Below are 105846 nucleotides of genomic sequence, written 5' to 3' on the forward strand. Positions count from 1 at the left end.
AGAGTGAAGGAAAAAAATACCAAAAGAGGGATGAATACACATTAACAAAATGGAATCTCATCTTCCATCTGAAAAGAACTTCAAAGGAAATGTTTAATCTCAGGGGGCAGTACTTTTTCATCTGACGTGCATCCCCTCTGTCTCTCAATCCCTCTCCATCCATCCCTCTCTCATGATGAGATGGATGATGATGAACGTGCGTGAGGGAGGGAGGGAGGGAGGGAGGGAGGGAGAGATAATACCTCCTGAATACATGATGAATGTAGTCATTGGACTTAAAATGACTGGGGGGGTGAGTGTCGCACAGAGACCGAGAGTGTGCAAGTGAGTGACATTGAGCACCATCATCAACTCTCCCCTGCAGCCTCTCGCAGTCTCTCTATCCTCCTCCTGAAGAGAGACACATGGCATCACGCAACAAACAAGACAAGTTAATGAGAGGATGAAATATTGCTTCTTCTTTTTTTTAAACTGAGCTACCAGAGGCAAGAGAAAAGAGGCAAGTGAGACACAGAAGTAAAGCAGCATCTTGTGGTTGGCTTCAGCCCATCCAGCATTCAGCTTTTTTCCAGGCAACAAGATCAGGAGCTGTGCTCTGTGTGCACAGCCTGAGGAGGATAGAGGATGCTGAACAATATGACGGACTGCGAGGAGGGAGAGGGGGGACCCAACAGCCAGGGTGAGTGACGAAACCTGGCCACAGACTGATGAGAGAGGAGTGTATGACAGTTTGTGTGTGTGTGTGTGTGTGTGTGTTTGTGTGTGTGTGTGTGTGTGTGTGTGTGCGTGTGTGTGTGTGTGTGTGGACGTGGGTGTGTCAATTTGCGTACATGTGCGTGTGTGAGTGCTGTGGGGGCTTCTGAATACGCAAGCGCACGTGTGTGACTTAGGGAAAGTTAGGGAAACAAAATTATGTCATTTCAGGGAGATAAGTGTCGGTCCTTGCATCTGGCTTTTTGTGTGTGAAGAGCTAAAAAGGACAGTGATGGAGAGAGGAAACTTGCAAACTCTGTCATCTCTGGTTGTACGTATGAGGTTGACTGGACACAAATATTACTGTAATGTTTCACCTGTTGAGAGAATAGAAACAACAAGTGGATGTGCTTCAGTCAAGCATCCATCCGCTCCATAGCACCTTCACTTGGCTCCCACACCATGTACCTACTGGGATTGCATATATCAGACTTTTTCCTCTTTTAGTGGTTTTTCAAAATCAGCTGTTTATGGTCAGGTGGATGGATGAATTTGACATCTTGGTGCAGTATGTGTTTCAGGTGTGGTTCGTCCTGTGACTGTAGATTCATACATCCATGTCAAACACTTCTAGCACTCTACAACAAAAAGGTTTTCAGCGGACTGAGTGCAGCCCTTGCAGAGCATCTGGGGAAACCAACCTTTTACTCTCAAATTCATTCATGTCTCTCTCCATCAAGAACATCTCACCGGGGGCAATAGCTGCCTTTCATAATGGCGTGTGTGTGTGTGTGTGTGTGTGTGTGTGTGTGTGTGTCATGCATGCGTGCATGCATTCATGCATTCATGCATGTGTGTGTGTGTGTGTGTGTGTGTGTGTGTGTGTGTGTGTGTGTGTGTGTGTGTGTGTGTGTGTGTGCAGTCTGAGTGTGCCCAGACATGAATACAGATACTGTATGTCTTGGCTGGCACCTTTCCATATATATTGTAATATGTTTAGTATGCAGAACAACATTTTTCACCTACACCTGTTCACCTACACTTTGCTTTCATTAGTTAGAGCTGAAACGATTATTTGATGATGAATTATCAATATACCCTAGTTTTTTCAGTGTGTGTTTGTGTCTGTGTACACACACTTAAGAGATTCTGAAATCAATTATGAAGACCATTTTCTTTCTTCCCAAATACAGTTATGTTAGCTTGTGTTGATGATTTCCTTTAAATTGTGACACCTCTCCTCACACATGCAGACATATTGCTCCTAATATTGTCTCAGTTTCTGTACTTGTAGTACGAAATAACACTTCCATACTGCTTACACCATATCACAGTCCTTGTATGTATCTTGATAAAGAAGTTGGAAAGAATAACTTGCTCCATTGCTAGTTCTTGTTTGTGACTGCGAGTGAGACATTTTAACATCACATAGTGAGATCCCTTGAGTTTGTTGAGATCTTGACTGGTTTTGGCTTGCTGGCTTGATTTGCTGTTTTTTTCCACACATTACAGAATGGGATCCGTTTGATAATCCACACATGTGCACCAAGGTCTAATGTGCTTTTGGAAGTGAAAAATATTTCTTTTTTATTTTATTCTGTTTATATTTTATCGACTGGCTGACTTGGCATTCCCATCCGAAGCCTTTTGTTTAAAACTACATGTAATAAGGCAGAAAATTGGATTACAAGGACACTTACACTATATTGAGTGGAAAATCTGTCTACAATGAGCCCCTTAGCTTTCACACATTCACACCGTCTCAAGGGGAAGTATACTGAAACTAGTAGGCAATACACATACACTAGTGTTTGGTTTTAGGTGAAATATAATTGGTAATAAAACAAAAAACATGGCTGCCCCAGAAAACATTTAATTATCATGCATGGTACCATCTACCTGGTGATAATTGCTCAGTAGATTTTATTGTTACACATTAAAAGTAGAGGTTTGAGGCTGTTCACTTTTAGCCTCCTGTAAGAGGGTGAAGTGTTTTTTGTCTGTCTAAAGCCTACACACTCCCTAAAAGATAATGTTGCATAGGCCCTTTTCACAGCAGTCATAAAGCACAGGTGTGCATCAAGCGAGGTAATTGGATAATTGATCAAATGTAATCTAACAATAACACAAGTAGAATGGCGTCAAAGTCAGCAGTCTAGCTCAGTAAGTCCGTTTGCTAACATTAGCTGCCATTATCGGCCATAAAAATCCCAGAATGTGTATCCATGTGACCCTGACTCATATGAACTCTGCAGAACATACTTGAGACAAAAAAAGAGCACATTAATCAAGACATTGCAAGATTGTCCGTGTAAATGTCCCTGGGGTACCTCCAGTGGAGGTTCTAGACCTTCTAATGAGGGGGCCAGGTTGGGGTAACATGTTATATTTTTCGTGTACCAAATATATTGATCACAACTGTTACTTACCAATTTCCAAAAGACTAACAGTACACATAACAATAAATAAATAACAATCATTTCTTGTTAATGTACATTTTATTCATCACTGCCCATGAATACTTACAATTTACCCTCTCACTTTGAGATGCGGCTCTGTGAGGCTATAATAGACTGAATGCTAACATCATCATGCTATCATACTGATGTTTAGCAGGTATTAGCATGTTTACTATCCTAGTTTGGCTTGTTTGCATGCTAACATCTGCTAATAATAAGCACTAAACACAAAGTACAACTACGACAATTTAGATGTACGGTTACGTAAGGCAGATACTGTATGTGCCAGGAATTTCAACTCCTTGTGTGCATTAGACTGCACAACAGAGGGACAATGACCTTTTGCTTGAGCTACACCATTACACCACAGGGGTGAATACTGAGGTGGTATTCATGGTACACTGGAGTGAGTGTGATCATGCTAAGAACATAGCACACAGATCAAGAGTGTACTAATGAATGGAAATACCATCTCTTTATATTATATTAGATCCCTGGAGGCTGCACGCTGTCCACTGGCAATAAAAAATGGATGATATCTAATCAATATGCTCAACAGGAGTGATTGTGACATGAAAAGAGGAATTTGTCACAGATGGTTTAATCCTGGTGCAGGTTTGCTCTTAAAACATTTAATTTTGTTTTGTTTTCTGTTTAAAAAAAAATGAACTATTGACTTTTCTACTAAATTACTTTCCTTTTCAGTTCCACATTTAAGCTTGGTGTTGTTATTATTAAATTTTTATTTATACAATTATATAATTATAAAAATGTTTATATGTTTTAAACATTGTGGACTATCCATTTAGAAAAGAAAATTATCAACATACAGTCAAGGCTTTAAAAACTGATGAGTAGCAGTATAGTATGTGTGGGAGCTTCCTCATGTTTAATCATTTAAATTTTAAAAACTGACAGAAGAATTAAAGATGTCCCTTCACTAAAAATAGCAGTCTGTTTTTTTTTTCTTTGAGGTAGGCTTGTGCAGCAATCAAATAGTATATTGACAATTGAAAGATAGTCAACAATTGTTTTTTCCTACACTGATATTAAAGCAATTTTAACTAATTTACTATCAGCAGATGTTAATCTCTAAAATGTGTGCCCTTCTGTGCATTTAGAGATGTTTCTGGTAGAGTGGCATGTCCACCCGCTGAGCCATCTTACCAGTTTATCAGGTACATCTCTACAGTGTAATGCAACGTAATACAAATATGTCCAACCTTTGTGAAGCTTATATTCAGTTTTTGTTGAGACTATTTCAACATCCTGGTCTTTTCTGAGGCTGTTAATGGTGTTGTTGTGTTGGACAGCAAATTGGTGGGAGTTGAATTGTCATCTTTTACTGAAGTGAAAATAGCAGTAGAAATAAACTCTGTTACAAGTTCAAAATGTCACTTAAATAAACATATTTAAGTATTAGAAGTATCAAAGTGTCAAAAGTAAAAGTACTTGTAATGGCACCATTTATCATATGTTTATATATTATTGTAATATTAGTGCTGTCAAAGTGGAGCTAATTTTAATTACTTTATATACTTTTAGTTAGTTCAATGACAATTCAAATCTGAAAAGTAACTCGTAACTTTAGCTGTCAAATAAATGTAGTGAAGAAAAAAGTGCAATACAACCTCCTGAAATCTAGTGGAGTGAAACATATAAAGTTGTATGATGAAAATACTCAAGGAAAGTATAAGTAATTGGATGCAGATAAAAAAGAAGGAACACATTTTAATACAATTCAAGTCACCGTAGTTGTCAAAGTGTTCTTGAGCAAGGCATCTAATAATCAACCATCCTAATTAGGACAGAGTGATACCTGATCAAACCAACAGTATCTGAAACAGTACTGTTGTATCACAATAGAGCTGTAGCCACCAAAATATCGCTTGTATCATCTGGAGCAGCTGGTGCAGGAGATCATGTCAATGTCAAATTTGTGGCCGTTTACGTAAAAGTATGTAATGACACCATGTGTGAGTCATGCAGGGGCAGAGCTTAGGATTGTATTACTAGAGCTGATAGATCAAAATAAATACACATGCAGAAAGATGCAAACAGAAAACAGATGGCATGCAATATTAAAAGTGTATATTAAAGCAGCCAAATCCACAACTTATTTGTGGTTTTGGACATGCAGACTGTGTTAAGTCAAACAGGAAAAATCTTTAAAGGTCCCATGGCATGAACATTTCACGTTATGAGGTTTTTTAACATTAATATGTCTTCCCCCAGCCTGCCTATGGTCCCCTAGTGGCTAAAAATGGTTATAGGTGTTAACTGAGCCCTGGGTATCCTGCTCTGCCTTTGAGAAAATGAAAGCTCATTATGAGGTCATAAGGAGCAAGGTTACCTCCCCTTTCTCTGCTTTGCCCACCCAGAGAATTTGGCCCACCCATGAGAGAGAGACATCATGGCTTTCAAATGAGCAAAGTGGCAGTTGGTCAAGGCCATACTCCTCAATAGCTACAGACACAAAAATGGCACATACTAGGAAAGCTCATTGTAGGACTGGCTCTAGTGGCTGTAATTCTGCACCAAGGCTGAATTTCGGGAAAGAGACTTCAGATACAGTATTAGGGGACCACTAATGTCTATATAAAAGCATCAAAAAAGCACCATGTCATGGGACCTATAAATAAAACATAGGGGTGGGCGGTATAATCGCTATAGAATTATATAATATATAGAAGTATGAATTTGCTTTATATGAATTTTGACTATAGTACCGTGCTACTGGTAAAGCCCTTATTTTGCTTGACCCCCCCAAAAAGGAGTGGTGGGAGGTTGAGTCAGGAGCCAGTACTGCACCAGAGCGCAGTTGCATTACACACAGTCGTTCGCTGTTTACCTTCATTAAATCGCCTGAAACGACACCAGGATGCTACAGTATTATCATACAGACCTCTACACACATCCGACTAATCGGTTATAATTCGACTCAGCCAGACATTTCTCTGTTTTCAGCTGAGATGGACAGGATAACAGTGTTTCAGTGTTTACATTGTATAAATTAATATGAGCTCTGCGGGGCAGATGGTCTGGAATTGCCCTCTGGCTGTTTAGACTGGAACAGATTAAACCTTGGTTGAAGGGGCGTGCACACATACAGTATAACACACTCACAATACTCAACAAGAAAGGAACATGCTTTTGGCTGTGCTTTTCGCAAACTGCTTCAAACGTCCAGGAGATACAGAAATGGGCCAGTCAGTGTTAAGTAGTGTAGTTTGTTAATTTCAGTTTAGCAAATGAACAACACAAAAACAACAATAAGACTCTCTCTGATCAACAACTTCAACTTCATGATAGCATCTGAGGAAAAGTCAGGGGGTCTCCATAGCCAGCAGGATTAACTTTATTTAATTGTCCAGTAATACACAAGAATGAAATCAAAGATTATAGGAAAGTCTCACTTTTGTGTAGCAGAAATATGTTTCTGTCTTTCTGCTCTCCTATAAACTTGTTGATAATTTTATGACCCCCTCAGATTTATCTTCTGACCCTTAGTGGGGGTCCTGACCACCAGGCTGCGCATGTTACTGAAATTAATCAGTTCCAACAGCATCGTTTTAACTAAATTGCTTTTTATTTAGTAGAGTTGCTCCAGCTCTTTCTCTCACTCTCAGGTGAATGATTAATGGCTGACAGGGAACAAATCAATTCTACTTAACATCTTCTCATCTCTCTACAAGATTAATGTGAATAAGTGTATTTACCAAAATATCAAACTATTCCTTTATTTGTCTGATATGTATGCTCCTCCTCCCCTCCATAACACAACTACAGACTGCTAAAATGGATTTAATCTGCTTGCCAGATGTCGTTAGCTCATCCACTGGTGTTTAAATCTGAATCAATTTGTCTGATTGCCCATACATTAATGCAGAGTGTTTAACATTGTCATTTCACTTAGAGACAAGGGGCACCTGAGACATTAGCATAGGTGGATTCATTGTCTTTGCCAGTGTCATAGCTAAAAGCTAAAGAAGTACAATGTTACCCGTTTCTACAGTATATTTTAACATTATTCGTATTTACCACAGTCCCAAAGGCAGCAGCATCATTATTATGATTGTGCTGTAATAAGACAATTACGAGGACGGGGAAACAGCAGATACATAAAGCTTAAAGCTATAGTGCGTAGTTTCCGTCTCCCCCATGAGGAATTCTAAGTAATGACAACAAAACGTCCACACTCATCCACATGATACAGCCTTCCGTGATCTTTGTAGCAACTCATTTGGCAATGGCTTGAATGTAACGGACTTTCATTAATATCAAAAAGTTACACACTAAACTACTTTAAACTACTTGTTTTGTGTCTATGTGGACATGAAAAGTCATGTCATTATGCATTTGGAATTATCTCATTGCAGAGGACTGCTGCATTGTTTAAAGCTGCTCTCTTAATGCCATATAAAGGATTTTAATATTGCTGCTTCTCTGCAATTTCACTGATGTGTCCTCAGCTGATTTCCAGCTATAATAACCTGGCTCAGGACAGGAAACACACCGGACATTTGTCAGCAGTGTCCAACAATACTGAGGTTTGACATAACAGATTTACCTTTTACCTCCAGCATGTGACAGTTGTGTATTAACCAGGGCAGGTTTTGAACATTGAGCAACAGGAAGATAAGTCATGTCAGTGATTGTCAGTAATCCTCTGTCGAGTTGGCCCGGCTCTTCAGTTACTGAACACTCAATGAAGAGTGTTTCAGACACTGACTTTAATCCAGAAAGAGTGACAGGTCAGAATGTGGAAGTTGGATTAAAAATGTTGTGCACATGATCCAATTCAATGTGCTTAATGTATGTACATTGTCCGTTTTATTTCATAATGAATCCACCTCGTGTCTTCTTATTGGACGAGCCTTGGTGCGTCAGATAAACCCTTTCAATGTAACATCACTGCCCTGTTGGCATGCTGTAACGTTAATATGTGTTATCATACAGAGGGGCCTTTGTTTACCTTTATTTTGGCACTTTCATTTGGTGATTTTGGTTGAAAGTGAATGACGTGTGACATAATTTTGCTTCCAGGAAAAATAAGCAAGAAATAAATTACCTGCATGCGTGTCCCAAAAATAAGACTTATATACACGTTTTCTGATCTGATGTAATAACACTGTTGGGACAGAAATTAGACAGAGAGGGATTGATTTTAGACAAAAGAAGAAAAAAGCTTGAAAAGATGGGACTGTATAAAGGTCCTATGACATGCTGCTTTTTGGATACTTTTATATAGACCTTAGTGGTCCCCTTATACTGTTTCTAAAGTCTCTTTCCCAAAATTCAGCCTTGGTGCAGAATTACAGCCACTAGAGCCAGTCCCACAATGAGCTTTCCTTAGTATGTGCCATTTCTGTGTAACTTTGAATGCTATTGAGGAGGAGAGAGGGTGGGGGCAAGGTGGAGGGTGGGGGTGTGGCCTTGACCAACTGCTACTTTGCTCGTTTGAAAGCCATGATGTCTCTCTCTTTCTCATGGGCGGGCCAAATTCTCTGGGCGGGCAAAGCAGAGAAAGGGGAGGTAACCTTGCTCCTTATGACCTCATAAGGAGGAGATTCCAGATCGGCCCATCTGAGCTTTCATTTTCTCAAAGGCAGAGCAGGATACCCAGGGCTCAGTTTACATCTATCGCCATTTCTAGCCACTGGGGGACCATAGGCAGGCGGGGGAACGCATATTAATGATAAAGTGAAAAAAAATTTAAGTTGCCCAAAGCATGTAACCTTCAATCTGCATTAATTGTTTGTCCACAGCACACGACAAGCTGTAAAGATAACACAGACACATTATCACCTTAGAAAATTGGCAAACTTGTTAGCAAACAGTTACTTATTCACACATCCAGCCGATACAGAGCCACATTCATTTGGAGTTGTGTGTTTAATCACCTGATGAACGTATAGGTTGAATATTCACTCTCTTTTAGCTCCGTTTTGTTTCCCACCAACTCTTGAAGGACATATCTGGCTCTTTAGCTGTTAAATGCTCCACTATGTTACTCCAGTTAGTCGCTAACTGTGTCTGTCTACTGTTCAGTGCTGATCAAGTACTGCACAGGGTTGTGGTGTTTTTTTGCTTTCTTTTACTTTCTAAGGCAGTGACATCACTCACTGGGGCTTTTAATGGCTTTACTAAGACCGTATTGAGAAATTTAACTGGAGAAATTTAACTGGATCACACTACAGAGGCCGACACTTTGAGACCCAGGAGCAGAGCAATTTAACTGGAGAAAGTGGGAATAATGATATAGCTCTCCTCTAATCCTCCGACTGAACATCTCTTCACCAGTTGTCTTAGATTGGAGATTATGAAAAACAGTGTGGTTTAATCCTTCATTCCTCATTACTTTCCTTCCCACAGCTCGCTGTCAGCGGTCCAGTCATTTATTCCTCTCTGCTATTGAGCTCCATTGTTTTTTTTTAAACTGTTAAAAACACATCAAGGAGGCACACTGTTAGACTGACTGACATATTTCTTTATTATAATAAACAGCAGTTTCCACAATTCCACATACACGGAACAGTTGCCGGATATTACTCCTAGAGCACCAAATCTGCGGCTGAAAATAGTCCCCGACAAAATACACAAACTACTCCTGTTTGAATAACATTTGCTAGAAACTACAGTGCCCATATGTTTTAGGAAATGAAAGTATGTATTTTTAACCAATTTTTATACATGTGTGTCTTCAATAGGAACCGGTGGCTTGTGGCTGTGAGCCACGACAGGGTGGAGAAATCAGAAAGTTTTGAGAGACGGACTAATGCATTGTTGAATTTGGTCTTTTAATGGGATTTGTTGCCAGTAAAAAACGCTTTCCCACCCTTTCATGCATCTACAGATACCTTTCATTGGACTCTCACATTCTCAAAGTAGCTTTCTGCCTTTACCTGCACATGTTTATTGTATCCATGCCCACCTATGCCATGTGAGGGAGAGTCATCCAGTAAACAGTGAAGATCCCTTTCCTTTAAATCATTTGGTAAAATCACCCTCATTAACCTTCACACTCCCTTGAGTGGATCTAGCTGTGAATTAATCATTTGATGTTGAGTTTGATGAGGAGGAGGAAAATGTGGAGAATACTCAGTAGCTGTCTGGCCCAGGATCAGGGTTTGTTCTCATAACAAATAAGCCAGAGGCACATTTATTATGGAACAATTGCTTTAGAGCTTGATCCATTGATGATAAACCTGCTCCCCACACTCATGTTATTGGCTTATAGTTTCTATTAAATCAATTTTACACTCTTTTGTCATCCAACTGAAATCCACACAAAACGTTCTATAGGTGCATACATTTCTAATCTTGCTTGTGAGCACATACGGTATGTAAACTATAGTTCAGTCCATTTGAAAGCTGTTGTCGTCATTGTTACTTCCTGCCCTGCTTTTATCTCCACTGTGTGGGTGAAGCAGCAGTGGATAGAGTACTCAGATTATACAAATGTAAAGGATATACCTCCTATATTTATACACTATATATATATACAGTATACAGTATATATATCACATGTTTGACTCACAAACATGTGAACAAACACAGGAGCCGGGTGGTCTCATTAGCAGCTGAGTTATACTGAGAACACCAGTAACCGGTAACTGAGAGCTATTCTCTGGCAAACACGCTCATGCATGTCAGAGAGGCAGAAGTGTAAACTGATATCAGAGGCAACCACATTGTTTTGTTTAACACAAAAAAAGCTTCACATCTGGAAATGTTGAGGCTGGTTTGAATTTTGAGCTGTTTTTTGTTTTGAAGCATCAAGATGAGATCTGTTGACAAGTTGATGGATGTGGTCAAGTTTGTGTTCACATGTTTGTTTCTGTGGGACTGATGAAGCGTTGCTATAGTGATACAAGTACATAGCCATCACACAAACATCAGGACTTTATGCAAGTGTAACACATGAGGGAGCTGACAAGATGAGGGGGAATATTTACTAAACCCATTGCAAATTATTGTCATGGGTGAAAGATTTTGCATCACTGCAATTCAGCTGATTTGCATAAAGTGCAGCTGAAAAAGCTGGGCTGTTTTGACACATATTGTGCATGTCTGGAGAACTATGGAGCACAAATGAAAGTTTTTTCTGCTGGTTAACATTAAATATTGGTTCTACAGAAGACACTTATGGAAGTGCAAGCATGCATTAATCAGAAGAAGAAAGCAGTATGTGAGGATATTAGTTAAATAGCCTGATGTCTGCTTTACAAAAAGATCAGTGATTGAATGAGTCAAAAAACTGTGACTGACTGTGGGAGATTTTTGTTAAAACATTTAAAATATATACTTTACTTGAAGGTATCTACATAAGAGTGATATGACACTGTCATGAACGTGTCATAAACATTATAAACAAGTCATAAACGTTTATGACATAACGCTTCTTTTATTAAGTGTCATTCGGTTTTTGTCACGACAAGTTATGGTTAGAGTTAGGATTAGGGTTAGAGTTAGGGTCCATGTGTCATGACTGTGTCATGACAGTGTCATGTGTTAATGAGAGTGTCATGTCACTCTTATGTAGATGCCTTCAAATAAAATGTTACCGATTCAACTTCTTCTACTACTACTACTATTACTACTACTACTACTACTACTACTACTACTACTACTACTACTACTAATAATAATAATAATAATAATAATAATAATAATAATAATAAGTATTATTGGCTTCTTTATTTATATCCCACTGGACTGGTCCTGCACATTATAAATTCAGGCTGTACTTGCTGTATCTGTTTTGAACTAAATGCTAACGTCAGCATGCTAAAATATTCATAATGTTGATGCTAAGCAGGTGTAATGTTCACCTTCTAAATTTAGCATGTTAGTATGCTAACATTTGCACATTTAAACACAAAGCAAAGCTGTGGCTAATGGGAACATAATTAGTTTTGAAGGTATTTGGTTATAAACCAAAGTATTGGACAAATGGAAATTTTGACCTGATGAAAAGTTCAGAGATCACCAAAGTGATTACAATTTATCTTGAGAGGAATGTGAATGTGTGAATCACATTTCTACGGTAAAAAATCATTCATGAGGTCAGGGAAATGACGTGTCTTCATTCACACATCTCAAATTGAAGAACCTCATTTGTGTAGCTTATTTTTGAACACTGAATGACTTCTAGAGAAGATATTGGAGTGAGCTGATAGCAGTGTTTAATAATGGTATGCTTGAAATGAAGGAGAAAGCTATATTGTACATATGTGGGCCAGGCAGAGCATTACTCCAAATTAAGAGCAGCAAATCAGGACTATAAATGACCCCCACAAATCTTAGCTGAGTGCATGTCAGCTGGCATATCCGCAGCCTGTGACTTCATTAATCCCTGCAAGTCTGTCAAAAGCTGTAATCAATCTGTTAATAGTATCTTGTCAGGTAAAAGTGGCAGTCATTTCATTTAGATGGGAATGTTAGTAAATTTGAGGTATTCGGTCATGAACCAAATATTGGAAATTTGAACCTGATGATGGTGCTAGAAGAAAAGTCAGGGAATCTCCAAAGTCAGTAGTATTATCGTTTGGGAAAAAAAAGAATGTCTGCACAAAAATTCAATGGCAATGCATCTAATTTTAAAATATTTTTTAAATGTGCCAAAGCATAGCTAAAAACGCTTTTAAAAGAGTATATCAGGTGTAACTGTTTTGTTTCAAATCCATTATATGTACAGTACAAACAGTGGATATATCTGTAATGAGATTCACGTGAAAACATTATTCATCATATAGTATTGCTTCTGCTGCAGAAAATGCAACATCATCCGTTAACTCAATATTGTATCCTCATTCCTGTTTTAATAGCAAGTTCAACAATCAATGTCAAACCATTTTTGGCAGCACATTTCAGTGTCACCCCTGCTGATTACAATCTGAGATTACAGAAACACAGGCAGGCAGCAGGCTGTGAAAGAGTGTCAGTTAGGAGATAAGATAATTTAAATTAAACAAATGACTTTATGGAATTAGCTTTAATTTCTCAGTTACAGCAGAGTAGGTGAAAATCAAAGGTATGTGTGTTGTGGATGTAATTGTGACGTTTGCTGTGCAGCTGATTGGTGCAGTTCTCTAACATGCAGAAGTTAATTTCTGCTTTCCTCTGTGGCCTCCAGCAGCTGCTGGATAATCCCCTTGAGCCTGCATCCTATTAAGCTTTTAAAAGCCGGTATAAACTGTCCATTTTGTAATAGCCATGTCACATCAAGGGTACAAATCTACACCGCCCTCTGCCTTTCATCTGCATGCTGCGGTCAAGTCGCAGTGACAGCTTAGGCCGCTGCTGCAGCAGCATCATTATAAATATTTTCAGATCTTGTAAGTCAGCAGTGATGTAATCTTTCTGAGCCGATCACTTCTTATCAATACGTCATGTCTGTCTTGGCCTGAGGATGAAACATTTGAGTCACAAACTTATCTGCAAGTGTTTTGTTTTCAGGTTGTGTGTGTGTGTGTGTGTGTGTGTGTGTGTGTGTGTGTGTGTGTGTGTGTGTGTGTGATAACTAACGCAAAAATCTCCCTCAAAATAACCGCATCATGGACTAATGTCATAGTTTAATCTAGAAGCAGAACCGAGTTCCAGTAAATGAACTATGCACACAGTCTGAGAGTAAACATTTTGTAATGACAGGTCATTTATTAATTGAAATCTGTAGTTTAATAACTCTTCCCCTGAAGCACTGAATATGCTAAATCATAAGAGTTAGAGCACAATAAGCATCACAACTTTGAGGTTCACGCTTATTCCTTCTTTCTGGAAAATTAACTTTTCAATCTTTTTCCCTGCCTCACTCTCCACAGAAGAGTTCACATTGTGAACACACACACTAATGGTCTCCGGAGGATAACTCCTACTTACTTTGATGATCCCCTGATTTTTCCTCTAGCGCAGCAAAATGTGTGGACTACTATTGGATGGATTGGCATGAAATTTGGTACAGACATTCATGTTCCCCTCAGGATGAATTGTTCTTATAAAATATGAATATTTACCTCAGATTTAAACACTAAAACATAACTGATTGAGCCATTAAATGCAGAACCTATTTAACTACTATCTAAACCGAGTCATTTTATTAAGACTTCAACACATATAAGCCAGTAAACCCATCCACATCCATCACACACTAAGATACGGGCTGAAAATGAATGCAATTTTGTGTTTTAGAGGTGCTTTAGAAATAAGTCACTCAAAGGAATGCAAAAGAGCTCGTCCTGGGGCAGTAATTTGCTGTGGACATGATGACTATGGGTCAGATGGGGCAACTCGTCCTGATCTGACCCGCACATTAAAGACAAAGTCAACGCAGTACTTTTGTGTTGTTGCTTCACATGTTCAGCCCCACAGTAACTCATTACTTCAAATACACTCAGTGTGTCTGTTCCCTGGTGCTTTAATAAGCTTTTTCACCTGCTTCTAAGTTATATATTACATTTAAGTCTCTAGTTTCCATTGCTGCAGCGATGTTTGGGAGTTGAAGCTTTGCATGGTCATTTTACATGACAGTTTTCTGGATTCTCAGGTATAGGAAGCTTTTACAACTGAATACAGATAAATCTTAAGTGCTGTTCACAGCCATATAAACCTCTTTGTTCTCTTCAGTTGCAGAAATGTATGTATGTAGGTCACTTTCAACTCTCTTTAATCTCCTGGCCAATGATTCTTCTGTGTTGTGCAATCGAAGGGAAACTGTTGTCTGTACTTTGATTTTATCAGAGTTGCACTTCATTTTTCAGTGCTCACCTAGACTACAGATAATACAAAATGCCCCAGATAAATAGACAAACAGTCGTCTTTTAGCCACTTATGAACTTGAACAGATGGAGAAATCCTCGGGCAGAGCACTTCTGGTTGTATCACAGTCATGGACGAAGAATAAAAATGTTTTCTTCTTCCTGCATTACAGCCCCCAGGTAGTTCTACCAGACTAGCTGATTCAGATTTATCTTTTAAAACATTTTAAAAAACATATTTTTTCCAGATGACCTGGGGTCTGAATTTCTGTCCTGTGCAGTGTCCCTCTTGTGTGTCGCAAAGTGCTACAGAGAATAATAAAACAGTAAAGAAATCAGATAAAATTTGGTTGAATGTCATTAGTTTTGCAGGTATTAAGGAATCCAATAGGCATTGAGATATTTTAGCCAGCATGGCTAAAAAATAAACTGCTGCAGCAATGTAATATTTGGTTTGAAACCTTTTGCAGAGTGATACAAATGTTATATTGACTGCATGACCCTTATTATTCAACACGGTCTCACGGCAGACACATTTCTAAATGCAGCACAAATTATGTGATAGATGTAGGAATTAATAAATTAGGCAAAATTAGACTGATGTATCCTTGTCTGTCACAGTAATGGTCAAGGAGATCTCTGGTTGGTTGGTTGGTTGGTTGGTTGGTTGGTTGGTTGATTACACTCCAAGGTCACTCACTGATTGCAGTGAAGGATGAGGAGGGGGATGTGGTTTCTAATCTGAGGATAGAATTAAACAAATGAGGTATGTTTTGTACAGCTTGTAAATGGATGACTATTGTTGACATGTTTGGGGTGTGAAATACAAAGATTTCATAGCCAAGTACAGCTTGTATTATTGTATGAATCTGCAGTGTGATTTAGGATGTTTATTACACAACATTCCCATCCCATGGGTAACATCGCTAACTTTGACACGCAGCTTCATTGCGTAAGAGACATGAAAATGTTTTAGCAGCTCATTGAGTGTCAGGAGGCAGAAAACAGAGGGTATATCATAGACTGTTTAAAAGAAATGGATGTAGCCACTGTGACTTCACCCATTGGTTTGTGGACTACCGTTTTGAAGCCTTGAGTTTGGTTTGGACATCATTCATTCACATTAACATATTAATTGGGATGCTAATGTTGGCTAATAACAGGCTTAAAACAAAATGTCGTAACTGGAAAACAAAAATGATCAGCTGACTTCTTAGGGCCCCTACCAAACAGAGCACATTTTGCTCACTGCTTTTTGCGTTGCTGAGCGCCTCATGTTTTTTTGCTGGACAGCCCTGAACATCTCAAGTTAAAAAAACTTCTAGTAGGATCATTTTTTCTTAGACTTCTATGATGATTATTTGTTTGCAACCAGTGGAGTTGCCCTGCTGGCAATTAGAAAGAATGCAGGCACTTCTGTATTGGCTTCACTTTTCAGGGCCGGAGGTTGCCTCTTGGGTCAGATTTAGACTGTGAAGTATTTGGTTCAGCAAATCTGCCTCCTCTGCTGTGGTGCCACAAATAAAATAAAATAAGAAATGAATACATTTTGTAAAATATACAATAAATGAACAAATGCATTTTGAAATAATTTAAGAAATTATTCAAACTCAACCTCATTATTTGAAAAGGTTATATCCTTTTTTGACAGTGGTGTTGTCAACAGTTACACCTTTCAGCCAATCACTTCCCCCTCAACGATGAAACAGCAGGAATATAAGCAACTTGTACGAAATATGTTACAAACACATACAACACTTATACATGCACAGAGAGAAGTCCTCACACACACATGCATATGCACCCACACACACACACACACACACACACACACACACACACAAACACAAACACACACAGACACAAACACACAAAGGCATTTAGTAAAACATGGTTTTAAAAGCTGATTTCACTCTAAGCTAAGAGCTGAAATGAGCTTTAAATGCAGATTTAAAATTTATGGTGGATTACAGAATACTCAGGTGGTTGGCTTCAACATAACCTAAACTAACCCTGAGTACAAATAAATGAAATGCTGTGATTCTAAATGTCACAAAATGCAGTTTGACTGGTCCGTTCTTCATTATTGTCTGCTGCACAGTCTGAGATTATTTGCCTCTTAAAACAAAAAGCAAACAAATGATAATGAAGAGTTCATATTGGTCATTTTAAAGGATTTTCACATCACTAATGAAGAAGTCCGGAGGAAAGTGGGATATTGTGTTCATGTGTTTTGAATGTGTTGTGTTCAGGTATTGATAGAAAGCTATTGAAAGCTCTAATCCTTCATGAAACTCAAAAACTAATCCAATTTGACAGGCAGTGAGTGCGTCTTTAGAACAGCAGTCCATCATTCAAAGGATTATGTGCTGCATGAGAGCAGTTTGGCTGGCTTTGACTCTCCTCTTTGCTTTAAAGATTAGTGTATAATACAGCTGTAGTTTGGGGAATTGAAAGTGACGACTTGATTGTGTTGCTTTTACCAACCAGAAACTGCAGGCTTGTACAGGCTTTTCATTAGTTTTTTTTTTTCTTATATTCACTTGTAGCAACTAAAGCATGATTCAACGTTTGATTAAGGTTTGGGAAAGATCATGGTTCTGGTTTACTATTGAAAAAGTCAACAGTTACTTGAAGCAATAAGATAAGGATAAGATGTGTTTACTAGATTAGCATTTAACTTAAACCATGACTTCTCTGTAAATCTAACCACACCTAAAATTCAGGATGCAAACTCTCTGCTCTCTGGTGTCAAAGTCCTATAATGTGTATGCTCCTCTCTATGACTCACATGCTGTATATAAATGTAGAATTTCCTACACTCAAAAAGCAATATTATGTTTGAACTATTAAATTTCCATTCAAAGAATTGAGAAAACAATCGTATAAGACGTGATCAAACCCTTCCCAACACGCAAGTAAGTTGCCACCGAGATGAGAATGTTTTTAAGTCTTTAATCAAACACCTTAGTGCCAGTAGAAAAAAACAAATCTAATCCTACATTAGTCCATCTAATATGAGTTGAGAGATTTTAGAGCACTATTCAGTATTAAATTCCAAATGATGGATATTTTTATCACAGTAATTTCATGTATTTACAATCTACTATTCATTGTGTTGTCAACATAATTGCATAATGTCTGTGTGCAGCTGTGAGCGAAGAAGACTCGGCTCTAAATCTGCCAGTTGGTCTTTCTGTGTTTTCAGGTGATGGGAACCCCAAAGAGAGCAGTCCTTTCATCAACAGCAGTGCAGCCAGCAACACAGACAAGAGCCAGCAGTATGACGGCAAGAATATGGCTCTGTTTGAGGTGAGGATAGTTTTCACAACCCAGTAAAAAACATGCAGATGATATCACCAGGTCTAATATGACCGTGTGTGTGTGTGTGTGTGTGTGTGTGTGTGTGTGTGTGTGTGTATGTGTGTATACGTGCGGACGTGCGTGCGGGCGTGTTTGCATGTGTGTGTGTGTGTGTGTGTGTGTGTGTGTGTGTGTGTGTGTGTGTGTGTGTGTGTGTGTGTGTTTTGCAGGAGGAGATGGATACCAGTCCAATGGTCTCCTCTCTGCTCAGCAGTCTGGCCAACTACTCCAACCTGCCGACGGGCAGCAAAGAGCACGAAGAGGCCGAGAATAACGAGGAGGGGGCTCGCCCATCTAAGAAACCTGTCAAGGTAGAGTACTGCGTGTGATCTGTTCCTCCATCCAACCCTGCAGCAATCTGAACCAGAATCGTCATCTAAAAATCAGGAAACTAACAGGAATCAAAGAGCAAAAGTTTACATGTACATTATGCTCCATTTTGTAAGCATCGTTGATTTGTTTTTCACTGTCCTCAATTTTGACTTTAATTTTCTTCATTTCTGCTTTGCTTACATTTTTAGTCAGTATCCATCAACACAAAAGTCAACTGATTCTACTATTCATGCAAACCATTATTATTATAAGTGGGAATGCAGCTTTTAATTTGATCCAAACAAACCTCTAACTGCACTGAGGAACAGATCAGTAGAATGGTTGAAATGAAAACCAGCACTACATACACCACTGTACCACTAATTTGCATTGCACAGATGCTGAAGGTGACATAGTAAATCCTGGCACAAGGCGTTCTGCCAATAAACCCACTAACACTGACTGATACCACTAGAGGATCTATAATAGACACAAGCCCAATACACTTTGCTTATTGTTTTAGTTTTTTTACATAGGCCTATTGTATACAAAATTGTATATTTTTTAATTTATTTTTTCCTTGTTGAGTATTTCTGCCCTCTCCATCATATATTAATTACTATACGTTTTGTTTTCATGAAACTCTTCAGTTGTAAATATCCTGTAAAGAGAGGGCATAGTAAAGCCATCTATTTAAAGATAATTTACTAAATGAATCCCATTTCTAATTACGCCCAAAAGGTCACATGTATCATTGGTAGGACAATATATGTGCGGTTTGTTACGCAGGGGATACAAAAGAGAGAGTGGATGTATAAATCTTTCCTTCAAAGATGTTTTCAGGTGTGTTATATACAACCTACATACACAGGAGCAGCTGTGTTTCCACATGCAGAGCGCTGGAGGCAGTGACCTGAAACCTATACGTACTTTTAAGTTGTTTCAGTGAAGCTTTTTGTCTCTTTCTTGCCGGCTCTTTCTGCCCTGTGAAAACTACTTACATTTTGAATTACTTTCCATTTAAGCTTTCCCTCACTGGACATACAGTATGATGCAACTGGTAGAAACTATTCATACTAAAAATGTGCATAGTGAAAGTAACTGCTTCATCATAATTTGGGCCTATTTACAGGACAAGTGTACACCCCCTATTTAAGAGTGTATTAAACATTTTTTTTTATGTTTAAAACATATTTAAAACAATTTGTCAACTATAACGCCTTATGTGGGCACCCATAAGGGGGGAGGCTGTAAACAATGAATGACAATATAGTAAAACACAGTGTCTTCATTTGAGAAGTTATTATTGTTTTAATAGGTAGAGACTTTAATAAACACATGTGTCCTTATGAGTGCATATAACTACATTAAAGTGTGATATAAATAATGTATTATATATTTATATACTGCTTATAAATGTTAAATAGGGGTATGCATTACAATAAAGTGTTGTTCGTGTAAAGCAACAATACATTGAGGACCTGTATACCCTTTTGTAGCCTGGGAACAAGACGAATCTGCAAGCTCATGTTTAATTTGCTCTGGCACATGCTCACATAACTTGCATTTGCGATTTACTCAAGCTGGATGTCAGGCTAACCCTTTTGTACTCATTTGAGAAATTAAGTCTGCAGGGAAAGACACAGATGGAGAAGCTAAGGGTGAGCGCAATATGAAGACGCTGAGTCACCCGAAAGATCCTGCAGCACGGGCAGTCAAGAGCGTCACAAGCTCACTCTCACCGGCTTTTCCCCCGTAGACAAAACACAAGCAGTGACTTTGATGTGTCCGTTCATCTTTCAGCTCATTCTCATCACACATATCTCCTCATAGAGTGCTCTGCGAAATTTAAATGAGGCATAAGGACAAGCAAAGACTTAATCTAATAAATTATTTTGTTTTCTGGTGTATTCTTTACACTGTCACTTCTTTGATAGTGTTAAAAATGTAATATTGTCTGTCCTCTGCCGCCTCGTAGGAACTGCAACCAGACACAGTAGTTAAGGAATTTAAAAGCGATGTTAATCTTACACAAAACAACATTTGAAAAAAACAATAAAGATTTATCCCAATTCTCTGCAGAGAGGTTACTTAGAGGAAATAAACCCATTTCAAATGAACAAAGAGCTTGTTATCTTCTTCTCATTACGATTACAATCTCTGTGTTTGAAAAGAATAAACCCCTTTCTTTCTAATGTGCAGTTTTATGTCATTTCATGAATTTAAAAGGCAGAATAGACTTAAGGACACAGAGACTGAACAACAAAGTGAACTCCTGACAGATTATAACCCCTATTTTAATCCATTCACATGGAAAGTAAGATGAAAGACTGAAAACTAAGACACTACAACTTTGACTAATCACTTTCCATGTTTGTGTTCTCAGGCTCCACAGCTGGGCACTCTGATGGGTGTGTACTTACCATGTATCCAGAACATTTTTGGTGTGATCCTCTTCCTGCGGATGACGTGGATGGTCGGGATTGGAGGCGTTTTAGGCTCCTTTGTAATTGTCTTCATGTGTTGCTCCACAGTGAGTAAAACTGGTGTTGTGTAACAAGACCTCTCTCTGTAACTAACTGCTGTGTGGCCCCGCAGAAAAGAGATGTTACATTAAATATGTCTGTATGTGTTAAATTGAATGCAGGACAACAGAGATGTCAATCTAAAGGGGCTCCTCAGCACACATATACCCAATTCGGGTAGTATGTGATTAAACTACAGGCTGTAATAATATATAACAGGCTAAATAATTATAATTTGCATTGCACAGATGCTGAAGGTGACATAGTAAATCCTGGCATAAGCCGGTCTGCCAATAAACCCACTAACACCCCACCACCACCCCACCACCACCACCACCACCACCATTCCTCTGCTGGAATCTGTCATTTGCTGCTCCATTAACAACCAACTCAATATAGTCCGGAGCTAACCCCAAACATGCCTCAAAGGTGATTATTAAAATGCTAGAATTTAGTCTAAAATGTAGGAGGCAACAATGTAGAAATGCTAAAAATGGTTATATTCAATCTTCTATTGGATGTAATCTTATATTATTGTACAGGTACCTTAAAAGCGTACTCAACAAAAGTATTGGTATAGTATTTAGTAAATGTTATCAGTTTCTTTAAGTATGTGCTTAACTAGTCACATAGGCATCACTGCGATGAACAATTCAACATGAGCAGATGAGTTAGACTCTTGCTGTTGGATTTTTTTTTTTTATCTGCCTTCTCCCTCAGTTCATCAAGGCCTCGCTGTTGGCCATATTCAATTTGAGGTTCCCACCTGCCGCCTCTCAAAGTCCCTTAGTCTCGCATTGCCAGACCTATCTCTACAGTGCTGTGTCAGCAATGAAATATGGTCTGGCTACAGCGCCTATCTATTTTAGGATAGGGGAAAAAATTCTCTGGCTTGTTACAAACGTCCTGGGTGGCGCTAAGCCAGAATAGCGGAGATAGACAGACAAAGAGTCCCCTAACCCTCCTCTGTTGTGTGCTGCTTTTTTCAGACGATGCTCACAGCCATCTCCATGAGTGCCATCGCAACAAATGGAGTCGTACCAGGTGAATGGATATCTGAGGGGATATATTACTGTGTTTGTGTGTGACAGAACAATGCACTGACTCTTCTGTGTTTGTGACGCACAGCTGGAGGTTCATATTACATGATCTCTCGCTCTCTGGGGCCTGAGTTTGGTGGAGCTGTTGGGATCTGCTTCTACTTAGGCACCACTTTTGCAGGTGCCATGTACATTCTTGGCTGTATTGAAATTCTGCTGGTAAGTAGCCTTAATTATCAACTAGCTCGCATTATTATTGTTTTGAATATTGTCTATACAGCATTATATATTGTCTATAGAGGCCTTTTTCACCTCACACATATGCAGAATATATGCAACATTAATTTATTCCTAATAGACCCATCAAGCCGAACTGGCATTGTTAAAAAGAAAATCTGATGTTGTCATTATCACAACACAGCATACCATTGTAACAAGAACATCTACTCATTGTATTGAAAAAAACATATCATACCAACCATACTCCACAACACATTGGCATAATTCCTCCCTTCCTCTGCCTCCACTTTTCTCCCTCCTTCCATTCTTTCAGATTTATATCGTTCCTCAGGCAGCCATCTTTAAGATTGAGGGCCTTGAGGGGCAGGAGGCAGAGGCTGCTCTCCTCAACAACATGCGGGTGTACGGCACCATTGTGCTGAGCTTCATGGCACTGGTGGTGTTTGTGGGGGTCAAATATGTCAATAAGCTGGCGCTGGTCTTCCTGGCCTGTGTCATCCTCTCCATCGTGGCTGTCTATGGCGGAGTTATCAAGACCGCCATTGACCCTCCTGTATTCCCGTAAGTGACTCATTCATTCACTGGTCAAAGTCCCCGCCGATGATTTGAGTATGTGACGCTGATGTCTTGACTTACTTTACAGCGTCTGCCTCCTGGGAAATCGAACTCTCACTTCGAAAGGATATGACGTCTGTGCAAAGGTCATCGAAATAGACAATGAAACCGTCACCACCAAACTGTGGATGTCCTTCTGTGATTCTGAGAATCTCAATGCCACTTGTGACGAATACTTTACCAACAACAATGTTAAAGAAATACAGGGTATCCCAGGGGTCACTAGTGGCATCCTGGCGGGTAAGAGATGCCTTATCAATAATACCATCATCATCAGTAGGAGGATCAATCCACCTCACATGCTCATTTAAATGCTCCTCTGTCTTTTAGAGAACCTGTTTGGCAACTACCTGGAAAAAGGGATGTTCCTGGAGAAGCGTGGGCTTGCATCAGAAGCAGATCCAGACAGTCCCGCAACCGGCTCCAACCGCTACGTCCTGGCTGACATCACCAGCTTCTTCACACTGCTTGTTGGGATATACTTCCCATCTGTCACAGGTTAGCAGCAGAAAGGCCCAATGAAGAGACGTCTAAGGCAGAAGAGGTCCTCTCCTGGTTTAAGTGCTGTCCTTATCCGATCTTTAAAGCTGCTCTAATCTATGTTCTATATTGTTATGTTATATTATGTTTATATTAACGATGGATCAAATGTAATGTGATAGAGGTAGTGATGAACCAACTAAGAATTATCACAGACTCTGCAGGTCTGATCAACTCAACTCAGTATTTCAGGGTCTTTTAAACCTTTTGTTTCAGTTTTTTGTACCATTTTAATTATTGAAGAGACCTTAATCAGTGTCATTCCTAGATGCAGACAAGGAGCTGTTTTCAGTGAAGTGGAGCGTTTTGCAGCTAAAGAGATAGATATTTTTCTTCAAAGAAGAGAGATGATTGGACTTCATCAAGTGGCCAAAACGTTGACTCTAAATTAATTTAATGTTGCAATGTGTCTACTGGAAGTGTTAATAACAAGAACTAACAAGTTGGCCCAATCAACTTTTTAAGGTGATAATATGTCAATGTTGTGTTTACAGTTTGTTTCTGCTGCCCCAAAGTGGCCAAATCAATCACTTTTTGCAGTGTAGGAGCATGGGGAAAATATTATTGTCACTCCCTGCTGTGTTGCATTTGCTGTTCCATTTGGGGACACAAGGTCAGAGCCTAGATGCCAAACACCAACAATGTACATTTTCTACATTGACATAATCTATTTCGAAAGTGAGTTGAGACTGAAGAGATAGAGAGTAAATTTTACAGCTGTGCCATCTTTCCAAAAGCAGATACGTCCACGCTGAAAACTAATTATTGTGATTTTGGTGAAATGACTCCAGTGGAAAAACTAGAGAGAAAGAAAAATAAATAGTAACTCCATATGCAGGTGTATAACCAATGATTGTTTCATCTTGCTCCACTCACAGGTATCATGGCAGGCTCCAACCGCTCTGGAGACTTGCGTGATGCTCAGAAGTCAATCCCCATCGGCACGATTGCAGCCATTACCACCACATCTATTGTGTGTATCCTTCACTGAGCCGAGGTCGTTATAAAAAGAAACTGTGTAGATATGAAAGTGCTGATTGAGGACTTTTCTATAACCTTTTTCATGGTATTGTAATATTTGTATCAAACATTACAAATAATACATTTCTTAACAGCTTTTCCGCAGACATGTCCTGTGTGGTGCTGTTTGGTGCCTGTATAGAAGGAGTAGTCCTAAGGGACAAGTGAGTGTAATGATTAAGATTAAAATATATTATAAAATGATTAATATTATTATTATTAAATATTATTATTATTATTATACTGTACATTATTAGGTTTTTTTGATTATGTATTTATTTATTTTTATCAAAGTCCATATTCAATAATGTCAAACAAAAGAATTGATTATTCGCTAAATCCCACCGCCAAACAGGGATGGATCAATCATAGCTTAGGAACCGTAGCTAAGTCAAGTGTTGGAGTTCTCTGCATATGTTCATGGGGCTGTAGCAATGTATGGGCTTTAGTCAGAGAGATCCATTGACTAGGTTGGACGGTGGTTTCTTTTTTCTACCCACTCCAAACCCATAAATATTGGAAATATTAACAATAAAGCATACATCTAAGCTTCTTCTTGCTTGTACAAACTAAGCAGCCAAAATATATGTCTTCCACATGGATCATCAACTGGTGTGGATGCAAACTTTTTGCCCAGGACATGCAGCTTTATAGCATGATATCATGTATGTAGCCATAATAATGCATATTTAAGGACTCTTTGGGTTCTTGTTTTAAAAGGAGTCAGCTGACAACATTAAAAGCTAATGTTCCCTAGCTGAAGCTGATAAATAGCTGCTAGAAAACTGACAGGAGTGATTTCAGGCAACAAAATCGACTCTCACCAGCTAGAAATGAGAAGCCTGCTTTTGTGTTCCCCTTTGTCTGAAATCAAAGACCCATTGTTTCGAAAATTACTTAGTTAAGAATTTCGAGTGGTTAATCTGCCCAGCCTTTTGTTTGTTGTGCGCCAACCAATCCTTGACATGCGGGCTTAGCAAACAGTCATATATCCAGTTATACTGTATGTCAGTTTAAAAACATAGAAATAGTTCCAGGGAGCCTGGCTAGCTCATCTAGTTGAGCGTGCGCCCCGTGCACAGCAGATCGCTCTTTGCCACACACTGGGTTTGATTCTGATCTGTTGCCCTTTGCTGCATGTCATTCCCCCTCTCTCTCCCCATTCATTTCTTCAGCTGTCCTATGAAATAAAAGCCTAAAATGCACAAAAAATACTGAAATAGACATAGTTTATCTGAATGAATTGTGAACAAGTCAATGTGTGTTAGAGCTTCTGAGTATTTTGTCTTTCTCCACAGGTTTGGGGAAGGAGTCAATGGCAACCTGGTGATTGGGACTCTGGCATGGCCGTCTCCATGGGTCATTGTGTTTGGCTCCTTCTTTTCCACTTGCGGAGCGGGACTCCAGAGTCTGACTGGAGCTCCACGTCTCCTACAGGCCATCTCTCGAGACGGCATCATCCCATTTCTTAGAGTGTGTACACATAAAGCATTCAAATGCATCTCTATGATAAAAGCAGAAAAAGTGTTTCAGACTTCTCAGACAGCTAGAACCTTTATGAAGGCATGTGTATTTGCTGTATTGTTAGGCTGCAGACACAAACATGATTAAGTCCCATACTACAGGTATAGCACTTCATGTCAAAGAAGGTGCTATGAAATGTGATTTAATTTAATCCTTTTATGTTGCTGCAGGTGTTTGGGCACGGCAAGGCCAATGGAGAGCCCACCTGGGCCCTTCTGCTCACAGCTAGCATCTGTGAGATTGGCATCATCATTGCCTCACTGGATGCAGTTGCACCCATCCTATCTATGTGAGTACATTTTAACATTACACACACACACACACACACATGTTCATTGCTGTGCAGGCCCAGGGGTGGACTGGGACAAAATTTCAGCCCTGGCACTGTAGCCACACCAGCCCACATTACCAAGCCCATGCAGCCCCACCCAAGGACACGTGCATTCACTAATTACATTTGTGTACAGGTGGTGAAATAATATAAGCAGTACCTTATGTAACATATTTTTAAACATTTAATGTAAGTAACTGGCAAACAATGCTTACTACTTTTTAAAGAGCATACGTTTATAACAAATTTACATACACTGCCTGTTTATGCCGTTTGTATACTGTCATTCTCTACAGTATGATGTTCCTTGTTGTCACTGTCTGTCGGTTCGATTGTCCGTGTTTCTCTCTGTTGACACTGTATATATTGTCTGTCTGGTTCTCCATCTTTTCATTGTTTTAACTCTCTAATTCTGCAATTTATATATCTTTTTATGGCTGTGATATACTTCAGGGTTTTTCCTTGCTCAGAATTGGCCTTTGGGGGAACACAAAGTTTTGAGGGTAAAAGACTTCAATTCCTGCATTCTGATAAATTTTTAGGCACAAATTTATGGTAAAAACGTAAATATTTATGGCAAGGAAATCACAAAATTCTGGTGGCAGGTCACAATTCAAAATACAAAATATAATGGAATATTATTATATTCAGTAGTCCAGTAAGGGGGCTTTCACATCTGGGACATGGGCCGGATACGACAACACTTGACCCCAAGGTCCAGTTGTTTAAAATAGCATGAACAGGACTTTATGGCCACTTTTTTTCCACAAGGAGCACATTTTGCTCCCAAGTTGAAAAATATAGGATTGACTTACACAGGCTACTGCTTTTACTACTAAATTGTACATGAACACAAACATGTTATGGATACAAAACGTTGTGAAGTGTCATGTTTTCTACATTCTATTGATCAAAAATTATCAGTGATGTTGAACATAGCCTACAGTGTAATGGACCACCACAGTTTAATGCATACATGTGAACCGCGGATTAATTGCAGAGTTTAACCCACATAGTGTAAAACTAAACACTACGTGAATGGGGCACAGCAGAAAGACGGAGCAGAACGACGCTGCTCATTCAGGGTTTTCATGTGTACTCCTAAATGTGGAAAGCCAACGAGGTCAAATCCATGTGAATTCTAACACGTTAAAAACGCGTGAAAAAATTGTGCGTCGTTAACGTGTTGTTAACGTGTTATCTACGTGTTGTCTATGTGTTGTTAACGTGTTGTCTACGTGCTGTTAACGTGTTAGAATTCATGTGTATTTGACCTCATTGGCTTTCCATACCTATAGGCCTCCACTTCGCATCAGGCGTTAAACGAGACGTTTTTAACCGTCTCAATTTAATACTGATGCTGTCAGACAGGCACGCGACAGAAGCTCTGCACCCGTCAGCAGCAGCTTCTCACTGCGCAGCCGGTCCCCCAGAGCAGCATGATCACCGGGAGGGTGCTACAGCCTGAACCCTGCAAATGGAGATCCCGTTTGAAAGTGATGTGCTTGATTTTGACTGAACGTCCCAATTTGAGTAACCTCTGGATGGTTCGGTCGGTCCATCTCGGTACTAGACTGGCCGTTGCCGACTGGCCAAATGCTTAATATTTATTATTATTAAAAACCCATCCTATGGGCTGTCGGCCTGTAGCCTAAAGACAATTTATTTGTATATTAAAAAAAAAAATCTGACCCTCTGGCATTTGCCAGAATTGCCAGAAGGCATTCCGACCCTGTGCAGGCCTACTGTAGTTAGGATACCTCTTTCTGTCTCACTTGTCTTTTTTCTTTTTCTCTCTTCCTCTCTTTAGGTTCTTCTTGATGTGCTACATGTTTGTCAATCTTGCCTGTGCCCTGCAGACTTTACTGAGGACGCCAAACTGGAGGCCGCGCTTTAAGTTCTACCACTGGTGAGTTTGAAACATACATTTAATAATAATGATTTATATTTATATAGCGCATTTCACGAAACCCAAGGACACAACACTGACTTTACAGAGTTGACAATACATACAACACAGTCTGAGACAGAAGAGAGAGAAGAATAACAACTGGGGAAACAGAGCTAAGGGAGGTTGTAGGCTGTGGTGAACAGGTGGTGTGTCCAGGGATGAAGCATTGCGGACATCTGCAGGAAGGGTGTTCCAGAGGGTCGGGGCTGCAACACTGAAGGTACGGAGTGTGGTGTGGGGAATGGAGAGCAGGCCAGAGTCTGTGGACCAGAGGTTTCAGGGTGGGGTGTATGGATGGAGGAGGTCAGAGAGGTACTGTGGGGCCAGAGCATGGAAGGATTTGTAGGTGAGGAGGAGCCTGTTTATCTGTAATCCAGCATGACCACCAGACTAAATACAAACATTTATATCTACAAGCTGTGGTCATTGCTGTGTTCCAGCCAACGGTGTGAAGCCAGTAGAAATTCCCCTTTAGACCAAACATGTTATGTCCTGTCTTCTGCAGGGCTCTGTCTTTCTTGGGTATGAGCCTGTGCCTGTCGCTCATGTTCATCTGTTCCTGGTATTACGCCATAGTCGCCATGGGTATCGCCACCTGCATCTACAAATACATTGAGTTCTGCGGGTAAGTAATCACAAGGGTGGAAGAAGTATTCAGATCTTTTATTTAAGTAAAAGTAACAATACTACAATGTACAAATACTGCATTCAAATTTTTACTTAAAGCTTTAGTGTGTAACTTTTTGATATTAATAAACGTCCCTTACATTTAAACCATTGCAAAATGAGTTGCTACAAAGCTAATTAAGACTTTCAGCTCCACACAACTCTCTCTGTATTTCTCAGTATGGCTATGTTCAGAAGATTGTGTCGTCCGGTGACTTTCCCGCACAGAAACTCAAGTGAAGATAATAACCTCTTCTGAAGAGTCCATTGTGTTTTTTTAATCCTCCGTGTCCTCCTTGGCTACTAGCAACTATGTGGAGGAGGGGCGGGGGCGTTTGCGTGATCACGGAAGGCTGTATCATGTGGACGCGCTGACAGTTTTGTTGTCATTATTAGAATTCCTCATGGGGAAACCATGAAACCAGAAACTACGCACTATAGTTTTAAGTTAAAGTAAAAATGGGTTAGCATGAAAATATACTTAAAGTACTCTTAATATGCTGTGTCACAGAGCGGAGAAGGAGTGGGGTGACGGGATACGTGGCATTTCTCTCAGTGCAGCACGCTTTGCTCTCATGAGGCTGGAGGAGGGACCGCCACACACCAAGAACTGGAGGTCAGTCCATGCGTCTTCAACTTTTAAACTGTAACCGTTGAATCCAAAATACTAAAATAATAGATAATAATAAAAATAATAATGTCTTAACCTTACTGAGATGAGTCATTTACTTGGTGCTTTGTTCTTTTTGTTAGGCCTCAGATCCTGGTTCTGGTGAGCGTGGATGCTGAGCAGAACGTAGAGCAGCCTCGTCTGCTCTCCCTGGCCAATCAGCTGAAAGCAGGGAAAGGTCTGACCATCGTTGGCACCTCAGTTCAAGGAACCTTCCTCGATAACTACACTGAGGCCCAGAGAGCAGATCAGGTTCTTCCTCTAATATCTAACACATACACTTTGACTTGTGATATATAAACACAGTGGATTATTATCACTAAACTCTCAAAACAGTTTTTCACAGACACTAACAGCTGTCTTCCCCTCTCTGTGTATTTGTAGTTGTTGCGTAAGTTAATGGAGACAGAGAAGGTGAAGGGCTTCTCTCAGGTGGTCATCTCCTCCAATCTGAGAGATGGGACGTCCCACCTGATCCAGGTTGGAGGACTGGGAGGTCTGAAGCACAACACTGTGTTGGTCAGCTGGCCCCGAAACTGGAAACAGCCTGAGTACCACCAGCAATTCAGGAACTTTATTGGTAAGTCTGAAACAATATAAATAACATAATAAATGTCTTAGATAATAGTTAATACATGTTAGTTTTATGTGATTTCCTTCCTAATCTATTCAACATCTGATTATCCTGATCATTGAGCATATATGATTAAAAGCGGCCTGTTCAGAAAACAGCTAGTAATACATTGCCCTTTAACTTTAACCCTACAATGGTTACAGTTATCCAAGTTAATAGATCATCTATCAATCTGTTATTCTCTAGAAAATATCTGGGATTAGTTCCCCTCTGATTAGCCTGCCCAAAGATTCTTTAATTTTTGATGGTGAGATTTTTGTGGGACATTTTCTTCGTCCTGTGTCAAGGGTTTAAGGTGAAGGTACCATTTTTCATTTTTACTGTAAGATGTCCCATTCGGTTCCATATCTTGGTCATGATTCTTTAATAACCAAATTTAAGGGTTCCTTATAAGGAATATTTGTTTTTGTTATTCATGGTTTTATATAAAAAATGAATATTGGCTGATATAGCTATACATTTTTTAAACTCTCAAATATGATCAGTATTGGCCTCTATAATTCAGTATTGTTCGGGCTCTAGACCTTATGACTGTTTTTTTATTTATGTGCAATTAACACCATCACCAGAGAAATACCTCCCTTGGTAGGTTGAATATTAAGTCTGCATGCTTTCAAAGATATCTTATACAATATTACATAAGGTTATTATGTATGTGTGTGAACTTCACATGCCAACAGAATGACTGTTGATGTTGGGGGCCCCCTGTGTGGTGAAGAGTTATGGGAAACATCTGGGTATGACACCATGACAGGATTGGGAGGCCATGATAAATAATATTCTCCAGGTGTACTTATTGTGCTTTGTGCGAAGGAGAGCTGAATAACAACTTATGTAATATTACCTGTGACCTTTGTAGGGGGCCTACCCGACAGCAGACACCACCTATGTGGGGGACCCTAAATTTGTTATGACTATGTGATTGACAAGTGGTTCTCCAGATGTGAGGCCCAACAAAGGTTTTGTGCATGATCTGTGCATGCAACTGTTTTCTCCCTCCCGAGAGTGTATGTTACAGATCTGAAGACATCTGACTCGGTCATCTTTGAAGTCTCCTCAATCCATTTCCAGAAATCATCCCTTACTGTCTAATTGGATGAATTAAACAAAGTGAGGTAACCCTTTCCCAGGCCCTTCATTGTATTTTATAAGAAATCCATTCTCTCCCTCTGCAGAGGTGGTAAGAGAGACAACTGTAGCTAGTCTGGCCTTGTTGGTTCCTAAAAATATCTCCAGCTACCCGTCCAATGGAGAGCGCTTCACTGAAGGCTACATAGATGTGTGGTGGATTGTCCACGATGGAGGCATGTTGATGCTCCTGCCCTTCCTGCTGCGCCAGCATAAGGTAGGAAAGAAGACACTATGACATATTCTTTACATTTGAGGTTTTATTATGATGAGAAAAAAACTAAATGATGAACACAAGTTACGAAGGACGCAGTGTAGAGGGTTAAAAAGAACACTGAGAACAATTTGTTCATCATCTGTCAATGTTACTGTTTGTCTCGTAGGTGTGGAGGAAGTGCAAGATGCGCATTTTCACTGTAGCTCAGATGGATGACAATAGTATCCAGATGAAGAAAGACCTCATCACCTTCCTCTATCACTTGCGCATCGATGCTGCGGTGGAAGTGGTGGAGATGGTGAGAGACTTGTCTGACACATAATCTGAGTTCCCAAACTAGAGGATTTTTGTTTCGCAAACTTTGTTGAAAATAGTTCTGAGATAAACCTCGTTTTTTATCCAAAGAACCAAACTTTCTTCCATAACATGACTCCTCTTTCAGTACTTGACAACTGTATGATAAATGAAAAATGTCTTTTTGCTTTAAAGCTTGACAATGATATCTCAGCCTACACCTATGAGAAGACACTGGTAATGGAGCAACGATCACAGATCCTCAAACAGATGCATCTGACCAAGAATGAGAAGGAAAGAGAGGTAAACCAGAAAAATGTTTACTATACCTAACTGGAAAAACCTTGATAACTAAATTTAATTTACAGAATGGAACATCCTGAAATTTTAGTCAGCATAGGAGCCTGATAAACATGACATTAATGTTGACATTTTCATTATCACGCTGCGCTCCAAATATCAGCTCTAGGGAATTTCTTCATAATAAGCTGTCTGGACTTGTTTTCGATGATCAAAGGGAAGAAATAGTTAATTCCAGAGTGAAATTAAAAAATTGAACCTAATCTATTTCCTTACTTGTTTATAACTATAGATTCAAAGCATTACGGATTCATCCCGAGGGTCCATTCGGCGCAAAAACCCATCTGCCTTGTGCTCACATCACAGCACTGATGAAGGAGCCAGCGTGGCAGAACAACCAGAAGATGAGGTAATGCTTCCATGGCTTTCAGGAGAATAACTTTAATTTACAGTACCTCTGTCCTCGTTCCCTCCAAACCTGGTGTCTGTCTGTGCTCTGGCTTGGGCAGAATCTTCTCTTTGTGCTATGGTGTTTTATCTCATCACGAGAGCAGCTATCACAGCAAGTTTCACCTACACTGACGAGTGTCTCTTTTCTCTCTTTCACTGTCATGTCACGGTGTCCCTCTCTCAGTCTGTGGCTGTCTCCAACCCAAAACAGGTTCAGCTGATTCACAATAAGAACGCCTCCACACCAACCAGCCCAACGTCTCCTACTGCGCCTGCAGGAGGCACTGCAACCTGGACTGACAACAAGGGTGCAGACAAGGGGAAGACCGTTTTAGCAGCCAACCCGGAGGCGGGCAAAGACCTCTTCAACATGAAGCCGTGAGTGACTTGTCAGTTTCACTCAACTTCCAGCACAGGAAGCAGACATGACACATGACATGCACACAGGGACATGGATCGGTGGTATATATTTGTGTATATCGACCTATGTTCCAGGGATGAAAGAGATACATTGTGTTTCTGCTAGGGCTGTCAAATGATAAAAAAAAATTAATCGCGATTAATCGCTGAATTTCTATAGTTAATCGCGATTAATCGCGTGTTTTATCACATGATTAAAATTCTAACTGTTTTTAAGTACATATTAACAATGGAAAGCAATTCTTACCAGTGTATCTTGATTGGGAATCAAATGAATGCAAAGAAAGTGACTTTATGAACTTGATTTTAAGATTTGTATTTGTTTATTATTTATTTATTTACTGTAAACAAAAGAAAAATGTGTGAATCTAGTCATACATTTAAATCTTGAGTCAATATTAGGGTTGGGTATTGTTTTGTTTTTTTCGATACTGGTCCTAAAGCAGTACTTTTAAAACGGTACGGCAGCTGCAGATTGTCCCAGTGTCGGAATCCTCTACAGTGAAATACAGACAAACTTGACACCGTTTAGCTTTATTTGTCAGCATTGTAACCGTGTTTAATGAGGGTGAGTGCGTGTCCTCCGCCCCCCATGCTGGACCACCACCCCGACCCTGTCTTCTGACAACAGAGGGGCTGGAAAAACAAGCCGAAATAACTCGGTCAATGGCAGAAATAAATCGTTAATAAAACGTTTCATAAATGAGGGCCAACGTGAGCGGTGCCTACAATGGATAAAACAGTGTGGACGGCCCCACTCCCAGTTAAATGTGTCGAACATTACGAAGCATAAATACGTCTGCTCAAAGCTAAGGCTAATAGCTAACTAGTTACCGTGTTGTCTAGATCTCCTAACTAGAGGCAAGAACACAAATTGGACCAAAGTTATGATTACCATGGATATCATTGCCAGAATGTTAACCTCCTCTCTAAGCTAAGTTTAACGAGCCCTTTAGCTTTAGCCAACATTAGTTAACATGTTAGCTAACGCTAGCTACATTAGCTGCTGTTGTGTTGGGTCTTTGAGCTCCCCAACTTTATTTTTCGTCAGTTTACAACAAAGTCGAACATTTGAATACATCCCTCCACTGCATACTGTAATCCCTTTTGCCTCGATCTGGAGGATATCGCGGAGGTATTGCTCCAAAAAAGGTCACTGACACGCACGGGTATACCTCTTCCCGTCATGGCAATCTGTCGCGCTGGTCGTGTTTGACCATTTGTTTGTCGGACGTAGCAACAGTAACTAAGGGGGGCGGGGCTTGGCGAAAGGCTAATTCCGGCGCAAAACGAACCTAGGGGTTATTAACTGATGTGTACCTACTCTGTCGCTCTCTGGGACATGTTTTCATGCTAATCGAATGAGTTTGGAGCTTTGACGAGGCTACCGCGGACCGCTGGTTAGCTTACAATGCTAGTATTTGGGGCATGGGGACACTCATATTAAATCGTTATTTAATACCACTAAAAAGGCTCGAAATATCACCACACCATAACGTTAACATAATTAGGGTCCCTAAATGTGAACCGAAGCATTGACAACATTGTAAGTGTACAGATAGTTTATTAAAAAGATAGATTATAAAGAAAGTCGCGTTCATGTTTACTTGCGGGAGCCATCTTGGAAACCAGTCATGACTAGTCAAAAAACGAGCGCCGTGCAAATGAGTCTGAGATTCCCATACTGTCTATGGAGATTCCACGTTACACGGCGTTCGACTAGTTCAAGTTCAAGTTAATTTATTTATATAGCACATTTAAACAGCCCCTAGACAGACCAAAGTGCTTTACAGAGCAAGCATATAAGAAAATAAAACCAGCAAGACAACGCATAAAACACAAAATAAAAACAGCAAAGCTAAGAGCAACCTTAAAACACAGACTCAAGTATAAAAAAGAAGAACCAACCTAAAAAGGAGATCAAAATGCTAATGAGAAATAAACAGGTTTTTACCAACGACTTGAAGATAGCAAGGTTGGGGGCCGTTCTGATCTCTATAGGCAGGGTGTTCCACAGACGAGGCCCTGCCACCGCAAAAGCGCGCTCCCCTCTATGCTTAAGTTTGGCATATGAGTTTTGGAAAGTAAAAAGCGCCATTCAGAATTTCATTGCTGCTGTCTTTTTCCATCATGCCTGCAGCCTGCAGCAGCAGAATGTGTTACGAGGAAGTATGGCAAAGTGCGGCAACGGGTCAAAATAGTAGCCAAAAATAGTAGGCACGACGCAAAGCCGAGTAAAGTGAAAATAAATTAATAAAGCATGCGATTAAAAAAAATTAACACGTTATGCTCGGCCCTTAATCACATCGCAATTAACGCGTTATTGCTAACAGCCCTAGTTTCTGCACGTTACAAACAAAACTTTAAACAAACAAATACAGCTTCCTGTGTGAGTACCTGTTTGCAGAGGTGGGTAGTAAAGAGTTACATTTACTCCGTTACATTTACTTGAGTAAGTTTTTGAAAAAATTATACTTTTAGGAGTAGTTTTAAATCACTATACTTTTTACTTTTACTTGAGTAGATTTGTGAAGAAGAAACTGTACTCTTACTCCGCTATATTAGGCTACAATGAGCTCGTTACTTTTCTTTTTACCTCTTCGGTATTCTACGCGTCATAAGCTAAGTTTCCATCCACTTGTCAATCGAATTATCTGAAGTTCGGTAAAAAAACTCATGCGAATAAAGCTGGTGAAAGTGTGTTTCCATCAAACAGCTTTAAAGCGAATCAAAACCTGTGCGTAATGACGTCACATGCTGTTTTGCGATTAAATTGGTATATCGAATTGATTTGAGACATTTCATGGTGTTTCCATTCATTTTTGCACTGAATCGCACAAGATTCAAGCGAACTTTTGCGAACAAAGTTTTGCTAGAAAAAGTAGTTGTTAATATTAGAAGCCAAGCTATAGCCTAAGCTCCAATGGGCCTTTGGCTGAGGATCTGATCCAGTTCATCAAAAAGGTGGAACTTGCCTTATATTTTCCCTCCGGCACCGCTGCGAGACAACTCTCTTTTTTGAGCCGTGTATCACTGTTTGAGCGCCTTCCATTTACTCCGCAGGACGTCCCATGGCTTGTCGTAAGGGACATTCTAAAACGCTTAACGTGAAAAAGCTTAACGTGGTTTAATGTATCTAAACAACGATCAGTCATCACCAGATGTATCGTGGTCATATCTTATCATGAACACTCAAGCCTGTAAATTAAAAATCGAAATCCAACGATTATAAGTTATCTCACGTTAATGTGTCAGATAACGTCCATAATATTTGGACATTGGGTTAGATTTGACCGTTTTAAGTGGTTATGATGAGCAATATAGAAGAGGATTTTTTTGGTGATGATTGATCGTTGTTTAGGTACATTAAACCCATGCTTACATTGGATTATAAAATTAGATTATTTGACAGTTTTCCAAGTTGGTTAAATTATGGGTAATATGAGAGAGAAATTTGGTGATGATTGATCATTGTTTAGGTACATTCAACCACGTTAAGCTTTTTCTCGCCATATTAATAATATTAATACGGCCACTGATGAAGAAAATATGTATGTGATGATCATCATTGTTTAGATACATTAAACCACGTTAAGCTTTTTCAAGTTTAGCGTTTAATGTCCCTGTCGTAACTGTTGGTCATTTCCTTCGGGCTTCCTGATAAATGATGGCGTTTCTTAGATTTTTGCTATCTAAAATAGCTGTTATATTTTTCTGGTAAATTAAATTAAAAAAGTATCTCGTCTCCTCGTTTGTCAACTTACATCTGTTTTTGTTTTGCAAACAGAGCGGAAATACTGGGCGGAAATGAACTGAAACTTCTTCTTCTTCGTTTTATTGCGGGTTGCAACCATAAAATGACCTAAAACTTAATTGCAATTCATTATTTATTCGGCAAATAACGTTTCCATCAGCGTTTATCGCATAAGCCGTATATCGATCAAAAGAAAATCCGATGAGACCGAACGTATTTCATTTGAGTCGATATTCATGAAATTCAGTCGGATTTTACTGTTTCCATAAGGCATTTTTCATTCGATATCACTTAATTCGGATAAAAACGGGTCGATGGAAACATAGCTATTGTTTGTATTCCCCCGCATACACCTGTCAGTACCCGATCCGTTCCACCGGCACGATCCGTTCTGCGCATGTGCAAGATGACACGTATGCCATGACGTATGCGCAGATGATAATACCGTTTTACGACCTGCCCAATCTGTTCCACGCTAGCCTCCACCCATATGGCCTCCACCAGGATAGCTAACAGCTAATTTGGCTAACCGCTAGCCGACAGCCTTAAAAATAACGCATGCACAGAACGGATCGTGCAGGCAGAACGGACAGCTAGATTCAGTCTAAAATAACGTTAAGTCAAACATAATGGGAAAAGCAGGCTACAGCTAAATTAAGACTTTACAGTAATAACAAGTACTGAGGGATTGTATTTTAAATGAGCACAAGTAGAACTGACGTAACAGCTGTTATATATGTTAACGTTTATTTTCAAGTTTTATTTTGAGGGTCTTTTAAAGTTTACATGCTGTCTCAGCTAGCGGTTAGCCGAATTAGCTGTTAGCTAAACTAACGTTAGCTTAACTGTGGAGGCTAACGGCAGACCGCTACAATCAGCTAGCGGTTAGCCAAATTAACCATTAGCTAAACTAACGTTAGCTTCCCGGTGGAGGCTAACGGCAGACCGCTATAATCACCTAGCGGTCCGCCGAATTAGCTATTAGCTAAACTAACGTTAGCTGGAGGCTAGCGTGGGAACAGATTGGGTAGTGTCGTAAATCCTCGTACCACAGCGCATGCGTGAACATCTTGCGCATGCGCAGAACGGATCATGCCGGTGGAACGGATCGGGTACTGACAACGCCTCATTTTAATGTTTTATTTTGACAGAGAGAGAGAGAGAGAGAGAGAGACTTCCGCTAAAGGCTCTACCACGTGACTGTGTTTCATCAATCAAACGTAGTTGTGCATTCTCGTCGGCTGGCAACAAAAAATAGGCGACGCTGATGCGTAAATCAACGCTTATCAATATCACTTCCCCATCAGTCAGGACCAAGATCTGACCATAATTACACTTGTCCTTTACATAAACTGCCATTGCTTTAGCCTATGATATCAGTCGCAATCCTGGCAGTGGAAGCGATCGTGAGAGCAAATAAGAAATATAAAAACATAATTCAAACCGCTGTGCGCATTACACACGGCTCAAGAAGCCGACAAATAGCCGATATGTAATTCTCTCCCATTCACATATATATATATATATTTCATAAATATACCCATCAGGGAATGTTCACGGCGTTGTCGGTCTCTAAATGTTTTAACTTTTACGAGCGCACCCCTCTCCCCCCCTCTCTCTGCACACCAAGCTCCGCCTGATCTTCTAAAGAACAGTGACGCCGTTATCAATGGAGTATTGATTGGTCAGTAGGCGGTGCTTTTACACCGGTTGATCTCTGATCTCCAACATACCATAATGCTACCGACCAGGTTAGGCGTCCAGCATGAGTTACTACAGCGACTGAACCTGGTATCAAGTGATCCACGTCAAGTGAAGTTACCTCGTTAACCCCAAATCTTGCTTCGTAGTACAGGCCTCTGGCCTCATAATGAAAGCATGTTTACCTTAGTACAAGTGCCAAACAGCAGCTACATTACCTTGTTCTAGTTCTGCCTGCAGAGCCTGGTAAAAAAAAGTATAAAGGTTTGGAAATGTGTGTTACTTGTGCTTATTTATTTTTTATGTATTATTATTTTATTGATTTTATTTTTTAACTACTTGAATTTACCTGGATTATTTTAATTTAAGCTATTTTGTAATTAATTTATTTATTTTAATTTATTTTATTGATTGGATGAACTATAATTTGCCTAAAGATGATTATTTAGTATTTTTGTCCGTCTGATTGAATGCTTGTGTTAAAAAATAAATCAGACGTTACTCAACAGTTACTCAGTACTTGAGTAGTTTTTTCACCGAGTACTTTTTTACTCTTACTCAAGTAATTATTTGGATGACTACTTTTTACTTTTACTTGAGTCATATTATTCTGAAGTAACCGTACTTTTACTTGAGTAAAGTTTTTGGCTACTCTGCCCACCTCTGCCTGTTTGTAATTCACCGTAATTATTTCCCCCCCTTACATGCTGCTGCAGGGAATGGGAGAACTTGTAAGTACTAACATTTTGTAGCCATACCTATTGTGTGAGCTGAGCATCTGACAGAAGGATTTGTAAACCCTATGTGGCCTATTGTTTCTTGCATCAGGAGCCAGGTCGACGTGAGGCGCATGCACACAGCGATGCGGCTTAATGAGGTCATCACGAAGAAGTCCAAGGAAGCAAAACTTGTCCTGCTCAACATGCCTGGACCACCCAAGAACCGTGTGGGCAATGAAAACTGTATCCTACATGACATACTGCAGATTAAAAACATAAACATTGTTGTAGGAATTTAAGGTGGAGCTAGTTTAAATACTTTATATACCGATAACTTAGTCTTAATGCTATCTAATCCAGTTAGACTTGCCCCCCTCCCAAGCGTCACAAGATAAATCTCAGGGGTCACAAGATGATTAATCGGGCAGGAAGGCAGAAAAAACTTCTGCTACAAATATCTGTTTTCATTTTTGGGACTTTACTCTAATCTTTGCTGCTTTGGGATGATAATGATGGTTTCATTAGCTGTAAAATAAATGTAGTGAAGTTAAAAGGTATAAGGCCAAAGTAATGAATAAATGGTTTAACTCAACAGCTAAAACTTTTATGTCATGTAAGGAAACTACACTCCTTCACTGTGATTGTCTCTCAGACATGGAGTTCCTTGAGGTTCTCACTGAAGGTCTCAATCGGGTACTCCTGGTGCGTGGAGGTGGACGTGAGGTCATCACCATCTACTCCTGAAAGGCTATAAGGCCATTTAACGCCACCTACACAGACTCAGCCCTTTCTATATTGTTCCAGAAACTTCCTTCTACACCCTTCGTCTATTCATTTAACCTTTTAACCGTTAGACCACATGAAGAATTGTGCAACAGTCACTTCTCTGTTCTCGACTAGTCAGCTGATAACAGCAGATGAGTTTATGGTTTGTTCTGACAGTTTATTGCACAAGACTCTTAAAGCTTCACTTGTTCTCAGATAATGGGAGGTTTTCATTCTTTTTTCTGATATTTAAGTCAACTTTCGGTCCTTTTGCTTTTGTTCTTGGTTATTTGTAAAAAAAAAAAAAAAAAAAAGGAATGTTTGGTTACACTTTACTTGAAGGTATCTACATAAGAGTGATATGAACGTGTCATAAAACATTATAAACAAGTCATAAACGTTTATGACATAACGCTTCTTTTAAGTGACATTCGGTTTTGTCATGACAAGTTATGGTTAGGGTTAGGGTTAAGGTTAAGGTTCATGTGTCATGACTGTGTCATGACAGTGTCATGTCACTCTTTTGTAGAAAACTTCAAGTAAAGTGTTAACGGATGTTTTTGCTTTTTATGTTATTTATTTATTTGTTGATGTTATTGTATTTAATAATCTAATCAAGTCTGTCTTTGTCCTGGCCTGTTTTTGTCTTTCACTGTACGGTTCAAAGCACACAATTGTTAATAGAAGAGATGTAAGGATATTTACTCATAGTGTAAAAAGGGTTGGATGAGAACCTTCCTATGTTCATGCAATACATCCACATTATTAATTGTAGTATTAAAGATATAGTGCATAGTTTCCCATGAGGAATTCTAAGTAATGACATAACAACACTGTTGGCGCATCCACAGGCCGCAAGCCTTCGATGATCGCACACCACCCCCACCCCTCCTCCACGCAGTTGCTAGTAGCGTTTAACCATCAAATCAAGGACACAGAGGTTTAAAAAACTTGATGGACTCTTCAGAAGAGGTAATTATCTTGTAATTTGTATGTTCTCTTTGTCTCTCCAAAGCTGAACGCTGCTGTTGTCCTTTCTCAGCGGTGATGTAAAACGCATCACTCAAGCTTCACTCAAGTTGCCAGTCGACACCATTTTGTAAACATAGCCATACTGAGAAATACAGGGAGAGTTTTGTGGAGCTGATAATCTTAATTAGCTTTGTACTCATTTTGCAATGGCTTGAATGTAACAGACGTTCATTAATATAAAATAGTTGCGCACTAGCTTTAAAAAAAACAGAGGTGGGAGCTGTGTGTACATTCACCACTAGTTTGCACTCATTTCAGTGCCCTGAGCACATTACACCATCTGTGAAAATGCAGTTCATGCCCCGGTCATGAACATCATGAAACCAACAGTATAATCACTGGCGCATCCTTGTTATGGCAGGGATTTTATCTCACTGCAGAGAGCTTGAGAGAAATTTAAATCAAAAGTAAATTATTTGATGCAGATAATTATGATCCCAAACTCTATTGTTTGAGTTCATTATCCTCACAGTGGGATCACATATTGAATGGACTCAGTGGCATGCTGTAATACAAAGACTTTGAGCTCAGCGACAACCATTTTAAATACTGCACATTCACTAATTGTTTGATATGTATTACCTCCAGTGTTCTGCAGTTATGCAGCCATGTTTCCCAGTATGCCCAGTGATGCCCAGAAATTGTCCTGTGGTAGATGTTGTGCTAGTTGATCAGGGTGCACTGGGATCTTTATATCTCTGTTGTTTTCATATTGAAATATTTGGAGTAAATTCCTCAAAAGGTAAAAGATAAAGTAGATTATGGTATTATTATGATTTCAAAAAAGAAAATCCTCTTCACAACTCTTTAATTAATAAACACTACTTCTTCCTGATTACTTACAAACAAATTGTGCCAAAATAAAATGTAAACATGTTTTGATACCAACTTTAGAAAGACAGTTTAAAAAATCGAAATATAATACTAAAAGTGGAATTTGTGGCTGGGTTAGCTCAGTTGGTAGAGCAGGCGCACATATAGGCCTATAAAGGTTTCCTCCTCGACGCAGGGGCCATGGCTTCAAATCCGACCTGTGGCCCTTTGCTGCATGTCATTCCCCTTCTCTCTCCACTTTCATGTCTTCATCAGTCCTGTGGAATTATGCCCAAAAAAATAATCTTAAAAAAAAGTGGAATTTAAATGTAAATTTCAGACCATGCATCTCTACAAACTTGTGTAACATATAGTGTTAAGGAGAATGTTAATGAATCTAGAATTTGACTGTTTAAAAACAAAAATTACCTGATTTATTATCAATTTACAATATAGGTTGTAAGATGTTCATTGATACACATCAATGATATGTCATAAATTTTATCTCAGAGAATTTATTTTTTAATGGTACAGAAAAAAATTTAATATACTGTATTTTATGCATACTAATGCACAGTATTAAAGCAGTACTTTGCTCGTTTAGTTTTATTCTGATAGTGATATAAGAATACAATACCACTCTCAGCCGGAGCCAGGAGACTCTTAGCTTAGTTTAGCTTAGCTTGGCATAGCATAAAGACTGAAAACATCTAGTATGGCTTCCTCCAGTAACAAAATCCATCAGCATCTGTGGTGTTAAAACCAACATGTTAAAATGATAATTAGCCAATCATCAGGAGCAGTGACTCCATGGAGTCTCGGCTGGATGCCTGGCAACTGCACACAACCTAGCTAGCTAGCTGTTTCCATTTGTTTTCAGTCTTTATGCTAAGCAAAGCTAACTAGTTGCTAGACGTGAGAGAGGCATATCATCTAACTCTTGGCAAGAAAGCGATTAAGCGTATTTCCCATAATGTCAAACTACTTAAAATGCTAATTTGCTGCTATACTTATGCACGCCATTTGATAATGTTGAAATATGTAAAAAAAAAAAAGGAATCTCAGAATGTCCATATTACAGTAAACTGTTTTAGCATGATTTATGCATTAAGTGGCAGTGGAATGGTGGCACAGTAAGTAGGCACTATGAGTACTGGGTTTGATCCCCGATCCAGACCTCCCCTCCCCCCATAAAGACATGCATGCTAAGTAACTCCTGCCATTGCCATAGGTACTGACATTACAACTGGAGTTGGTCCCCGGCGCCAGACTTTGGCTGCCCACTGCTCCTAATTAGTTACAATGGGTTAAATGCAGAAGATACATTCCTCCTATTTGTAAATGTACTTGGCAAATAAAAGAAATCTGTATTATAAGTTATATTATCCTGCAGAGTACGTCTCAGACCTTTCTGTTTTTGTGTGTGTATGAGGATGTTTAGTTTCTATGTGTGTATAGTTTAGTATTTTTTGAAAATACACACATTCATGCACATGTGCTGTTTTGTCATAGATATTCACACTCAAAAATGAACTGATTCTCTGTGTGTGTGTGTGTGTGTGTGGCGTGTGTGTGTGTGTGTGTGTGTGTGTGTGTGTGTGTGTGTGTGTGTGTGTGTGTGTGTGTGTGTGTGTGTGTGTGTGTGTTGTGACTTCATGCCTGTAAGCTGTGTGTTTGTGTGGACCTGATATTTGTTTGAGTGAGGACAGTGTATGTAACTGAACAGCAAGTTAGAGTGAAGATGTGATATTTGTAAATAGATGTGTGATTTTAGGCTTAGAGATAACACGTGTAATGTGTGTTAAACAATACAGGTTTTCTAGATACAAAATAGGCAGTTTGTATTGTCTTTTAAAATGTTAACCTTTGTTTTGTTTTATGTTTGCAACATGCAATTATGTATAAGTAATGGTTTGAAGAAACCATTTTATATGTCCACACAAAATGCAATAAATTAAAATAATTTCAATACAACAGAGACAGTTCACATGTCAGTCATTTTTCATCTTACAGTGTCTGCAATAGTTTTATTGCATTGGCTTTATGATTTGTAATTTTGCAAATGTCGACTGTGCATGCCTCCTATTTCTCAGCATCACTGATCTCAGTAGTCATGTTACACAGACACTACTTGGATTAAAGTGGCATCACACTTGACACCAAGTTTTTACCATGTGCACATTTATGTCTTCTTGCTCGGGCTACATCTTAGCAAGAACAATGAATTTCTTTTTTAACTGTGTTACAGTGTTATGACAGGGATAAGGCCACAGCCAAATATGTGAAGGTAAGGATTTTTTTTTTTCTGAAGGGAAAGATAACATGAGTTTACAGCCTCTGTGAGGCTGCTCTTTTGTAGGCCCAGCGACATGCTCTCAGTTACAATGCTCGATGCCAACATGTTGATGTTTAGCAGGTTTGCCAACTAGTTTAGCGTGACAAATCATGCTGAACTATACTGATTGTGACTGACTCCATAACTTAACAGACATGTCATAGACTGCATAAAACAGGTCCCGACTCACCGAAGCTCACAGGTCAGCAATTTTTCTTTCACAATATTTCCAAATGGAAATCAGGACAAAGACAACACAGTTTTACAACCTACGTTATGTAACTTAAAAATAGTAACATCAGACAATGTTTGCCTCTTTTCAGGTGGCAGTAGTGAAAACAAGTCATTCTCAATATTTGTTGCGTTTTAGTTTCAGAATGATGAAGACAGCTGGAGAACAATTGAATACAAAATAGGATGTAGGATCTACAGGAGGATTATTTTGTTTGGCAACTATTATGTTTTTCCAAAAAAAAAAAAAAAAAACCACACACACACACACACACACACACACACATACATACTAGGTTTAGGCTCCGCCCCTGATTCTGACACCAGGTGCTTATACACTTTATGAGGTGGGCTATTGTGAATGTGTAGATGCAAAGTCATGCTGTATTGTGCTATAACCACAAAAGCGCATATGTATCAGAACAGCTACATGTCTTATTACAATGATCGAAGTCCACACAGCAATGTTTCTCTGTGAGGGTATTATTGCTTGTGTACGTTGAAGAAAGAGCAGGAGTTGACCAATGTCTTTGACCTGTCTTATCTTAACAGAGATAATACAGGCTGTAACTGTCATTTGCCCAAAGAGCTGTCAGGATGAAGACAAAGTCAACCAGTCTCCGAGTGAGGTTCCCTGTGTTTCTGTTTGTCACACAGCTGGTTATTGTTGCCTTGTATGCTGCCTTTGTCACCTATGATGAGCATGCAGATGCCAGATTTCAGACCAACAGGACTAACCCCATGGACAATACAGTGTACAGGTACTACCCTGTTTTTACAGACATACAGTTCATGATATTCATCGGCTTCGGGTGCCTGCTGGCATTTTTTCGTTTCTATGGCTTTGGGGGGATGGTTTTTAACTTCCTCACAGCTACTTTTGCCATCCAGTGGGCCATTCTGGTGCAGGGATACTTCCAGTTCAGCCATGAGGGTAAGATCCACCTCGGATTGATCAACCTCATAAATGCAGAGTTTGCCTGTGCTGTGGTTCTGATATCTTTCGGGGCAGTGCTGGGGAAGACAAGCCCGCTGCAGTTGCTGGTTATGGCTCTGCTGGAAGTGCCAGTGTTTGTAGTCACAGAATGGGCTGTGCTCAAGTATCTGAAGATCAACGATGCAGGAGGCTCCATTCTTATTCACCTATTTGCCTGTTATTTTGGCTTGGGAGTCACTTTTGTACTGTACAGGCCTTGTCTAAATGAAGGTCATGCAAAGGAGACCACCAGCTACCACTCTGACATCCTGTCTGTGATGGGGACCTTGTTCCTCTGGGTGTTTTGGCCCTCCTTCAACTCAGCATTGACCCTGAACGGAGACGACCAGCATAGAGCCATCCTCCACACCTTTCTCGGTCTCAGTGCCTCCACGCTCACAGCCTTCGCTCTCTCTGCAATGCTGAACAAAAATGGTAAGATCACTATGGCCGATGTCCAGAATGTGACCCTGGCTGGAGGCGTGACAGTCGGGGCATCTGTGGATATGATGATATCGCCTGCAGCTGCATACGCTCTGGGTGTAATAGGATGCACTGCATGCATGCTAGGCTACAAGTACTTGAGCCCCTTCCTGGCACGGCGTTTCAGGATCCAGGATCAGTGTGGAATACATAATTTGCACGGTCTAACAGGACTTATATCCTGTGCTGCAGGGATATGTGCTATACTGATGGCTAATGAGGAGATTTATGGCCCCAGTTTGTATGAGATCTTTGCACACAGAGCACCAGTGGAGGGAGACCCTAAGCTGGAAGAGCTCCAGATGTTGATTCCCGGTTTACAGCCGGGGTTGGGGAGGACGGCCCGGGAACAAGCTCTCTTCCAGGTTGCAGCGGTTTTCTCCACCATAGGAGTGTCAGCGCTGGGAGGCATCCTCACAGGCTTCGTCTTGAAGCTGCCGTACCTTGCACCACCATCCGATGATTTCTGTTTTGACGATGAGCTGTTTTTTGATGTTCCTCCGGACTATGATTCACCACTTAAATTCAATAATACAATTACATCAGAGGATTCTGCTGCTTGACATGCAGCAGCCAAATGTGATGAATGCATTTGACTGAGGAAGACAATTTAAATAAGCAAATATTTGTCTTTGTAAGTAATGGACTTTGCAATCATTAACAGTGTGAAACATTAACTATTAATTAAATGTTTATATTCATTACATTGTAAATGATCATACATGATAATAAAAACATAATGCCAGTGCAGTGACACTGTCCAGCAATGGTGTTATTTGTCTTACATGCAAACATAAAAGGCAATTGCGTATTATAGCTTTCTTGGCCAATTCGTCATACGTTTTTGATGTGAATTACACATTTTATACACATTTTAAGCTGTGTGCAACCTCCATGGTATGATGGCAGGACATAAAAGATGGGAGACCATTGACATTTATGTTTACTCATCGCTAGATGGCGACACAAAGCCGTGAAACAAACTAACGTGCCGTTCTCTTAATACATCCATGTCCAGGAGGAAGGGTTCGTGGTTTTTGCTGTTATATAATCCATGGATGGCATTCAGAGGTTGTTAGTTAACGGCCCTGCAGAGTGCGCTAAAGCAAACGTTTAAATAGGATATCAAAATATTATCACAAGCTATCATATTAAAATCATAGACTGCATTGACTTTATGCATTCAGCAACAAGGAAATGATCAGGCTACGGTGAGGCTATTTAACTTCCTATATACGGATATTGCAAAACTGTGCAATAACAAACAACAATAGACATAGGCTATGCCAAGAGGTAATGGGCAAATAAATTGTACAATGAAAAAGAAAGGATTCAGCTGTTGAGACAATTAGGCTATACGATTTACATAATGTAAGAGTCTTTAAGGCTTTGGGGTTTGTAGAGTGCTAGTTGGCATGTGTTGTTGCATTTCATTTAAAAAAATAAAAAAAAAGTGTGTTACACTGTTATACACATTGTGTAACAAGCTAATTATTCCAAATTATATTATCAATAAAATATATATTGCATAGCTGGGTGAAAAGTCGTATTTTAGTTGATATTTATAAATTTAGCTTCCAGACCAACAAAGCAAAAATCAGCAGGTTTATGCTGCATTGCATCAGGTAATGTAACAGGTAATTTTTAATTAAAGATAGTGGCAAACAGAAACGTTTTAAGTCAAGATTTGAAGTTTACTAGGAGTTGGCATAGATATGTAGGATACCCTAATGAAATTGAACGCTGCTTCTCAATGTTGACCTATTGAGATGTATAGGGACTAGTGGGTCAAATAAAGTACTTCAATCTATGGCAATGTACTGTGGAGTTTGCCTGTGGGTGTGGAGAGAAAGACACAAGACCTCAGTTTCAGAAAATAAGTTATAATAATAAGACGCGAAACTCCATATTTTGGGTCGCCTCTTTGGTTTTGAGGAAGAGAGCTGTGAAGTGCTGCTTTACTCCAGTAGGTGGCGGTAAGGCAACACCAGATATTGGCGCTGCCGTTAAAGCTCAAAGTAAAGGAAGAAGACGAAGAAGGAAGGCGAGCATTTTGATACCAGGCCACGACCTGCCACGGATAGTCGTTAACATAAAAAAAAGGTTACATAACTCCGAAAATTTTGATTTCACCTTAGCTTTGTGTGATATTCCAAGAGGGAGGCGTCGAGACGAATCTCTTCATCAACAAATTAACCGTGATATTTTGACTTTGGCACATCACTTCATCAATTTCAAACGGTAACGTCAATGTTTGCTAATTAGCGTTAAGCTAGCTTGCTGCCGCGGAAATGCTGTTAGCCATTTTGGCAGTTAACTTAGCGCTTTTTTAACCTAAACATTACTTTGACTATTGTAAACATCTAGGAGCAGTGAGTAGTTTTGCTGACAAAATGTACATGTTTGTTGATATTCATATTAGCAGTCTAGTCAAACGCAGTGGTACATTAATAACAAGGGTCATTATTGAAACGACGGCGATGTGGCGTTAGCTTCCCCAGGTGGCTAATTTAGCGTTAGCTTCGTGTTGAGTGCAACGTGTTTATCCTTTATGTTAACGTTACCTCTAATGCTAAACATATGCTCAAGCTTGATTAACTGTGACTTTAGGAGTGATATAGTTTGGTAAATCTGATAATGGGCATTTGAATTGATAAAGTCCAAGATTATATTTGTGATATTGAGACATCTTCAGGAAGTTGGAGCAAATCCGTCTCGTATCGTTGCCTTCTAGCTAACCTTAACTAACTTGGGTTAGGGGTGTTCAACTGTTACATGCATATAGCTAGTTTACCAAAACAGTCATTGTTTACGTCTTTGACTTCTGGCTACTGATTTTATTAGGTGAAGTGAGAACTGTAACATGTAGCGTTAACCTCACATTTCATCGTACGGAAGCGTTCACACTAGCTAGCTAGATCAGTCGGCCCGGGAATTCGTCGCAGGGTTGTGCGGCGGTTGGAGTGTCACCAAATGGCCCGTTTGTGACGTCCTGTGACTTTATTTCACAATATTGTTTTCCAAATCGTTTAGAGATCTCGACATTCCGACCACACTTGAATGCAGCTTCATTTCAATTTTCTTGTTGCAGGAAACGGTCAGCTGTTACACAGACTGTTTAGTTTTTTACTCTCATGGTGTTTTTTTTGTTTTTTTAAAGATTATTTTTTGGGGGCTTTTCCCATTAATCGACAGTGGCAGTGGATAGACAGGAAAGGGAGAGAGGGGATGACACGCAGCAAGGGGCCGCAGGTCGGATTCGAACCCGGGCCGCTGCAAAGGACTCAGCCTACATGGGGCGCACGCTCTTAATGGGTGAGCTAGAGGTCGCCCCATTCTCATGGTGTTTTAAAACTTTCTTGTGGCAACGATAGAGGCATTGAGGACTGACAAGTCTGATCGCCACTTACATGATTGTCCATGCAGTGTGACGTCGGATTGCGTTACTTGAAAAGTTGGATCAGTTTCAAATTTTCGCAGACCAACACAGCCTTAGCGCTCTACCCTCGTTCAAAATGAATGGGAAGACTTGCGTTTTTGCCTGAGTGCATGTGAACGCAGCCAGTATCCTTAATCAGTCTTTTCAAACTTGTACTTGTGTACAACTGCATAACAAGGGAAGGAAATGTATGCCTAACTAACTTTAAAACATGTTTCTTGTTTGTAAAGGTAATCATTGTTGTGTCTCTTTCAAAGGATCATCATGGCTGATGATTTTGACGTTGAGGCCATGCTGGAGGCTCCATTCAGAAAGGTGGGTTGCAGATTACAGAGATGAGGCCTGTTTCACTGTTATGATTTACTCTGGAGTCCTTTTTTATATTTGCTACTGTGACAAAGTTTACTTGAATGTTGGTGTGATTGAGTATTTAAAACACAATACAGAATTATAAATAAATCCACATCTATCTCTCTTTATAGACTTCCCTAATGATATCTCACCTCTACTCCCATGAATTCATCTTTGATTCCACTGTGAACTGTGAAAAAAAGGAAGGTAGTTATTGTGCATATACTGATGTACTGTGGTTCACTTTAGGACTAAAAGAGATTCAACCTAGAACATCCAATCCCTATTCGGTTGCAACAAGGTGAATGCCAATGGTTGATAAGCCCATCTTTACCTGTCCAGCATAGGAGGCAGTATTCAGATTTACAATCTGCATGCCATCACTGTTTCAGAACGTGCAGTCCTATAGTCAGTTTTAAACTCCAGTTCTGAAATGGAAAACAAATGTTTTACACTGTGCCTTGGATAAAAATGTATCACTCTGTCACCCTAAATTGCTCATTAGTTAGAATCATGTATGAAGTTGTTAAGAAAAATAATTTCCCCAAATTAATAAGGGATACTGAATTGTGTTTGTATAAATCTATAACTGTTTTAAATCCAATAGTTGTAGTTTGACAACAGTATGCTTGAAAATGCAGATTGTGGACCTTCATTGTGCGAACACTTGAGCCATATCATGATTTTATGGCAAACATACAGGTGAATTATTGTAATGTATATTTATTTGTCTTGCTGGTAAATATGAATACTGCCTCTTTGCCATAGTCAACTGTAATGTGAATCAGCATCTTGATTTTGCATGCTACACGATACCACAGATATTTATATATTACTAGAATGACTGTAAAAATAGACACTTCTATCTAGCATCATTGTATTATAAGTTATTTTCAGTAGTTAATAATTCCTTAAGTCAAAAGGTTGGAAATATTACTTACTATAGATAATGGCAGTGTAACACGTGGCTGAATTGATGGATTTATTTCTTTTCTTTTTTTTTTTATTCTTTTTTTTTTTTTTTGGCGTCAATATTACTAAGAAGTGTGAATCCCTGTTTGCTTCAGGGCAAGATGTGTGACAGAGGTGGCATCGAGCTCTTACAGTCCAAGAACGAAAATGGGTGAAGATCACTGGACTGACACCAACCACACAGGATCTCTTTTAGTGGCAGTGGGCCATGCGTGGTCACATGATTAGGCACAAATAGTGGCATTGGTACGACATATAAGAAGGGGAATGGTGGAGATGATCTGACTTCTGTCAAAGCTTCTTGAACTCAGCTAATATGTTGGACACTCTCCCTTTGCTTTGTTGCATAAGTACTGAGCAGCCTTGTAAAAAAAAAAAAACAGGAGTGGGATGGGAAGCTATTGGGGTGGTGGAAGGACACTGTCCAGACATGACAGTAGGAAGTTTTGAAGTATTATTATTATTAATTGAATATATTCTGCATTTTCTCTTGTCCCACCCCATCCCCTTTACCTTGACGACTTGAAATGTTTCATCTACGTCCTCATGATGTTCTTCTATCAACCTTGCTTAGGATGAGATCAAGTCCTCTCATGCAAATGGACATGACGACCAGAACAAAAAGTAAGTTTTGATGTATTAAATGGCATAACCGCTTTGTGGTTCTGGACTACATAAAGTTCATTCATTTAATTAAATGTGTTCACTTTGCACGACGATAGCAATGTTGTAACATGTTTCAGGAAAAAGAGGAGCCGAAGCAAGAGCCGAAGCCCAGGCTCTAGGAGGAGAAGAAGCCGAAGCAAAGACAAAAAGAAGGGTAAGAAGAGGAGCAAGAGCCGAGAAAGAAAACGAAGCCGCAGCAGAGAACGCCATCGCAGCAACTCCCGAAGCAAGGAGCGCTCTGGCCGGTACAGAGCACGCAAGAGCCCAGTGTATGTGACCTTTTATACTTAATGACGTATACACTGTGTCCACTTTATTAGATACACCTGTGCAATATAATGCAATCCAATGCAACAGTTTGGCTGTAACCTCTATCTTTACAAAGCTTATAGTATGCTGTTTTTGGGGAAATTGTCAAATGTGTAAATTCAATCATTGAGGTAAAGGTGGTGTTGTACTGGACTACGTTATAGAAGTGTATCTAATGGTTTTGTCCTCCCCATACATGAAGGTGTCAAAATATTAGAAATGCCTTGCAATATAATGCAGTCTAGAACAAAATCACCACCATGACCTCATTGGTAAAATGTATCATTTAATTTACACCTCAATGACCATGTATAACTTGATCTTAACCCTTTTTCACAGCAGACATTTTGACTCGTCATAGTGGGAGAAGCACAACATTGACGATGGTTCTATTCAAGTGTTGGAATGAGTCATGACGGCGTGAGAACGAGCCAATATGCTTAATACCAACATTCTGAAATGGAAGCAACTTCATGGAATTAATTGTGTCATTTACACTTGTGTGTTTCCTACTTGTGACGTGTGAAAATGTCTTCTGTTAAAAGTTGCCTCTGTAGGAGAACCAGATGCATTTGCGATGGTGGAGCAGAAAGTTACTTGATTGCTAGTTTTTGCAGTGAAAGTACTTCAGTAGATGTCAGTGTTAGCAATACAAATGTTAAACGTCAAAGTTTGAATGCCCTCTTGTTGCCTTTTGCCCACACAGCGCTGTATGTAAACGGCCAAAACAGGACCCTGTATCTTTTCTCATACAAAGCGCGCGTCCAAACTTAAATTTTTCAGCTTTATTTAAAAATTAAAGTAATTATTCTCCTTTTTTATATTTTAGCCGGAAACGTTCCAAAAGTCGGAGCCCCTTGAAAAAAGAGAAGAGTCCCATCAGGTGAGATGAGTCTTAACATAACTGCTTTTTCTGAGGGTACATTACCTGATTTTGTTATAGCACCTTCAAATCAGTGATTTTCTTCAAACTCACTGAGGTTTTTAACAGATCTTTGAAAATGTGTTTTTTATTCAAGAAATTTTGAGGATGCTATCGGGCCGTATAACAAAATCAGGGAGTATGTCTGATTTTACTTTCTTAGTGTTGATAATTTCAACAATTATTCATTAGTTTCTTTCCAGAGGCCTTCCTTTTTCAATGTTTTGCCCCTCTCTTTTTAAGGCAACCAATTGACAATTTAACACCAGAGGAGAGGGATGCCCGCACAGTTTTCTGTATGCAGCTCGCTGCAAGAATCAGAGCTCGAGACCTGGAAGATTTCTTCTCAGCTGTTGGAAAAGTCAGTGATTTTCAAGTTTTTTTTTTTCACGTATAATCCTGCAAGTCTGTGTGTAGAATATATCTCTTAAATTGTCGCTGTTACTCTCTGTAGGTAAGAGATGTGAGAATGATCTCAGACAGAAACTCCAGGAGATCAAAGGGCATCGCTTACATAGAGTTTGTGGAGTCTTCTTCTGTACCACTGGCTATTGGATTGACTGGCCAGAGGCTTTTAGGAGTGCCCATCATCGTCCAGGCCTCTCAGGTGAGTTCATCTAAATATAGACTGCGACTGGATTATTTCTACATGATGTAACAGAACATATAAATATCTGATAACTTTTTTTTCTTCTTTTTTTTATTTTTTTTAAATAGAAACTTGTTTACATTGGAATTTGGACAAATTGGGTATTTGTACATTGATATACTGAATTAACTTGATTACATTACTTTTCCACATGTAATTACAGGCAGAAAAAAACAGAGCTGCAGCTGCTGCCAACAATCTACAGAAGGGCAGTTCAGGTCCAATGAGGCTGTACGTGGGCTCCCTGCACTTCAACATTACTGAAGAAATGCTTCGAGGGATCTTTGAGCCGTTTGGAAAGGTCAGGAACACATTTCACATGTACAAATTATCATTTTGACTTGTTTGTAGAAGCATTCATGACAATCCTCCTGGTGTGTTTTTGTTTCCAAAGATTGAGGGAATCCAGCTAATGATGGACAGTGAGACTGGACGATCCAAAGGCTATGGCTTCATATCGGTAATAAAGGCATCTTTATTTCTTCGTCTTCTTCTAAGTGCTTTAGTGTTTGCAGCTAGTTTGATTCTAATCCCTTTTTAAAGTTTGCAGATGCAGAATGTGCAAAAAAGGCCTTGGAGCAGCTCAATGGCTTTGAGCTGGCCGGACGTCCGATGAAGGTGGGGCATGTTACAGAGCGCTCAGACTCATCGACAGCCAGCTCATTCCTGGACAACGACGAACTTGAGAGGACTGGCATCGACCTGGGAACCACAGGGCGTCTACAGCTTATGGCTCGGCTAGCAGAAGGTTCATAACATCTGGCCTCATTGTCGTATCGACAAATCAGTCGCTTGCATGAAGCAATTGTAAGATTTAGTTTCCTAAATTAACATGGAATTTCTTTCCCTCCACAGGAACTGGTCTGAAAATCCCTCCTGCTGCTCAGCAGGCTCTACAGATGACTGGGTCCATACCCTTTGGAAACATTTCTGCTCCAACATGTGAGGGCCTAGATAATGGAAAACACTTTGTGTATTTGTTTGTTAGAAAACTCGGTGACAAATAAGAATTCATTTTTGTTTCAGCTGTTCCAACTCCAGCTCCAAGCCAAGCCTTGAACCTCCCTTCACAGCCGTTGGCCACACACTGCCTTCAGCTGTCCAATCTGTTCAACCCACAATCGTAAGGACATTATCATTTCCATAAGTTAATTTGTTTGTCTTAAAACATTCAGAAGCCCAAATTTATGGGGTGGCCTATAGGTCTGGGCGATATGGATAAAATCAAATATCACGATATTTTTGACCAAATACTTCTATCGATATCGCAACGATATTGTAGTGTTGACTATTGGTGCTTTCACAAAATATTTAGGGCCAGAGCGCCGACATTATGAAATTATTAACAATTATATTATTGTTTCTTTCTATTCTTTTTCCCGTCAAATGAATTGGCTTTTTGAGGGGCTTAACATATTCAAAAACTCACCAAATTTGGCGGTTGCATCAAGTCTGGTGAAAATGTATGTATTTTAAGGGTTTCGGGAATAGGCGCACAAAAATGGCTCGCTAGCGCCCCCTAGAAAGTTAAGAAAATTGAGCCCCTGCAGTGCGTTTAACGTAGACTCACGAAACTTGGTACACATATGTAACATGTCAAGATGTACAAAAAACTTCATTAGATCCATACCCTAAACCCAACAGGAAGTCCGCCATTTTGAATTAAATGTTCGAAATTAGTGCGATTTTGGCCATTTCCACATGTCGTACTTTAACGAACTCCTCCTAGAGATTTCATCCGATCAACTTCAAACTCGGTCTGTGCCATCTTAAGACGTTAAAGATGAAAATTTGTTAAAAGAAAAACTTTTCGTCATAGGGCGTTGCTGTGACAGGGCGGCCATTTTGTGCGTTTCGCCGCCGAAACAGGAAGTGGGTGTAACTCGAGTGTACGTTGTCCGATTACCTCGAAACTTTTCAGGATTCATAAGAGTCCAACCCTGAGGACAAATAAAGGCCGATATTTACTTAGTCATAGCGCCCCCTAGTGGCAACAGGAAGTAGGCCTAAAAGTCAAGGTGCTATACTTTAACGAACTCCTCCTAGAGATTTCATCCGATGGACTTCAAACTTGGTCTGTACCATCCCAAAACCTTAACGATGAAAAGTTATTAAAAGAAAACTTTTGTCCAAGCGGTGTGTGGTGGTGTTGGGGCCATTTTGAGTGTTTAGCGCGATGAACAAAGAACTTGTTGTAACTTGAGTGTACGCGTTGTCGATTACTGCCCGAAATTTCTCACAATTGACAAGGGTCCGGGCCTGAGGACACCTACAGGCCAAAATTGACTTTTGGTCATAGCGCCCCCCGCTGGCAACAGGAAATCTGCCTTATATGACAAACATCATCCGATTTGCATGAAACTCAGAATGTGTGGTCTACGTGTGATACTGAGCCGCCCCCTATAATATGGCCACGCCCACTTACTCAGGCCACGCCCCCTTTCATAACATTTGAACCGTTTAAGGTAGTCTTGTGTGAGGTGTCATTGAACTCGGCAGAGAGTTCCTTCTTTATTGGTGATGGGTTGGCTGCCTCCTATGCATAAGCCACGCCCCCTTTCATAACATTTGAACCGTTTAAGGTATACCCTTGTGTGAGGTATCATTGAACTCAGCAGAGACTTCCTTCTTCATTGGTGATGGTTTGGCCCGCCCCGTGTTTAAGCCACGCCCCCTTTCATACATGCTGACCCATTTAAGGTAGTCTTGTGTGAGGTATCCATCTCAGCAGAGGCTTCATTTTTAATTGGGGATGGTTGGACCTGCCCCCTATGCTTTAGCCACGCCCCCTTTCACAGCTAATGAACCGTATGACGTAGAGTCTTGTGTGAGCTATCGTCGAACTCGGGGAGTTCCCTCTTCATTGGTGACTGTTTGCGGCGTCTGAGTGCCACGCGAATGCACGGTCGCAAGGAGCGCCGTCCGCCGGTAACCCCGAGGCGCGAGGGCCCGTCCATCGCTGCTCGCAGCTTTAATTACACAATGAGATTTTTGATAATCATCAGTAATGTGGATATAATGTTTAAGTGGATAAAGGCAAATAATAGAACATTTATAACCGTCTGGTAAGTTCAGAAAATGCCATCACTTTACTGTAATGCAGCCTTTAAAACCAGGAAAAGACAACACTTCTGCCATATTATATTACGATATCCAAAATCTAAGACTATATCTAGTCTCATATCAAAATATTGATATATTGCCCAGCTCTAGCAGCCTATAGCTCACCTGGTAGAGCGCACGCCTGGGTTTGATTCTGACCGGAGGCCCTTTAGTGCATGTAATTCCTTCTCTCACCTGTTTCTTGTCTGTCTTCAGGTGTTCTAAATAAAAGAAAAACCCTAAAAAAATCTTTAAGAAGCCCAGATGTATATTGAAAGAACCCTTTGTCTAATTGTTCCTCCTGCAGCTTCACCTAAACTTTTGTTTTTTACACAAAATGAGGATTTTATTCCCATCTCTTACATTAATCACTGTAAGAAGGGATCTTTGTTGCCAGTAGTGATAAGATGAACAGTTAAACAACCCACCAATGATTTTCAATGTATATACGGGCCAGTCAGTAAAGTGAAATTATCCTTTCAAATCTTGTTTTGTTTCAGGGAAAACGATCCCAGCTGGGCTGTCGAGATCCAAGATGATGTTATTGAAGAGTGCAACAAACATGGAGGAATTGTTCACATTTATGTTGATAAGAACTCTGCTCAAGTAAGTTAACAATCAGTCTGTTCACCCAAATAAATTCCACTTATCCCAAGTGGATCGAAGGGCAGAGAGTTTCCATGTTCCAGTTGATCACAAATCTCACTGGATTAAATAGTTTGATAGCAACACTGGATCCTCAGTGACAATTTTTGTAATCTTTTTTTATTTTTTTCGTCTTTCACATAGGGTAATGTGTATGTGAAGTGTCCCTCAATACCAGCAGCGATGGCAACTGTAAATGCACTTCATGGACGCTGGTTTGCAGGTATGTAACGATGCCATTTGGTTTTGAATCTTAATAGAACTGTAAAAAATTAACAATGGCAAAAGTTTTCCAGGTTTTTACATTTTCTTGTTCTCTCTTCTAGGCAAAATGATAACTGCTGCCTACGTTCCCTTACCAACCTACCACAACCTTTTCCCCGATTCTGTAACGGCGAAGCAGCTCCTAATGCCGGCACGCCGATAGTCTGACACTCATGAAAGTCAGTGTAAATACATTGTTTGCAGTCATTGAAAAGGACACGTTGACATTAGTTGGCTGTGTGTAATAAAAGTTGCCTCAAGTTCATGTGTTCACCATTGAAAACTAGGCAGGTTTTTTGAGTTGCTTTTCAAATCTTTTGAGTTTGTGTTGTAAACTACAGGTATATTGGTCTGTATGTTTTTAAATATTCCTGTCTTTCTGCTTGTTTAAATCAAACCATTTTAGATTTAAAATAAATTGCAAAGAGTTACAAAACTGTTGGGTTAATAGGCCTTAAATGCCAAAAGTATATCAATGTCAACAATAATCCTTTGTAACTTTTTACAGCCATAATTTCATTTTTTGTATGAAGGCTCCCAATAAACTTTGGCAAATTTGACATTCCTTTTGTCTATTTGTGTGGTTTTTCATCCCAGATTCAATTTAAAATCTTTATTACAGCATTGTTTCTCTATTTTTAGTCACTTTAATTTTACTTCTTCAGCAAATTGGGTTTAAACTTGACTGGAGTGCTGAGCCTCTGCTGATGGGTTCAGTCTTTAATCAGAAAATGGTACATTCCAAGGTTTTGTTCATTAATGGTCTCCAGGTTTTGTTCAGATTTCTTGTAAACATTAATGGTCTCCGTAACTGACTTTGTACTCGAGACCAACTTAAGATAAAATTGTATGTGACAAAATCCTGAAAGCCATGAAAGGACTCATTGTTCCATTTACAAATATTGAATTCATGCCAAAAACAACTACACCAGTCCTCAATTTAATACGGTCTTACTTTGTTTGGTACAGTATGACCTGTAGCTAATAGTTTGGAGCTGTGCATTGGGTTTTAAACCTTGTAATCTTCTCTTGTAATACTGAAAAATACAGTTTTAAAACTACATTTGTGGTGCTTGTCATGGTTCACTTTCTACTGTGGAATGGGCTCATTTTTGCTTTTATGGCAATTGGGGCAACACACACACAATTTCCACCCTCCGACCTCTGGGAAGTTATGAGTCCATCACAGTTCACATGGTGATGCAAAGAAGACCCTCACTAGATAACTAACTTGGACAAGCAATACAGAAGGTGAGATTTTTGCTTTATTGAAAGGGTTTTGCAAGTGAAAAAACTTCAAGGATGGAGACTAACTGGTTTGTTTGGCTAATATTAATTTGAATAACTGTCCCACGTCTGTAAAGAACCCCCACCCTGAGCTTTTCTATAGCACCATCCAGGACCGCCTCATACACTGTTGGAACGGGGACAAGTACAATGTTAAACCTGAAGTGGATGTAATGCTGCATTTCCTTTTAGTGTTAAACAAATGACACAAGACAGGTTTAATGCATATACTGTAAACTTTATCTTCTAACCAAAGGTATTGCAACAACAAAATAGCTTTAACTTTACAAATCTCTTTTTCAAAATTTTACTCTTTTTATTTTATTTTTCCCTCCTCCAGAAAGTCGTTGACATCTGGGGGGAAAAAAAACATGGTTAAAGTCTTTTGTGGCAACATTTAGTGTCTGCAACTCAGCACGCTTTCTACGAAACAGCTGTGCAGGAAACTTTTCTATCGATTTGTGATTGTTACAACAAAAGTCCTAACATCTAGATACTTCTGTCAAATTTAATGGATTTTTGAGAGTAGAGACCAAGAACTTTCATTTAAACAAATAAGCAAATAACTAAGCAAATATTTGCAAAACTGTTTGGGATTGGGGAGGGCTTAGCACAGGTGATTTAATTTACACCCAATACTTTAATTCACTTCAGTTTTGCTCTCAGCCACTGAACATAGTCAAACCTTAACCAACACCCACCTTATTTAAGTCAAAATGAGCAATACTGCCAATGATAAAACATACTTAAATTTATACTAACTGTAAACCTTGAAATTATGGGTTGTAAACAGTCAAGTGCTGTAAGGATCCTTTCACTGCTGAGATGTCTCTCAACCGAGGAAGTTGTTGCTGACCTGAAAGGGCTCTTCACTTTTTAGGAGAGCATTCCTTTGCCTGGTGAGCCTGCAGGACAGCAATCGCCTCGTCCACCTGACCGAAGGAGGGGAAAAAGATAACGGGACGATTCAGCAACACAAGTCTCATCATTCCCGCTCGTGTGTACGGTAAATGTGAAGCTACAGCCACGAGCTTGTTTTCCTAGCTTGGCATAAAGACTGGAAACGGGGAAAAGAGTTAGCCTGACTATGTCCAAAGGTTACGCAATCTGCCCATTAGAAACTATTTAACACTTTATATCTTGCTTGTTAATCCATAGAAAAAGCGAAGAGTCAAAATGTCACGTTGTCACGTTGTCCTTCTACGAAGGGCTAAATGCGGGACTGGTTCTTGGCCAGACTGGTGAGGTTGGTGCTGCTTTCTTGCAAAGACTTTGGGAGAAGATAGAGTAAGCAAAATGTCCAAAAGTAAACTATTACTTTTGAACAGTACAAACAATTTTCTCCTTTTCTTGGCATATTCCTGCTTTCTTTTAGTCAGTAAATATAAATAATTATCAACCTCTGGGAAACACTGTGATACCATCTACATTTGTTTAAGCTTCAGAGAAGTCACTTTTACAGTTTTCATTGGATATTCCTCTTATCTGGTCTCAGACTTTCAGGCGTATCCAGTTTTTGGCTACAAGAAAATGGAAACCTGTGGAAGTGTTTGGGACAGGTAAAGTGTGACTTGACCGTTTTGAGATTAAGATCTAAAAAATGTGTATGACACAGACAAATCATAAAAATAAAAAAATAAAAAAGTAGTGTAATCTGCAACAGTCCATACCCGCAACTGTGTAATATCGTAAGACAATAAGAAAAGAACACAATTATACCTTAGCGTGCAGGGACTCGGGTGTCTCCAGCATGTGCAGCAGCTCAGAGTTGTCGATCTCCAGCAGCATGCCAGTGATTTTTCCAGCCAAGTTTGGGTGAAGGGCATGGATCACCGGGTACAATCGCTCCCCTATGTATTACAGCACAGAGACAGAGAGAGAGAGATAACCAAATACACAAGTTGCTTCAATCTACATTAAAAGAAGTAGAAGAAAAAAAAAAAAAGAGGCAGAATTGAATGATGCCATACCGAGAAGCTGTTTCTGATCCATGAGTGGAGCTGAAGCCAACATCGAGGCGGTGAGCGGCTCGTGGCCTTGAATGTGCACCGGTTGCTCCATCACAGGTGCAGGAATAACCTGAAGAGATTGAGTATAACAACGTTACTCCAATGACGTCTTAGTGAGGAAAAACTAGATGTAAACATAGCTTTGTTGACAAGAAAACTCCACTGGGTAAAGGGCACCAGAAACAGCTGTGAAACCCTAACAGTGAAGATCACTGTTCCACAGTAGTTTCTGGTCCTGAGTGCGTTTTAGGATTAGAGAACAGTACAGTACTGACTACAGTACCTGCAGTCTCGTCATGGGTGCAGGTACAGTAACGACCTGCTGGACGTTTCTCACTGCAGACGAGTACTTGTACTGGCCGCTTCTGGTCATACCAGGCATGTCAGTACGCCCTCCTACAGTCTGCGTGGCAATGTTATCTAAATAAAGACAATTTACCATCCACGTAAATGGCACATTTTAGAAGGACGGAGCTTGTCATGTTGTCCTACTTCTGCTACTTACTTGTCTTTTGTGTGGAGCTTATAATGCGCGGAGCCTGGGTGGAGGCCTGTCTGACCGTAGCGATGGGGGTCGATCCACGTCGGGGAACAGAGGTACCAACAAACTGGGTTGAATAGGTGCCTAAAAACAGGGGAGATGACATTTATACATAGAGCAGGGCAGTATATTGATATTATATTTTATATATTTTTATATTGTGATATGAGACTAGATACCATTTTGGATATCGTAATATCATAATATGGCATAAGTGTCGTCTTTTCCTGGTTTTAAAGGTTGCATTACAGTAAAGTGATGTCATTTTCTGAACTTACCAGACTGTTATTGTATACTGTCTATTATTTCCCTTTACCCACTTAGTCATTATATCCACATTGCCTTGATATAAAATACAATGCCAAAAGGAGTAAGACCATGATTATTAGAAGTAGAGAAAACAGACCATCAACCTTCCCTATCTCTCTGGCACTGCACTTAGGGGTGCAGTGAGATTATATATTTGGGCCATATTATTGCAAATGACCTGTCTGATGATAAGGATATCTATAGGCAGCGTCGGAAGCCGTATGCTCAAGCGAACATGCTGTGTCCTAAGTTTAGCATGTGCTCTGTATCTGTGAAGATCTCACTCTTCAGAGCGTATTGTACACCTTTGTATACTGCCTACCTGTGGTGTCGTCGTAAGCAAGGCAGCATTAGAAAACTCATAGTGGCTTATAATGACAGCATTAGGCTGCTGCTGAGAGCTCCAAGAAGCTCCAGTGCAAGCCATATGTTTGTCGGTTTCGGGGTACCTACCTGCTCTGCCGTTTTACATAACCTGATGCATAGATTTATTTGTAGGGTATCTGAGTCAGAAAATGACTTGATCAGTTTTGGTTAACCCTGTACGCACTTCTGTCAGATTTTCTTCCAGACTGTGGAACCATTGGCGAACATGTCTATATGTCAGACACTGAACATTGTGGAAGGTTTTGTATTTTTGTATTTTATGTTATACTCCGTGTGTTTTTTATTGTGATATGGATCCCCCTGGGTCTGAAATAAAGTTTGTATTTATCAAAAATCTCATTGTGTAAATATTTTGTGAAAGCGCCAATAGTCAACACTACAATATCGTTGCGGTATCAATATCGAGGTATTTGGTTCAAAGATATCGTGATATTTGATTTTCGCCATATCGCCCAGCCCTATTTATACACATCGCACATATCCATATATAGCCATGTGAACATAACACAAATGAGCCATTCACCCTGTAGTCTTGGGGGTTGTCCTGTCCAACGAGGCACTGGTCTCATGTTGCTGACAGCATTGTGGTTGTAGAAGGAGCGAGTGGGAGGCTGCAAGAAAAATATGACTAAATGGAATCATCTTGCAGGTCTGAATCACATTTTTCTTTTTTGGAAATGCAACCATTTTAATAGCATTGATGTGGCCAATCTTTGAAAGGGGAAGCAGCTTCGAGTTGGTCTGAATCACATTTAATTGAATGTTTTGTAATTATTGGCCTATGATGACAATTAAATAGATAATTAAGACTTATTACACTGCACAACACTTGTCATTCAAGTAGGATCCTAAATTTACTGTGAAGTCCAGTGAAATGGCAAATAGAAGTCTATAGGCCCATTCGGACTGGAATTATTTCTCTAGGGGAGGTGGGGTGATTTTAACATTACCTGCCCTGGTCAGTGATTTTAATCCCACCCGAAGTGCACATGCAATTAATATTTCACCCCAACCACAGTAATAATTACAGCCGCCATTACCAATTTCTGAAAAAATGAAAGCCATCAGAGGAGCAAGACCCTGGAAAAGCTCTTGTAATGTCAACTACTGGTTTGACTAATATTCTCTATTAGCTAGTCCTGCTGAATGTCCATGTCTATTACAGACCACATCCTAGGGCTGGGCAATATATCGCTATTATATCAATATCGTGATATGAGACTAGATATCATCTAAGATTTTGGATATCGTCATATCGTGTAAGTGTTGTCTTTTACTGGTTTTAAAGGCTGCATTACAGTAAAGTGATGTACTTTTCTGAACCTACCAAACTGTTCCAGCTGTTCTATTATTTGCCTTTTCCCCACTTAGACATTATGTCCACATTACTGATGATTATTTATCTAAAATCTAAGTGTGAATATATTTTGTTAAAGCACCAATTGTCAACCCTAGAATATTGCCGCAATATCGATATTGAGGTATCTGGTCAAGAATATCGTGATATCTGATTTTCTCCATATCGCCCAGCCCTACCACATTCCGGAACTTTTAGATGGTTAAAATGCCATCCAGAACACAGTGAGCACAGTGAATATTTTATGCCAACTCCCCCTGTAATATTAATCCCATCCAAATTGGGTTTATGGCTGACAAAAAACAACAACTAAATAATAAATAAAAACCAGGGAGGTCATCCATCAAATTGACTTGTTGGTTTTTGAGAGTTAAGTTTTGCTGCCACATTTTGGTTGGTTTGAATACATTTTAAATTCACACTGCATTCAGCATGGTGATGTAATACAAGTGACTATTAGGCCTTTATTTAGCTGTACGAATCAAAAAATGGGATGCAATTGACAAGAAATATTTCCTTCATGTAGCATTAAGTCATGACTAAAAAGCAATCAAAGCCTTTGGTGATTTTCAACATGATGGATACACATTCCTCGCTATTCTCATTGTTTAAACGTCCATACCTGTGGTACAGTCATGTAGTATCCGGCCTGCTGGTAAGAGTCAATGATCGGACTCGTCATGGTCCTCAAGGTAGCAAGTCTCTGCATGTATTTATTGGTCAGGATCGCTTTACGCTCCTCTCTCCGCTGAGCCAGAGCCACATACAGTGGCTTGGTTGCAACAATTCTCCCGTTCATTTCAGTCACTGCTTTTGTTGCTTCCTCAGGTGAAGAGAAACAAACAAAGCCAAAACCCTTGCTTTGGGAGCCGTCTGTCATGACCTGCAGGAAACAAAGAAATGTTTAAGGTCGGTTACACACTGCACGCGTCTCGCAAGCGTGGCATTTCTGTTGCGTCTCAGCTGCGTGGATTTTTCTGTGTCCTACACACCAGAAACGTGTCTGACGCGGCGCTGCTCCTGCTGCTAGGTACAGGGAGGGCTGATCTCGGGACATAGTGCCGACAGATTCAAACTGATAAATGGGTAAGTGGGCCGTCTGAACAACTTTGTGCAGCTGTAAAGAGCCTATCTGATGTTGGACCGTCACTCAGAACACACTACGTTGTTATCGTAGCCTATCCTACCATTTATATATAGCCTACTGATTTGATGAAAACAAGACAACGTCGGCAGTATTGACTGCAAAATATGTTACAGAATATTTCGTTCTGTATGACAGGTGCAATATTTGAAAATCTTTTCTCTGAAATTTTGTATTACATTTATATCTACATTGATGTCAAAACCTAGACTTTCAAACATCAATATGTCATTTATTAATATGTATTTGTGTCTAAATGACATATAAACATATTTTCCTATTCTATTTTGCCTGGAAACGCTTCCAACACGCTCATGTCTCGCATGAAAAATAGGCGTCGGTTCTATTTCTAGCAGGCACGCGTCTCAGGCACGTCTTGAGCCGCGCGTCTCACGCCGGCAGTGTGTAAGCTCTAACCTGTTAACATGGGAGCCGAAATATAAACGGACACACCACGCAGCTGACACGCTCGCGCTACGCTTCCAGTGTGTAACCGGCCAAAGATACTTGACATGAGAGCTGTAGACTTGAGACTTTGATGCGAGTCACAAATATGAGGACTTGCTTGAAGACGTGACGCGACTTGATGGCAAAAGGCTGAGAGACTTGACGACCCATAAATATTGAACACTGAATGTAGTTGTGCCTTTTGGAGCTCTGCCAAACAGTCGTGAATAATTAATAACAGAACCAGGATGGCGTAACATCTCCATAACCTAATGCACACTATGATGCAGAAGAGAGAAATGAGCCTCATTATAAAATACTTAGTGTATACACAAGTAGCTCAATAATTTCCCCTCCTCTCCATCAAGTTGCCCATTTTCCTCCCTGCAGCCATTAATTAACCTAAAGCTGAAATCACTTATGTGCTAGTTCCTGCTTTTTAAGAGCTCCTGTTTGTTTTTATCAAATACTTGTGATTATCATTAATGTTTTCATTTTCATCTGAGTCAGGATAACTGCAGCAAAACACCCTAAGTTCTGCTCACCTATGCCTCTCCAGCTTCTCCCGTAGCTCACGTGTATACAGTATGTCCTGCACTAACTTGAGCGTGAGGTAAACTGTGCTGTGTCTCCCCCATCTGTGGCACTGTCGTCGATAATTGTGCAACCAGGCCAGATTGTTTCAGATATCTCACGAGTCCTTTATAAAGTCAGTTATAACGGGATATATAACATGGGAATAATGGGAGTTTTTATTGCTAAACACAATCGTCGATTAGAATGCATCTGTTCATGGACGAGTTTACCCATTCAAGTTTATTCACTTACGTTTAGTAACGTTTATTCATGTCATGCTAATAAAATAGCTGCAGTTTCCCCAACATAATTACGTTTTTCTTGATTCAATCTGTATTGGTAGCTAGCTGACTAGTTAGCTAGTGAGCCAGCAAGCTAAAATTAGCGGCTAACGTTAGCAGGTTTTAGCTGCTGGCTAATGATAAGCCAGCAGCTAAAGCCACACTATCACAGTATATTTCACATGCCAATGTCACCTTTTGGATTTTACCGGGTGGACAGGGTTTGTTGTAATGCTAGCTAGCTACTCAACGAGGCTGAGAGATGGGTGTGGGTGGGGATTGCAGGGGGGAATCTCCAGGACGGCTACGATGTTCGATTGCCGTTGTGAGCAGCAGGAGAACATCTCCCAGCTGCCCGATCTCCCCCTTCACTTTTCTGTAATCTTAACTATTCGTTTTGGTGCTTAACCCACCTTTTGTCGGGTTAATTTAGCTAGCTAACTGTAAAGAGAAATTTGGCAGCGTTTACGGAGACGTAGCTAGCTAACATTATGGATGGCCAATGTTGTGACTAGGATGCCTGGGTCTGATATTCTCGGTTTCCCGACTCTTCATTAAACTGCCGTTAGCGTCGTAAGCACCCGGCACCGGCTGGGGATAACGGTAACTAGCTATTGCTACATGTCCCTGCTGTGTTGTCAGTTATCATCCCAAGTGAAGTCTCTTTGTGCCGGGGGAGTCAGGCAGGCAGACCGGAGTGTGCTAGCTGGCTAAATTAATCGTCTATCTATACAGCTAACGTTAACGTTACTAGTGAACTTATTTGTGGGTTAGCGCAGTGCTGCTTTTAGCCATGGTCAAAACAATCATACTACTAATAACTTTATGAGCGTGTTGAACGATGTCGTAACCCTATAATGTTATCCACCAAGTATTAGCTAGCATTAACGTTAGCTACTTGTCAACCAGCACATACATTGTAGTAAGATTAAGCTGGATTAATATTGATATGTATCAGTAAATAAGGTTTCTGCTGTATTACTGTGTTGCAAAGTGGCAAAATGATGCCTTTTGGCAGAAAAAGCAGTGTTACCAGTATTTTTTTCTGTGACATTGTATGATTTACAATTACTCTCAAACGTAGCATCTGGGTGCTCGTGTTTTGACGGAAGTTACGAGTAACTAGATGGTGAAAGGTTATATACGACGCCACTGATGGGCGACTAAATGAAACGTGACCTGTCTGAAAATAAAATAACAGATTTCTCTGGGTTTGCTATTTGATAGAAACATTTGGGAACTCCCCAAAAAAAATATAACATAGGTATGGTCGTTTTTAGACATTTTAATGCAGAAAAGTTACATATTTTACCTTTAAAATCAGGCTCTGGCTCATAATTCCATTAGAACTGTTTTATTTAATTTTTCAGTTTTTTATTTTAGTATTCCTTCTGAAAGTGACTATTTTGTTGTTGGATTGATAACCTACATTTGGCTTCAGGTTGCACTACAAATTCATTTTACTTGAACAGTGCAGTGTTAAACAATTTTAATAAATAGAGACTTGAACCTTATTGAAATTTGTTTTGTGTAAATTGTTAATTGAGCAATGTGAAAATAATCGCTAATTGAAGAATTAATCGTTAGATTACTCGACTAATTGAAAAAATAATTGCTAGATAAATCGTTTAAAAAAAAGAATCGTTTGGGACAGCCCTACTGTGCATACAAATGGATGTGGAAGTGGACTGTGTTGTGGGAATGGTTTGACCATGTGTGTACTAGCAAATTTCAGTGAAGAAGGTCCAAGCCTTATCTCATTACCTTGGCACTGGTGATGGTGCCATAAGGGGCAAATTCCTTCCGGAGTCTCTCGTCATCTATGCTATCATCCAAGTTCTTCACATACAGATTCACCCCCTGGAATCAGACAGAGTAAGAAATGCTAAGTTTTATGCCTTCCAACCTTTACAAATAAATACAGATATACTATACATTTAATCTTTCTATTAAATTTATAGTCCTCGTGAGTATGTAATTTGGCTCATGTCACCGTTCTCCATAAATGTCTACATTACAGTGATGTTAGGAACTATCATCCGATGTCCAAGCTGTGCTGCATGCTGAAAGTCCCGGAATCACTAACAATCAGCTGAAACCAGTACAGCACACATCAATCTGATTTAGGAAAGATATAGTCAAACCTGAGTTTTAAATTATAATTATTTTATTTATTTTTTACATTTTGGATATACACTTATTGGCTTTCTTACCACATTCGATTAGAATATCACTCGTTTTGTTTTTTTAATCATTCTTTGTATTTACAAAGTGCATCCTCTGTTGGACTCACAAGGAAGTGTTACTGGTTCCAGAGGTTTCAGACAAATATCAGCGTGTGACGTAGACAGCTGAATCTGACAGTTAGCAGTTAGTTGCCAAAATGAAAAGGACAACAAAGACAACACAGGGACAAAAGCCACTCAAAAACTGTAGAATGGTCAATGGAATAATCTCTCCAATTACTAAAACTGTAGGCTAACCAAACAAAAAAAAAATCTTTTTTAGTGTAGTTAAAAGGACAATTCCGGCGCAAAATGAACCTAGGGGTTAATAACAGAGTATGTGTACCGATACGATTGTTCTCTGGGATATGTTTTCATGTTAATCGAATGTAAACAAGCTAGCGCAAACCGGTGATTAGCTTCTAACGCTAGCCTTCGGGGCAGAGGGTAAATCGCTATTTCTACACCACTAACAAGGCTCAAAATAGCAACATATTTCCACGGTAGCATAATGAGGGTCCCTACATGTAAACCGAAGCATTGAGAACTTTGTAAGGACCGTTCATGTATAATTACGGGCGCCACCTTGGAAAACGGTCATGACCTGTCGAACCACGAACACCGTGCAACCAGTAACATAGCTCAAACACGGCGTTTGTGGTTCGACTGGTCATGACTGTTTTCCAAGATGGCGCACTCATGCATGTATGCATGTATGTATGTATGCATGCATGTATGTATGTATGCATGTATGTACGTATACTGCTGCCCCGAAGGCTAGCATTAGAAGCTAATCACCGGTTTGCGCTAGCTTGTTTCAAGCTAGAGACACATTCGATTAGCATGAAAACATATCCCAGAGAACGGTCGACTCTGTACACGTTATTAACCCCTAGGTTCATTTTGCGCCGGAATTGTCCTTTAATCTCTAGGGGAATGCAGTTTATAACATGCCTCCACTCTTGGGCCTTTACGTTGTGTCTACCACTCTGCTCTTATGTTCGTTATTGGGAATTGTATGCACCCGGTGGAGTAGCGCTCCTATTTTCGCAGTATTGTAAAGTATAATGACAATAAATGCTTTCAATTAAATATTGACAATATTTTATAGAATAAGGTCAGCAGGTTTATTTTCACAGACACAACATAACCCCTATTATTTATATTGAAAAGTTGTCATCTTATGTTATCTTTGTTATCAAATTCATAATTATCTGCAAAGATACCCATCCTTGTCAGTGACTGCTTTAAATGAACCTGCAGTGCACTCAGCTGAACTACCTTGTATAAATAAACATCTGAATAAAACAACATATTATATTCTATAAACAAACTAAATAGTTAGGAACAAGACCATTAACAATGTCTTTAAATGACAATGCCCATATGCATACAATGCAGCAGCACCTGATAGCGCTGGATGCGGTCCTGTTTGATCTGGTCAAACTTGCGCTTGAGCTCTCCCTGGCGCTCCAGCCGCTTCTGAGCCCGACCAACATAGATGATCTTCCCATTGATCTCCTTTCCATTCATTTCATTAACTGCCTGGGAAAACAAGGAGGAGCATCAACATGAGACATGTTTAACAGATTCTAAATGTGTCAGTCAACAGTGGTTGCCCTGTTCCTAGAGATGCACCAATTGACCGGCTGGTGACCAGAATTGGCCAATTTTCACGTCATCGGCCATGACCAGAGACTTGCCAGTCAGTCTGACATTGCCAATTTTATGCCGCTCAAATGCACTCGGGCGCTGCATGATTAACATCACGCAACATCAGCATCACACGTGCAATTTACTGTTTATCAGACCCAGATGAGACAAGAAGCTAATGTTAGCGAAAGCTGCGGTCCCTCTGCCTCTGACGCCCCGCTGGCCACTGTAGGAGACGCTGTATTAAAAAAATGCTGTATTAACGTTACTGTTTACAAAAACGCTTTCCAGGTTAGTGGGGATGCATACCACTCAAAATCAACATTAAAAAAACGTAGTCATCTTCCCTCAGCATTAAGTTTTGTTGCTAAAATGAGCGGTGACGTTAAATCATTCGTTTCAGGTAACGGCACACTAGGGTACCGTCTATATGCTGGATTTTCCGAGGTAACCATCGGTAGCTAATGTTAGCAGATAAGCCCGTTGACAGCAACGGTAGTGTTCATATTTATGCACAATGACACATAAAGCAAACTTGATAAAAAAAAATAAAATAAAAAAAAAAAAATAAAAAAAAGGAACTACACGCTGTTTTCAGGTAACGTTACTGTTGACGTACAAACAGGCCTGTGTGTGTGTTTTGAGAAATATCTTTATACTGCAAGGCTATATTTATTTTATTTTTATTTGTTATTTATACATTATTTTATTGCCATTACCTGTTTTCATACATACAGAAAATGCTAAATATATATATAAAAAAAATTGTTTGATATTGGATGTGATAAGGAAATGGTTCTTCCATAACATTGCACTTTAGATGTGTGTGAATTTCCCACACTAGGAGTAATTTATATAGTTCTGTTTTATAGCGATCGATTATCAATTCAAAAAATGTTCTATGCAAAACGTAAATTTTTCTATTAAACAAAAAGATAGAAAATAAATATTTGTGTGTGCTGTAAAGTGGTTAGAAAAAATTAAACCGAATCGGCTAAAATCGGTATCGGCCTAGAAAGTTGTAATCGGTGCATCTCTACCGGTTATCAGGACAGTCAGTATCACTGGGAGCAGGAGAAGTAGTCTGGCAAGCCAAATAAAAATAGGGTAAATGGCAACACCCACCACTACGCATCCCAGCTGTAGTATGCTAAATGCATCCGGCACCTGCTTTGTTGTTGGAAAACAACAACAAACTTCGAGCTAGCAAGCTACATGCTGAAAATGGCAAGTTTTGAAGAAAATTTGGACCATGACACAAGGCAGGCCTGCTTTGTTCTTTTGGGGAATAATTGTAAAGATTAACAAGGAATATGTTTATAGCATTTATTTATTTTGGGGGGGGCTTTTCTTTTTTATTAGATAGTATAGACAGATAGGAAAAGGGGGGAGAGAGAAGGGAGAACAAGCAACAAAGGGCCGCAAGTCGGATTGGAACCTGGACACTGCAAAGAACTCAGCCTACATGGGGCGCACACCCTACTGGGTGAGCTAGATCACCCCGCAGAATTTACTATCTAAAAAGGGACGTCCTGGGATCGATTGGTGGGGATTGCTATGGACGAAGTACAGACGGCGATACACTGGTAAGAGCAAATTATATTTAACCATGTATCCAGCTAATTTAAATAGCTCACGTTATTGTATTGTGTGAGCAGTTAACTTCAGTTAATATTTTATGTGGCATTTTCTTTTGCGGGTGCAAATGTTCCACCAAAACAAGTTCCATCCCGAGACCATTTTGCAGAGGCACCGTTGCCGCATCTGGCGGCTAAGAGCCGCCCAAGACAAGTGACTGGTTTAAAGAAATGCAAACAACCAAAGTATTTTTTTTCTCCTATCCCAGAATATATGTGTGGTGTAGCCAGACACTAGATAAATCTGGCAATGCGAGACTACTCAAACGCAAGCAAATATTTAACATGCACTCATCAGCTGACCAGAGACTTTAAATCCTGAAACCAACACTCAAGATTATCTTGATGGTGTGTGAATACAGTGGTGGCGGCTGCTTCAAACGCTTCTATTTGAAAATCTCTGAACTTTTTCAAAAGGCCCTGTTTTCGTCACTGTCGCTGCTTTTCTACAAAGCGAATTTCCCCAGTGTGGGATTAATAAGGTCTATCTAATCTTATCTTTCAGGCAACCAATCATATATTAGGGTCACCCTGGTAACCAAGAAAATGGATGAAAAGCCTGTTCTGGTTGTGTCTATCTATCCCGAGCTGTATTATATGACAGAAACCACACAACAAAAGACAGAAAAGCCTGTTTGTGGGAGCAGATTGGCCAGACATTGAATGTTGGTGAGTGTTGTGCTTTTATCACCGTACATATGTCATAGAAACAAAACCCACCCTTCGCACTCTCCAGCGCCCTGCCAACGAGAAAAACGCTAAATGGACGCACACCCTTAATGTCAATATAATTAACTGCTACTGTTGGTATGTATCCAATCTGGGTTGACATAGAAACTTGGCACACACTACCTTCTGAGCATCCTCATGGTTAGCGTAGTTTACAAAGCCAAATCCTCGTGACCGGCCCCTCTCATCCTTCATCACTCGCACACTGAGAGTCCTTCCTAAAGGTTTGAGTATAAAACAGTCTGTAACTAGTGATAGTGGTTAGTGATAGTTGTTCAAATTTAATACCAACTAGGAAAATGAATTCATTACGGAAAGCCCCCAAGCTGAGTAGGACACAACAAATTAACACAAAGAATTAAAATAATTGTCTTTCTTACCAAATGCAGTAAAGACTTCCATGAGTTTCTCATCAGTGTAGTCTTCACCAAAGTTTTTGATGTAGACGTTGGTGAACTTCATAGCTTTGTTGCCAAACTCCACCTCTCTTTCCTTGCGGGACTTAAAGTGGCCAACAAAACTGCAAACAGAACCGAACCCATCACCAAGGGAAAGGGAACAATAATGAAGGGATATAAAATTAAAACAGTTTGTCTTTGGCTTTAGTACACCACATCAAAAGACCAAGAAGACAAGACAGTTGATGAGGACAAACATCAAGAACAAAACATCAACAAACACTGCGACTTTAGGACATAAAGTCCCCAAAAAATTGTTTTGATACAGAAATATTTCAGTAAATGTTGTTTACACCTAGTCCCCCTCCAGAAACATAAAAAAGTATGTAGAAAATACTCCGTTATGGGTTAGATTGGTTCCTTAGGTATGCGACATATAGAACATTGTCTGTCTGAATCCATTTTTGTCATTGGTACGCTGCAGTTCCAAGGCAGAACTGCTCAGCCATAGCATTGACTGCTTATTATGCTCATGCTATATCTTATAGGGTATAAGAACACAATTAAAATTTCAGGAAGAGTCAAATTAGGCTTGGGCGATCTCAAATATTTTCAAATCATACAATATCGGGGTTACTAGAGGTCACCTAAGTCAAATCATATTTTAGTGGCTTTTTGTAAATATATACATAAAATGTAACAGTGTTAAATGAGCTTATGTATCGTCTCATATCGGTTGCAGAACCCTGAATTAAATTAAAATCGTATTGTGGCAGACTTTGGGATATCAGTAAATATTACAAATATCATTGTCCAAAGAATCTATAGAATATTGTATCGTGATATGTGATTTACACCCCTAATGGACATGTTAACAAGGTTAAACACTTGATTTTCATTGGAGGGGGGCTTTAAGAACAAAGACAAAATTTGTATTTCTTCTTTCATCATGAATTAAATAAAAGGTAGAGGAAAAACCTACACTGTAAGGACATGAGAGCTTTCTGAGGACCTTGCTTTGCCTGTTTAAACCTAAAAACCACAATACACACAAAGACAACAAACCTAGACACATATCCTACATATTCACTGACCTAAGCAGGAAGAACTGACATGTTCCCCCCAGAAAATGGGCCTTTGGGTTGACAATGCCAGATTCCAACTGATTACCTGTCTTTCGACTGAGCAAAAAAAAATAAAAAAAAAAAAAAAAAATTCCAGCATTAATTTACAGTTTATACAGTTAACATACATATTCTGCACTATTCTTTACCTCAACTTACTTTTTTAGATTGTATTTTTGCCACCTTTTTAGATTGTATTTAGTTTACTCACACTTTCCTATCATTCAGGAGCATCCCATTCATGGTTCCAATGGCCCGGTTTGCAGCCTCGTGAGTTTCAAAGTGAACAAATCCATAGCCTTTGGACCCTTTCTCGTCACAAACAACCTACAAAGACAAAGGCTTTAAATCATGCAAATTATAGTTTTTGCAACTACAAAAAAAAAAAAAGAATAATAAATAAAAATCACCTTGCATTAGACTTTTAAATGTGTACTTAACCGCCCTGCTCTTATATACAAACTTTATGATCCAACACTGACTGCAGAAGATGAGTGATTATCAAACCTGCTTAATACTCAGTGAAACAATAATACACATGGAACAAACAAGCTGGCGAAGACCACAGAGCTATTGCAACCCCATGCAGCATTCAAAAGGATGACCCAAGCCACTTACCTTGCAGGACAAAATATTGCCAAAGGCTGAGAAGGTATCATACAGCGCCTTGTTGTCAATCGACTCATCCATGTTCTTGATAAAGATGTTTCCCACACCAGACTTCCTGAGTCCCGGGTCACGCTGAGACCACATTATTCTGATAGGCCGACCCTTAATAACGTCGTAGTTCATTGTATCCAAGGCGCACTCCGCTAAAATAAAATAAAAAAACATAACCAAACTCCCTTCAGTCATTAAATTTAACATTCTCATAAAGCACCACCAAACATAATGCAAGATTATGCAGGGCTCAACACTGACTTTTGGTTGCCATTTTTAGTCACCTTATATTTTGAGTAATTAGGATACTATGCAGTTGCACATAAAAGACCCAACATTTTACAAATTCCTTTTTTGCTTTAAATTTACGTTCATCTGGTTCTTTGTCAGTTGATTCAATTTGCATTGTTGACGGGTTAGTCAAACTTTTCACCCCACAGTTTTCATTCCACGGTTAAACAACTTAATTTGATTCGCCAGTGTCTCTAAAACATATGCGTGCGTACAGGATTAAACGCAGCAACACACTTGCAACATTGTCTTGTGCAGTTGTCTAGTTCTGACTGTAACAGCAACATTTTAATTTGACTTATGCAACAAATAATTTCAAGACAGAATAATTAAATAGGCTGAGCAATATTGAGGATTTATTTTACATTATATTTAATGTGTATGGCAAGTGCTTGATAAAAAGTGCTAGTTATTGCTTCACACAACAGTGTACATAGACGTCAGCAGCACAATACAACATGGTATTACGCTTACCCTGATCCCCCAAATTTGTATTGATACGCCATCAGCTGATCCATTTTCAAACTCATCCCCAAAAAATCATAAAGTCCAACCCCTTATTTCTTAATCATTTTTAACTTCAGACAGTTTCTTCTTTTACATCACATTTTAAAAATTGTTCTTGCCTGTAATTCAGAATTTTTTCTGTAAAGCCGTACTGTGTGACACCGTGCTACAAAGTCGCTATTCTTGTGAATTAATTTTCCAGTGATAAAAATAGCTTTACTACCAAGTTTTGGCCAAAATGGATACTTTACCATCAGCTGGTTGCTGGAAGTTTATGTAGGCATATCCCAGAGATCTGCGTGTTATGATGTCACGGCACACACGGATCGACATGATGGGTCCAGCAGGAGAAAATTTCTGGTAAAGCATGGCCTCCGTAACATCAGAATGCAGGTCGCCTACATACAGAGAAGCGAGGGGATACGCTTGTCCACTGCTGTTCATCTTGGGTGACAGATAGTTCAAGAAAGAAAAATCTTATCAGTTATGAGTATTACATAGCATAATTTCCTAACAATAAAAAAAGCAACATTTTGACACACATAAAGAACATATCCTCTGAGTTGCCAGTTTATTAGGTACACCAAGTTACATCCCATGCAAACCTATATAAACAACTTTCAACTATTTCTACCTTAGGTTATCATATTGCATTTGTGTTGACCAAAGTGTTGATTGGGCTAGGGTTAGTATAACTGACCTGAACAGGTTAATATTTTATGTTTTTATTCATCATTATTTAGCCAGTCTTTTTGGTGTACGGAACACACATCATTAATGTACAACAAACTTTTCTAAATATACTGCAACACAATAGCACAAGCTGCAGCTTTGTAAAATGACAACGTTGAATCAACACATCTTCAATACAGTTTCAACAAAAACTTCAAATTACAACCACCATGAATGAAAGATTTATTGCAGGGGTGTTGTATTTACCTGCATTACTCAAGATCAGTCTTATTTTGATAACACATTTAACTTTAAAAATTTAACTTGCAACTGTAAAATTAACTGATCATTAAATCAATGAGAGTTGGCTACTAAGCCACAGTACTCTGAATTACATGTGTATTATCAGGTGTGTGTATGTGTGTGTGTGGGGGGGGGTTCTTAGTTCCTGCTTGGAAGAAGTTTTGTGAAATAAATAAAAATATGACTTTTGACTGGTTAGGAGTTTTAAAAGGCCTAGTCAAAGTCAAATCACTATGCAGACAGAGACACAACAAAAAAAATTAGGACTTTGATTTAAAGAAGTTAATTGCTTGTTTATTAGGTCCATCCTACTCATATCAATGAGGATAAACTTGACTAAATATTAGAAATACCTCTCTGTACAACGTTATTGAAATACAGTTCAACACAGCACCGCTAACTAAAAACGTCCTCCAAAATAATCATAAGGTTGAATCAACACCTCTAAAAATGTTTTAATAAAAACTGAACATACTAACCTTCATGAAGGTAGGATTTAACTACTGCAGGACCGTTATATCAGACTGTATTCATTTTAGCTAGAAAGATGTAACGTTACCTAATAAACTGACAATTGAGTACACCTTAATAAGGATATATAAAAAACTATGTACGTTAATGTAAATTATGTCGGGGGGGAAAGTGTGGCTAAATGCTGGGCTAAAAAGGCCTCACAAACTAACATTTACCAAAATGTTGTCACCTAATTATGACAGTACTTTAATAACGTTAGCTGAACATATCAAGCTAGCTAGCACTACAGGAAAGTGAGTTCAAATTTTAAAGTTCATAAAATATTAATGGACTTGTTATCAGAAAACACTAAAGAGGGCTAGCTAAAAAAGTTAGCTAAATTTTCTTCGAACACTTCGCATCAAAATTAGTTGATATCTACTGTAGAATAAGCAACTAAATCTCAAACAAACCGATGAAAATCGCTTAAAATCCACGTTACTTACGGCTTTTAAATAGCCAATGCGTCGGAATGCTGATGTAGGCCTATGATTTTCAGCGTATCGGATAGTGAGCGCCGTTCAACACTTTCCACATGGGCGGGAGGTTGTTTTCGTTTAATTATGACCGTGGAACACCTGCACGTCTCCTCCGCGAATCGTCGTTTCAATTAAGCTGTGAAAGGGCAGAGGTTAACTGACGTGATACTCCGCGATGAAAACTAGTTCTCGCACATCAAGGGCTAAAATCTAACTTATTTCACCCTCTAGTGGACGTTTGCAAGGCAAAAGGAAATCAAAGCCCACCCACAATTTGTCAGCAAATCTGTGATTTTAATCTATTTTATGAATTAATAAACCATATTAATATTCCTTGTGAACAAAAATGAAGACGTAATTTACCTGTTATCTTAAACGAAACTTTATTTCACTGAATGGTCTTTGACACTTTCCTATTTCTTACATGTATAGTGAAACTAGAATGGTTTTAAGATACATAAACACAAAGCTAGAATTACACCAACCATTGTTTATCTCCATGTCGTCATTGCTTTTTAGAGCTATTCTAAATTTTCACAACCACGTGTGTGCACTGGGTAATAGACTGTTACAGAAGCAAATTTTTAGCCATAAGACTTGTCAGTAAAAACAAAGCAAGTAGATACCTGATATACAGACAGGCTTCGTTCCACATTCACTAACTGCATTTTCATCAAGCATAATAATAAGCTGACATGATTTTTTTTTTTTTTTTTTTTTTAAACAGAAGATATTTCAATTCATTGGAGCATTGTCAGAGTAAACAGACTGTCAGCTATAATGTGGAATGGTGTCTTCAACTACAATATGTGGAATGTAGTGGTGATAAATGGTATTGTGACACTGAGCTTCTTTCCAAAGTGATGGATTGGGCGTCTCCAAATTGCACCGTCAAAATAGACCTGATTTTTGAGGCGATCATTCACACCACCTATCATTAACCGCAGAGAGATGCACCTGGGTAAAAACTGAGGTCAAGATTTAGCAATTAAAATTTGTCTTGCCTTACACGTTCCCTTTGAGATTTCTTAAAACGACAAGCAGATGCTGCCAAAAAGGCTGCAAGAGAAAGCCAGGCACAGATTTTTTTTTGGAGAAAACAACCACTTTAAGAGGAATATTTTGCAAGCAGGGTTGATACAGTGTGGTAAGACATTTTCAATTAACATCAATAAAAGGTTACTTTAGGTTTTACATACAGATGATAGTCAATCTTGCAAAATACATGGAACCACATTTACGCACATACAATTTTCATTGTACTGATATCAAGCAGCACCTGAACAGTGAGTAAAACTACAATGACAATCCATACTTAGTTCAAAAAAACCAAAAAGGAGCACTGCCTTTCCAAAAGCCTAATAAATGTGGAATGTCTGATGTCTGGACAAATCTAACATGACAATTTAAAGGGGTCCCTTAAAACTTCAAAACTGTGAATTTGTGAACATGATCAAGGAGCATTACACCAAGATGTCAGTGTCACAATACAGCCTGCCTCCTTTCTGTATGAGCCCACAGCAGAATTGCAGTTAGTTGTTAATACAGGATTGTACGCGTCTGGAAATTCAAACACAAAAACTGTTTTGGGGTTGTGAAGCAAATGGAACGCCTACCATCACAGTGTTTGGTGGAAATCAACTGCCTGTTTAATTACCATACAATAAAACCTGTAAATATCATGAGGAATCACAAATAAGAAAGTAACAAAAAAGGGATGAAAAATGCACAACTAACTAGCTGGGACAAAGGGATTTGGAAGGACGATTAGAATTCACAACACCCCCTCCCCCCCAGACCATACACACACAATCTTTCACATCCTTTCTCACTCACTACATACAGACATACACACAAAGCCGACAAAAACAACAGCAACATGGACTCGCTAATCAATACAACATGTTTCCACAAAGTGACTGAATCTGCTTACTGAAAATTACCCTGTCACCTCACAGTGAACTGAGAGGGGTAAACTAGTTGGTCAGGAGCAATTCAGGCTGCTTGTCATACAGAAGTGGGAGGAGCTGATGGAGTGGAGGGGGATGTATATAAGCTGTCTGTGTTTAAGATAAGAGTGTAGGTGGATTAACAGTGCAATTCCATTAGTTTTCCCCATCTCCGGTCTCTCCCTCATCTGCCTGGTTTTCTGATGTCCACAGCTGGGAACAGAAAAAAGAAAAACGTTATAATTTGTGTAATACATCAGGATCAATCTGAGGCAAAACAGCATATGGCTTAAAACTCACAGTGAGGTTGTCCCTTAGTAGTTGCATGATCAGGGTGCTGTCTTTGTAAGAATCCTCGTTCAAAGTGTCAAGTTCAGCGATGGCGTCATCAAATGCCTGAAACACACAAGTATCTAATAGTAATAAGACCAGCAGCATCCTTTAAACAGTTTGGCAGTGACTACACAAAACCGATGTCTTTGAGAGCGAGTAAAAAAAACCACAACTAAATAGCTCAAAATTGCAACCCTTGCCATGTACACAAGTAATCAAATGTACCTAAGGTGTCTGGCCATTTGTGATGTTTATCGTCTTCAAATCTTAAAAAGTACACTTAACCTGTAAAAGGTTTCAAAACTATGACATTAGGCTTCAGTTCATACCGTCTTAGCCAGGCTGCAGGCCTTGTCCGGGTTGTTGAGGATTTCATAGTAGAAGACTGAGAAGTTGAGGGCCAGGCCAAGCCGAATAGGGTGTGTTGGCTGCATCTCCCCCTTGCTGATGTCGAAAGCTTGCTGGTACGCCTGCTGGGAATTATCCACTGTATCTTTAGGCAAAAAGATGAACAAAAAAAATTAACCATCACTATTTACAACACATTTTAAAGCAGTAATTTATTTTTGGCCACATGGGGGCAGCAAAACAAGCAAACATGATGACACACTGTTTTGTATCCTTATAATTAAAATGGCAAATGGTATACTAAACAGTTGCCTATTACATATTCAGCAGACCCGGAGAAACACTAGCATTAATTTAGAGTCAACTTTTGTCTGCCTAGCACACGTAAGTCCAATATTCACTCTCGTCTTAGCATTGTTTCAGACTCCAAGTCATGAGGGAAATAACTGTCTCTTTAGGTGGTACATGCTCCACTGTGTTTACTAGCTAGGGGCCAACTTTGTCTTTATTTGCCATTTGTTTCTTGGCAGGTAGCCTGTGAGAGTGCGTTGCCTTTTTGTTGTTGTTAACAAATAGCTGTACTGTTGCTGGAAACAAAGTGATGAGAGCTGTGAACCAAAATAAATGTGCAGGCAGTAACAATCAAAAAAAAAAATCAAAAATTAGTTGAAAGACACCACACAGAGCTGAGAGGGACTGCAGAGTTGGGTGATAACTCTCTGTGGGCTCCCCCCCCCTTTTACATAGTTATTTGACCCATTGTTATTATAAAATATTCATTGATGCAGCTTTAAGCGCATTGTTACAGTACAAATTTATAATGGTAATCATGTCCTCACTTACCCTTTTTAGCATCCCCAGATGCAACCTCAGACAAGTATCTATAATAGTCGCCTTTCATTTTCAGATAGAACACCTTGCTCTCAGCAGCAGTTGCATTGCTAATGAGAAAGTTGTCCAGTAACCCCTGAAAACAATAGTTAAATAGTTCAGTTTTGAGATAAGGCTAAATCACACACAAGCACTGTCTTTACAAGTGTATGAATTAGAAATGTTTTTGAACACCAATGAAATAAGAAACCCTTACGAGCACATCATGGCAGATTTCCTGCAGCTCAGCTTCAATCTTCTCCCGGTATTCACGTGCCATCTGCTGTTTTTTGTCATTGCCCTCAGTCTTCTGCTCGATGCTGGAGATGACGCGCCAGGATGAGCGGCGTGCTCCTACTACATTCTTGTAGGCAACAGAGAGAAGGTTGCGCTCCTCATTTGATAACTCCGCACCTTGCTCTGTCACCGACTTCATGGCTGCGGCCATGTCATCGTAGCGCTCAGCCTGCTCAGCAAGCTTGGCCTTCTGTACCAGGTCGTTCTTATCCATTTTCTAGACTGGGGAAAAGAAAATACTGTATTAGATGTTGTTATGTGTACTTAAGGAGAATTACAGTTGATTTCAACACGTAGCTCTGTTGTTTGTAAATTAGGAGTGCTGTCAGCAGCGAGAAAACCTAAAACAAATCGGTGCTGCCTACACAGTGTTATCCTCCTGCTACAGTTTGCACCAAGGAGACTGAAACAGGGCACATTTTAAACATGCTTTTAGCCTCTTAACATGTTCGAAATGTTATTAAAAGTGCCTACCCATGTGAAGTGATTCTTTCCGAGTGAACACAGTGAATCTGACTGCAGTAGATGTGAAAGAAATGCATGAAAGTTGTGCTAATTCATACCTCTGTTTAGTTCCGGTGTTGAGACGGCAGTAAGACAAGTGCTTAGGGACCGTCTACAAACTACAACACCGAAAAGAGATACAACAAAAATATTTATTAAATTTACTGATTAAATAAGGTAGTGTCTCCAAACTTACCTCAATTATAAATTGTCTGCTAGTTGCACTACAGCATTTAAAAAAAATAAGCATATGCCTATTTCTGAAAATATTTTTGTATCTTTTCAGTGTTTGTAGACCGTCCCGAAGAACTTCTCTTGCCGTCTCAACACAGGAACTAAACAGAGCTGAATTAGCACAACTTCCACGCATTTCTTTCACATCTACTGCAGTCAGATTCACTGTGTTCACTCGGAAGGAATCACATCACATGGGTAGGCACTTTTAATGACATTTCTCCTGGGTGCAAACTGTGTGTAGGCATCACCGATTGTTTTCGCTTTTCTCGCTACGGACAGCACTCCAAATTTACAAAACAGAGCTATGTGTTGAAATCGACCGGAATTCTCCTTTAATCAAAAGACAAGGACAAATGTTATTGTCCATTTACCAGACATTTCTGTGTGCTTTAAACACTTGTGTTATGAACTGGTATTATTTTGCTTTGGCAGACCAGGACTTTTAAGCAAGGAAACCATTGGATTCAATGTAAAGTGAGGATAAGCATTGCAAACTGGGCCCCTTTGGCAAGTGGGTCAACCATACACATCACTAGGTAAGGTTAGCTGCCAGCTTGCATTAGTTAGATTCTAATCATTTCTCGTCCTTAGCCCAATTTTGACTGAATCCCTATCATCAGCAGTCTTAGAATCTACCATAACGTAGAATTTAATATGCACAACGGTTTACTGGCTCGTTTAATGTTGTTTCAATCACACTTGCTACACCAACCGAAGCCTTCCCGGGTCGGGTTTTATGCTGCATTCATGTGCTCCTCGGATTTCCCGAGATATTAAGTCGTTCTTCCGACTTCGGTGTGTTCATGATCATAAGGTGGTAATGTGGGAAAAACATTGACGCTGAAAATATTGTTTTGTATTTCATTGCTGAGAACGTTTCAAAATAGCTGTTGTCAGTGTTTATTTCCACTTTGAAGCTATATATTAGTGGTTTTGTCCCAGACTTGTTGCTGCACCAGTTAATGTTAACTTAAACATTGCTTTACCTGACTTGCCATCAGGGTTAATAGAAATTAACACATTGTCTAGCTAATCTAAGTCACTCTACGTGGACAGCAACCGACGGTTACTACCATATTACAAACATAAATAAATAACATTACATGTGAGGAAAAAAATCATATCCAATACTTGAACTAATAAAAACTTCCGTATTATTAAGCCAACATTTACTTTCGTCCGCCATGTCAGCGCGTAATATGACGCCAACACGGCAAGTAGTGTAGCAAAAAAATCGCCTAGCTACTTCACGAGTTGTTGCTCCGACTTGAGGGACAATTCACGCGAATTTCCCCAGTCAGGAACTCATTTATCCGATTATTCCGACATGACTTGAATGCAGCATTAATGCCCTCCCCTTATGTTGCTAACATAGCTAGCGGGATGCTACATTTCGCTAACTGATGTTAACGTTAGCTTGTTATGTGTGGCCGATCTGATCCATCATTTGTTTTGTTAATATTTACGTCAGCAACCTAACTGGATTAGATAAACTTACTGTTGCTAATTTGTCGTATTAATGATCACGAAAAGCGAGTGGAGTGGCTAACAGCTAGCTAGCTAGCGTCGTCTAACGTAGCGTTACGGCTATGTGACGGTAAGGTCCGTAAGCTAGGCCAGCAAAAGCAACGACTGACTTTCGTTTAAAAAAACACGGTTAGGGTGTTGGCAATCCACATTTACCAATTTTGATAATGAACAGAAAACAAAATATTGCAGTGAAATGCATTACTTTCGCGTTAAATTCATTTTCAACAGCTGTATCACGGCCCGCACCGGCTGACGAGCCTGTCAGAACAAAGTGTCATGGAATCCGACCGTCGGTTAGCTCGCTGGTTAGCATTAGCTAGCTGCTAGCCAACGAGCTAACCCACTAACGTTAGCCTTTACAAACCCAGCTAGCTCCATTATCATGATGGCTTCTCTAAAGGATTCAATCGGACACGATGAAACAGCCACTCTAACACTGAGCTACGAATGAAAATCTAGTATTATAGTGCGCTATGTATACAGTGTGATGTTATTACACTTACAATATTGGCGACTTTTAGTCCTGCTTTTTTTCTCTCTCTCTGGACGATTCAGCCTCCGTCCTCCGTCTCGCTCAGCGTATCGTTCAGGGCAGTACCACTTCCGCTACACTAGCACTTCTGTTTCCTCTTTTCTCACCACACATCTGTCTTACGTAATGCTACCACTGCCTATACGCTAAATACAATAATTAATATAGTCAAACTTAAAATATCGATTTTCAAAAACACTTATTTTGTGCGCTCACATCACATTTTAATAATCTAACGGATTTTAAAGTTACCATTTTCACAATAGGCAGTTTATTCCATGGTTAATTCAGATTGAGATGGTTACATGGTTGTTGTTTTTTTTTAATTCAAATATAATTAAAGCAAATAATGCATATTATTAACCTAGCTGTTGATCCTTGTCTGGCAACGGCTTTCTGTTTTAGTTACAGACAAAATTAACATTATCCAAGACTGGGCACACAGTGGAAAACCCATTTATAGCATTTCTGCTTTAACATGAGCTGTCTGCAGCATTTACAAGTCACATAACTATATAAACGTGGGCAGGAAATAATTTGTAACTGGGACTCTTTATACATGTAAACAGCTCTTTTGCTTTCCATCCTGCACAGCAAGGTCAAAGGTAAAGTCAGTTGCACAGTGTGACCACTGGAACAAGCAGGGCTTCAGTGTTTTGCTCAAGGGCACTTTCAGCAGTTCAAATGTGCAGGGGCTTGAAAGTGATAAATTTGCAGGAAACACAATCAATAAAAAAAGGTCAATGTTTAATCTTTGCCTGAGTGCATTTGACAATAGTGATGTAAATAATAGTTTCCTTTTTTTTTATAATCAGAGTTTATAAAATGTCATCAAATAGTAAAATATTCCCAGAGCCCAAGGATACATTGTTTGCTTGTTTTGTTTGAACAACAGTCCAAAACAATATTTAATTTGTTATAAAATAACACAGCAACTCCTCACATTTGAGAAGCTGGAGCCAGAGATGTTTGGGATGTTTGCACAACAAAGGATTGAACGGATACATTTTCTGCCGATCAACTATTAATTAACTGACTACCCCTTTCAGCACTATATGGAAGTTCTTACATTTTTAGAAGTTATGGGCAATAAGTGGCTATCCACTGTATGCAGAGTAGTTGTAATATTAATAGTTGTATTACCTCTGTGGAGAGGAAGCATGTATATTTTCCAGGTGAGAAGTTTGGACACCTCACATTTAAGGTTGTGAATAGAAAAAAGCTGGTACCTGTATTCAATTAAGATTTAAGAAATAAAGCTACGTTGTCTAATGGAAACCCTTGAAGATACATTTTGTAACTGTCCAGCTGCTTGTATGCTAAAATGTTTGTCATAATTTTGGAAAAGGGATACAGCTGCATACTAAAACTCATCAATGGCAAACTGATTAATAAATAAACATAAGTAAAATATTCCATCACCCTCAAAACTGTCTGTTTCTTATGAAATAGTCCCTTGTAATAGGGGAACTGCCCTCTCCTAAAGAGACAGAGTGCATTAACTGCTGTTATGGAGCTCGTATTTGAACCAAGGTATTAGTTTGAAGAAGGGACATATTCAAAAGGTTTTTTACTTTCCAGTTCGGTACTTGCTTTGGCAATTCATTTCATAAATCACTCCATTTTTTTCCATCAATTACTGGAACTCAGGACCACTGTTTTTCCAGAAACAACATTCTTCTGTCAGTTAAAGTAAAATTTAAAAGAAGCTTTCATTACGGTTTATTGAATGATTTCCCTACATATATTTTAATCACCACTTTGCTCAATATCAACAGACACTCTGTCTGTTTGCTATACAAAAAAATACAGTATATAGTCTTTAGAATCACCGTGACCAGTCTGAGAGCTGGAGAGTATTGAGTTAAATTTTTTATTTTCTTACTCAACAGAATACTGGCAGCTTAATAAAAAAAAAAAAAAAAACTGGATGGAAATGTACCCTGCTCACAAGTACCTCAGATCCCAACCTAGCAGACAGACACTCTTCTCTCACAAGCAACTAAGACACAATGATGCAGTTAAGGACTTTAATTTTTACATCAGTTTTGCTCCCATGGATACTGTCTTCTGCAGCAAAAGAAGAATACGTGGAAGTCAGAAAACCTACGGTAAAAGCATCTTTTGTCAATAAGCCAGTGGAAGAAATGCATAATATTTTTGAGTTGGGAAGAAGCTTTTATGAAGTTATCCTTTTTACAGACCGACACTGTAAACTTTCCAGACTATGACACCCTTCGAGACTCGGATACTGACCCAGCAGCAGCTCCAAGAGCTGATGGTAAGGTTTGTTTAAACAGATTAACAGTTTTCAACCACTGTTTCAAAGCCGATTATGCAACAATTCTTTCACATTTTTGTGAGCATAGCTAAAGCCCATATTATGTAACAATGGGGTCGATCAAGTGTCCCCATCTAAACTATGTGTAGTGCGTTTGTCCGTACAAGGGTGATGAAAAAAAATATTGTGATCGTTTCAGAGATGCCGACATGTCTGCTGTGTGTTTGCCTGAGTGGATCTGTTTACTGTGAGGAGGTGTCCCCTGAAATGTCAGCCATTCCAGCACTGCCAAAGGAAACAGCACATCTCTATGCACGTTTCAACAAAATCACAAAAATAAGAAACAAAGACTTTGCAGACATGGGTAAATATAAGTCATTATGATATATTTAACTCTTCAGTGAATGCCATCTTTTAAGCTCTCTCCTTCTTTGTGTGCGTTTTTCTCCAGCCACATTAAAAACAATTGACCTTACTGGCAATCTCATCGCTGAGATAGAAGATGGAGCTTTTTCAAAACTTTCAGATCTTGAGGAGCTCATTCTTGCAGAAAACAGACTGACTAAACTTCCCATGCTGCCCACCAAGCTGGTGTCATTCAATGCCAATTTCAACCATCTTAAAACCCAGGGTGTGAAGGCAACTGCTTTTAAAGTAAGATAGCCAACTGACCTCATTTTAAAATGTTCCAGACATTATGTACTTTGCACAAGTTCAGATGTTTAACACAGTAAGCCGCCCGATTCAAAATAGTGGTCTTTTGTTGTTGCAGAAACTCACGAGACTGGCATATCTTTACCTTGGAAACAATGAACTGACAGCAGTGCCCCAACTTCCAGAGTCTCTTCACGCTGTGCACCTGCATGTAAGTTTATCTGTAATTCACTGCAATCACAGAAATTAATCAGAGAAGCTCTGAAGAAGCAATTTGATTACTTTTCTTCCTGCGGTGCAAGTAGTTGTAGCTAAATGATGGGCAAATTTGTCAATGTGTCCTTGGATTGTTTCTCCGGTTTGTTCTGCAGAACAACAATATCTCCACAGTAACAGATGAGACATTCTGCAAAGGTAACAGTCACTACATCCGGACCAACTTGGACGAGCTGAGACTGGACGGGAATCCTGTCGTGCTGTCGAAGCACCCAAACAGCTTCATCTGTCTGCAGTCTCTCCCTATCGGATGGTACAACTGAAATAACCAAAGCATGCTTTCGACTGATGTCAACCTTGGGTTGGGGGGGGGAGGGGGGGGATGAAGGATGCAGATACACAGATAGTAAAAATACCATTTGCAAAATGCAGTTCTTAATTTAGATTTTATATGCACTCAAATCTACCGTACAGTTCAAGACTTTTAACAGTTTTTCATTATCAAACAAAAAACGTATAATTACAGAACAGCGGTATTTAAACAAGCTTGTGTTTTTTTGTTTCTTATCAAATTCTATCTACCAGTAATGAACACATCTGTGCAAAATCATCCAAGATTATTTCTTGTATTTTTTCCTTTTGTTACAATTTGGTTGAGACTGATTTGTCTTGGCAGGTGCTATACAATGTTTGAAACATAACACATCAAAATAGACATGTCAAATCAATAGGAGACCATTGTTATTTCATCGTTTCATTTGATTTCTTTGAACTAAAGATCATATTAACAATAAACTTGCATGTTTCTCCATCAGCCTTTCACTCTTTACTCCTTCATAACTGTGATAGGGTTGTTGTAAAATACTATGAAGTCCATTCCAGCCTGTTGGATACAAGTAAGGGAGCGTGAGTCCAAGAATATGTCCTTAGAGGACACATGTGAAGTCCACATTAAATCCGACCTTCGTTCACTTGGCCGCGGGCGCTTCAAGAACTATCAAACCATCTGCTATCTTCTGCTTGTACTCCCGTTCTGATCGTTTTCTTCGGTAGACATCATCTAGAAAGAAAACAGAATTAAAGAAAACTGATTTAAGAGACTGAAATGAGACACCTGTGATATAGGCAATTTTTATTCAGTTCAAACTGCAGTGACATGACAGCACTCCATTTAGGTGAGCCAGTTCCAGGGTGCTGGCTCACTAGCATGGCTTACTGGGATACTTAATATAACTGAGCCATCTTTAACACAATTTGTTTTCACCTGTGCTTTTCCTGCAATGACAAATTAAAATTTCTGCAGTGAAAACAATCTATACCAAGACAAGACTAAAACCAAAGCATGGAATTCAATTATGATTTTTTTTTAAATCCTTTCCACTTGTGCTTTTCATACTGTGACATGTCAAATGTTCTTGTGTGAAAAGGTCTATAAGTTATTCTGCAGACTAAAGATAGTTTGCAACTACTACAGATGTATAATAAGGAAACTGAATAAGGAATTAAAATAGGGATGAGACTGAGTCTGTTCTCTTTATAGGGGAATGTGTCTGTATCCCTAAATGGCCTCAGAATACTACAAAATATGCAGGGAAGCTTTTGTTGTGTTTATTTATTTTTTTTAACACAAGAAGATTTTGACTCAATTTCGTCATTTTAAATGGATGTGGGTTCATGGAGAGTAGAAACATATTAGGGTTATTTTTCTTTTTAAATCTTTTGAGTGATCCAACATCCATTATGTTCTCTCTACAGGTGTAGCTACAGACATAGCAACGCAATATCAACAATGTGATATTCTGAATAGTGGGAATTGCTTTTACCTAAGTACAAAGTTTGAGGTACTTCTACTTGAGTTTATTTCTTTTTTTGCTACTTTATAGAACTTCTACTTCACTACATTTCAGCGGGAAATATTGTACTAAATGTATATGACAGGCATAGCTACTAGTTACTTTGAAGACTTATACATACATTTTATATTAAATATGAAGCTCTTTAAAATACTAAACAGTACATAAAGTAATTGGCTCCACCTCTACCAGGTATAACATTAAAATGTTGCTTACACAATAATAAATCAAGAATTCTAATCCAATTATATAATATTAGAGTTGAAACAATTAGTCAATTAATTGATTAGTCGATCAAAAGAACGTAACATTTTTGATGATAGATTAATCGTTTAAGTTGTTTATCAAGAAAAAAATGGCAAACATTCTCTAGTTCCAGCTTCTCAAAGTGAGGATTTTGCTTCCCTTCAGTTATAACATTCTAAATAGATTTTTCCATTTAATTTTTCAATATTTTCTGAGATTTTATAGATTAAATATTTAATAAATGATCATAAAAATGAAATGTTGAAAGGAGCCATTCTAGATAATGACTACTTTAAAATTGTAATACTTTTAAGTACATACTTCTGTTCTGTACTTAAGTAAGTTCTTTGAAAGGAGGGATACTTTTACATTGTGGAATCGCTAAATAATTTAAGTATTTCTTCCACCACTGGTGATGATCATCTCAATATCATCTCTGATATTTGTTGTCATATTTTCATAATATACATTATGTTGTCTTTTTAGTCTGTATCAGGGTCTAATGATATAAGTTAATAAGTTTGTTTGAGACAACAAAAATATTACCACTTCAAATCAATACTGGAGGTACTAAGTCAAGATATATTGTGATGTATTTCTCTGTTAGCAGCTGTACAATATACAGTGTCCTGCAGAAGTCTGACCCATCTAACTGCCTGTACTCTGCGTTTCTTAAAAAAAACAAAACTGTTTTTCCACCTTTCTCTCACCTTTTCCAGATTTACTAATGACAGTAGGGCAGAGGAGGAGAGGAACATTTGAGCACATGTTTGAAAGACCAACAAGGGTGTTGTGTGTGTCCCAAATCTGTATACAGGCACAGTACTAACCGTAGGTCCACTGTAAAAGCATTGTGATAAATTACTTAAACATGCAACATGGCAATTTTTACATTGCTAAAGTTAAAGGGATACTTCACCGATTAGCATTAAGCTTTGTATCAGTAGAAAATCAGTAGTATTTTCGAATGACCGTGCTTCCCTCCCTCATGTCCCCCTAAGACAAGATATCTCTGTATTGTGTGTCTGGAAAAAAGCCTCTCATGACGCAAAAATCGTCATTTAGCGTCATAGGAGGCATTTTGGGTCCGAGGCTATGGACTGCACTTTTATATATGTCAATGCGACTACAACCATAGTACAGTCAGCTAGTTCCGCATGTTTTCAACCCGCCCATAGGGAATTTCAAAATAGTGCCAGCCATGTTGAAGCTAAGCTAACAGGCTATTGCTCTGTAGAGAAAGCAGTAATTAATTCATACTTAGTAGGCTAACCACAATGGTGGAAGGTAGTTTTGAAGATGATATGGCAGAAGGGGATTTTGAAGATCTGGTGCAAGAATCCGATGCTTGTTGCTACATGTACGAGCCGCAATACAGCGAGGAACAGTTGCGGATGATGGAGGAACAAGAGGGGGACGGAGCAGCTGCTGCAGTAGAATGTAAAATGTTTGTCTGGCAAAGACTTTTTCAGCAGCAACCTTGCAATTATGTGCATTCAAACTACCGCACATGCGTTAGAGCTGTAATCGGGCCTTAAAAGTACGGCCCGAAAAGGCCAGAGCCCGACAGAGTTCGGCCCGAGCCCGACAATTGACAGCTTTTTAAAAGCCCGAACCCGTTTACAGCCCGACTGTACAAAAGGCCGTCTATCAACAGTCATTTTACGGTAGGTTTCCACACAACGAAATTTCGCTTTGCTCTCATTGAGGTTGAATGGAGACGAAATTCGCCCTGATTGAGCGAGATGAGAGCGAATCGCTGAGGGGAGCGAAATAAAGTTGACGAAAGTTTAACTTTATTCAAATGAGGACCACTCGAGAACCAATCAGGTCCGTGTGTTTGTGTTTGGAGGCGGGAGTTACAAAAAAAGTCTGACCAAAGATGGCGGAGGTCATCAGCGCCGTATCATGAAAATGTTGATGTGATTAAAATGTTTCTACACAAACATTGGTACTCAACACGAGTTGTGTTTTATATGACACACGAACTTAGTTAGGGCACATACACCACTAAATAGATCACTGTATATGTTAGTTTAAACACTCGAACTTTTCAGCTAGCCGACAGGCTAATCGCTAGCATGTTCGGACATTGGATTTCATTGTAGCCTAGCCAGGCAGCTATCTAGCTAGCTAGGCTACTTGTGCATTTGTTTGATTACATGTTTTGTTGGCTAACATTGACACTTGTAGCAACACGGATTGTTGTTTATATGTCACACAAACTTAAACAGGGCAAACACACCACCAAATAGACCACTGTAGATAGTTTAAACACTCAAAATGATTCAGCTAGCCGACAGGTCAACCGCTTGCATTTTCGGACATTGCATTTCATTGTAAGCATAGCAAGGCAGCTAGGCTACATAGCCAGGTTACCAGAGCATTTATGAGCTAACATTTTACCGATGGTTTGCTGCTGTGCATTTTTACCGCCCTGTCTTCTGACAGCCCGGGACATTTAAAAAAAATGTTGCGGACTTGCGTGTTGTTTTTGCAACCACGCCCCCGAGGCAAACTTTCGTTGGCCAAAATTCGCGAGGTATTTCGCTGTGTGGAACCCTACCGTAGAGTGTCGGAGAATAGCGCGGACACGCACTTCACACTGCGAGCGGGCACACGCACCACTCGGCGGAAAAGGGAGAGAAAGAAAAAAAGAGACTGCTCCTTTGTCTTTCATAAAAAATGAGTCATTTATACATGTTTTAACATCATTTATTCATGACTAACGGAGGCTATAGGCCACTTGGAAGTTGGAACAAAGAAACCGGCTAAGTCCTCCAGAGACCAGCCTCCTTTTCACCTCCTCAGGATCTATTTTCACGCTAATCGAAACGCATCAGCTGACCGCACATTTACCATGCAACCCGAAGCGCAAGCCCGAGCCCGTGTAAAATAATAGAAATTAAGACCAAACCCATAGGGTCTGGGTCCCGTCGGGTTCGGGCACAGATCTTCAGCTCTAACATGCTACCACCGGGATACATTGGTACAGATCGGAGAATATGCAGGAAACTTTATTACAGACGGAATACTCAACACACTACGCAAGCTTTCGCCTGCTAGCAGACCACTAGCCGGGGAAGGGGACATCGAAAGCGGTGTGTGAGAAAGCAGAAACGCAGAACGAGGGCAGGAGTTCGAGCTAGGTGGAAAGCTAACGCTAGCCGGCCACCTGTCCCATCCATCCTGCTTGCAAATGTCCGCTCATTAGACAGACTGGACTACATCCAACTTCAAGGAAACTCCCAACGCGAGTTCAGCAAGTTTCTCGGTCTAGAAGGCACCCTTTTCAAAAAAAAAAATATCACATTTCTGCTACATAAATGACCTAATTTAAATGCATATTCATCTTTCCAGTGGTGAAATATCCCTTTAAAGTCCCCCTCCAGACACATTTTAAAGTATGTAAAAAATACTCTGTTATGGTTAAAATGTGGTTTAACATGGTTCTCCCACATAAAAAGTAAAAAAACTATTAAAAAAGAAAAAAAAAAACTCTGAAAAGGGGCTGGAAGCACATCTACTTTTTCTCCCTCGCTGCTCCTCTAGGTTGAGACTCCTGATGTCACAGAGTCCCACGGCCGGTTGTCACAGAGTTCCACCAGTGTCAGATTAGGAGTCTGTTGTGCACTTAAACCAGCAACTAGCAGACGTACAGTATCATGGCAGTGACTGACACAGCTACAATGTCAGTGTGTTTTTACTCTCTGTACTGAAGGTATGTGTCCATAGGCAGAGTCATTTTGACGTTTCCCATTCATTGTCTAGGCAGCTGGCCGGGCAATGCATTCTGGTAGCATCACAGCCACTTTTGAGAGAGGGAGAGTTGAGTTGCCTGCTCCTTATTTGCATTAAATTGAGGTCCAGGCTACTTTATGCAAATTAGGAGCAGCTCAACTCACCTCTCAAAAACTCACGAAAATCTTTTAAACTGACCGTCAATTTAAAATGAAGATATATTCGGCAATTACAAGCTTACTTTCATGAAAACGCCACTGTGGAAACCATGACAGCCTGATCTGTTTTAAGTTTCTTTGCTGGCTTTTGCGTTTTACAGCGATTGGTTTACAGATTGGTGACAAATTTGTCAGGATAAATTTGAATCTCAGATTTCATCTCCCCCTTCTGGAGAGGAATGTAAGAGAGACACCTCTCTAGTGGCAAAGTTAGCAAAGACACAAGTCAGTATAGTCAAGGTCAGAAATTTTAGGGGACATAAACATTAACAAAAACACATTTTTGAGTGAAGGGTGACTTTAACGGTAAGTGAAGTCGCTTGCCAGACATGAGTAATTAATACACTCTGGCAAGTCAGAATATATTATGTGCTAAAAATGTTGTTACTTAGCAAGTGTTGGTCTATTATTTGTTTACAGACGTATACGTATACGTCTGTAAACAAATAATAGACCAACACTCTCATTCAACAGACTTAGCCACATGCGAAGACACAGGGCTAACAGGCTAACAGAAGTCCACATCATGCTAACGTCAGCGTAAATACCAAGTCAAAAACCAAGGATTAAACGTGACCGCTGAAAAGAAACTCAATTTGCAAATGTACACTTACAGAAAGTCTCTCTTCCTATCCTCACGTTGATCATGATCCACTCCATGACGCCTCCGATGCAAAAGAAGATGGGAAGAAACCTGTACGTCCCAAGACGTTGTTTACCCGGGACAAGGCTCAGTAAATATCTAACGTTATTACTCCTATTAAACATCCTGGCTAACATACAGACATAAGTCGTGTCAGTCTACAGTCTTCAATGCGGCAAGAAGAAACTGCTGTTTCCAGGATAGAGCAGGCATGGACCTTTTACATGTCCTTTACACTTGTAACAAGAGCAACGGACGTGAGCAGAGGGTGCGCTTGTTTTGTTTCTCGGCGTAAAGCAAACGAGCGGTTTTAAACGGGCTGTCAAGAATCTTAAAATGAATCCACAGCAGCTCGACGTTGGTTTTTAAAAGGAACGCACCGAGGAAAAGTCGTAACATCCGGTTGTGGTTTCATGTGTCATTAAATCTTAAAACACTGATATTAAGAGATGAATGCAAAAAAATATATACAGAAAATATTTAAAAAATAAACAGCTAAAAAAAAAAAAGAGTTCAAAGGTCACGTAATGTTAAAACATTTGTTAAATTCCCCTGTGCACACATTAGTGAAATCATTGCATTTTAAAAGTGAGAAAACGGGTTTAAAAAAATAAACAATGAGTTTTTTTGTCACCTGTTTCTTTGGTCGAGAGCAATTACATTTTTTAAGCAAAGATGAGACCTGCATCATGGACACATCTGAAAAAACTTCACATTATGGTATTGTGAACAAATGCAAAGAAATATAGGCTGATGTGGTTGCTAAATCTTGTAATTGGATTTGATACTCAGCTGAATTTTATAGACGTGTCAGCATGTTTCTAGTTTTCTAGGGCCTTTTCTATTGGGATTCAATAAATAATCAACTAAATAGGTCACTGAATGGAAATCCAATGACGCCACAGGGTTGCACTGGCATACAAAAAAAAGTCTTACAATGAAGTTTAACACGGCTAGTAGTTTTTTTTTTACAATTACTTACACCTATTTTTAACTAATGAATGAGTAGTACAATTACAAAAAAAAAATCCTGGCATTTAATTTACTCTGACAAATTTGTTTTCTGACAACGAAAATGTTATTGAGGACATCATAAGCTGCCATCTTTAATTTGTGCTTTACCAAAGGAAATAAGTGAAAGCATGAAGTCCAGGCCTACAGCCTTCAATTGGTATCACAATTATGAATGTTACTTTGCGAGAAAACATTTTGTAAACATATTTTAAAAAATGTATGCCACATTGCTCGAATACTTAATTAAAATGACAAATAACACAATTTGTCACATGTACTACCTCATAAGTAGCCGTAGCCCTGGTGTACCACTTGGTGTTACATGCTTGCAAGGAGCTTTTAAGTGGTTGGATGTTTGACTAGTTGAAATACAATAGAAAAATATCAAGGTGAAAAGTTCAACCATAAAAAAAAAAAAAAATGACTGACAAATACACAGATGGGTTTATTTTGGCTAGACTGACCAAACACATTACTGCTGATATGAGCTCTAAACTGTAACAGTACGACACAATACTGCAAGCACACAAATACAAACACAAGACACTCAGACACATGCAAGATGACTAGGGCCTTCAGAAATAGTACTATACAAGGAGATAAGAGAGCTAAGAGATTCATTTTAAGATCTACTGTAAATTGGGCTAAAGATAACCATAATTTATTATTTAAAAAAAGGTTCACTCCTGACAACTCTGGATCCAAAACAGTTCTTAGTATTTAGTCCAATACATGACCAAGACAGCTTGCGTCTGAGGTACAAACATTTTTACAATCACCTTTCTTTTCTCTTTTGATCTAAATGCACATTAATGCATGTTTAGACATAGATTTGATACTGTATGTAGGCATAGAGTCTCAAATCATGGCTACAGTTTTACTATCACTTTATTACATACTTCGGGAAAAAACATACAGGTATTGGAACCACATTAAATTACAATTATTTCTATTAAAATCAATTTACCCACATTGTTAGCATCATTTGGGGTATACTTGTGTCTCTAAATACATACAATCATAATAAAAATCAATGCTATAGGATCTTTCTGCTTCATAAGAAATGCTGTTTTTGTTTTATAGGACTTAACCCCAATGGAGTATTAATTATTCAAGAAATGTCAAATATGTAGTGGTAGCACAGATAAGAAAGTGCTCTTGCACTTACAGGTGAATAAATCAAGAATTCACATTTTCATTGTGTTTATGCTATCTGTCTGGACTTTAAGTCTTGTGCCACTGTACCACGTTGATCAAAATAAGAAAACAAAATCATTCACATTACTGAAACAGGTCAAAATGTGTTCTTTTTTTATCTTGTGTAACATGAAGACATATCAAACAGTAATGTCACCCACAATGACTGCTGTAACTTAGTCTTCAACCTTGTGAGCTGGTCTACAGAAAGTCCAGTGATGCTCCACTGTGTTCTCGTTTGCACGCTCACTCATGTGATGCACACGTGTGTTGCGGATGGTGAAGCCTTGTTTCATGATATAGTCCATGAGGTGAACCCTTAGGGACACCTCTTGGTGATAGTCACAAGGTCCAAAGGTGAATGACACCTGGCAGTCTCTGGTGTCCATCATGTGTTTGTTCCACTTGGTGAAGTTGTTAGAAATACCTTCCAGCAGGCCGTGAACCTTCGTAGTTATGGTTAGCTGGGTGATGATAACGGCGACTGGGTTTGAATATTTTGACAGTTTCCGAGTGCTGGAGAGCTCCACGACTTGCTCGAAGATGTCGGGAGGGTACAGTGGCTTGGGATCGTTAAGGCACTGAATCAAAGGTTCGATCTGGTAGAAGTCCGCCTCTTTCCTAAGGAGGTCTGTCTCTGTGAAGTCCAAGGGGAGGGTCAGCTCAGACGTCCGCAGGAAGTTCAGGATGTACCGGAACAGTGTCCCATCGCGATCAATGAAATAATTCCCTTGGGAATCGCGAGTTGTGGGGAAATCTCCCCGGAACATGGCACCCAGCATGGAGTCTGGATAGCGCTGCAGGGTGGATACACTGGTGGTGTACAGGTGGCCTCCTACGTTCAAGGTAACAGGAGTACTCATCTATGGCAAAAAGGAACCAAGGAGAGGATAAGAATCACATGTTTTTGTGAAGTTAAAGTAAGTTAGCATTTGCATCCTGCAGTTGTAGGCAATAACATGAACAGTGTGAATTTCAGCTGCCAACCTAGCTAAAATAAATGGAGTCTATTACAAAGGCTCTACAATAAATCATGTAGTTTGTGGTGCTGTGTGTTGCATGATATTGCATTACAGTAAAAAGTGTTTCTCACATTTTTGTCTACCCCAGTAATACCAATGAGCCTCAATATAATGCCATACAATTCATCAACAGCACCACAAAATATATCCTCCAAAATGATCAAAGAAAAGTTTCGATAAAATCCCAACATTACAACCTTCATGAAGGGAGAACTTACTGCAGGGAAGACTGCATTAGTTTTAGATGCCAGATGTAAACTTAACTGGCAACAGAGGGAATTTAACATTTATTTATCAGAAACAAACGTCCTACATTGCTCTTATTCAAGTCTTCTATCTATCTCTTACCCTATGGCCCCAGTCTCCATTATCCATTTGTAGAACAATGCCCACTTGGTCAGGACCAAATTATAGAGGGAACAGATACGCTTTGGCTTAATTCAATTTCACCTGTGAAAAAACAGTCACATTAACATGAGCTGTAAAGTTATGTAGAATATAACTGACACTATCGTGTAGACTCAGTCAAATCATGTGTCAGATGAGAGCTTGCAGTCTGTGTGTGTGTGTGTGTGTGTGTGTGTGTGTGTGTGTGTGTGTGTGTGTGTGTGTGTGTGTGTGAGAGGGGGTTGGATTACATGTTACTTGTTACCTGTTTACTTAGGATGGGCTTAAATGATTAAATTAATTAAAGGAATATACTGAATTCAAGCACTTGTGAATATGTTATTTCCAGTTACTTAATGTGAGTTACCGTAGATTAGTTATTTGTAACTCTATATTGACAAAACAATTTCACCAGCAAGATACATTTAGCAGCAGTTTAATTAAGAGCTTTTGATCATATTACACATCTGCATTTCCATGACAACAGACAAACTCCATCTACTGATAAAGATGTGATTTGATTGACAGCTCCAGAACAGCTGCTAAATTACACTGTTTTGTCAACTGATGTTTCAAATGTCAAGAATTAACTTTGAACCTCATGTGTCTGTAACCACGCAGAATAACAACACAAATCATAATTGCACTGACGCTACTAGCCAACTAGCTAGCTAAGTGAACATAAACCAATTATTTCACATTTTGTAAGTTGCCCAGTTTTTTTTTTTAGCAACACTGCCACTTAACCATCAAATAACGTTAAGATGACGAATGCTAGTGAAGCCAGCTAATGTTTGTTTGGTGGCTAGCGTAAAAAGTATCCATCAAAATATATTTTAAAAGATGAATGATGTTAATAGGTTGTGAATACAGCTTGGATGCGCTAAGATATGTAACGTTAGCGGTGCGTTAAATACAATGCGAGTACCACAGCGGAAAGGGTTTATCGCCTGCTAGCTAATTGCTAGCTAGCGAACTAACAAAGCTAGCTAGCAGTCCATGAGCCGTTTACGTTAACTGCTGTTACTACGGTTGACGCCGGGGTCTTAATTAGACTACCGGGAAGTAACGTATACGTTAAAATGAAGCCTTACCGGCTCGCTTTCTTGCTTATTTGTCTTTTTTGTCCAGAAACAGCGACTCGCGGTTGGTATTTAACGGTGCAGTCAGACAGTCAGTGATGTTTGCCGCTGGTCGTCCGGGCAGCTGTGCTATGCTTGGCTCCAGGCTGGAGCAAAAATGCGCACACAAGGAGGGTGGAGGGGAGGAGGTCCTGCTGCAACCACAGGCACCTCTGCATTAATACATTCACACATCCGATTCCGAACACAGTTACATAGGTAAATGCACGGGACTTTTATTATCATGATGCAGTTTATATTACAAATTAAATGCGTTACATTTTCTAAGAAATGTAGAACACTATAAACATTGCTTTCTGTCCATTTTTTGAAGCTATAGGCCTACATCTGTTTAAATATGCATGTCACGTACAAGGGACATGTGAAGCATTGCAGTGGAAAGAGATTATTACACGTCTAGCTAGTTCAGGAAGATTTCTTTGTGCCACCCCTGGCATCTTGCTGCAAGATGATGAACTCCAGGATGAGTTTGGCTGTCCGACAAGGCCTCTCCATCACCACAGAGTGTCCACAATTCTCCAGCAGGTCCACTCTGCATCCAGGGACCAGCTCTGCAATGACTGTAGCTCCAGAGGCATCCACCACCTGGACAAATACAGGACAGTTATCATGTCTATGTAGATATGTGACTGAAGTTTCTCTATACAGACTGGAGCAGCTAGAGAAACCTGAGCCCCAACAAGTTACAAGTTGGTACACAGCCCCATGATTCTTAGTTTAGAAGCAAAAGCTGCCTAGTAAACACTGTATTTGTACAGGCTTTGCTGAGTCACTTTTAGTGGAACATCATACGTTACCTGGTCTTTTTTGCCCCAAATCACTTGTAAAGGTGCAGTGATCAGATGTAAGTGCTCCTGTAAGGCATATCTTGATGTCTCACCAACAATCTCCATAAATACTAATAAAAAAAAGAAACAAATTTACCAGTACAGACTATGCTGCACGCTTACATGGGAAACCCTATAATTTTGTGAACTAACCTTCTTCATAAAATGTGTTGTGAGGCTGCCGAACATCTACCAGTCCTTGCAGAATCTAAAATTGACAGCACATGTATAAACAGCAGCAGTATAAAAATAACACAAACATTGAATAAGGTGAAAATTATCATCCACTGTGAGTGCATACAAAGTGAAATCCATAATGCTTTTATTTTCAAGTGTGGACCTGACCTGCTGAGGGATTTTAAAGCGAACATGAGAACAAAGTCTGAACATGTCCTCCATCTCCTCTGGTGTAGTAGGGATCAGTGGTATGTTTAATGTGTAATTGCTGTGCTTCAGGTCCTGCAGATGATTGTCAAATTTGGTCTCACATGGGTGTCTTATACCTGCAGAATAAAATAAGTGTTTTCTGATTAGAAAGTGATGATGGACACTTATATTTTGTTTGGAACAATAAACAAAGCAAACTACAAAGGAAAGGCAAAATGATAAAGGTGTGTGTGTGTGTGTGTGTGTGTGTGTGTGTGTGTGTGTGTGTGTGTGTGTGTGTGTGTGTGTGTGTGTGTGTGTGTGTGTGTGTGTGTGTGTGTGTGTGTGTGTATCATGTCAGGTCATGTCTTGTAATTATTTAAAATCAGTATGTGACTTTTAAAGAAACCGGAAATCAAGTGAAATGTCAGAAACAACACACTGACTGACCGTCTGGACAAATGAGAGTCATGCTACAGATCTCTGAAGGGTAGCAGGCTGCGTAAACCCCAGCTACATTTCCCCCCATGGAGGTTCCAACCACATGGAAAGGTTTCCTGTTTAAACGAATGGTTTCCACAAACTGAGAAGAACGAGGGACAAAAACTGTTTTTCAGTGGAAAGATATTTAGGTACCTGACAAATACACCCTTATATTTGTAATGTCTCTTTCTTTAGTGTACCTGATGGATCCTTCTGACCTGCCCCTGAATAGAGTAATCCTCTGTGTTGGTGCGTGTTGTTCCCTCATGACCAGGCATGTCCACACACACAATGTGCAGATGTTTTGGTAGATACTAGAGCAGTAGGGGAGAAAGTATTAAAACTATGAATGTATTAATGCATGGCAGCCAAGAAATGCTGTAATAATGGGAATCGTATAACTGAATTTATAGCATTAAAATGTTACTTTGGAAAAGGTCTATCTGAACTTATTTAGTTTGAATACCCTCTGTGAAATTTCCAGTTTCAAGAACTCGATTTTTCACAAATGCAGATGTCCAATGTGTCCAGTCGCTCACCTGAACTTTGCTTTTTTGGATCATGTGACTGACAGACTCATTAGACAGAGGTCTGATTGACAGCTCATTCTTTGCATGCTGTCTGAATTTGAAATTTGATTTTGACCAGTTTAATTTAAGCAAATTTTGGACACTGCAATGAAAACACCTGGACTTTTGATCTAGTTATGTTTCTTGTCACAGCTTCTTTAAAAAATGCCAAGTTTGAAGTTTAATCTTTATTTCGATCAAATCTGTTAGTTTCATGAGTTAATAGTAACAAATTGTTTTGTCTGTTATGTAACCTTGTCTATGTACCTTGTCTGTTTTTTGTATATGTAACCAAAACTGTAAAGTGTCTTTGAGTGTCTAGAAAAGCGCTATAAAAAATAAATGTATTATTATTTAATTATGTAGATCATCTGACCTTGACAACAGTGAGCCATGTGTCTTTGTGAGCAGAGAAGCCATGCAGCATCAAAATGGAGGGTCTCATCCCAGGCTTTCCTCTGTAGGCGTAACAAAAGCGATAACCACCGCAGTCTGCATAGCGCACCTGTAGGCCTAGAGTCCTCCTCCAGTACCTGAAGAGGAGCAGGCACGTCTGAGCTTATACACACAGACATGACAGTGCAATTTAAATTCAGGCCAAATAAAAAATCGGCTGAGATGCAAAAAAATTGAGCATGTGTTGCCAATTCTATTTATGTTACCTGCTCAGATACATTAAGGGTTTCATGTTGATGCAAATGTGGGATTTTGGGCTTTATAAAGAATTGACAGCCATATAAAACATGGAGTCTTTGGTTTGATTATTCAACTCAATGTAAGCATCATATAGCTTCAATAAAGAACTGGAAACAGGTAATAATAGTAAAGAAATATTAAGAAAAAGAAGATGAAAGGAAACTGAATAATACGCAGGTAAAATTACATGTATTTTAATTTTGTCATCAGTACTTCTGTAATTTACTATTTCTGGCTCATAAGAAGGAATTCACATCAGGTGATAAACATAAAAAGTGAAAGGTAGAACAACTTTACCAGTAATACACTTTAATGAGTGCAGAGGGCCAGAGGAGGAAGGAAGCAACAAAGGCCAGGATGGGAATAGCCAGTGTTCCCCCCGCAATGATGAACAAGTTCACCATGTCCAGATCAGCCGCCATGGCTCACCTAAAAAAACACATGAACACACACACATTACACATATGCAGTATATCATGAGCATAAAATGCCGGGGGGAGGGATACAGTCAGTATTCATACAATGTTTTGTTGAGATAATAAATAACTCAAAATAACATATAAAACATATCTTTATGCCACAATAAGCCTTTTGTTGTTGAAAAACTTACTTTTCAGATGAGTTTTCTCCCTCCTCGTTTCTTGTGTAACAGGCAGACACATGTAATCGCTGTGATTCTGTTGATAAGTGTCAGCGTGCAGATACTTTCGTTTTTTGTAAAGCTGCTGTTGATGTGTTGAAGGTCAACTTATCTTTCTGATACTTGGAATAAAAAAAAAAACATCCCTGTGGAGCGCAGTTAGTCCCGGCAGATTATGTTTGCTCTGGATAAACTCATTGATTATTACTCATCATTGGGGAAAACAGGGCCACTACATTATTCGGTCAATCTTTTAAAGTGAACGTACAACAGGCCAGACTTTGCTTCTGACTGAGTCCAGGCAGTACACTGCCAACAAACATGGGATAACCACTGTGAATTAAACAAAATACCAACACCATAAGTAGCTACAGTCAGTAAAGTGAACACAATAATCCATTATCAAGCTTCTATTCCAGTTCATCTTGATAAAGATGTTTTTCAGGCTTTGGCCACTACTGTGTTAGTATCAGGTTTTACTTGTCAGTGTTTGATGTTGGATGCCAACAGAGCAAAGGTGTTGAATTATGGTTTTGACTCATTATTTTTTTTCCTCTCAGTGAAGACCGTTTTAGGTTCTGAATATTTATGTAAACGTGTGATGTATGAAGAATAATTAGGAGCTCATTTTGGGGGGAAACTGTATCACTGTGAATTTGTCTTTCTAGAAACTTCCATTGTAACTGACTGACTGTAACGGAGAAACAATAAACACCAGTCATGCTCGAGAAAATTTGCTAGATGGGCAGAACTTAAAAATATAATCACAAAAAAATGTGTGACTTTGAGCACCCTCCATCAAATGAGCATTAGTAAGTCATTGGATGTGTCTTCTATCTCCATTCTCCACTGTTAGTTTGACTGAGGCGGATAACTCTCACATACATTCACATTCACATCCACATCCATTTTAAGCTTAATCTTCAAGTCCAAACCTTACCACTGGGTGTCATGATAGAGGCAGATCATGGAGTGCCCCCTGTTTGTAGTCTGTAGTTAATATCTGAGTGTTATTTTACCACAGACCATTGGTTGTCATGACATCTACAGAGTGGGAGACGTCATCAGCTCTGCTTCAGTTGACAGTGAAGCTTTAAAAAGATATGGATAGGGACCTCTGATCCAGCTATGGACAACACATTTCTGTCTTTGAGGAGGTTTCCTTGACTAAAAGGGAAGAAACAGAAATGATGAACATGGAACATATACTGCCCTCCAGAGGCAATAGATCCTGGGATGTTCTATATATTAAAATGATGTAAAATGGTGTTATTTAACGGTCCATACCAGTGTTTTTGCATGTGCTGGCCCATTTATTTGATACATACAAAAACATAAAAGCAAAAGCCTGTATATCACAACTATGAGCAGATAATAAGTTACATTTCTTGAATAGGGGATGGGGTGGGTGTATGGAATGATTCAGTTACAGTTATAATAATCAAGATCTTCACACTGTGTAAAAAGGATTTCAGCATCAATCAGTAGCAATGTAAATCAAAGCTATATGAAGCCCAATATTACACTATAAAATAATACCATCTAATGCAATGTGCAGCTGCCATCCTGCTGCATCTCTGGTCCACTACAGATGACCTACATACAAACTAGAGCAGAACAAATGGACACGGCAACTCAGCAGAGAGGCAGAGGTTCGCCTTGCGAGGGAATGGTTCTCATATTTGGATTTGTATAGGAAGAAGAGGCTGTCCTCAATTTGCTTACGTCACATACACAATGTATTCCCCAAACTGCCTCACGTCACATTAGCCGCATCATCCTGGTCGTCACATTGGCATCCTTCCTTGACACAGCAAAGACGGAAGAAATGACAACGCTAATGTGCTAATGACATGCTGTCAGAGATTTCCTCGGGAGACTGATGGGGAGGGGGCCACGTTTGAAAAAAAGCGCAGCAGAAGTGCCCACTTGGATGCCACTTTGGTAGACAAAAACATGATAAAGTGCCATCTATGGTGCCCTTCCAGTGGAGAAAACGTAATGAAGAGCCCCTTAGGGTGGCCCTAAAATTGAGAAAACATGAGAGCAGTGCCTCATAATGCTGCCTTACATGCTAGAAAACTTTCAATGCGATGGTGCCATTTAAAAAAAAACGTCCACCATGAACTATTATGGATGTTTAGCAACAAGTTTCTCATCCTGTTGAGAAATATACTGCATCCTCATCCACAGACCTACCATCATTGTGGTCTCCCTGCTCTAAGGGCGTGACTGCACTGTGCTTCACCCTGTAATCTTCCAGCAGAAGTGAAGGCCACCACAGTCAGTCACATTATCTCAGATCATAAATATTGTGTGATATTATGTTAGAAATCCATAAAGTTGAGGTCTTACAAGAGCCAGATTAAAAAAATAAAGGTTAAAAGGAACACGCCGACTTATTGGGAATTTAGCTTATTCACCGTAACCCCCAGAGTTAGACAAGTCGATACATATCCTTCTCATCTCCGTGCATGCTGTAAAGCTGTCTGACCGCTCCAGCGGCATCAGCCCATCACAGAACAGGCAGGTAACTGGTTCCAGTAATCCTACTGCTCCGAATAAGTGACAAAATAACGCCAACATGTTCCTATTTACATGTTGTGATTTATAGAGTCACAGCGTGTACAAAAAACAACGTAACATGAGACAAAGCCATCTTCTAACAGTAAACAAACCGGGAACTATATTCTCAGGCGGAAGAATATAGTACTTGGCCGGAGTGATATGCTCACAGCAAGTCTGTCTGAGAATATAGTTCCCAGTGTGTTTACTGTTAGAAGATGGCTGTGTCTCATGTTACGTTGTTTTTTGTACACGCTGTGACTCTACAAATCACAACATGTAAACAGGAAAAAAAACGTTATTTTGACACTTTTGTCACAATTCGGAGCAGTAGGCTAGTTGGAACCAGTTACCTGCAGGATCTGTGCTGGGCTAAGCTAATGCTGGAGCCGTCAGACCCTAAATACAAACTTCGTTCAAACCCCACAACTCCAGTTTGGAATGTCCTTCTGTTGTAAATTTGTAGTCTAAGCAGGGTTTCAGTTACTGATCGTGGCCTTACACCCAAGCCAAGTTACCCATGATGACATCACTATGCCATCATCAGGGTTATTTCTTTAAACTTTGGAAAGCTCCTTCCAGAGCCACAGACAACATATGACTGTTTTCACAACTGAGTAGTAACTCCTCATGACTAATAAAGTGACTTTCATGTAAACTGTATCCCTTTGAGAAAAGATTGCCAGATGTAATTAACCTTTACAAAATATATAATTGGTACTTCATGTATAGAAAAATAACGAAAATGAAAACTGAACAATGCTTCAACGCTCTAAAAGTCTATAAGAATCAGGTGTGATTCCTGCTCTAAATGGCTGAATCCTGTAACCACGACAAGGTGTATTTATGTCGATTTTAGGGTATTTTTCTGGAGCAGATAACTGAGCGTGTTAACATGATTTCTTTGACCCACATGTTGACACCAGCATGAGCATCTTCTGTTTCAGAAAGTCCAAAACCATGTACCAACAGCCCCATCTGCCATATACAGTGCCTTGCGAAAGTATTCGGCCCCCTTGACCTTTTCGACCTTTTGCCACATTTCAGGCTTCAAACATAAAGATATAAAACTGTAATTTTTTGTGAAGAATCAACAACAAGTGGGACACAATCATGAAGTGGAACGGAATTTATTGGATATTTCAAACCTTTTAAACAAATAAAAAACTGAAATATTGGGTGCAAAATTATTCAGCCCCCTTAAGTTAATACTTTGTAGCGCCACCTTTTGCTGCGATTACAGCTGTAAGCTTGCAGGGTATGTCTCTATCAGTTTTGCACATCGAGAGACGGACATTTTGTGCCCATTCCTCCTTGCAAAACAGCTCGAGCTCAGTGAGGTTGGATGGAGAGCGTTTGTGAACAGCAGTTTTCAGTTCTTTCCACAGATTCTCGATTGGATTCAGGTCTGGACTTTGACTTGGCCAGTCTAACACCTGGATATGTTTATTTGTGAACCATTCCATTGTAGATTTTGCTTTATGTTTTGGATCATTGTCTTGTTGGAAGACAAATCTCCGTCCCAGTCTCAGGTCTTTTGCAGACTCCATCAGGTTTTCTTCCAGAATGGTCCTGTATTTGGCTCCATCCATCTTCCCATCAATTTTAACCATCTTCCCTGTCCCTGCTGAAGAAAAGCAGGCCCAAACCATGATGCTGCCACCACCATGTTTGACAGTGG

At 39.4% G+C, this 105846-nt stretch overlaps 8 protein-coding genes across 17 annotated transcripts; 3 read left to right on the top strand and 5 right to left on the bottom strand.

The window, feature by feature from the left end:
- The first annotated feature begins 261 nt into the window (after positions 1-261).
- Positions 262-46559, top strand: slc12a5b (solute carrier family 12 member 5b). 3 transcript variants are annotated; one of them, XM_039801552.1, is made up of 26 exons: positions 262-679; positions 18117-18220; positions 18442-18582; positions 20970-21116; positions 22098-22152; positions 22237-22367; positions 22702-22949; positions 23032-23243; positions 23334-23501; positions 24422-24520; positions 24670-24727; positions 25862-26036; positions 26258-26376; positions 28229-28327; positions 28875-28994; positions 29547-29651; positions 29789-29957; positions 30090-30285; positions 31515-31684; positions 31851-31982; positions 32174-32281; positions 32571-32687; positions 32913-33106; positions 39320-39334; positions 39432-39549; positions 45222-46559. In XM_039801552.1, the coding sequence occupies exons 1-26, from the start codon at positions 625-627 to the stop codon at positions 46518-46520; spliced, it is 4554 nt and encodes a 1517-aa protein (XP_039657486.1). In that variant the 5' UTR covers positions 262-624; the 3' UTR covers positions 46521-46559. The 3 variants fall into 3 exon arrangements, with proteins under 3 accessions (XP_039657486.1, XP_039657484.1, XP_039657485.1); XM_039801550.1 differs by lacking the exon at positions 45222-46559 and adding an exon at positions 39975-40410 and having other exon boundaries at positions 39432-39565; XM_039801551.1 differs by lacking the exon at positions 45222-46559 and adding an exon at positions 39975-40410 and having other exon boundaries at positions 32940-33106; positions 39432-39565.
- Positions 46560-47966: 1407 nt separating this feature from the next.
- LOC120558576 (RNA-binding protein 39-like) lies at positions 47967-57841 on the top strand. 2 transcript variants are annotated; one of them, XM_039799616.1, is made up of 16 exons: positions 47967-48198; positions 49654-49711; positions 51294-51343; positions 51463-51654; positions 52524-52577; positions 52714-52755; positions 52860-52977; positions 53071-53223; positions 53429-53566; positions 53660-53725; positions 53809-54013; positions 54121-54207; positions 54292-54388; positions 56868-56973; positions 57157-57235; positions 57339-57841. In XM_039799616.1, exons 2-16 carry the CDS (start codon positions 49661-49663, stop codon positions 57437-57439), a joined length of 1539 nt encoding a protein of 512 aa, XP_039655550.1. In that variant the 5' UTR covers positions 47967-48198; positions 49654-49660; the 3' UTR covers positions 57440-57841. The 2 variants fall into 2 exon arrangements, with proteins under 2 accessions (XP_039655550.1, XP_039655551.1); XM_039799617.1 differs by lacking the exon at positions 52714-52755.
- Positions 57842-58785: 944 nt separating this feature from the next.
- pabpc1l (poly(A) binding protein, cytoplasmic 1-like) lies at positions 58786-77047 on the bottom strand. Of its 4 annotated transcripts, none has more exons than XM_039799620.1 (17): positions 76773-77047; positions 75090-75282; positions 73999-74192; positions 73592-73707; positions 73351-73437; positions 72239-72378; positions 71982-72076; positions 69247-69384; positions 67379-67474; positions 63789-64049; positions 62333-62420; positions 61078-61197; positions 60856-60992; positions 60534-60642; positions 60283-60413; positions 59420-59495; positions 58786-58917 (listed from the first exon to the last, which is right to left on the bottom strand). In XM_039799620.1, the coding sequence occupies exons 2-16, from the start codon at positions 75280-75282 to the stop codon at positions 59433-59435; spliced, it is 1968 nt and encodes a 655-aa protein (XP_039655554.1). In that variant the 5' UTR covers positions 76773-77047; the 3' UTR covers positions 58786-58917; positions 59420-59432. The 4 variants fall into 4 exon arrangements, with proteins under 4 accessions (XP_039655554.1, XP_039655553.1, XP_039655555.1 ...); XM_039799619.1 differs by lacking the exon at positions 76773-77047 and adding an exon at positions 76293-76721; XM_039799621.1 differs by lacking the exons at positions 73351-73437; positions 76773-77047 and adding an exon at positions 76293-76717.
- Positions 77048-77171: 124 nt separating this feature from the next.
- LOC120558578 (14-3-3 protein beta/alpha-1-like) lies at positions 77172-83508 on the bottom strand. Of its 2 annotated transcripts, none has more exons than XM_039799623.1 (6): positions 83377-83508; positions 80523-80824; positions 80279-80402; positions 79417-79580; positions 79055-79150; positions 77172-78967 (listed from the first exon to the last, which is right to left on the bottom strand). In XM_039799623.1, the coding sequence occupies exons 2-6, from the start codon at positions 80814-80816 to the stop codon at positions 78911-78913; spliced, it is 735 nt and encodes a 244-aa protein (XP_039655557.1). In that variant the 5' UTR covers positions 80817-80824; positions 83377-83508; the 3' UTR covers positions 77172-78910. The 2 variants fall into 2 exon arrangements, with proteins under 2 accessions (XP_039655557.1, XP_039655558.1); XM_039799624.1 differs by having other exon boundaries at positions 80523-80819; positions 83377-83481.
- A 1829-nt stretch (positions 83509-85337) lies between these two features.
- ognb (osteoglycin, paralog b) lies at positions 85338-87370 on the top strand. Of its 2 annotated transcripts, none has more exons than XM_039800972.1 (6): positions 85338-85516; positions 85608-85686; positions 85886-86050; positions 86138-86340; positions 86459-86551; positions 86712-87370. In XM_039800972.1, exons 1-6 carry the CDS (start codon positions 85418-85420, stop codon positions 86877-86879), a joined length of 807 nt encoding a protein of 268 aa, XP_039656906.1. In that variant the 5' UTR covers positions 85338-85417; the 3' UTR covers positions 86880-87370. The 2 variants fall into 2 exon arrangements, with proteins under 2 accessions (XP_039656906.1, XP_039656905.1); XM_039800971.1 differs by having other exon boundaries at positions 85378-85516; positions 85630-85686.
- LOC120559328 (small integral membrane protein 4) lies at positions 86986-93594 on the bottom strand. Its single transcript, XM_039800974.1, has 2 exons — positions 93229-93594; positions 86986-87616 (listed from the first exon to the last, which is right to left on the bottom strand). Exons 1-2 carry the CDS (start codon positions 93392-93394, stop codon positions 87525-87527), a joined length of 258 nt encoding a protein of 85 aa, XP_039656908.1. The 5' UTR covers positions 93395-93594; the 3' UTR covers positions 86986-87524.
- Positions 93595-94696: 1102 nt separating this feature from the next.
- Positions 94697-98109, bottom strand: kctd6b (potassium channel tetramerization domain containing 6b). 2 transcript variants are annotated; one of them, XM_039800976.1, is made up of 3 exons: positions 97972-98109; positions 96839-96940; positions 94697-96331 (listed from the first exon to the last, which is right to left on the bottom strand). In XM_039800976.1, the coding sequence occupies exons 2-3, from the start codon at positions 96863-96865 to the stop codon at positions 95645-95647; spliced, it is 714 nt and encodes a 237-aa protein (XP_039656910.1). In that variant the 5' UTR covers positions 96866-96940; positions 97972-98109; the 3' UTR covers positions 94697-95644. The 2 variants fall into 2 exon arrangements, with proteins under 2 accessions (XP_039656910.1, XP_039656911.1); XM_039800977.1 differs by lacking the exon at positions 96839-96940 and having other exon boundaries at positions 97972-98108.
- Positions 98110-98212: 103 nt separating this feature from the next.
- abhd6b (abhydrolase domain containing 6, acylglycerol lipase b) lies at positions 98213-102834 on the bottom strand. The gene is made up of 9 exons (XM_039800975.1): positions 101571-102834; positions 101258-101389; positions 100641-100797; positions 99896-100009; positions 99663-99795; positions 99192-99349; positions 99000-99054; positions 98817-98917; positions 98213-98604 (listed from the first exon to the last, which is right to left on the bottom strand). The coding sequence occupies exons 2-9, from the start codon at positions 101380-101382 to the stop codon at positions 98425-98427; spliced, it is 1023 nt and encodes a 340-aa protein (XP_039656909.1). The 5' UTR covers positions 101383-101389; positions 101571-102834; the 3' UTR covers positions 98213-98424.
- Positions 102835-105846: the final 3012 nt, after the last annotated feature.

This window comes from Perca fluviatilis, chromosome 5 (genome assembly GCF_010015445.1).
Source record: "Perca fluviatilis chromosome 5, GENO_Pfluv_1.0, whole genome shotgun sequence".
Taxonomy (NCBI): Eukaryota; Metazoa; Chordata; class Actinopteri; order Perciformes; family Percidae; genus Perca; species Perca fluviatilis.

Excerpts from the sequence above, each read along its gene's own strand:
- LOC120558576 (XM_039799616.1), top strand. The coding sequence starts at position 49,661 with ATGGCTGATGATTTTGACGTTGAGGCCATGCTGGAGGCTCCATTCAGA. Across the intron at positions 54,389-56,867 it reads AATCTGTTCAACCCACAATC|GGAAAACGATCCCAGCTGGG; the intron begins GTAAGGACATTA and ends GTTTTGTTTCAG. Across the intron at positions 56,974-57,156 it reads TTGATAAGAACTCTGCTCAA|GGTAATGTGTATGTGAAGTG; the intron begins GTAAGTTAACAA and ends TCTTTCACATAG.
- LOC120559328 (XM_039800974.1), bottom strand. The coding sequence starts at position 93,394 with ATGTTAGCCAGGATGTTTAATAGGAGTAATAACGTTAGATATTTACTG. Across the intron at positions 87,617-93,228 it reads GATAGGAAGAGAGACTTTCT|ATGATGTCTACCGAAGAAAA; the intron begins GTAAGTGTACAT and ends TTTTCTTTCTAG.
- slc12a5b (XM_039801552.1), top strand. The coding sequence starts at position 625 with ATGCTGAACAATATGACGGACTGCGAGGAGGGAGAGGGGGGACCCAAC. Across the intron at positions 21,117-22,097 it reads TCTTCATGTGTTGCTCCACA|ACGATGCTCACAGCCATCTC; the intron begins GTGAGTAAAACT and ends TGCTTTTTTCAG. Across the intron at positions 22,368-22,701 it reads GCTGTATTGAAATTCTGCTG|ATTTATATCGTTCCTCAGGC; the intron begins GTAAGTAGCCTT and ends CCATTCTTTCAG.
- pabpc1l (XM_039799619.1), bottom strand. Across the intron at positions 64,050-67,378 it reads GCACCATCACCAGTGCCAAG|GTCATGACAGACGGCTCCCA; the intron begins GTAATGAGATAA and ends TGTTTCCTGCAG. Across the intron at positions 60,643-60,855 it reads CACCCATGACGAGACTGCAG|GTTATTCCTGCACCTGTGAT; the intron begins GTACTGTAGTCA and ends CAATCTCTTCAG.
- kctd6b (XM_039800976.1), bottom strand. The coding sequence starts at position 96,865 with ATGGATAATGGAGACTGGGGCCATAGG. Across the intron at positions 96,332-96,838 it reads ATGGAGACTGGGGCCATAGG|ATGAGTACTCCTGTTACCTT; the intron begins GTAAGAGATAGA and ends TTTTTGCCATAG.
- LOC120558578 (XM_039799623.1), bottom strand. The coding sequence starts at position 80,816 with ATGGATAAGAACGACCTGGTACAGAAGGCCAAGCTTGCTGAGCAGGCT. Across the intron at positions 79,151-79,416 it reads CCTGCAGCCTGGCTAAGACG|GCATTTGATGACGCCATCGC; the intron begins GTATGAACTGAA and ends TGTGTGTTTCAG. Across the intron at positions 78,968-79,054 it reads TACTAAGGGACAACCTCACT|CTGTGGACATCAGAAAACCA; the intron begins GTGAGTTTTAAG and ends TTCTGTTCCCAG.
- ognb (XM_039800972.1), top strand. The coding sequence starts at position 85,418 with ATGATGCAGTTAAGGACTTTAATTTTTACATCAGTTTTGCTCCCATGG. Across the intron at positions 85,687-85,885 it reads AGCAGCTCCAAGAGCTGATG|AGATGCCGACATGTCTGCTG; the intron begins GTAAGGTTTGTT and ends TGATCGTTTCAG. Across the intron at positions 86,051-86,137 it reads CAAAGACTTTGCAGACATGG|CCACATTAAAAACAATTGAC; the intron begins GTAAATATAAGT and ends GTTTTTCTCCAG.
- abhd6b (XM_039800975.1), bottom strand. The coding sequence starts at position 101,382 with ATGGCGGCTGATCTGGACATGGTGAACTTGTTCATCATTGCGGGGGGA. Across the intron at positions 100,010-100,640 it reads CATGGCTCACTGTTGTCAAG|TATCTACCAAAACATCTGCA; the intron begins GTCAGATGATCT and ends CTACTGCTCTAG. Across the intron at positions 99,055-99,191 it reads GCTTTAAAATCCCTCAGCAG|ATTCTGCAAGGACTGGTAGA; the intron begins GTCAGGTCCACA and ends TGTCAATTTTAG.